This window comes from Topomyia yanbarensis, chromosome 3 (assembly GCF_030247195.1).
Source record: "Topomyia yanbarensis strain Yona2022 chromosome 3, ASM3024719v1, whole genome shotgun sequence".
In the NCBI taxonomy this organism is placed as follows: Eukaryota; Metazoa; Arthropoda; class Insecta; order Diptera; family Culicidae; genus Topomyia; species Topomyia yanbarensis.
This window is the reverse complement of record NC_080672.1, coordinates 48,057,580-48,201,758: the sequence shown is the minus strand read 5'-3', so window position 1 is coordinate 48,201,758 and position 144,179 is coordinate 48,057,580. Positions and strand designations below refer to the sequence as shown.

General features: G+C 38.2%; 1 protein-coding gene across 12 annotated transcripts; it reads left to right on the top strand.

Moving 5' to 3' along the window:
* Positions 1 to 25,919: 25,919 nt before the first annotated feature.
* Positions 25,920 to 121,462, top strand: LOC131693268 (long-chain-fatty-acid--CoA ligase 6). 12 transcript variants are annotated; one of them, XM_058980972.1, is made up of 9 exons: positions 42,928 to 43,024; positions 55,520 to 55,965; positions 76,556 to 76,710; positions 103,194 to 103,367; positions 103,428 to 103,714; positions 103,770 to 104,666; positions 119,273 to 119,501; positions 119,562 to 119,735; positions 119,800 to 121,462. In XM_058980972.1, the coding sequence occupies exons 2-9, from the start codon at positions 55,881 to 55,883 to the stop codon at positions 119,935 to 119,937; spliced, it is 2,139 nt and encodes a 712-aa protein (XP_058836955.1). In that variant the 5' UTR covers positions 42,928 to 43,024; positions 55,520 to 55,880; the 3' UTR covers positions 119,938 to 121,462. The 12 variants fall into 12 exon arrangements, with proteins under 12 accessions (XP_058836961.1, XP_058836955.1, XP_058836959.1 ...); XM_058980976.1 differs by having other exon boundaries at positions 42,952 to 42,970; XM_058980969.1 differs by having other exon boundaries at positions 42,980 to 43,115.
* The last annotated feature ends 22,717 nt before the right edge of the window (positions 121,463 to 144,179 follow it).

Sequence of the window (144,179 nt, the reverse complement as noted above, 5' to 3'; positions counted from 1 at the left end):
AGGTGCAGAAACAACTCTCCAGTGCAAACACTTGGACGAGTTCGCGACCGCAGAAGACGTCGCCGCAGCCGTCAAGGAGCAATGCGGCGTCACAATCGAGCGGGCCTCTGTGCGATTGAGGGACGGACCCTCTGGCACCCAAGTAGCCTACCTCAGGCTACTCAATGCGGATGCCAAAAAGGTAACCGAGAAAGGGAAGCTGAAGATCGGCTGGTCGGTATGCCCTATCAGTATACCCCAGCCGCCTTCAGTGGACAGGTGCTATCGGTGCCTAGAATCCGGCCATAAAGCTTACGAATGCAAAGGCCTAGACAGGAGTAAGCTATGTCGTAGATGCGGCGAGGAGGGGCATAAAGAGCGGGGGTGCACTAAGGCATATAAGTGCCTTATCTGCACCTCTAAGAAGCAAGCCCATAAACATGCTATGGGCGGACCTTCGTGTCCCTTCGGCGAGTTAAATAAGAAGAAGCCGTGAGAGTCACACAGCTAAATCTTAACCATTGTGCAGCAGCCCAACAGCTGCTGTGGCAGTCGGTCTCGGAGTCGAGGACAGATGTCGCCCTCTTATCAGACCCGTACAGCATCCCTGCCGGCAACGGCAATTGGGTGTCGGACGGGTCTGGAATGGTGGCAATCTGTACAACGGGAAGGTTCCCGGTTCAAGAGGTAATACACCCCTCCGCCGAGGGTGTGGCGATTGCCAAGATCAATGGTGTGTTCTATTGCAGCTGCTACGCCCCACCAAGGTGGCCAATAGAACAGTTCTACCAGATGATCGACAGGCTCTCGTCGGACCTCGTGGGCCGGAAACCGGTAGTAATAGCGGGAGACTTCAACGCTTGGGCAGTGGAGTGGGGCAGCCGCTGTACAAATAGCAGGGGTCAAGCGCTAATGGAAGCGTTTGCGAAACTCGATACTGTGCTAGCTAATGATGGCTCCGCTAGTACATTCCGTAGAAACGGAGTGGAGGCGTGGATTGATTTGACCTTTGCCAGCCCGAGTCTGGCTCCAGGCATGGAATGGAGGGTAGACGAAGGCTACACCCATAGTGATCATTTAGCAATCCGCTTTAAGATCAACTATGGTGTGCAGCATCCGAGGGCGGGAGATCCCTGTCAGGTAAGCGGGTGGAAGTCCAATCACTTCGACAGCGAAGCTTTCACCGCGGCCCTGGGACTGGAGGCCAACACCGACAGTCTAAGCGGGGATGCGCTGGTAGCTGTTCTATCACGCGCGTGCGACGCCACTATGCCGAGAAAAACACTGCCAAGAAACGGCAGATGCCCGGTATACTGGTGGAGTGCCGAGATTGCAGCTCTACGGTCAGCCTGCCTCAGAGCTAGACGTAGGATGCAAAGAGCTCGCACCGAGGATGCAAGAGAGAACCGCCGTGAAGTGTTTCGAGCTGCGAAATTAGCCCTTAACAAGGCTATTAAAAGCAGCAAGAGAGCGTGTTTCGACAACCTGTGTGAGAGTGCCAACGCGAATCCGTGGGGCGACGCCTACCGGATTGTGATGGCCAAGACCAAAGGGGGCTCCTCACCCCCTGAACGGTCTCCGGACCGGTTGGCAACGATTATCGAAGTACTCTTCCCGTCTCGAGCCACAAGCCCCTGGCCACCTGCACTACGAGACAGTGCGGGCACGGTCGAAATGGTGGCTCCAGTGACGAACGAAGAACTACTCGCAGTGGCTAAATCCCTAGCAATGAACAAAGCTCCAGGGCCGGATGGAGTCCCGAACAACGCTCTCAAGGCAGCGATCATAGCGAACCCGAACATGTTCAGGCTAGCTATGCAGAGATGCCTTGACGAGTGTCGTTTCCCCGATAGATGGAAAAGGCAGAAACTGGTGCTGTTGCCGAAGCCCTGGAAGCCGCCAGGCGACCCATCGGCGTACAGACCAATCTGTCTGATAGACACGACTGGCAAACTGCTTGAGAGGATCATCCTCAACAGGCTCACCCCGTACGCGGAAGGTACGGACGGTCTGTCAAGCAACCAGTTTGGCTTTCGGAAGGGTAAGTCCACAGTGGACGCTCTCAACTCAGTGATAAATACTGCCGAGATAGCGATCCAACGAAAAAGGCGAGGTATTCGATACTGTGCGTTAGTGACACTTGACGTGAAGAATGCATTCAACAGCGCAAGCTGGGATGCCATCGCGCTCTCGTTACACCGGCTTAGCCTACCGGTGGGTCTGTACCGGATCCTGGAAAGTTACTTCCAAAACCGCGTACTGCTATACGAGACCGATGCCGGTCAGAAAAGGGTTCCGATTACCGCCGGAGTCCCGCAGGGCTCGATCCTAGGCCCGGTGCTATGGAACCTCATGTATGACGGGGTTCTGAGACTGAAGTTCCCTCCTGGGGTCAAGATCGTCGGCTTTGCCGACGACGTAACCTTGGAGGTCTACGGGGAGTCAATTCCTGAGGTAGAACTAACCGCAGAACACGCGATTAGCACGGTGGAGGAATGGATGAGCGCGAGAGGCCTGGAGCTCGCTCATCATAAGACGGAGGTAGTTATCGTCAACAACCGCAAGTCGGCACAACATGCAGTTATCCATGTGGGAGAAGTCGCGATCACTTCACAGCGAAGTCTGAAGTCTCTCGGAGTCATTATAGACGACAAGCTGACCTTCGGCAGCCATGTCGACTATACGTGCAAGAGAGCGTCGACTGCTGTTGCGGCACTATCGAGAATGATGTCCAACAGCTCAAAGGTGTGCGCCAGTAGACGTAGGTTACTGGCAGGCGTTGCCGTATCTATCCTCAGGTACGGCGGCCCGTCATGGTCAAGAGCACTGAGGGTAACCAGTTACCTACAGAAACTGGAGAGCACCTACCGCGTGATGTGCCTCAGAGTGATATCTGCCTACCGCACGGTATCACACGATGCATCCTGCGTGATAGCGAGCATGATGCCAGTCGGGCTGGTCATTCGGGAAGATGAGGAGTGCTTTGAGCTACGTGGAAATAGGGGAGCCCGCGAGCGCACCAGGGTGACCTCGGTCGCCAGATGGCAGCGTGAGTGGGACAACTCCTCGAAAGGTAGGTGGACCCACCGGCTGATACCTAGCATATCGAGCTGGGTGGGAAGACCCCATGGGGAAGTTCACTTCCACCTGACACAATTCCTGTCAGGCCATGGCTGTTTCCGTCAGTACCTCCACAGGTTCGGGCACGCGGAGGTCCCAGTCTGCCCGGACTGCCCAGGTGTAGATGAAACTGCCGAACACATACTGTTCGTATGTCATCGGTTCGACGTCGAAAGAAGAGCAATGCTTGACGTCTGTGGCTGGGACACAACCCCGGATACCCTTATCCAGCGGATGTGTCAAACGGTGGAGAAGTGGAACGCAGTCTCGGCTGCTACCATCCAGATTGCCAGTAGGCTACAGGTAATCTGGCGAACTGAGCAACAGACGGCGGGCACGGCTAACTAGTGATTGGTTAGCTGGAGCGAAAAAGGCCAAGCGCAAAATAAGAGAGTGAATGGTCTGTTCATGCCGAGGTAGGTTGGCGCAGCGAATGGCAACCGCGTAAGGGGTAAACCCAGCCACCCCGAAGCAAGACAGAAGAGTGAGTGTATAGGCGTATAAGTGGACTGCCTCATGCCAAGACGGGAGGGTCGTAGCGTAGTATGTTGGAACTAAGCTATCGATGCCTCATGGCGTGGCAGAGGAGTGAAAGGGTGAGCATCCAAGTCAGTCTCACACTGCATGTTAAGGGTGAGCATAAAAGTCAGCCTCACAGGTTGGTAGCAAGCAAGGAATGAAAAAGGTGAGCACAAAAGTCAGCCTCGCATGGTATGTCAGAAGTGGGGCCTAAGAAAAATGTCCCACATGGGATGCCAGAGGGAGTGACAAAGGTACAATAGAGTGGCACGATTGAGAGTGAATCAGGTGATAGGGTGAGCACCCAAGTCAGCCTCACATGTATGGGTAGGGCGAGCACAAAAGTAAGCCTAGCAAGGAATGAGTAAGGTGAGCACACAAGTCAGCCTCGCATGGAACGTAAAAGGTGAGCACAAAAGTCAGCCTCATGTGGGAGTGTTTGAGAGCGAATCAAAGTGTGATTGAGAGAGCACCCAAGTAAGCCTCATACAGGATGTATGATCGCGTGAGTGAGAGTGAATGAGTACACTTAGTACAGCCATCCCCCCAGAAGTAATACCGAGAGGTAGTTCCTGGGAGGAATGATGGCGGAGCCCAATGGAGTTTAGTCGGTATTAATGGCTGGTCACCATTCGAGTCCGACACGCCCCCAGTGCACCCCGTGTGGTAGATTGGACCCTACCGTTAGCACGTGTACTGGGCTAGGACATAAAGGTCTTCTCCATTGTAAAAAAAAAAAAAAAAAAAAAAACACGAGAAACGAACTTAACTTATCCTGTCGGAACGGTGACGGTCCGTTGATATTGACAGAAGCTAATGTATCGTCTGAATCGAGCTTTATACATCCTCCTGAGCTGGTCATATGAAACGAGTGTATGTAGAAACCGATAACCGCCTTTGAAACTAGTGTGCATTGTCTCGAGAACAAACGAAACATTGTATTTCTTCTTGTCATCATAAATAAAATCGACGAAAAAGCTCTGCTTCGACCCAACACCGCGATCGTTGGTTTTAAATTTTGCTCAATACGATCGAGTTTTTGTAAATTGGCATGCCTTCCGAAGATAAAAAGATAACTAATGCTTATGGAGGTTCTTTATCTTCAATATCATTATCTCCGCATGCTAGTATTGATGTCATCAAATACGTTAGCCCAAGCTAGAATAGCTTGACACACGTGGTTGAAAGCGACAACATTGGAATTAATATTCCAGTGTATATTGAAAATGACTATGTAGAGGTAAGGCTTGATGATTTATCGCCACGTAGCCTCCTTAGCTTGTTGTAGATTGTATCTCGCAATACTGAGAAGTAGAATTTGTTGCACCTGACACTTGAAAAAACTTCTTCCCGACTATTCCTAACGGTGTTCTTGTGGTGAAGATGCAAGTCGAAAGACCTATTCCTTCGTACTTAACAAAAAGCCTAAATCTCATCGAGCTACTATTAAAAAAACTATGTTATGCACCCAAGAGGTACAAACGCCTTCGTGCCGATTGCCAACTCATCAACAGAAATCCAGACCAAAACAGAGCTGTCAATACCAATACCTGAACCACAAACGGTTGTTCAATTTGTGGAAGCTCTCGACGTCATAATGGCTACCGCAAACAGAAACTTTCAGCACCTCAAAACGAACGAGAAACAACATCGACAAGGAAGTTCAAAGAAATTTCGACGGGTCTACACTAGTCACCCGTAAGTACAACAAATTGAGAAGGACATCTGATGGCAGGTACCAAGACAGCTTTAACGATGATGACCTTGAAAAGAAAGAGTGAATTGAATGACCTCCACGACGCAGTAGACGAGAGAATGAACGTTTCCTCGCCCCGAAAGAAGATCTTTGCGCGCAGTAGAAAGTTGCGTGCACGATATCCAACAGATAACAACAATTGTTTTCATTTATTATTTTATTTTATAAAACATATTGTAAATATTTAAAAGATTGTTAAGCTACCGTTACGAGCTGTGTTTAATAAACGACAAAATAATGAGACATATCTATGTCTTGTTGATAAGATCAGGGGTTCAACAAAACATCTCTTAAGTAAGTCCCGTAGTCCACAAACTCACGCACAATTTTCGTAAAACAAATAAGTTTCGGCACTTTATGCGACATAAAATTACAAGTTAAATTTTAAGGACATATTGTTATTTGTTTTTCGTAAAGCCGGCGGGCTAAAATTTTTTTTTGGACTTTTTAGGCCAAAAATTGAACCATTGGGAATCTGCTCCCATATCGTAAGAGACGACTAAAACATGCTGGGAGTTCCTAAGTCAAGATACTGCTTCGTATCGAAGACTTAACCTGGACGGACCTTAAGGTTTTGCATCATAGCCTTTATCCATTCTATATTGAGTGAATCACTGACATATAGTCAACTTTTATGATTCGCTATTTCCGATTGTGTACCAACGTTTTAGGATTCTGCTGGCGGTTGTACAATAGCCGAAAAGCATGAAGTCTAATTCTACACTAAGTAACAGCATGTATTAATATACCGTCTCTTTCACGCCAAAGTATAACAGGAAACTTTCAAGTAGGAAATTTTTTGAATTGGCCTAAAATGAAGCTGTCGAATTACACAAAAAGTTTTTTGTGTGGAAAGCGATCTGTAGATGTGTCAAAATAAGCCAGTTTGTATGGAATCTTGATCCGTCCACCGACAAATCTACATTGACGAATACCTCCAAAATTGACTTCTTGGGGGCTTATGAAGATCTGACACTAGCTTTGTACTATTTTTGCATTCTTAAACAGTGGTAAACATTTGAAGACTCCAGAGCTTTACTCAGTCAGAAAATATAGGGCCTTAGGAAGCTAAAAATTCGTAAAATCGCACTCGTGGTCCTTTCTTCAAAATCATTCAGTGTAGTACTCTGCGTCAAACTTTCGAGTTTGAATCGCTCATATGGTTGTCGGTCTCTGCCAGTATTGCTCTTCTCCCATCAATTCTTCCTCTGGACCGCCGAATGGATCAAAAGACCTTTTCGTTGTGTTTATTATATTTATTACGCATGTCGTTTGCAATTTGGCATTTAACCCAATTATGGAAACGTGTCTGATAGGGAGATTGAAGATGTCAACTTGTCATTAACATTTTTCAGTGAATTTCTTCACATTCATTTGGGATATCTTTTATACTTTTTGTACGCTTGCTCTGTACTGCAAACTTTAGAAATAATCATTGAAGTGTTAATAGGAAACAATACTCCTGATTATTCCTGAGTTGCTCGTTTCGAATTGGCGGAGGTTGATCGCGAGCGACTTTCGTGCATGTTGCTAGGATCATATTGTCTATAGATGAATAGACACCTCTATTATATTCCAAGCGGCTTTATACTGTTATGTAACGCTCCGCGGAAGCTAAGCTAAGCTAATCTTGCGGTCAACTAAGCTACGCTAAGCATATTGTTATTAGTTTTTCGTAGCCTATCATAGTAATTTACATTTTTATATTGGATATTCTTCTGTTTCGGAGGAGAACTATTTCAAGGGATTCTTATACTAACGGAATTAGTTTACTTTTCGCTATAAGTAAAGGATGCATTTTATGGTGTTTATATTTTCAATCTGAATTTTCTGACAACTGAGTTGATATAATTGTTGATAATTGATTATATTATTTTTTCAGTTTTTGTTACAATTTCATCATGCAAAAAATGCTGTTAATTATTTTCAATATGTTATATCAATCAAAAACAACCTTTATAACCGAGCATCGCATTTTAATATTAATAAAACGATATTTACGAAGTACATTCACTCCTTCGACTTTTATTTTCGATCGCGTATTTGGAGATCATAAAAACACAGTTCAACAATGTTTGTAATGTTTTTTTTAATAGTTATTTGCCCGCGGCCACATACCATAACCAAGTACCTATCAGCGACGCCAGAGCTGCGGCTCCACCATCTGGACCCAGGCCCATCAATAAAAGGAATGGAATCAATGGCTTTATTCACCTCTTAAAGCTAGACGACGTAAAATTGTAAAACTAATTTCATTCAAATTGCAACAAAGAACAAGGATCTAACTTCTATCCGGTCGGTGTTAAGTCAGACTAGACTAAGTCACATTTAAATGATTTCGAGAAAAATTAGTTTTAAGTTTGAATCTGTTTTTCGTTATAATTCGAAATTGATTTTTTCCATAATTCTTGCTCATTATAACATATTTTAAATCTCAAAGTCGAATGTAGCTGAAGAAATTCTTTATTCAGTGCTATCAATATCTATTTTTTTAAATTTTGCGACTTAGTCACACTTAACACCGACCAACTTTTATCTTCCCACAATGGTAGAGAAGAGCGCCAGTACCTACCAGCATTATTTTACCGAAATTCGATTTTCAGCAGTATACGGAATGCGCTCACGTGATTCTCCAGTCCGTTCGTGAATATTTAAACCCATACCAGTATACCATTAGGATCATTTTTGTGCTGCAAACAAAGAGTGGTGATATGTAGGACTAATTGTAAAATATTTGTTAAAGAAGCTATGAATATTCAATTTGGAAACCTGTTTGTTTGTTTTATTGTCGAGGTGTTAGAAAAAATAGAAAATTATTACGATTTTCTGTTTGATAAATAATGTAGTGCTTTAAAGGACACAATTTAATGCACATAAATCCGTATTTATTTAAATGATTTTGTGATACATCATTACCATAGAAACAGAATAAAAACTAGTTTTAAGTTTCGATACTTCATAGTTTATTTAAATTATATGCTTTGGTTGATATTTACTGCAACCTGATGTTGTTCAGAACCAGAAAAAGGATTCAATATCTCATAGCGTCACCGAATTGGCTCTATATGCTTCGAAGAAGGCAAAAATGAATGATGAACACCGAGTATCAACTCAATTTGATCAACTGGACAAACCATCAACGATGAGTTCTACCGAGAAACTCAAGTTTTGAATCAACAGAAATAATTCTAAAAATTTAGTATTTATTGATTTGCATTTCTCCATGGATAGAAGTAGCAGTATTCGTCTGTTTGTTGTGAAAATTTTGAACGGTTTAAAGACAAGAAACTGGCGAAAGTACAGAACGGCTTCAATAAGCGATAAAACATCAGCTACTGAAGATTTCTTCCTTCGATCATTCGAGTGTAATTTTCGGTAAACTCCTAGTATAGTTCTACTGTTTGTGGATGATTTTTGCAAAAGCACACTCAGGAATTCTTTTTTCGATTTATAAACAAAGAGCTCCATATCATTTCGGAAGTCCAAGCTTGGTCTACTTGGATACACTTTTAACTCCTTTTCATCACTTTTAGATTCGGGAAAATTCGAACATTCTCCTAACCATTCCACAAAATTCGAACCATTCAAGTCGCGAAAACCTTCGTAATTCCTTTCACCATGTCTAATCCTCCAATGAAACAAGATAATTTCCTCCTCGAAGAAACGACTTCCACCGAGATCGAATGTCAATCCGAAACCAGTTAACACTTTCAGCACCTTTTGCAGCTTACGGATGCCTTCATTGATGTCCAAACTAGGAATGATTAGTTGATCCAGCAAAACTACAGCATCTCCTACATCCAGTTTTTGAACGACTTCGATCAGAATCTTGTTGAACACGACGGTGGTATTTACGAACTCCTTCGGAGCTTTTCGGAACTCATATCGGCCGCAGTTCGTGGAGAAAGCTACAAACTTTCGCGATGAATTATGAAACGGAATTTGAAGATGACCTTGATTGAAGTTTAAAAGGGTGAAATATTTGTAGCAGGGCAGAGCATGCAAAAGAGGGTCTAACATTACGGTATCGAGAATTTCTGTCTTTGTTTGCGAGTTTAAATTTCGAAGATCTAGACACAATTTGTCGGTTATTATCCAGTCGTTGAGGTAGTTTGATGAGCTTTGCTGAATAATTTCTGCTTCAAGTAGTTCCTTTAGACACATGTTTGGAACATGCTTGATTTCTTCGCATGATTGACTAGAAAACGGCGAGCTAATGTTTATGATGAGTAAATGCGTTTTCGATGTGCCAATATCTCGGTAGCTTACAAAAACTGCTGATCGATATTCCGTTAGAATATTTTGAAGTTTGTAAACTAGGTTGGATGATTTAGATCCAATTTGGATCATGTTTGGAGAAATTTTCTCTCTAAAACTCTTTACATTCAAGATTGCATTTTCTAACTGATCAGTTAGCTCGTCCACTACGCTTTTACCATTCAAGTTAATATTGAGCTGCATTTCACCGTTCACGAACTTTCTTCTTGGTTTCACCTTATCAAAGAAAATTTTATTTCCACCGTTGAAAACCGTTTTCCGAATTTCTCGAGCAAGATCCTTCCAGCAGTTAACTTTCGACACACTGTCAATCCAATGGCGAGCGCATCCTTTCAGCTTTCCCCGAGCAAAACAATACTTTTGATCTTCGCTGAAACCACTCTTCGCAGCAAACATTTCGATGCACCTCAACCATTCTTCCACTGGCAAGCACTGTTCATCGGTTGGATCAAACTCACAAATCTCATCTATCGGCATATTTTGCGCTTCCCAAAATTACGCAAATGCCGGCCCATTGAACGATACGTCCATTCGATGTGGCGTTTCAAACTGAAATGCCAGTTTCTAAAATAGACTGTCTGTTTAGCCTCTCCGACCAGTACCTGCCACCACCCACTGAACTTTACACTATGAGCACAACCTGCGGCTTCCGGTAATCAGTTTCCATTCCGGTCGATCCCATTCACTTCCGATTTCGGCGATGGTATTTCAAAGTGCAATGATTGCAATTCCAACACTGAAGCTCGGAACGACTGCTCCTGTTTACGGTCGAAAATCGACTTTGAACGCATCGAAAATCGCCCGCACTTTTCATCACTTTCATCATCGTTAGCGATACTCGCCCGCCGAGATGCGCCCGTTATTTGACTCCCTTCCAACTGGCTGACATCCGTGCGTCAGTATAAAAAGTGATTCACTCTTACTCTCGAAAAGCTATCCTACTGGTGAATTGCAGGAAGGTGAATTTTTGAAGTAGACGGGGAGAGGTTATTTTATGGCTTTGAATGTGAATGTCAGTGCGGCAAAACAGTCAGCGGTAACAACCAGCATCAGTCACAAGAGGAATCGTTCGAGATTTTTATATGTTTTTATTTATCTATTTAATTATTTATTTCTTTATTTATTTATTTATTTATTTATTTATTTATTTATTTATTCATTTATTCATTTATTCATTTATTTATTTATTTATTTATTTATTTATTTATTTATTTATTTATTTATTTATTTATTCATTTATTTATTTATTTATTTATTTATTTATTTATTTATTAATTTATTTATTTATTTATTAAATTATTTATTCATTTATATGTTTATTTATTTTTTCTTATTTTTCATCTGACCTGTGTTGGTCTATATGAAACAGTGTTGCCACAATTAAATCTGTACCGGGAGTTGAAAAATCTTTTCTATCTATACTCTTCTATAGAAAAATATTTACCGGGTTCTGTACCCACATAATGACAAGTTGATTAATTTTTTTTCTTAAAGATATTTTTCATTCGGGGAAATCAGTGGCAGCGAGAAGTTGAGATGGGGCTGGCAATATCAATAGAATGAGAGAAACCTTCTTGCAGGAATTCAATTGGAGCATCTCAGAGTAAATGTATGCACTCCGAAAATATTCGCTCGGCTTTCACTTAGACCTTTGATTTGCTGGAACCAGGTTTCTCGCCTCTCGCATTCTAATGTCATGTAAAAAAATCTGTACCAATCTGTACTTTTTTACAAAAATCTGTCATCTGTACCGTACAGAATCTGTACCAAAAATGCTTAAAAAATCTGTACCTTTCTAGATAAATCTGTACTTGTGGCATCACTGATATGAAACGTTTCTTGAATGGGAAAAGCCCATTTCAGGATACACTTCGGAAGCAATCATCAAATGAGCGTAAAATCCACCATCTTCTCGAATTTTTCACACCTGATTACAAAAGTTTCAGTTAATATCTTCCCAACAAATACTACTTTTAGTTCCAAGAGGAAAACGGAGTGATCTCACCTGCACTGCTTCTATACGGTTGACCTAAATGTTCGTATGAGGACACCAAATGGGTGCAGAAGTTTCCAGGACAGGATTAAAGTGGATTGGCGATTCCTATGATGAAGCCGAGATTTCCATTCGCCTGTGCTATAACATGAGAGTAATAATTTCTGAATGTCAGTTGTGAGTCCAGGAGTACTCCGAGGTCTCTGATAACTGTCATATTCTTTAGAGATGGTGTAGCTCCAGAGTATTGGATTTTTTCTGCGTGTAGATTATATTGTGGAACACTTGGACACGCTGAGAGCCAGCAAGTTGCGATTACACCAATTAAAGCAACAGCGTATATAAGTTTACACTCTAGAGGAATAACATAACAAAAGGCATTGAAGGATAACGAAAAAATCAACGGTCCTAGATTGCTCCCTTGAGTCACTTCCGACAAATTTATGAAGCTCTATGACTAGTTATTTCCTAATTTTACAGATAGATCATGACTTACGAGATATAATTTAAGCCACCTTGTAAAATTTAACGAAGCGACCAGCCGCTTTACCTTTGCCAGTAGAGGAGAGTGATCAACACGATCGAATGCAGCCTTGAGATCCGTGTATACAGTATCGACCTGAGATCCAACTTCAATCTTTTTTTTATTACAGAGCAAAGTGAATTGGGCTAGATTAGCAGTTGTCGATCTTCCTGAAAAAACCATGTTGATGTATATGCTTCGATTTCATGAAACAGCACGTTTCCTACTAATATCTCAAATAACTTTGATCCAGCACAGAGTGAGGTTATGCCACGACAGTTCGCAAAATTTTTAAAAAACGGGAAACATAACTGATTTTTTCAACACACGGGAAACGCTGATTGCCACAATGATTGGTTAAAAATTAGTCTTAGGCTTACTGGAGTGAATTGTTTTAATCATTTAGTCACGTTTTGGTCAGAACAATAACAATAATAAAAAACAAAGAACAATATTCGACTTCTGAAACAGCGACGAACAACTCGTCAATTTTTGTGTTTAATCCTCTCACGTTTTGATAGTAGACACTAAGATGTTCCTGCAAGTAATGTCCTGGTGGTTGAGCGGTAGAAACACGAGCGGCAATGGTGGTGGCGTCCGCCTGTAATTGAGGTGGAACTACAAATTATACTAATTGTTTTGGACTCCTGTTATCTCACCGGAACATAGCGTACTCACTTCATTCGGATTTCGTTATCAACATATAGGCGTCGGTGATCGAATCAAGCTGATTGTATACGGTTATAAATAGCGCAATTGTGGATCGAATTCAGGGTGCGCATAATCTATAGTAGCTTCGGGAGAACATATACCCTCCTTATCTTTACCTGACCTTAGAAGGTGTCCAGACCACTGTAGTCTGTCACGTTTTATCAGTCTTCCATTGTTAGCACGTTTGTATTCTTGGTACAGCTCATAGTTCACAGTTTTCAATTTCTAGTGTGCCGCCAAATATTGAACGCAGAATTCTTCCCTCCAACGCACCGAGCATTCGATAGTTTGCTTGCTTCAACATCCACGCATCCAGGCCGTACAGACCTACGGTCGTACAAAGGCTACGCTACTGAACCTCGATGCTACGTTGGCGTGTACTAACGAGATGTACACAATGAACACAACGTACGCAATGTTCGCTCTGGGTCTGTGCTCATATTAAATCCACACTTCGTGTACAAACTCAAACACGCTATTTGTACCAAAACACGTGCACATGTTCGCCTACTCAACCGAACCCTGCGCACGTACACGATGTGTGTATACATAGGCTCGTGGCACCAGTTTTCTCTTTCTCACTCTCATCACTAGCGTTGATAGTTTTTGTCTTGTGCGAATCGTTCTCGTGTACGTACCCAGTGTATGTACACGGATGTTTGAACTAGATTTTGTACATCGTTCGCTTGGGTACGATGTTCGAAGCGAACCTGTACATCGAGACGTTCGGTGTTCGGTTTGCCGATTTACTCAAGTGAGCATCGCGTAAAGAACAGACCGATGAGCAAAATATTTTGAGTGTCCTTCAACATTCACTTGGCAGCGTTTACCGCGTACGGATGCACAAAATTCAGAAAGATTATCCCACCGTATCGCACCCCATCGATTTCCACCTTCTAACCAATACCGTTCGGGTAGCCTCACTCTCTACCAGCAACTATGCATATTATCTTGTCAGAGTTAATAGTCCCGTAAAAATGTCTCTTCCGCCATTCTGCGATCACCGCCAATGATGTGGATGTTATCCGCGAAGCCTAGAAGAATATGTAAACGTAATAATGGTTCCGTTCCTTTGTACAGCAGTTTTTCGTATGGCACCTTCGAGCGCTATGTTAAAAATTGATTATAGAGTGCATCGTCCTGCTTCAAATTATCTATCGTCACAAAGGAGTAGGCCGTCTCTCCGGCTATTTTAATCAGTTTTATGGTATGGAGTTTTTGTTAACAGGATGTGATAAAGAGTTACACTAATCTAGATTCACCTTGATAAAAAATACGATCTGGGTAACACTCAGAACCATTATCATGTGCTAATTGCTCTGGGAAGCCGGCTGTCGAGATTTTATGATAGATTTATTATTTTGTGAATTAATATGGAAATGCTCTATTCATGAAAAAAAAGTAACTTCAGCTCCGGTCAGCCGACAGTCGGTATGTTAACGATTTTAGTAGTCCTTGTTTCTTTATTCCGGCAAAAGACGGCATTCCAAGACCAATAAAATATAATGAAAAGCGAAGCGACCTTCACTATTTGGATAAATATGTCGAAATAGATATTCTATTACCTATGTAGTTGAAAAGTCCCAAGTATTATTTATCGTGTATAAATTTGATATCATTATAGGATTTGAATTGACAATTATGTAGGGGACGGTGGGGAGTTGTAAACATAGTTTTGTTTTCGGGACATAACTAACTTAAACATCGGTCGATTTGCAGTATTTGAACTGATATTGGTGCAGGACTCCTTAATACATCCACAGGCTTAAGGAATTTGAAATAATCAATGTCTTGTTTGAGATATGTCAGATTGTCAGATTGTGAAATGCGTGGAATCGGCATTTTTTTCAATTTGATGGGGAGTTGCAAGCAGGAAAAATGGAATATTGTTGTGATTTATTTTTATTAGGCCTATAGACGATAAATTTTAAGATAATTCTAAACTAAAGATGAATTAGAAAAGTGATCTGATTCGCAATAGATAGGTGATAATTGATTCACGCCAAATCACCTGAATTCGCGGTTGCGGCAAGGGACGATTAAAATTGTGGTAGAATTCAGTTCATCGGATAAAATTGCTAATGATAAAGTGACGTAATGACAGTAGAAACATTTAACAGTAGTTATCACATTTTTATCATTTATAGCTTAGCGGAGTTCACGACTCCCCATGGTTCACAACTCCCCACCATCCCCTATTGGTTTTGTTCTCCGCGGACGACTGAATTGGGTGCCGCTTTTTATTTTACCATTATTCACGCGCGATATTGTGCTAATTAAACGGTATAAAATAAGCACTACCGAAATACCTGAAACGACAAACTTTGTATGTCAGATAAATAATCGATGCGCACGGTTTTTAATCTAACTATTAGAACAAGATTGAAGAAAATAAAAATAAAAAGAAACTAATTTAATTTAAAACAACAATGTGTCCAGAAAATGTATGAAAAGCAATAAATAGAGAAGGGAGTCCTGTATATGAAAGTACTCAAAACAATGAGACCAATTAATATAATTGATTGATGATTTAATAAAAGGAAACCAATAAATATGACACTAAAACAAGCGTTGATAACCGGTTTTCAATTCTTCTCGCAAACTGTCAATTCTCAACCCTCAGACATGATCCAAGAGCCACCATTCGACTCAGAGAAGACCATGCGTATTCCTCACACACATTAAATGGCCACTGGACTAGTTCACTAGTTTGTCAAATAAACGCTAAACAAACTAAGAAATTAATTCACTCAATCCAAAGAAATCTCTGCTCGATTGGGATCACCTAGCGGACATGTGTTTCCTTATAATGCTATCAAATAAAAGAACATTCAAAAATTACATACTACAAAATATGTGTAATTCTGAGTATAATAAAATGAAGTCTACTTAGCTATTTACAATAAAATAAGATTAGAGAAAATTAGTTGCATAATCAAGGCGGTAAAATTTTTACCAAATTTTAAATTTTACATTTTCAAAGAAAGCACTGTTGATTTAGGGGTTACATACCTCTTTTTTTTTTCAAAAAATGATTTTTTTTAAAAAATTTTATCTGCAAGTACAACTCCTTTAGAATATTTTCCCAAATTTTCATAGTGATCCGCTCAACAGATCGAAAGTAATTTGAAATTTCAAACACGATTATCTCGAAATGTCGTTTTTCAGAAAATGGCTTTTCCGTATCACGATTGCCGAAACACAATTTAACCGGTTTAGTAAAATGTTTTTTCAATTGTTCGTAATTAGTTTTTCTCGTACCTTAATAATACCTTTTTTGCCCATTAGTTTTCTGTTTCATAGATAAGAATTTTTTAATACAATTTCTAGAGTTTAAACCATCGATTTTTTTAGGGAAAACGTTCCCGAATGCAGGAAAAAAATATTATTTATTCAACTAATCGTTAAGGTACGAGGAATACAAACACTATACTAATGAAATGGGCTAAATGAACAGGTAGCCAAATCAAGTCAATGTTAGTTAAATTTAGAACAAACTTCACAGAAACGTGACCTGCCAGATATTCAAAGGATATTGAAATAATTTCTTTTGATAAAAAGCTGTCGAATGTGAAATAAATATGATGAAAACCAAAATCGGCATTCATGTTTGTCGCTGATATTAAATTCGGCATGTAGAATATAAGGTCTTTTGTGGTGAAATTTTAATTTTATTGTGAAAATGGTGTTACATGACAGTAGTTGAACCTCTTGCAGATATTTCACAGCAATAAGTAGGAATCAGGACAAATCGGCTCAATCGGAACGGCTGTTTGAAAATAAAATGTCTAAGGGGGTAAAATGAACAGGTTGTAGTGGGGGTAATATGAAGCATCTTGCTGCTCCAAGTACCAAGCCTCAAAATTAATCGCTAAGTTCAAGTTGCTATATCTTCACTGTTCTCCAACAGATCCTCAAATTTTAAACCCCTATGGATAACCCCAAGTTTGTAGATGTGTTTCCATGAATTACATGAAAATTTAATTTTTCCGTAACAAGTATTTTTGCCTACAAAATGCCCTGTGTGTATGCAATGCTCATGAGCCGCTGGGACATCAGCATTGCTCGGAAATTGCTTTTCAACGCTAAGCATTGCATACATACAGACCATTTTGCAGGTCACTAGAAGGTGTTCATTTTACCACCAGCACATGTTCATTTTACCCACACGCTATAAACATGTCTCTTTTTTGGACATGTTTTAAAATCAAGAATAATGTTTGAAAACTTGTGTTTATGTCGAAATATTTTCACCAAATATGTACAAAACATGTCTAACAAGAAACGTATGAGGTGATTGTAGTATCTCAATTACTTATTAGTTAGAAAATAATGACTTTGCTTAACGTGTTCATTTTACCCCCAGTTCCCCTACTAAGTAACGTTAACAATGTGGGATTCGGTGATCCGTATTAAGAAATTGTTACCAGTCTTTTCACCAAAAGTAAATCTTTTAGCCCTTCATATTCTTTTTTTTTAAATTTTGTTTATAAAGGTTTTAACCTTAGGGTCATTCACCTCTTTTCGGGTTAGAGAAATCTCTTTTGGAAAAATGTCTAACCCTACATGCAGGGGTTGGGAATCGAATTCAGGTGAGGTGCGTACATGTATATCGATTTACCAACTACGCTATGCCATTCCCCAGCAACACCGTAATTCACGTCGCGAAACAGTAAAAAATCGGTTTAATGAAAAAGATTACCTTATCACCGTAACTCATGTCAAGAAACAGTAAAAAATGGGTTTTATCAAAAATATTAGCTTTCCAAAATTCCTAAACCCGAAGATATTACAACTATAATCTAGTAAAAATTCTTCTGTTTTTGGACCTTGAACCGGAAAAGCTTCTATTCTCCTTTCTATTCTACGCTATCATATTTGAACATAAAGAGATGATTCTTTTTTTCTTTAGTTCTGTTATTTGGACTAACCCTGTAGATTTACATATTCCGAACACATAGAGGAAAACATACCTTTCATTAAACCCTGTTAACACAATACCATTACCCACAGTGACATTGAGTACCCACTACCGCAATCACATCTGTTGACTTTCTAAACGCACCTATATTGACTCGATTGATTGTGCTGGATGTCAATCTGTCCACGTAACAAACCTGATCGATGGTCTTAAAAGTTGGTCATTTGCCGATGTTTATCTGGTACACACATCAAACGAAACAATACAGCTACACAGCAGCTGGGAGTGGATGTGTTTTATGTTCATGTTTAGTTTATACAGTTACAACAACACGCCAGGACTCTGGTTAGTGCTGTTTGTTTGATCTCATCCTGGGACCGAATGACATCGAACGGTATAGATCAAATCAACCTTTTGTACGTTCTAGTATTCGACGTTACGTGTGCTATCTTGTTCCATTAACTTTGAAGAAACTGATTGAACCTCTGCTGGACTGCTGAATTTAAACATTATAGAGCACGAACGACCTCGTACGTCTATGTTTACCAATAGGCCAAAGGGGTACTGACATGAAAACGCATACATAATCTAATTTTCTAATTAGGCAAATGAGAGGTAATTTATTCAATTATTTCTATGTTGAAAGTGACATCTATCCAAGCTAGGGGACAGTTATAGTTAAATGTAATATGAGCATCACTTAGGATTACATTTTCAGTTAATTTCAAGGATTAATTGCACTGAACTTCAACGGATCATCGTCGTTTAATCATCCTTCCCGGCACCTGGTTTATTTATTACATCATTATTCAGGTGTCGAGATTTGTGATCCGCTGTCATCCAAACTTCCACAGAAATGTGATTATGCAAATGCAGCATAAATCGTAAAAAAGTGCACTGTCTGCACTGATGGGCACATACAAAATTCTAGTTGATTGCAGCACTTTACAAATTCCTCCCCAACCACCCACGAAGTATCTCGTGCCAGTTTAGTGAAGCGGAGACGCACAATTGAACAACAATCGACGATTGATTGAGTTTTCCCCGCTTGAAAGCAGAAGCCTGGCTGGAATTTGTAACTAACATATATACGTTCGAGTTCGAGAACTTCGGTTGGAGCTGAGCAGCAGGCAGACAAACCGGACGGCGAAAGTGAGTGAAGAATGCAAATGTTATCCCACCACTATTTCATCACATCGCCATTCGCGTGGGGTAGGCCGTTCGAGGGAAGTAGATGCTTTTTTCCCTTCCGCTTCCGCTATTGACATTGTAGAACTGCAGCACGAGTACGGTCGGGCTCTGAGTAGCGAAGCGCCAGAATCCATTGGTATTTGCATATTGATAGAAGCTCGTACAGTGGCCGCAAAGTATTACTTGATGAGGGGGAGAACACCATTTGGTAAAGTGAAGTATATGCGTGTTGATGGTTGTCTGCTGTACAAGTAAAAATTGTTTGTGGCTTGGTTGTAGGTCTCTCGCGGATTATTATCAAACTTGCCAAATTCATTTACCTTTCACCGCTTAGCGTTGCAGCTCATGACCATATTATTATACTTAAGTTGAATTGTCTAGATTCTTAAATTAATTCGCGTAATCATCAGACGCAATTATCAAATAAACGAATTGAATAAAAAAAGTTAACGGAGCACGTCTTTAAAAAAAACACAACATGACTGCGGATAATCTAAGAATTCAACGACAAATTTCCAATCCCTGGAATTTGGAAGTAGCTGAGAGTTTGGAATTTTTCAAACATTCCCCTTCGTCTTAACTCAATCGAAATCAAGGAAACTGCTTCATGGCTTTTCAAAACATCGTGTGCGGACGGTCAGCTTCATATATCTAGATTAGACTGGTTCAAATTTTGACTTTTAGCTCCACCAGGCTCTACTGATTTCTTTTATGGCCCTTAGTAATTGTGCAAATGTTGGTACCGATCGGTTGTGTCTACGGACCCTCCAAAAATTTCAAAGTTTATATGGAAACAACTGCTTTTCATTATTATTATAGTAGAAATAAACGGGACACATCTGTCTTAGGAATTTGTTTTCCACCAAGTCGCTCAAAAACTTTTGATTAAAAAAGATGTTATTCAAATAAAGTTATCGGAAAAATCTGATCGTTGGATTTCGTTCTTTGCTAGACTTATTCCAACTTAAGAGGGAATCGCGTGCACGCCTCGTGCTGCCTCTCTCCATGCTTTACTTTGAAAGTACAAAAGTCGAAATGTCGTGTTAGGGGACAACAGAGCAAATTATTAAATCTCCTAGTTACCCTTACAATCACCAAGAATCTTGCTCTGTTTCAAATTTCAGAGTATTACTTTGTTCTGAGATATGTACGCAGCAATACGTCGTATTTATGTTTAATTATTGCTGTTTGAATTTCTTAACACCTTAGATTTAACTGAACTTTAGTAAGACTAAATGAAGTAATTAGGCACATTGTTGAAGACTTTGAACACATTTTTAACAAGAAAAATTCTTTGATATTTAAATATTAAAACTAGGAGGAACACTTTTCGGCATATTGTAGGCGAGCAAAATATTCTTTGGAAAGGTATTCACAGGAGAGTTATTTGCAAGAGCGACATTAACAATGGGGATTTAGTAGTAGAGATAGGCAGAAACTAGGGACAGGGAAAAGATAGTGGACAGGGAGAAGATGAAACACAAACTTGCACCAGTATGGCATACGACAGATTACTCGGCTGGTCTTTCTAGGAACCAACATGCAGGCCGTGATTAGCATTCGGTTTTGAATGTGGCAGCATTAGCTTTTCAATTAGTAGAGGTCAGAGAACGATAGAAAACAAAAAAATTTAATACTCGTCGCACGACGACCAGACAACATGTTCGATGTCGTGATAATCTTCGCCACAGGCTCAAAGACCGTTCTCCACAAGCCTAATATGTTGGGAATTTGCATCCAGCGTATAATAATTCGGGCATTACCCGAATGAAATCATTACCAATTACCATCCACTTGGAACAGTGTTTCGTCGACACTTTTGGGATAATCGACTGTAGCTCTTCCGAAATCTTCCTAAGTCTCTTCTGCTCTACGAAACTTGCCATCTTTCAAGTGTCCTCTGACGAGAAGAAGAATCTTAAATTCACTTAAGTTAATTGGACTTGAGCGATAGTTTGACCCGTTAATAGAAGCTGTAATTGTGCTGGATCACGCATCTTTGAAAATACAACTCGCTATGTTTTCTCCGTCAAAAATTCGACATGAAGTTGATAAGTTCAAGCATACAATTTGTCCAAAGTACCTTGGATCATATAACCACTCCATCATCTGCAAGTTGCTTTTACGAGCAAAAATTTCCATTTTGCGAGCATAGATCATTTGTATTTCTGTTGTGAATCACGCAATGTAATCGTTTGTCTTTTTAATTGTATAATAATTGTTAAATACTGTGTGAAAGACATAATAAAAAACAAACAACAGCTTCCTATTTATCTATCCAATACAGTAAAGACCCGTTTTTATCAGCCCCTTTAGGCTGATAAAACCGGGACATTGATAAAATCAGGACATATAATTTTCTTTCTTTTTAAGAAACCGAAGCTCTTAAAATATTCTTACTTGGTCCCTAGATATAGCCTCATAACCTTTCCTGATTATTTAGCTTAAACTTCCCTTAAGGGGGTCTGACAGTGCAACATAAAACATTTTTTTTTGCATATTTCGGATCTCTAAGATATGAAAAAATATGCTCAAGAAAGGATTTGCTCGAATTCCATTTGGTTCGTCTGCTAGAGCCCATTCAACTACCAATTATCAATTTTCATATAAAGCTGATAACATCGGATCAAAAAGCTAATAAAATCGGAGGTAGCTAAAATAGGGGGCTGATAAAATCGGGTACTGATAAAATCGGGTCTTCACTGTAATCTAAAGTAGTTCTTACAAAAACTCGCTTTGATTCCGAGTAATCCAGTGTAATCGAAAAATTTTACAGTAATCGAGTAATCAATTATTAATGGGATTTTCGAAGGAATAATCTTTATAATTATGAGGTAATCTAGGTTTTTTTCGAGAGTGACATGTGATAACATAATTGATTATGTTGGAAGCTACAATTTTCATGAGTAGGAATATATGGGTAACAATGTTAGTGAAAATAACACTTTTTGTTCGAGGTTTAAGTTAAGTTGTTGCATGTTACATTGTTACCTATAGTTTCCCCCTGAAGATGGCACGAGCAGAGCCGAAACGTCAGACACATAAATAAAAATTTGGCAGCGTGACTCTGCTCGTGAACATACCGAGATGGGAATCTGATGTTCATGTTGCAGTACCTGTTAAACATCGATATTATTCGCTACAGTGGAGAAGGCGGCACAGTTTACTTCTGAGAATTAGAGAAAGTTAAATTTGGACATTACTGGTTTCTAAAAAGATGTGTATGAGCGACGTATAATGAACCACGGTTTATTAGCATATCTAAATTTGAAACATTGGGTGGTCTACTTCGAGTCCGAAGGGAATTCGATGTCGTGATACGATATACGAATTCTCACACGAACCATTCCTCCAAAGACAGATGGTTTGGCATCTAGTGAATAAGGTTCACGGTTTTGGCATTTCCGTCCCTCTGTGAGTAGCTATCTGTGGGCAAAGTGTCAGGTTCGCATGAATAAGTCGTCCAAAGGCCATTTAGCAGTCAACTTTCTCAGAAATGTGTTCACTATGGGGAGAAAAGTTAAGTTTGTAAAAAGGGAGTGCTTGGGTTTTTGACGTCTCTGAAAGTGCTGGGTACTGTTGTTGGAACTCAAATTTCCAAGTCCGGAAGCAATTTATCTGGGCTTTAAGGTAGCAGTTCTATTGATTTTATGAGATATAGTTGGAACTCTCTAAGATGGGCCAGATTTACAACCGTACGGAACAGTCAAGGAGAGGAAATTTCTCCTTCTAAATTTTATCTCCGCGCTGCTTGTACGCAAAGCAGAGCAATGCAGATCATGCGAAGGTTCCCCGCAGTAAATACGCTTTTCAATCTTTTTACTGCAAGAATTATCCTTTTGCACTTCTCCATATTTACTGCACCATTTCTTAGTTCCACAATAGGAGCCTGTGTGGCCCTACTGTTTGCAATTGATACAGTTCATGACCCACGGTACCAACAGACGAACAGTTAGACGAACCTTGTCTAGAAGGTTTTAGTTAGGAAGAGAGGATCATCCGCTACAAGTCTGATAGAGAGTAAGTAGTCAGTCTGCAGTAATAGTCTGCAGAAGTACAGGGTGCTTGAAGCAGTAAATCCCATACTATAAGTGATCTCCACACTTCAACCCGGTTCGAAGACCACACCCTCAATCTACACTGTCCGTGCAGGTACGTAGACGACATAGTGTCGCGTAAAAAGCTCTCAGAAATAATCAGATTAGTCTGACAAGGTAATTCGGTTTGCCTGGCCGTAGTTTTTAAATAGTACACATATTCCATTTGTTTATTTATTTTATTTTATTTACTAGTATGAACCAACCAGCTAACAACCAGAAAATCTATCAAATGAAAATAATAAAGTGCGGTACCTCCTATTCAAAAGCATCAATGTCACCGGCATGCGCGGATATTTTCGGATGAGATCTCGACGATCAGAGACATTGTTTTGAGCCTTCTCTATTTGAATTTTTGTGCACCATAGCACATAACTTAAACTGTCGATCAGGTGGCCAAAATGAGCGAATATTTGGTTAAGCGTATTGAAATAGCTCATTACCAAAGCTTTGACTCAACAGATGGCACTAATTAGACAATAAAGAGGTGTCTTCAATGGGATGTGCACAGGCCGTGCGAAGATTTTTTGGTAAATTTTTACAGACTACTCTGCTACCGGAGCGTTCAGATATCGATGAAACTTGCGAATATAAACATAACGCTATAAACTACTTCCGTTTAATATTTCGCACTAGAGTGCGGGTCCCCTCGCTCTAGCCCATGGTGCCCATGCGTAAGTATGGTACACAATATATAGAACCTGGGTATTTTCCTCCTCATTGATATCATTGTACACAACCATGCACTCCGTGCAAAACTAACTCAGAAATTACTCCATTAAAGCGTTGTCAATTAAGCTGAATAATTTTACAGCCTAAAGTTGATGATAACAAATTCAATTACTAACTTTTGAATATAATCTGCCATATTCAGCGGTGTCTAGTGGCGAAACGGTGAGCTAGACTTTCTTCTAGTAAATTATGTCAAAATCTCATGCAAACCTCAATCGCGTTGATCCGCTAACAAGACTTATCCGGTTTGGCATGAAGATGCATTAATTGTTATATAATTTTTTTATCGATGGTATTGACAGCGTGTGGAGTGATTAGGAAAAGAAGAGTGCAAACTGGTGTTTGAATTTGATATATCATGTAACGTGACATCACGAAGGCCTATCTGACTGAAATAAGATTGTTAATTTTTTCCTCTGCGATACACGAATATATTTGATTGTTTAAATTTATTTTTAGCATTTTATGACCCATTTGTCTTATTTGTCTCGCGACGAATGATTTTTTTTAAAGTCACGTAAATAAAAAAACAAACAAAACAAAGCTTTTATGTCTACAATCAATCAAGTATTCACATACTTGAAAATGTCTTCACATATTTTAATTCTCCAAAATGTCTTCACAAAATTATATGTTCTCATAGTACTTATAATCAAACGAACACCTTTCATCTGGCAACGCTAGTCTTTATACGTGAGAATTTTCGTAGCTTTCAAACACCCATCAAAAGCTTTGCCAGGAGACTGGTTTACCACAGTTGACTATGGCAGAAAGCAATCCTGGTGTTAAGCTACAATTGATCGCGCCATCTCTGAAAAAAGCTCTTAGCACGAGTGTGTGCATGTAAAAAATTGGTTAACATAAAGATGAAGAAACATAACTACTAGAGGGCGCAAAGCGCTAGTATTCCCAGGAATTTTTGCATTACTTTGCTATGTTAATAAACGTGAAACTAAAGGACCACGAGACAGTATCCAATCAGTGCTAGATGGTAAGATTATAATTCGGTAGTCATCTATGCTTGTTAAAAAATAAATTATTGGGAAATTCTGACTATTTTTGCTTATTTTATCAAGGGTAACGTGTGCCCTAAAGCATAATTAAAATACCATAAAAACATCGCGGAAAATTAAAAAGATGATTTTTTATTTAAGTACTGATGAAAGAACCTAATTATGGGTCGCGCTTTCCAACTTTTTTAAATCGAATTGCAAATATGTACAAATGAATAGCAAATCACCTTCCGCTAGTCCTTGGCCCTTGCTTAGCCGCATGCAAAATAGGCGGCGGTTGAAAGCTTACATTCATGAACCTTGCAAAGCAAAGGGGCTATAAACTTTTGCTCTCGCAGAAATTTTCGTAGAAATAATAGTTCCTTTCGATAAAAAAATTAAATGAAAATTTGATGGAGAAATTACTATTCCATCAGCTGCATAAATTTTCGTTCGGTACCTATCCAGAGGTCTTATGAGCACCACGGAATAGTCCTTGTAAATGCATTGCACATCAGCAGATTTCTTCTGTGCGCCATCGCCAAGTCCTATCAGCGATGACACAGCGGTGTAGCTATATTGCCAGCGGTTTTGTTTTACAGCAGAGTTCAAGCTTGCCAGTTTAAATTTGATTTATCTTCTATTGATGTTGTCAACAGATATCGATAAATAGGTCTTCCCGGCAATGAGTGTACTATACTCTGCATTCTCGGATAAAAGCTTATTGTGTATTGTGTCCTCCTTCGACGAAAATATATGCAGCACGCAATGCTCGCCCAATCATGTCGACCATACAGTATGGTACATAGGTACTCCACTAGCGTATGAAATAAACACATGCTCCCAATCAACGTCTCCTGTCGCCGTACACGGCAGACCGCGTGACTCTCGCTCTCCACAATTTGCTTCTGACGTCATACATCACCAGATGATACATCCTGATGGAGCGTGGTTCAATACGTCTCTGTAGTGGTTGATACCCGCCGGAGTTAGGATAAACACACGCACACACCCATAAGCTCTCGTGTGGAAGCAGCGTATAACAGTTTGGAACTCTCGTTGCGATTTGCGAAGTCAATCCGGTTTCTCCACGGGTAGCACTGGTGCGGTGTTGTTTGGCAAGCGGTAGTCACGTTCTGCATAAACAAATGACGAGATCAATAATAATTGTTTTAGATGTTTGTAACGTGAAAAGAACTTAATAAAGTTGTTGATCATCGTGAAGCCTAATAAATCAAAATGTTATCACTGTGACAAGATGTGATGATGTGTTCAAGTGTCAAATGAAAATGACAATCAATAAAGAGACACCGGCAAAGGACGTCGTTCAGTGTGTGCGAGTATTTTCACATCCGCGTACGTCATTCACTTTCCGTCTGTAAACCCATCACGTGGCCTTTGCAGGAACCTTTCGTTCGTTCATTGACTTGCGAAGAAAAATTCAATTGTTTACATCTGCTGTTCTGGGTCCGATCGCACCATGCGATATTTTGCAGCACACATGCGCGTTTCACGTTTTTCTTCTTTCATGGTATTCACTTAAACGGTTCTCCGGCTGCCACTAAGGTTGTGAATTAGCAACAATGATTAAGAATACCTATTGCACTGTGGGATCAAATGAAGAATAATTTTACTATGCAAGTTCTATTGGTGAAAAACAGTTCAGCTAGTGATTTGTGTTTACTGTAAGAATAAAACCAATCGTGCTATTAATTATATCGAAAAACTGATCCACCAAGATGCAGAATATAGGTAAGTCGTTGAGATAAACTAGATTTAAATCTAATGTTTTTTTTATTATTTATGTTATACAGTGAAGACCAGTTTTTATCAGCCCCTTGGTGAATTTTAGGCTGATAAAATGAGGACATGGAAAAAATCCGGGACATATATTTTTCTTTCTTTTTAAGAAACCGATGCTCTTAAAATATTCTTCTTTATTACCTAGATATAGGCTCAAAACCTTTCCTGATTAGTTTGCTTAAATTTCCATTAAGGGGGTCAGACTGAAATTTAAAATAAACTCGACAAACATATAATTACGGCTTAAAAGCCAACTGTCAAAATTCCCTTTGAAAGGAAAATCCGGACAAACCGTTACACACCAATCGCAGATGCTCGTAGTAAACAAAAAAGAAAAGTTTTCTCTTTCATTAACTGCTATGAACTGTGTTTGGCCAGTAACGATTTGTCCGGAATTTCCTTTCAAAGCGAATTTTGACATTTGGCTTTTAAGCCGTAATCATATGTTTATCGAGATAATAATTTTTTTTGCGTATATTGGATCTCTAAGATAAAAAAAATATGCTTAAGAAAGGATTTACTCTAATTCAGCTTGGTTCGTCTGCTAGAGCCTATCAAACTATACCAACTATCAATTTTCATATGTGACTGATAAAATCGGATCAAAAAGCTGATAAAATCAGGGGTAAATGAAATCGGGGGCTGATAAAATCGGGTGCTGATAAAATCGGGCATTCACTGCACTATTATTTTTGCTAGTGCAGTGTTGCCAGCAATGTCTGTAGCACATCCAAGGCTGTTCACAGTGCGGTTATGTAAATTTGTTTCAAAATGACAAGCTGTCGGATAATTTGAATCTGTCAAAATCACCTAGAACACGGTGTTCCCAATGCGATGATTTCCCATATAAATAAATACCATTCCAGAAATCTTCGGAACCATTTCCTAACTATTCATATAACCAATCTATCTATCTATCTATCTATACATATAAAAGTCAAAGTTTGTATGTATATGATTTATAGACTTCCAAACGGCTTAACCGATTTCCGTGAAAATTTATGCACAGTAGGTATTTGTTATGGGGCGTGTTTGTGTGATATTGGTTGAGGATTATCTGTCCGCCAGATGACGCTTCGGAACAAATTAAGTTTTCCTTCTATTTCGTTGTATATCGCAGCAACGCGCGACGGATATTAGCTAGTAAATTATAAAATATAAAATTATAATGTTTTTGTAGAATTATACCGACATAATTTTATACACTTTATAAAGAAATATTGCATTAAGGAATTTTCGAACTTGTTTTCGAACTTTGTCTCAATGTGCGGTGAATTTACGAGCTGTCATTTTTTATTGTTTACATTTTTGTGCGGTAATGAAGTGCAGATTATAAATTTAATTTTAAATGTTCGCTGCACAAAACATCTAGGGTTGGTTTACCTGTGCCTCAAAACAGGAATCCGGAGCCTATATGATTACATTCACCGTTGAAACACAACTTATGGAGGAACAGGTAGGGAAAAGTCTACAAAAATATTAATCGTCAAACCACTTACTATTATTTCACTCTTCCAGAATGTTATACAAATATTTCAAGGGCTACGGAAGTGAAATGAAATTGGATATCTATTTGTCGACGCAATTAGTTTTTCGAGCCTATCGATTATAAGTTCCGAAAAGCTGACACATGCAACATATGCTGTACAAGATCTTTGACCTGAAAGATATACCTACAGCCAATTGTAATTGTCGATGATCAAGTCGTATGTTTTGAAAAACCGATTTAATCCACCTAGCAGTGAGATGAGACATTTCTTACACATTTCACTATTGGATTAGTTTGCAGAACTCACGAGAAGTAGGCACCCAATTAGAGGTGGGATGAAAACAGTTTCTAGTCTTGCACGAATAAAATCTCGAATAAACTGAATAAATTATAGAAATCAACAAAACGACCGAAATAAGAAAGTAAAGCAAAAAATGAAACAATAGGTTTTTATATTCATAAAATAAGTAGAAAAATTAATGGAAATCATTATAATTTTGATCCAAATACACGAATCAAATTAGATTAGGTTATTACTTAAAAATTAAGATTATATTTAGAAATAGTTATAAGATTAATAGAATAAATTGACTCATACTAACAAATTGAATGAAATAAAACGAATGACTGAACATGAAATGCATAAAATTAAAGATACGAATAAAATGAATCAGATAAATCAAATGAATCAAATGAATCAAATGAATCAAATGAATCAAATGAATCAAATGAATCAAATAAATCAAATGAATCAAATGAATCAAATGAATCAAATGAATCAAATGAATCAAATAAATCAAATAAATCAAATGAATCAAATGAATCAAATGAATCAAATGAATCAAATGAATCAAATGAATCAAATGAATCAAATGAATCAAATGAATCAAATAAATCAAATAAATCAAATGAATCAAATGAATCAAATGAATCATATGAATCAAATGAATCAAATGAATCAAATGGATCAAATGAATCAAATGAATCAAATGAATCAAATGAATTAAATCAATCAAATAAATCAAATAAATCAAATAAATCAAATAAATCAAATGAATCAAATGATTCAAATGATTCAAATGAATCAAATGAATCAAATGAAATGCATCAAATAAATCAAATGAATCATATGAATCAAATGAATCACATGAATCACACGAATCACACGAATCAAATGAATTAAATGAATCAAATTGATTTAATTCATCCAGTGAATACAATGAATCAAATTAATGAAATGGATCAAATGAATAAAAAGAATGGATGAACAAAATGAATAAAGTAAAAAATAAATGAAATGCATTAATAAAACAAACGAATCAAATAAATGAAATGAGCTGGAGTGATAAAATGAATAAAAAGAAGAAAATGAGCAGAATTAAATGCATTGATTGAAATGAAAAATTGAACAACAGTAAAAGATTATAAATTAATATAAAGAAATAAATTGAATCAAATAAATTATTTGGATGAAATGATTAAAACTGAAAAAGTAGTCAGATTATTGAAATGAAGAAACTGAACAAAATGAATAAACTGGAATAAAATAATAAAATGCATACAATGAAAACAATGAATGATATGAGTAAAATACACAAAAAGAATAAACTGATCAGAGTGAATCCAAAGAATGAAACGAATAAAATAAGTAAAATGAACGCAGATGAACAAAACGAATAAAAAGATGCGGAATGAAATTATTAATTAAAATGAAATGGTCATATATTTGAAGCCAAACACATTTTTGAATAAAGATAATGAATAAACCGGATTGTACGAATATGAAAACCATTGCATCAGAAAGTTTTGAAATGTTTTTAAAAATCCCATCTTCTGAGAAAAGGCTAATAAATATGCAATGGACTTTCTAGGGCTTCCATCTTTTTTTGGTTTTATTCTTTTTGTTTTCATGCTTTTTTACTTGACGAATTCAAAGTTTACTTTTTGGTCACATATTCCCGAAAAAAGTTTTATGTGCAGAACAGAATTTACTGGTCCAGTATTTTAACGCGCAATTGAATATAGTAAAGTGAGACAAGGTCACATGTGCTTTCAAGCCCCTTGAACAGAGAACGACAGAGGGAGAATGCGATTCGTGAATGAGACAGGTAGATATTTCAATGTTTTTATTTGCATTGAAGTAAATAGTGTGAAATGTCTAGGCTATGTCGATTGCATAAAAGCCGTATTTGTATTGTTTCGTTCGGAATTCTCGTGTAGGAAATATGGATAAATAAGTCCTATACAGACCAATATTGTGAAAAAGAAATGGTTCAAACTACTCAGTATATCCAAATATGGACGACGATAAGTTAGAAGACACATTGTAGTTGCATCCCCCATCGAGAGTGGGTACTTTGGGAGACTTCTTATCCTGGATCTAATTTGTGGATATTTTTGGTCTTTGATCCGTTATTTTTCATGAAAGTTCGTACCAATTCAACGAATGTGCAGCTGATACAACTCATGGTTCATTCGCCTGCGCAACGTTCCGTCTTCCATCTGCACGCCACCATAGATGGTACGCAACACTTTTCGTTCGAAAACTCCAAGGGCGCGTTGGTCCTCCACGAGCATAGTCCAGGTCTCGTGACCGTAGAGGACCACCGATCTAATCAGCGTCTTGAAGATAATCAACTTCGTGCGGCGGCGAATTTTGTTCGACCGGAGCGTCCTCTGGAGTCCAAAGTAGGCACGATTTCCCGCTATGATCCGTCTCTGAATTTCTCTGCTGTTATCATTGTCGTCGGTTACCAGTGAGCCCAAATACATGAATTCGTCGACCATCTCGATTTCGTCACCGTCAATCCGAACTCGGGTGGGAGGTTCACATTGTCGTCTCTAGAACCTCTTCCTCTCATGTATTTTGTCTTCGAAATCCTGGCTTCAGCTTTAAGTCTTTGAGCATATATTTCATTCAAAATTCAATAGAGATACGAATAGTGTAAATATCGCACGTGGAATGTCTCTTTTGAAAATTTCCATCGTCATACTTTCATATTACCCAGTTAAGCCAAATATTTTTCTGATATAGCCATGAATTTCCTTAATTATAGTGTAGATACAGGCTTTGAATACAATTGAATTAAAGTTGAGTTGATGTAGCACCAGACAAAACATAGTTTTGTTTTCTCAAACCTTCGCAATTACAATTAATAAATATTTCAGATTGGCTGAAGATCTTATCACACAACTTAGAAATGCATACAGAAATAGCCAGATAGATGCGATAGAAGAGAGAGAGAGAGAGAGAGAAAGAGAGAGAGAGAGAGAGAGAGAGAGAGAGATGGGGGGGGGCGTGTGAGAAACGGCAAATGATGGTTAATGCAGTGACATTATTTTTATAGTATATTATTATGATATATTGATTCTTACATTCTTATCATAAATAATGTAAGTAGTAAGTTTTGCTCCATAACCAGTATAACCTAAATCTTGCAAAAGAGCTAAATTTTCGCTAGATTTTTGGGCTTCAAACATACAGTTGCTTTCGGTGACGCCACAAGTATAATTATATTAGAAATCTTTTATCTCACTACTAGGTGAATTACTTGTTGATCTGTGTATTGATATACCATCCAACATTTACCTCATGATTGAACGCAATGCCTAATCCAAGGAATAAATACTAGAACTCACTGTTTCTATATCAACGCATTATTTTGTCTTTGAAGTGAACTTATATATTGATTTTTGAGAAATAGTTCTTTTATTATAAAGGTAATTCACAAAACGTTCTCAACATCGAATTCCTTGAATCACGTAGATGTGTTTTCATACCCCGATATTCAAAATCGGATTAGTTTTGCCCCTAAAACACCAGTAAAGCAATACTCTGTATGAAACAATCTCATTTTTAATTGGTGGAAATTGGTAAGCGAGAACTAAAAATACAAAATGTCTAATATCTCCGTCACTCGTGCACGGATTTAGACAATCTATAGCTTGTTAGAAAGGTATTTTTACAAGTTTTCTATTTATGTGCAGTTTGTGGGACAATATTGTATTGTTCAAAAGTTATTTGCGAAAAACCTGCTGTGTTTTGACAAAATCGCCCATATCTCAGAAAGTAAACAACATATCGAAAATCAAAAATAATAGTGTCAAATGGCAACGTTAGGCCTTTCATTTGAAACTTATTTCATTAAGATCGGTTCAGCCATTGCTGAGATAATTACATGACATTTTGTACATACATACATACACACATACACACACACACACACATACAGACATTGTCTCAATTTGTCGAGCTGAGTCGATTGGTATATGAGACTCGGCCCTCCGGGCCTCGGAAAAAGTTGTTAAAGTTTGAGCGAATCCTATACATTTCTTTTGTAAGAAATGTAAAAAAGGAAGCACCAGAAGAGAATAATATTATCGTGATCAGGTACGAATGCCAGTTTGATAGATGCGATGAAACGTATTCGCTTGCTGATGGCAATGATGACCATCTTCGACGAAATCATGCAGACACCACGAAACCTCCGATTAAGTCAGGTTTTAAGCACTTGGAATGCTCAAAATTATTTGCTGACACACAGACTGTATCCTCATTGCAGATATCTAGGTGAAACAAAATTTAAACTATGACAAAAATCGTCTTTTTGTTTACAGATTAATAGCGGGCGCTCCCTTTTTCATTGTAACCTATGTAAATTGACAGTCGAGACGACAGCAAATCTCATGGGAACATATTCACATACCCGAGTAAAAAGTTCTTTGTCGACACGTTCATAGAGTTCTATGCAAATCATTTCACACACACTAAGTGGGGGTTTGTTTTCCTCCAGCTGTCATATATAAAACTGTCAGCCAATTTAAACGTTAGAAATGGCTCGTCTATAGTATTTATTTTTTCCTTTTTTATTTCGACTATGTTAGTCACATTTTCTTTTTTACATTTTAACGACATTCAATTAGCTAGAGGTTACTTGGTAGGGAAAGTTATGAAACTTAGAGCCGTAGTACTCAAGTGAGAGCAAGGATGTGAAGTAAACAGATCGGAAAACTAGAAGTGGCAGGGTCATTAGAACAGGCTTAATATCGTACGGGCTTAATCTTTGTCTTCTGTTAATGAGGGTCGAGCTTAGGCAGAATAACTACGAGTCACCCGAGTACGCTAATATGTGTCCTGATAAAGGTAGACGTGTCTATCTTTACCGTGACAACCGACAAGAATTGAGCCTGAAGTGATCCCATAAACACCAGCTCGAGACAAGGCTAAATGAAATTCAAACTGTTTTGCGGATTTCCAGCAAAGATTATAAAAAGCGAAGGTACCGAAACGTCAATGTGTATTTCCAGAAGCACTGAAGGGAATCAGTCGGGTTCCGGATTAAAAGACGAGTCAAGCCAATAAAAAGCCCTGGTAATCAACGTTTCATCGACACTGATAGTTTGGCCCACAACTGGAACCGATTCTATTTGTTCTTACAATTTTCTTTGTTTTTACATGTTGTAGTAAAAACATGATCAGCTACTAGCTAGAAATATAAATTTCGTACTTCTGACCACATTTAAAATTAAATCCTCTGTTTTTTAGCTGCTTTTCATATTTGAAATTAGACAAGGAGAAACAAAGATGCATTCAGATAAGGAGAAACAAAGATGAATCGATGATTTAATCGAGCGAGTCTACTCGTTATAGCTGGCAGAATTATAGTAGAATTCCGAGAGCCTGCTTGGAAAATTTTACCGCTGCTGAAATTTTGACGAATAGCTGCCTACCAGAAACATCAGATTGTGCAATCGGGAGATCCGAGTGTATTGTGTTTTGCTTCTCATAATCTGCTTGGGAGCGAGTTTACGGTGCAGTTATGATTGCGGTCGGTTGTAACGACATCCTGCACCAGAGTGAATAATGCGAATACACAATGAAAGAAACAATTCATGCTAAGAGGAGGAAAACCAAGACAAATCAATCGTTTTCTCGACATCCCATAACAGTGTTAAAAACCAGGACATGTCCTGGGAAACTAGAACGTATACACTCAATTCGGCTCGACAATTTCCTAACACCCGAGTAGTCAGCAAATTCAGAGACTGATATCTCAGTGAAGTGAGATTTCTTTGTTGATTTTCGGTGAAATATCTTCCGAGTATCAGTTATGAAACATAACTTTTACTGAGATCTCAGCCAACAAATTGTTTACTGAGATCACAGCTGATTTCGACAAAAGATGTGAAAAAAGCTGAGATTCGGCAGAAGAAATGAAGTGTGTACGGTCACCCTAATACCATAATTCTCATTCATTCAGGTGCGTACCCACGTACATATTTCCCTAGTACAATCAGCCAATAAATTATCCTTATTCAAAAACAGTATCATTTTTTCCTCCATTCCAATATAACACTTCCCAACAAACAACGAAAACTCAACGAGCCTTTATTACGAGGGAACAAGCTGAACAAGAATTGGATAAGTCATTATTCAGCATAATAGAAGATAAATATGGTTTTCGAAGAAATTTACAGAAGTGTCAAAATAATGCCTTTTTTGAAAAGAAACCCAAAAATAAAGAAGGAAAGACTTGCTTCTTTATGAGCATCAGCAAGGTAGAGATCCTCTCTATAAGGACGGTTTGAGTTCAGTTGAAGAGATCATTTCTCCGAAAAACCAACAGGTATAATTCCATTTTATTCCTTTTTTCTCCGTTGGGAATTTTCGCAAAAATGATGGGTTCTTTCTATAGTGCAATGGACACAAGTACGGTATGTAGCAGGGTTTGACTTTTTCTGGTCGACTTCTGATAACTATTAACCCATTCCTCGCCATAGCAGTGAGACTGTTCAAATGCTGCTAGCGAATGGATCTTGCATCATTTTGTGGGTTATTTTGTTTATATAGAGATTGTTTTCTTTAAATCATATTTATTTTCATTTGCATCTGTCGCCAGAAAGGAAACTCTAGAATCTGGACTCTAGACATCATTCCATCAACACATGAACCATGACCAACAGGATTACTTGCCTTCCGAAAGATAATGTAACCTGAGGTTTTTCACCTTTAAATAACCTAACAGCCTGGGCAATTTTTGTATTTCCACAAATTTATAAATTTTACGAATTTTTTAATAGTTCACTATGGAGGTGTAAAAACTATGTTTTATGTTCAGTGTTTCTAATTCGAATGTGTTCTAAATAATTTAATTCCATCATCTTATTTCGAAATAATATCCGTGTAAAGCTCGTATAGTTTCGGTGCATAGATTTTTCATTTTTTTTGCTGGCACATTACCTCATGTACTTTTGACATACAGGGTGTTTGGTTCATGGTTAAGAATCTCTCGGGGGGTGATAGACTGCCATATTTGGAGAAAAAAATTATTCTACACATACCATCACATCTTAACCGTTACAGAGCTATTGAACTTTTTGTATAATAAACTTATTTGTCTTTAAAAGTATACTTTGTATTTTAAATGTGTTAAATAGCACAGACTAACAGACATAACACTATGAGGGAATTCCCTCAAAAAACATCGATCCGACAATTTTCCCAGAACACTAGCTCCACCTTTTCTTCACGGTCCCAAACACTCATTTACTGGTAGGTTTCCCCTCAGGTTTGGGAGCAAATTTTCACTAGTGGTCTATCCCCCGTATGCTTGTTCATATGACAGTGGCGCCATAATTTCAAATGTGGCCACAGTCCCAACTACAAATATATTTAAAATGACCGTTAAAGCGGGCGAAGCTTTGTTTTTAAGTGTTATGTCTGTTAATCTGTGGTTTTAGTTTCATTCGAAAGGTGAGAAAATTTCCTATTGAATGGCGTTCTCATATCTTTTAAGTCATTAGTTTTAATTACCTTTTAGCTGTAAAGTAGTTAAAAATTAGTGTTTTTCAGGAGGTTTTTGCAAATTTTCTCGAAATAATGAAGTATGATTATAGCAATATCCATTATCCAAAAGTTGGGTTTTAGAACGATTCATAATTTGTTCTGGGACGTCATATTTCTATCTCTTCTCATTTCTTTGTAATTTCATTACTATACTTTTCCTGTAACCGAATTGCAAGTGCTTAAAAGACTCTAATCTAAAAAATATGCTTTATATCGTTATTTACAAGATTTCATTGGAAAGCTGAGAAAATGTCCTATCAGTGTATGTACAAATATCTTTTGATTAAGTGTACCAAATGATTTTTTTCTAACGAAATAACTCAAAATTTGTGTTCTTTGGAGAGTTTTTTAATTATTCTAATTATTAATCAACAAAATTTATCGCTACTATTGTTCATTTGATGTCCGTTAATGATCTCTATAACTTTTTATTTGACACTTTGTCTATATCTCTTTTCATTTTGCTGCTATTTAATAGTTAACACAGCATGAGCTCGCCACAAATGTAGTGGGTTCGAAATCGTCATTTTTGCATATGAAACGATGTGATAAAAACGATTTTGCGTCGAAACCAAAAGAGATAATTGAATGGAGTCAATGAAAGAACTGTAGAACTTGCTGAGATGCATTATTTCCATAATAATAATGGTGATGTTTATTATTTACTATTTTAAGAAAATTAAGAATGCTTAATTTTAAGAAAATGCTAATAATAACACTAACTTTAAACTAATTTACTTTTAAAAGAATACTAAATTCACTTAACTGAAAGGTATTAATGCATCTTTCTCTGCGAAATTTTCCTGGATTTCGAATAAAAAGAAAAAAATACAATAAGTGCCATACTTGTTCAATTAGACCTGGTACTAGTGAAAATGAGATAAAATTATCCAAGTTGAATAACCCAAAATCATGAAATTAAGAAAAGATAAGTGTATCATGTCAAAGAACGAATTAAACAGCTCATTAAGACTAACAATCTGAATTATTAAAATGATGAGGTTAACTATTAGGATTTTCAAGAAATGAACGAAAAATCGATTAAAATTGTTTAATTTTCAATAAATTACTTTGAAAAGGCTACTTAAACTCATTAGCTGAAACATGTGAGGGCATCACTCAATGCGAAATTTTCTCACCTTCCCATTGGACCTAAAATATTTGAAATACAAAGTATACTTTTTGAGTCAGAGGTATTTTAAGACAAATATGTTCTTAACACAAAAAGTTCAATAACTTTGTAATGATTGAGATTGGATGGTATGTGTAGAACGATTTTTTCTCCAAATATGACAGTCAATCACCTCTCGAGAAGTTCTTAACCATGAACCAAACACCCTGTATAGCTCGGCATAGTTTCATAGTTATACATTTCTAATGGCCGGAAAAAAACCTTACACGGAAAGGCTGAATTTGCATAGTTTATTTTTGAAGTTGATCTTTTAAATAAGAAAAATATTTTTTTTCGGTTGTGATGGTTTATGTCTTATGGTAATATGTTAAAACAAACAGATTTACTTGTAAATAATATGATATCCCTAATTGCTGTCATAGTTTATTTTGAAGTTTGAATACACTCAAAAAAAAGTAAACGTTACATCTATTGATTTTGCACATAGATTTTTGCAATTAACGGAGGCATATAGACACTATTTGCTGGCACATAAACCTAATGTATGTATTTACAAGAAATATTAATCTTACATTCACATTTCATTACTATTAGGCACATAAAACCCCATTCTATAACAATATGAACATATAACTTATGTGTGTGCATACATAGTTTATACAGTTGACACATAGGAGGTATGTGTGCGCGTGATAACAATAGCATTTCTTCTTCATATGAATTTTAAGCGGTTTGAAGCAAATAGAATGAACGTTTGGATTTTTTTTTCAGTGTTCTAGTGTACTATCATATATTTATAAAAAATCACACGATATCTTTCATTGCTCATGATTAACTATTACTATTCCTTTTAGCAGGAATTAATCAACCAAAAAGAACCTCTACAATTATACAGTTTTGCGGGAATTGTCACTAAACGTTGATTTATTAATTTATTGAATAAAATATAATAAAATAGCCAAACAAGAACATTCCATCGTTTTAAAATACGGTTTCTTTTGAAATAATACATGCCTTCTTTTCAAGAAGGCGACGATCCTTAATGCCGCCTACAAGGTTGGCTGAATCCTTTGTCGGCGAATATCAAAGCGGGTTTCGACAAGGACGATCAATAACGAACCAAATGTTAAAGATAAATTCTGGCTAAAATCCAGGAATAAAAATTGCGGACTCACCATCTGTGTGTGGACTTTATTGCGACGTACGATTCAGTGAAACTGGTAGGTAATGCTTGAACATGGTTTTCTGGCAAAATTTATTGAGTTGATTAGTGTGACGCTGGATGGGTCAAAGTCAAGCGTATAGATATCCAGAAAGACATCCGACTCGTTTATGACTTTAAATGGATTGAAACAGGGTGATGTACTCTAATCTATTGATATTCAAAGGAATGGAAACATCATTACGAGATGATATGGACATCATTGGTGTTGATCGCGGAGCAGTGGAAGAGGCATTTTTGCCTCTTTAAAGGAGGCTGCAAGAATCGGACTGACTGTAAACTCTGGTAAGACGAAGCACATTGTAGTTGGTAGAGAATGAGATAGTTCGAGCGGTGTTGGTTCCGTGGTGAAAATCGCATCTGTTGTGCTCTCTTATAACAAGCACAATTTAGTACGTTTCGAGATAATAATTTTAATGAGAGTGATTATCTTGAAAAATAAACAGTTGAAACAATTCACAGAAGACAATTGATGCTTCATTCTATTTTGCAATAATCCCTCCATCATTGCGAAATTTCTCCCGTCATAATAACTAAAACTAACTGGCAACGCTGTTTGCCAATTACAATAAACAATCTTACGGGAATTCACCTTTAATTCTCTTTCGATTAGTTTTCCTCTCCCTCTCTTGTACTTATACTACATTCATTGAATGATTCCCCTCTCTCAGCGTAGGCATATTATGAAGGGAAACCAAGAAGCTTACGAGGGAGGTCTGAAGAAGTCGTGCATTGCGCGCAGCGTTGCCATAGTTGCGGATTTTTCCGCAATCTTGCGGATTTTCCGCAATTTGAAATAGAGTGGCGGATTTTTCTGCGGATTTTCTGCATTTGCGGATTTTTTGCGGATTTTTCATGAATGAATCAAATGGTTGGCCTTAATTTTTCAATTTTAAATTGTATGTTTAATCACAATACGAACATTATATTATTTTAATAAATTAAATTATGCAATCATTGGCGTACAGGGATGTAGCCGACTTTGACATATAGGGGAACATGGGGAGACTTGACCAGGTTTTCAGCTAAAGCTGCATAACTCTCTAAAAAGTTTTCAATCCTTCAAAACTCATTGAGATATGATGTAGAAAGGTAATGTGCATGCTCATGATTTTTTTGCAGAATTTTTAAATTATTTTTGCAAAAGATATAAAAGTTTTTCGGTGAACGTTTTCTCCGGTTAACTGCGGGGAGACTTGACCAAGGCCTGGAGAAACTTGACCAAGCAAAAATTGAAAAACCAGGACAAAAAATATAGACATAAAACATACTGTAATCCTTTTTTCCATATTGTCCAGATCCTCAGGTAACAGTAAAAAATATAAAAGGGTTGCGTTTCATAAATTTCGATTTTTAAATGTATTTCATTTTAAGGATTATCGGTACTGCTTACATTGCATGTTCACACGTTACCAAATTATCCATATTACTGCTAACCTTGACTACTAATACTAAATTATATAGACTGGTATTTTAGGTGGGATTTTTGTGTGACGTGATTAACATTAACAGTAGTAGTAGATACCACAGCGTAGTAAATATCAGAAATTTGGTATCCTTCTTCAGATTATTGTCACTTGGTCAAGTCTCCCCAACATTGGTTCTTACGTTCGATGTCGTGAAAATTTTAGTAATAATAATTCCAAAGTTCTGATTAATGTAAAATCGTTTCACTATAAGGAATAAGATGTGATATAAGTACTTTGAATGTAATTATTAGTCGAGTAGATATGTCTATACAAAATTTGAAAAAAAATTACATAATTTAACTTAAATGTATTAATTACGGAATATTTTCTATAAGGAAAGGATTTTTTATTCCAAACTTTTAAAATTACCTTTTAAAATTACAAAGCATAGAATTTTTTTTGAAAATTTTTTGGAACCTAATAGACTTCGTCATAGCCAATAATAGAATTCTGCGCTTGGTCAAGTCTCCCATGTTTCCCTACTCACTTAACTCAGCTATAAAATTTCCGGAACGAGTAAACAATTGATTTCGAAACGGCAAAGTAAATTTTGGTTGCTGAACCCCAGCGAAATAGTTTCAGCAACCATTGAGAACTCAATAAAAATACATTAAGTGTTGATTATTTTCGACCGTGTTCCTTATCAGCTTGCTGTGGAAAAGCTAAGGCGGACTAGACTGCCGGACTGGCTGACTTGGATCTATACTCTCGGATCCTTTCCACATTTCATCTGGCGTTCCTCAAGGGAGGAACTCTTCTATTTGTGCTCATTGTGAACAACCTCTGCAGTGAATTATCGTCTTTTAAAGTCATGTATGCTATTGATCTGAAAATTTACCGTGTCATAACAACTATGATAGACTGTTGTGCATTGCAAATGGACGTCGATAGGATCATTGACTGGAGTGACAGAAACGAAATGAGTGTGAATATTCAAAAATGCAGCACAATCACTTTTTCACGAGTTGGACTCATCAAACGCAACACTATGCATTACACTGGTACGCAGTATTCCAGAATATGGCGTTACTGTTTGGGCTCCTTATCACACCATACATATTAATCGTATCGAACGGGTACAGAAGAACTTTATCAGGTTTGCACTTCGTCGGTTACCCTGGCAAAATCGTTTCCAGCTTCCTCCATATGAAGATCGCTGTACCCTCATCAATCTCCCTACGTTACGAGACAGAAGGATCTTTCAAAAACGACTTTTCATTTTCGACCTTCTGACAGACAACGTAGACTCTCCTGCGCTTCTAGTAAAACTTGACCTCAACGTTCCTGGAAGATCTTTCCGAAGAATTGATTTTTTCCTACGCTCCACACATTGCACGCAGTACAATCCTTTGGATGTTTGCTGTCAACTCGTCAACAGTGTCTATCATTTGTTTGATTTTAATATTAGTAAAGAATCGTTCAAATTAAAAATAGGTTTAAGTTAGTGTGCGATGTAACTTTTTTTAATCGACGGCAATACAAGTGTTGAAGTTCGACAAAAAATACTATAAACTGAGATTGTTTCTTCGATTCCGCTTTTCTCGTTGTTTCAACTATTCGCTAAGTATTACTTTAAATTTTTAAGCATTAAAATTCAAAAACGCTAAAGTTTTAAAACTTTACAGATTTCAAAGTCTATAATTTTGAAAGCATAATGCTTTAAAATCAAATTTATGAATATTTAATTTTTTTGTTTTGAATTTATGAATATTTTTCTTATTGATTTTCAATTTATTAAATTTCAAAATTCTTGGATTCTCAAATTTTTATATTTCCGATTTTTAAATTTTGAGAAGAAATGGAACTTTAAAATCTTTGAATTTTAAAGTTTTTAATGTTTAATCCTTTAAACCTTATGTTTTTTAACTTTTTAATTCCCAAATTTTGATTTAATTTATATATCACAAAATTTTCGATTAACATATCTTCAAATTTTAAAATCTATAAATATTTAAATGTTTAACTTCTTGAATTCTTAAATATATTTACTATTGAATTTAATTTTTTTAACGATTATATTTTTAAATTTTTATGCATTTCAACTTTTAAAATTCAAAATTTCAAATTAAATGTTTAGGCCTGTAAATTTTTAAATTTCCAATTTTGAACCTACAAAAAAAAAATATTTTAATTGCTTATTAGATTTTTAAATCTTCAATTTTTTAAATTTCTGGATTCCAAATTTTCAACTTTTTAAATTTTTGAATCCTCAGATTTTAATATTTTTTTTAAATTTTTATATCTTTCAATTTTCAATTTTTAATTTTTAATTCCTTTAAACATTTAAATATTTGAATATTGAAAAGATTTTTTTTGAAGTTTTAAACAACGTTTTTTTTTAATTTCATAGTTTTTAGATTTAAAAAAAATTTAATTTCTAAAATTTTAAATCAATTAACTTGAAATTTTGAGGCATTTTGATTTTTAAATTAGTGAGTTCCTGAGATAGATTGTTTTTATTTTGATTATAGACGTTTTAGCCTTAGGGTCATTTGCCTCCTTTTTCAGGATAGAAAAATCTCTTTAGAAAACTCTCTAACTCTATGTGCGAGATTGATAATTGAATCCAAGTGAGCTGCGAACGATTTATTATCTACGCTATGCCCGCCCCCTTGAATTTGATTGACGCATCCTCAAATTTTTGTGCTTTTTGGTTCAGGCTTTTTTAATTTTTCGATGCTTTTATTTTTTAATCTTCATTATTTTTTATTTTTGGAATTTATTAGGTTTTAATTGTGATTTTTCGATCATTTAATTTTCAATTTTTATATTTTCAATTCATGATTTTTTTAAATGTTCCTTTTTGAAAATTTCTGGTGCGCAGAACTAAATATGCGTCTGGTCGAATTTCCGTAGCTCCTTTAGTTCATTGAGAAAGTGGATTTTCTCCCAAATTCAGCGGCGAGTGTGGAAAAAGTTTTCAGTCAAACATTTGAAAATTGAAAAATAAAAGTTATTCATACATATCGATAATAGATTGTAAAAAAGCTTGAAAAGCCCTTAACGGTGAAAAAAAAAAATTATTGCTTGCGGATTTTTGCGGATTTTTACGTCAGCCAGTGATATCAAATTTGCGGATTTTCCAAAATAAATAATGGCAACGCTGATTGCGCGCCTGCTTTCGCTTCAGCTACAACTATTTTCTCATGCATCAGCATTACGAATCGTGTTACCTTTGCGTGCGATACTCATTCAACGTGAGTAGCGTCAGTGGAGTGGATCGTTGCTTGAACGTGGTTGGATAGAGAATCGTATGATTTTGTCATGATTGAGAAGACATTAAATTTTCTTGTGTGGTGCGGTACTTTTTTGACAGTTCTTCCGGAATGATTTTAGCTTTGTGTATGTGAGAGAACAGCATGGTTCGCATGCATATGCGGTAACACGACAAGAGAGCGGCTTCTGACGAGTCCGGATTGGGTAGCGTGTATCATTGATCTCGTAGACGAATAACTGTTATACTCACTGCTGCAATCTTTCTATGAGAAGGCAGTCATCGTAACAGGGATTTTCCGGCCTTCACAAATGTGCAAAAAGTGACGGATTTGGTTCGGAAAAATTCCGCTGTGAAAGTGAAAGGTGTAGTGATCGGCGTGAGCTAGCCCGTGCGTGAATATCTTTGTGGGATTCGACGAAACAGTGATTTTTATGTAAGATGATTATCGATTTTAACTGGTTCCGTGAGGATAGCATAAATCGAGGCTGATTTCGTCGCATGGTGAACGGATGTGTGTGTGGTAGTGGTTACAGTGTGGAGCATAAAAAGTGAAAACGTTTGACAGTTTTTCACGTTAGTTCAATTCATTAAGTAATATCACTATAGGCATACAGTTCAATTTGGCTGCATCCGGCCCTATAACATATCATTTATTTATGTTACCTTGAACACGTTGCATGTTACGTAATGAGAATTGGAACACATGTTCTACTGCTGGCTTATGACTCGTTATTATTATGTGTCAGAATTTTGCCCTGGAAGGATTATTAGTGTCATTAGAACCATTGCACTAGCTCCGTAATTGTCCGGTTAGTTACAAGTTGGCAGCGACGTCTATCAAAACGGAAGTTCAAAATTCCACAAACGGATTGTAGTCAAAAGACTACTTGCAATGGCTCAAAACACATTTAAATATTCAATTTTTTTCAACGTGCCTTCCCGGCGGAACCAGAATCTAATGTTACCAATGCGACAGCGGTAACAAGATCACCAACGGCCATCGCAAAACAAGACGGTGAAAAATCGATAATCGCACATTGTTCTACTTACTGAATTGGTCTGCTCGGCTGTCTGGATCCAGGAATAGCTGGAAAAGGATACCCAAAAATAGGTCGGTCTATCACTTTTACCGGCAGCCGATGCAGTCTCACAGAGAAGAGAACACGACAGATAGGAATTGCATTGAAAAAAGTGTCAGCATACTTTCAGTAAACCGACAGAAGTGATTGCAAGCGGACCAATTTTTTTTTCAAGCTGAATGGCATTTAGAGTTTATAAATAAACATTAAAGCTATTGGCGTGCGATTTACACATTACCATAGTCGAGGCGGTTGACAATTTTACCATTTGCCGGGTGAGATAGTTGATTGCTGTTGGGACGCTGCATGCGTGGTATAATTATTCCACGTTGCGGTGTAGGAAGTTGAACAGAGAATAGTTCGAGTAGTTATTGATTAGTTGTTTGGTTATCGGGATACAGAAAGCATCGTCTATTTGTTGCAATAATCACTTATATACTCAGATAGACAAGGAAAAGCTTTCGAATACATTTTTTGCAAAAATTCTCAACGCAAAAAAATTGCACATCATGGAAAAGAATTTTCGCGTATAACTCGAAACAAAAATTCAATCATATTTCCGACTTTGTCCTGCTGTGTGGTGATTTCAAGAAACTGTCACCGTGCCAAAGAGATGAGGGCACCATCAAAGGTATTCGCTAGCAGATAACACCATCGACTTATAACAAAATATAAACATATAAATTCACACATTATTTTCGGTGCTCCGCACATCACCACTTCGGTTGACAGTTGCTCCTGAGTCGTACTTTCTCGTAACTGTAAAGAGACAAAATGTACCAGATAATATTTAATGTATTCCTCGTCTAGAATTCAACGAGTAATGACCGTTCAAGTGATAATTAAGCACTAATTAAACATGCTCTACATCATCATCGAACGCGAATTGATTTGAATGTGTAGAATGAAAATACACATACTAAATGGACGAATCGTGATGTTTTCATAAATGTTTACTTTCTGGCACGGTCAAAGCCAGATTTATTTATTTAATTTGTTCAGTTACAACGATTCTTCCGGTAGTTATAAGCTAAAAACGCAACGAATGTGTATACTGCCGACTAAGTACCTCGTAAAAGTAAAACAAGGTCATACCGCACTACCTAGTTCAACCAAATCGGTTTGTCGTTAAATTATTCACTAGCCATCAACATGGCACCTGTCAAGTGGTGGTCCATTTTCTCACGAACGTAATTTTCTACTTGCATAAAGTGACGAGTGCGACAATGTGGCAGAAAACTATCGATTTTATAGCTGTGTACTGTTCGCACTCGAACGACGAAAATTAAACGTGTCCAAGAGGAAAAGGAAACCAACAATATATCAGAATCGAAGAAGGTAACGGACGGTTGAGTTAATGGAGCAGACAATCATAACAGTCGAACAAATTTTGCTCGATGTTCATTATATGGGAAATCTAGAGGAAAGAAAAGCTACTGAGCGGGAAAATTGAATGATTAATAAACGTTTCAGCACGCTATTTAGTACGTTCAATTCCATGAAATGTCCATTTAGTCATGGTTGATTTCTTCCGTTGTTTCTACACCGTAAACGTTTGTGCTTAACCGAGGGCTTGCAACTGTAATTGTTATCCTATTTTAATTATTTAAAACAAACGGTTGCGTATCATAGACGTAATAAAATAATAATGAGGAAAAATTAAACTATTTGCATTATGGTTATAATTTCGTAGAACGTTCTCGATTCAAACAATAATAGCTTTCTGATCGACATTTACCAATGGTAATTTTATTTAGTCTTTTTGGCTTTTAGTAAAGAATTATCAATTCGTAGAAGACTTCTAATAAGGTCACAGAGCCGTACACTGCCCATGATCGCATATCAGTTCCATAAAGATAGGAAATACCATAGAAAACGGGACAACTATGCGATCATGGGTAGCATATTTGTTGGTCGTTTCCGAAACGCTAACGATCGCCTCGCAACTAAAACCTAACCCAAGTATGACTATGACCTTCCTGCATTACTATAATTGAGTGATGCAGTAGACTTCACTCTACAAATCGCATTTCTTTGCAGAGATTTGACAAAATTTTGCGGGGGTTTACTAAGTTGATTCACTAGGAGACTGATAAATCTATTATCTTTCTGTGGAAAAAACAGCCTATAGGCCGTGTAGCATACGGCGGGTTGAAGTATCTCAGCCAAGAAGGGATTCACTTGATTCCTGCAACCAAGTCGGAAGAGGCTACTGAAAACAGAAGTTCGTAAGTCAATATGTATATAAACATGCCAGTCGCGAACGGAGTATTATGGGACCTTGCCTTTACTGTGAATCTCTGACACAGGTGACGTTTTATTTCTTCACAAGTCGCGGGTAGCAAATGATGAGTTACAAAACTATTAAAAATATCCAAACGAATCTGCATCATGCGAAAGGAGCGTCTGTCACAGATTTACAAAAAATGGACATGGCTTTAATTCAAGAACCATGGGCTTTGAAAAACATTGTGGAACACAATGGCATAAAAATTTTCAAAATGAAAATTCAAGTACGGCGAGAAAAATGAAGTTTTAGTTCTAAACTGGAAATATTGCCTACTAACTAATACCCGTCGCGCGTTGCTGCGACTTTCAACGAAATACGAATTTGTTTCGAAGTGCCATCTGGCGGGCAGATAATCCCCAACCAATAGAACACTAACAAGCTCCATAACAAATGTCTACTACGTATATTTTTTTTGCGTCCACAGATTACATACATACAAACATAGACTTATTTATATAGATTTAGCAAAGCTGTAACCAAAAATTAATAGTTGGTCTAGATTCCCTGACCATTTCAAAATGCATATCATCAACTGTTTGTACACCAAATTAAGACGAAGATATGAATAAAAGTAATTATTTGATGATTTATTTGTATTGAAAACAGGTACTGAGTCAAAACAATTTGCGGATTATTACTTGGAAACAGAAAAACCATGCAGCGTACACCTGTTCATACATATTCTGCCGCAAATCCTACCGTTCCAGATTCTGACAATAATTTACAAACTGAAGATAATTCTAAAACAGGTAGGAGATATTCGAAAAGCAGTAGCTCAACGGCTGTAAGCAAAACCCAAAGTCAGATTCGGGCGTTAGAGTTAGCTAGTCAAATTGAGGGAGAAGATCTTGAATCCGCTCTGGAGCAGGAACGGATTTTGGTTGAACAAAAATTGGAAGCTCTCAAAATTAAAAAGAACAGGAACTCGGCAAAAGAAGGCGAAATTTTTGAAGAAATAACGGCAACAAGAGTTGCAAATTTTTGAATTGCGCTCTGATTCTGGGTCTGTAAGTGACAGTTCATCACGACGAAATCACAAGTGGGTGAGAGAAATCCAAGATGAAGGTGACGATCGACGACCTGACGAGTCTATTGAAAAAGCTGCACATAACAAGATGGAATCAAAAGATAGATTCAGGAATTTACGAGGTCTTGATGCAAGCATTTAAAGCACTCCCAGTTCGTCAAATAACAGATTTATCTGCGTTTCCTGGAGAAGTTTCTGAGTGACCGATTTTCGAGAACGAGTTCGAAACGTCTACAACATAGCTCCAGCTAATAGACCGTGATAACCTGAGAAGACTTAACGAAGCGCTTCAAGTGAAGGCGCGCAAAGCTATTGAGCCATTACTGTCGTCACCTGAAAATTTCCATCATATTATGCGAAGGCTGAAATCAAACTTTGGTCGAACCGAGGCGGTGGTTGCCAGAAGCCTGGAGACTTTAAGGAACCTTGAGTTTGTCAAGGACGGAAGCATTGAATCATTTCGTACATTTTATAACGCAGTCGTCGGCACCGCTGTTGCGTTGAAAAACGCTACCTAATGAATCCAGAACTTATTTCGCACCTAGTGGAAAAGCTACCGGCATTCAGCAAGCAGATGTGGATTCGACACAAAGCACCTCCAATGAAGGAAGACAGATGAAGTAATTTCGACACATTTTCTCAGTGGTTGGAGAATGAGATGGACAATAGAGTGGGACACGGTTATATGAAAAAAAAAAATTGCTCTGAGCGACTTTTTGGATTCCATTCGGGTCCTAGAATAACTATGCAAATCTTAAGCTCGATCGGTGAAACTATATTTTTGCGCCCGCGGTTTAAACAACGTTGGTTGAAAGTTTACATGGGATTTCGCACGGGGAAAGCGATTTTTACTAAATAATTCGTCTAAGAGTCACCCAGTGCCTTCTAGAAATAAATCAAAGTAAAATTTTTATAGGAAATTTATCAAGGACACAAAGTCTCGAAGACTGCAAAACGATTTGACGATTGTGGAAAAAGTTATTGAGCAAAAATCGACTGTTGTTCAGAAGATTGATGAAAATTTCAATTGTCATAGCACCACTGCTACCGACGGTCGAATTATATACAGAATTTTAAACTTTCTGTTATTGTGTACAAAAGAAGCGTCAATTTATCTCTCAAAACTCTTGGAAAGCGACCAAACAGTTCAGATCATTAATTTAGACACGATAAAAGAAAGTCAAAACAAAATTATATATAATTGGACAGTCAAATGCAGTGATGCTAGAAAAAAGGAATATTTTATCAATCGTCTGAGCACCAATCGGTTTCTGCTTAATGACTTTTTCCATAAGTGTCAGATCGTTCCGTGGTCTTTGAGACTTTGTTTCATTGTTAAATTTTCTATAAAAATCACAACGATTTATTTTTAGAAAGACATGGGCGACTCCTGGAGAATTTATTTTGTGAAAGCCACTTTTCCCAAACGAAATCCCATATAAACTATTAACAATGGGCGCAAAAATATGGTTTCACTGATCAAGCCATTACACAGCTGTTCTAGGACCCAAATGGCCCCCAAAAAGTTGCTCGGAGCAGAAATCTAATTTTTGTTCAACAACCAACTGGCGAATATGAATCCGATTTTCATGACCAAAACGTTAACTTCAAACCCTCGACCAAAAAACCGCCTGTGTTTAACATTAATACTCCAGATCATGAGATTGACGTAGTGCCTCTTATGCAGCTTCAAGGATCATTTGAGCCTTGCCAAATGTGATCGGTTTGCTAAATTCTATTTGGAACAGCGTCGATCTGCAGCAAGATTATGCCGAGTATGCTACGTCTGTCTGAAGATCGACCATACGCATCAGAAATGAAAATCTAACAGGACCAGTTTCATCTGTAAAAGTAATCACTATGAGCTAGTGCACTCAGATAACTTGCAAAAGACCATCGAACCGTAAGCCTTTGAATAAATTTGCATCTGAAGATTTATGTTATGTGAATGCTAAAAACGTGAACACTCTTCTCCGCGTGGGTTAAGTGCAAATTCGTGGCCAAGGTAGTATCCACAACGTGTTCGATCTTTTTGACGAGAATACGACTCAAAACGCTTCACCGAGATTGTCGATAGTTTCGAACACTGCTGGTTTTATAGTGCCTCTGAAGACAATTCAATATTCACTGAGAGGTCTTCAACTAACCCGGTGTCACCTAGGTTCGACCATTCAAGGAGAAATATAACCAACGTTAGCGGTGGCAGCTGATTCCCTCCATGTTCTCCATTGTTCCAATGATAATGATACGAAGCTAACAGCTTTTATGAAGCATATGTACAAGATTGAACAGTTCGGGATAACCCACCAGGAAGAGAAATTTTCAGGAGAAAATCAACGTGCACTTGACATTATGAACAGGACACTAAAAAGAATCGGTGATCGTTTCGACGTTGGGCAAATATATAAATACAACAATTTTACGTTTACCGATAGAAAAGTGCAAGTATTGCGTCGTCTGCAGGTAATGGAAAGGAAAAATGGATGATTACCTCCTAAAAGGATATGCAAGGAAACTGCAGCCAGATGAGCTTTCGGAGCCTCCTAACATATGGTATTTACCACATTTCAGCGTTGCGAGTGGTAATAATTTTCGATTTGTGATGGACGCGAAAGCTAAGTCAAACGGTTTTTCGTTAAACGACCTATTGCTGAAAGGTCCAGATTTTGTACTCCCTCTAACTGCTGTAGTGATGTCATAAAGGAAGAAAAAGATGGCATTTTTGGCAGACATAACAAATTTGCGAAAAGAATCAACATTCACAGCGTTTCTTCTGGCGTGGAATGAATCGAATAGATCAACCTGAGACATATACGATGACGACTATGAATTTTGGTGCGGTATCATATCTCCGTTTATAGCTCTGTACATAAAAAAAACTAATGCAAAAGAACTTGAAGCACTTTTACCCGGAGTGCAATTGATGAAATTGTTTTTCCGTTGGACTTTCCTAAGCTTGGCGATATTCTTCGATCCACTGATATGAATCCCACGAAGCAAGAGCTATTGAAGTTTATGATGGGAATTTTTGATCCGTTGGGAGTGTTGGAGTCTGGTTACAATCTATTTGAAAATTCTGTTTGAAGATTTGTGGCGCTTGCAAATCAATTAGGATAATGAGAGATTCCCGATGGCTTCATTCCAAAATAGGCAGAGTGGTTAGAGGTTACGTGATGTCAGAATACCAAGATATTACTTTCCAGAGCTCCCATCATTTAAAAAAAATATGCTCCTCCCGTGATACTTGTGGAGTGCGCAGTAGTATATACGGCCTCTAGCAAAAGCAAGTATCGGACTAACAATTCCTTCTCTTTCCTTCCGCGATCTACGTTCGGGCAGGCATGCACAAGAACGGTGCTGCTCCGTGTCCTATAGCTTTACACTGACTCATAATGTGTCAGCGTTAAATTCATTGAGCTAGTGCTTGCGCTGGTTTCCGATGAGCTAGAGTTAGCAAGTAGCACGAGCACCGATGAGCGAGAGCCCTCGCTAGCACGGTGATAGCTAGCACGCTGCACGGAGCTATAGCTCAGCTATAGCAAAGCAGAATAAAAAAACGCGTTAGTGTGAGTAATGATGCCTGCATCATTTTTTCAGCAACCTGTCGCACATTAACCAACGCATAGTTCTTGCTTTGTCCTATTCTTTCATTCCATAGCTTACACTACTGCACCGTTCTAGCTCATCGGACAAGCTTACCGTGCCAGCTCATTGAGTTAACTCGTGCTAGCTCACTGAGCTAGCTCACCGAGCTTGCTCGTGCCAGCTTACCGAGCTGGCTCATGGTGCTTATCGTGCTAACTCGTTGTGCTAGCTCTTCGAATCTTACAGCTCGAGCACGCAGGTTACCTAGCACGAGCGGTGTCAGTGCTTATTGCTTTTGGTTCGTTCAAAGCGGCCGCTCAGCTCATGTTAGGCTCTCGTGCTGTGCTTCATGCATCCCTGCGTTCGGGCCTGGCCGGCGCCGGTATTGATCAGAAACACTACCAGGAGTTGCACATTGAAAGATGTTTCGCTAATCCCAAGCATAAATTATCTACTGATTCCCTGTGCAACTTCAGCTAGTCCCGATCGATAACGGAGTAGCAGCCACGGGTGGTCGCACAAGCTTAAGCGAGAGAAAGCTTTTGCCTGCGTGATTTTCATCGTATACCGATCCCGGCTCGAAGGACCAATGATAGCGACAGCAACATGGACTATGTCCGATTTGTAGGGCTCACCTGGAGGGTACGAAGGGCCAATGTTGGCGATGGCACCAGATATAGCTCTGCTTAGTACGGTGCACCTGGTTCGGCATATAAACTATATTTGCTACCGTTCAATTTATAGTGAAAATTTTCTTGCTCTCCTCGAAAAATACCTCCTACGATCAAGTCTGCTATAAACCAAATCTTAGCTATAATTTTATTTTATTTTTTAGAACTCTTATGGCATACTAATTATTAGTTTTGGGACCTCAAAGTAAGTGAATAAAAATTGACTTTCGAAAATTCTACCGCGGTGGAACCCTTTATACTGTGAAGTTCCGTTACATTCTTTTCAAAAACATCTTCACAATAGTTTAGTAGAAGCCTCGAACCGCTGTGCCCCCCAGCAAAAAAAAAATCGAGGGTCAAAAACTTTCAAAGCATCAACTTCAAAAGAAAATGTCCACAAAGTTTGTCTTTTTAAAACTTTTATTTAACATTATAGATACTTTTTCAATACTTTTTTTGCTTTGGCATAGGATTTATTTATGTTGTTTATTACCTTCACCAACAGGCCCCTTGGCCACAATGGTGGTTGCTTAAACTAATTACATTTTAGTATTGACAACATTTTCACTTTTATCGCATTCCGCGTCCTGTTGAAGTCAAAGGCCGTCGCCACACTGTTAAAAATTCGTTGGAGTCCGGTAACAGCGCTCTGGCAACCATAGTTGGTTCTCCTGAACGGAACTCGCAGAAGGGAGTTATTGCGTAGAGCTCGAACGCGGGCTTGAAGATCCAGACGTCCGAGGATTGTAGGGCAATCCACTCTGGCAGAGAGTAAGTCCGAGACGAACAGGGCTCGAGAGCAGTCCCTCCGAATGCTGAGTTTATCGAGGTGTATTAGCTGGCAACGGTTTTCATAGCTCGGCAGCTGAAATCTGTTTCGCCATGGGAGATGACGAAGGGCGAAGCGTATGAACCTGCGTTGGACAGCCTCGATTCTGTCAATCCCGTTCTGGTAGTACGGATTCCAAACAGCTGAACAATATTCTAACGTTGAGCGGACCAACGCGCAGTAAAGCGATTTAAAACAATATACGTCCCTGAAGTTTTTCGCTATTCGGAAGATGAACCCAAGCTGTCGTGATGCCTTATCCACGGTGTATGACGTATGTGGTTTGAATGTTAATGCCGAATCCATGATGACTCCGAGATCTTTGATGTGAGAGTGTCTTGGAATGCTCGAGCCGAAGAAACGGTAGTTAAACTGAGTCGGTTGGCGTTTCCGCGTGAACGTAACGATTGAGCATTTGCTCGGGTTTAAAACCATTCTGTTTTGATCACACCACGTGCTAAAGCTGTCCAGATCCCTCTGAAGAAGCTCGGCATCGGTTTTATCCCGTATTTGTTGAAAAATTTTCATGTCGTCGGCGAAAGAAAGGCGGGGTCCTTGTAATGTGAAATTGACGTCATTAAAGTAGAGGAGGAATATTACTGGACCGAGATGGCTTCCTTGTGGTATGCCGGATGTAGCGAAGAATGGTGCAGATAGACAGTCCTTAATGCTGATTTGGAGTTGCCTTCCATCGAGGTAGGAACGAAACCAGCGCAGAAGTTGTCCATGAATGTCGGATGTCGGAGTCAATAATTGATTTCCGTTTATTTTTAACCCTTTCATGTCCAACTTTTTTCTAGTGCATATAGGGTTTCAAAACTATTGTTCCTTGAAGACGATGGGGTAAAGGAGCACGTAAAGCCATTTTTCATAAAGATAGGTGCTTCCTCGCAGTGCTAGAAGCTGCTCGATTTTTACCTTCCAATGCTCAATATAATTCTTCTAGAATATTTACAATAGTCTAATTGTGTAGAAAACGTAGCCAAAGACAGTCTTAATTGATAAGTTTTATTAATTTTTAATAATATTGCTACATAACTAAAATATATGAAAAAAATCATTTTCCGTCGTCAACGTGAACTGGTCTTGGCAGCACTGCTCCATCAGAATACAATCAGACTAATTGCAATAACGTCAGTTCTAGAACAGATCGTTGTAACTGTTAATACTGAAATGAATGGCAATAGTCACATTTATTAGTACTTGTTTTTGTGAGCAAATCTTGCCTCAATCAAGAGTTATAGCTGTTTAAAAACGTTGTTGACCACAAACATGGGCATGAAGGGGTTAAAAAACACAAAGATTTTTTTACCGTTTTCATTTGTTTTGACACTTAATGTTGACATTTTATGCTTTTTTTAGACATTTCGCGTCATTTTTTTCTAATGTCAACATTTGCACTCTGATTTTTTCAACATTTGATCTGATTTTCATTTGATTTACACTGTATACACTATATACGCACATGAACCATCCTAAATCCCCACTCAATTGTCCTTCTCTACTAACTAAATCTATCATCCTTAATACCCATTAAGATTGTGTGGGTTCCCCGAATATTTTTAAATTGGTAATCAACTAACATTTCCTTCCCTCTAGCGATCGTAAGGACATGACCAGGTGTGCAATAAACTAAAAAAAAGGTATCAACTACCCATGATTAGTGCAGTTGTTTTTGGCCAAGCTTTGCTATTTGATCTGATTTGCGATTAAAGATCAATAAACGAAATTCCAGAATTTATCTTTTTAAGAAAGAACCATCGCTAGTACTTCAAAACTCATCTTATGGGTTGAATGTATACAAACGAATGCGAATCGTATTCAACTATTACTGTTGTCGTGCCAATTATATAATGTAAGTGTTCCCAGCGTCCATTACTGAAAATATCATTTTTTGGTACAATCTTATTAGATCACCCCACAAAGCTCCAGTAAATTATCCTGAGTCGAATGCCCTTCAGAAATTTTTTTAATCAAGTGGAATGTAATTCTGTTCTGATCCGGAGGAATAATTAAATACTCTACAACTTCGTAGAACATCGAACTGCTCTACCTCCTGTCGTTGTACAGAAAGGAGTGTTCTCTTTAAATTGCTTGGCTCACTACCGCCACCATGCAGGGAAACCCTGAAACTTTCCACTGAAAACTGCAGGTTCTTTTGTGCCTCTACAACTTTGTGGAACATTGTTACTTTCTAACTCTCGTCGTTTCAGAAATATGAATTTTTCCTAACTTCGCTCTACCCTAACACGAGGTTCACCTACGTGAAATAAACGGAGTATGCCCTTTGCGAATGTTAAGCAGCAGTATTCAAATTAAAACGAGCATAACTCGCTAGCGGTAGGTTGGACAGTTCTAAACGATATTTTTTTTCGAATTTCAACATGAGGTCTTATCCAAAAATATTTGTTGCGGCTAATTTTGGAAGGGGACACCATTTTGACATAAATTCATGGCAAAGTTCCTGTCTGCTTAGAAAAAAATGTGTGCCATAAAACCTTATAACACTAGTTATTTTTCTACTTTCCTACAAGAAAGAGATGTGCTTCGCCTAGCACTCTAAGACTCCCCGTACGACGATGTATTATTCTCATTTTTTTCAATATTCTCCCACAGCGACATTCCATTCTTCCGCTGCGACATTCCATTCGAGATACCGATATTCATAGTTGATATTCATCACTCTTGCAAACCGCATCTCGGCCTATCGGGCGCTTTGCGATAGTAAGGTTCAGCTCAATTGCAAACAAAGCATTCACGCAGTAGCACAAATTGCGCGCTTTTCGCTGCCAACTCTAGTGATTCGCGACAGCCAGAACGAACATCTTCACTCGGTGTAAAATCAAATGTGTAATCATCCTCACCGATTATTATTATTCTTTGTCGAACGTGGTTGCTACGATATACCGTGCGGTGCCGCTGCCACAATCTGACAGACGTCGGTCGTTCGATTCCGGACAAAGCCAACCTTCGGCCGTGTTTTATGGTTTCGTTGACAGCGAGTGCGCAAATGTGTGTATCTGAATTTTGATTGTTTTTGTTTATCAGCTGTTTGCGAATCGGAAGTTCACCGACCACCACCAGAGCAATATTACCAGCAGTGTGCGGCTTCTGAAGTGAAAAATGAACTGCCAAAGTGCATCGTCGCTATCTGCTCCATCCGGTCAGTGAACAGTAGTCGAGTCGAAAATACTCATCGCCTAAAAGTTAGAAGCTGCTCTGGAATTATCATCAGTGCAAAGAGAAGATATTTTTAATAAACCCTAAAGTGTAATAAATGTGATAAGGTTGGAAATTCGCCGATTCGAAATAAAATTGCTGCTGTCCGGTTCAGAGCCAGTCGTTTTGGCTTTGGCGGAACAGAAGGAGCAGAGCACGAGCCGTCGTTGCAGTTCTTGTTGTTCGGTGCATGCAGTGGATGAAACTCGTGGCGGATTTTCTACGGTGGATAAAATCAGTGCAGCAGTTCATCATGTCAAATTCGACCGGTTTGAGTAAGTACCTATTTGATATCAGTTTTTGGTCTCTTTAATATGACGGGGTTTAATGGGTTAAAGGCAAATATAGACAATTATGATTGATGTGTCTGCAAAAATCTTTATCTCAGGAACAAAGTTTTGCTGCGAAGATAATAAGCCTCATCCGTCAATTTTCTAGGGTATTGTGCATATACACTATTATCAATTTATTTAGAAAAATGAGTGGTTTCCCAAGCAACCAAAAGTTCGTATAAAGGAGCTGCACAAGCTTCTCGTTTTAAGTAAGCAGCTTTCAAGTTTTATTAAATCTTAATCAGCTTGAAAGTTCGCTAAGAATTTTTTATGAACTTTAAAGTGTGCCTTTTAAGTATTATCCGAACTTTTGCTTGCTTAGGTTCTGTTAAATTTAATAGTATGAATGTTTAAGCAATACTGTTATTTTGTTCTGTTAAATGTCATAGATAATATACATTCGTTTCAAAGTTGTCCAAAAAATAATGTGGACAGTTTCCTAATTGGATTAAAATAATCTACTAGTGAATGACGTACTTAAAAATATTGTATCCTACAACTAATTTAATTTTGAAATCTACGTAATGTAATGCTAGTTTTAGTCACAAAATGTTTAGTTTATTGATCGGCAAAGCATGTAATAGCTTTTAATTTATGTTTCGTTTCCTTCAAATTCACGCGGATGTTAATCATTTATTTATATCATCCAAAATTCATATAATTATAGTTCGAATTGGGTTTGCGTATCTGCTAAAGCACCCGCAGAAAGTGCTAATCATTAGCGCCTTCGCATGTTTTAGCGTCCAACGTAATCGGTAGCTTATGGCGATTGGCAACGTAGAATATGTGCCTATCATGATTTTTTTTTTCGTTCGTTACATGTGCTGTATCCACGGGTTGTATGATGAAATCAAAAAGATAAGACTATCGAGGCTCTTATAAAGGTCATAAAAGGAATGTAGATAGGCGTTTATCAGTCGTTGATCCAAATCCATCGAACGATTCGGAACCTACGCAGGCTGAAGCGATCTGGTGTTGCCATACGATCGGTATGTTATGTAATACTGATAAAATAGCTTGCGAATATTTTTTTCCGAAATTAGTATGTTAATCTTGATGGATTGCGCGACAATTTGTCTAGAAGTTTAACAGTACCCTTTTACAATCTCATGAAATTTTGTGCGCGTGGTGACTTTGTGTGATCAAAAAATTCACAAAGTATGCAACATTGCCTAAATGAATAAATAGATTATTTCATTTGCGCATGAACGCATAACGCCTAACTTGAAAAAGTTGGTTTTGAATGTTTCTTGTTCCACTCGTCAGTAACTGACACCAACTTGCTGCCATACTGAAACCAAAGATAGTAATTATATTGAGTGAATAAAAAAGTTGCAGGAAGCGCTCTTAGGTCAATTTCCATTCTGATTCTATTCTTCCTGATTTATGATCTGCAACAGTTCCACGTTTGTACGTAACTTATGAGTAAAAACTGATAGACACTTAAGTGATTGGTCGACAAAAAATGATTGAGCAGCAATCGGCATCCGATGGAAAGAAACGACCAAATCACAGCAGTTTGTCCTATTGCTAATGTGTACGATTTTTCTATCAACAAAGTAATGGACGAGTGTTAAATGCGATGCGTGTTATTGAGCCCGCGTCTTAGTAAATCCGATTTTCATCAGTTTTTGCCCTGCGATAATCACTAATGCGGAGGTGATTTTTGGGGTCTTCTTAATCTTCTGTCAAATTTCTGCTTCAACATTTTCTCCAAACTTTTTCTAGCGTACTCACTAGATACAAGTTCGTTAAGAATTACCAAGATACATTCATTTTTATGAAATATATATTTTCCAAGGAGCTTCTTTAGTCCACTAGCCCCTAGTCCCTGTAATAGAAACGCATTAGTACACGCAAAATTACAAACGCACGCTAGCATACGCAACATACAAACGCTCTCTTGATAAAAGGATAACATATAAACGCTCGAGTCCTTCGTGATAATACAAACCAGGTCTCCATCGCGATCATTCACGCTTACCTACACCCACGATCACGTAATCCTAGCATTTTAGCACTGACTAATTTATATCTCGAGCGTGAATCGTATTCGTCCGAGAGTACCCACTCTGAAAAAAAGTTTATATGCATTAAACAACAAACCACAGTGAGCCATAGTTGGAGGCTACAGTGAGATGGCTGAGTTCACTTTCTTCCTTCATCTAACCGGACACTCGAAATTAAACAGAATGCCGCCCTGCACAAACATTAAGAAACCCACACGAACTAGCGAACCGTTACGTGGTTGTATGAACGAGCTCAAACTCGCGAAAACATAAAATTAAACGCTTGTGCTCGTCGTGATAATAAAAAACTGCTCACGCATTGCATACCAGTGATCTCGCGTTCATGCAAAAGTTCCGGCAAGAAGTGAACATGTTAACATTTAGGAAAGAAAAAACGCGGTCTCAAATGCGATTATACCAATGATCGTTTCCACGCGATCATGAATCAGTTACGTCTGGAAACTCTACACTCGGTCCCAGTCGTCTAGGTCCATGCATTCAGTTGAACTATTCTCAAAATAAATAAATGACTCTCATTTACACCAGACAAGTTCCAGGGTGACATCACAGAGAACTCTAGTAATATGGATGAACTCAGTCTCTTCTAGCATCTCAACCGCACATTCAAAATTAAGCGCGAGGCTCGTGGTCTGCGCCAAAAATTGAAGAATCCACTCGAACATAGAAATGATCACACTGTTATACAATCGAATTTATACACGTGAATTATAATATAGTACATACATACTAGCTAGTGATGCGAGTTTTCATGTTCAAATGTCAACTTTTTGTTCAATCAAACAAACTCAACGATGATTCAAATTCAAATCTTTTCTCAATAATTCACTTTTAAGTTAGCAAGATTTTCATGACAAACCCGTATGTCTTCAAGGGTTTATGCGTAGAAAACACACTTTTTATGCGAATTGCGAACTTTGCGTGAAGCGAATTGATTAAAACTTTTGTACATTATAGTATATTATTTCAATAACATGCTGTAATTTTTCTATGCAAAAATATCGACAAGTGACTCGGTGACGAAGTTTTTTGTATAACGTCTCTGGAAAAACATGATTTGCGGTGATACCTGCCATTCCAAAACTACTGAACCGACTTCTTTCAAACTTTGCCTACACATTTTATGTGAAAATTACCTAACCCCTACGCTTTTTCCTTCACCAACCAAAGCTGTCATCTGCTCTGTAGTGGCCAGTTTAGGTTAAGTCTTCGAATGTATGATGCAACTAATAACTGCGAATTGAACATAGTAGGGCATACGTTGTTTCTCCTTCAAGTTCAAACAAACCTGTTGAAAATAAGCAGCTCTGACACTAGAACAAACGACATATAAACACCCACGCAATCCAATACGTTAATATACAAACGCTCGGATCCTTCGCGACCCTCCACGCACACCAACCCCCACGATCTCGCACACATGAAAACGCTCTAATATTTAAGGGTAGGTTCTCATTCAAAATTTTCAAAACAATTTTTCTCTTTGCATTTTTTGAAGAGGTATATGAGTCTACCACATTATGTTAAACGGGTTTTTCAATCCGCTTATCAAAAAAGTTTCTACAGGCCATTTTTAGAAGCGGCGTCCTGGTTGCCATGGGACGCCTTCGGCTCGAGACGGGCGCCTCAGGTAGAAACCTTTTGACGGCATTATGCACCTTCCCGGAATGCTTCGAGAATGTATTTCATGGCTGGATTTATAGAGGACTTATGGGCCTTTTTCATGTTTTGTGTTTTTTCATGCTTTACCCTAGCCCTAACTAATGATCAGCCAATACGCTGTGCACGCTAGCGTGGCCGACTGGCGGGTCGATGTGGATTGGCTTTTGCTGTGGGCCGTGTTTGTAAACATTGTTCCACAGTTTAATGGCAGTGTTGGTGGACACGGCTCACAGTGGGGGTCATTGTGTATCGATTTATCGGTCGACTTCGTCGTCGTGCACAGGCAATTAAAGATACATTTAAAAGTAGAAGTATTAGTGTTAGTATAGTAATAATTGTAATTTGTATTACTAGTGTACAACTTTTATGTATGCCTTTCTGTGTACGTGTTTGTCTAAATATTTGTGACAGCTGGGGTCAGGGAATGGATGCAGAGCTGGCGTATATGATAAAATAGTGGGTAATCCTTCCTAGGAATCGTTGGCAAGCATGGGAAAAATCGCATCGTGAACCGATCGTTCGCGCTTCGCAAGCAAACTTTCTTCAGTTGTGATGCATTCTGTTAGCTTCGAAAATGATACCTAGCAACCTGTCGTTACGGACCAATGCGATTCAAACCTATAACAACCAACGAAGAAGCACATCAGTTGTGTTTTAATTCTTTCCTTCCCCAACGCGGATGGCTTCGTTCGCGAAGCTCTTCTCGAGCGGTTCATTTTCATATTCGCACAATATAATTAATACTTGGAAAGCCATATAACATTTTAAAACTAGCTGATAATCAATGGTTTTAAAAATTTGCAACAATGCACTGCTAACAAATAGGCCGCAAGGAACTTCAGTAGATCAAATTGCTAGTAGTGTATCACAAAACTACCCATAACGCGATCTGTCAGCAAAAAATCCAGTGCAAAAATAGGTACTATTTTTTAATCATGCATGAAGAAACCTTTGTGAACTTCGCGAAGCTACGTGACAAACATTCACGAGCGAAGAATTGACGCTGCTCTTAAATTTTTTAAGCTTCACTTTTGATTCGAAGTTTGCCCATATAGTGACCTGCTCTGAAGTTATTAGACTTCTCCCTTCGTGCGTTGATTACGGTTAATTAGTGAGCACAAAATTTTGACTACTTTGTGATCCACAGTTAGCAACAGTCGCGCGAGTGAACGAATTTTCCCATGCCTGATCGTTGGTCGCTTCTTCCTGCGTTCAATTCGTGCATTCGATTCGACTCATTCGGGAAGATCGGATTAGATAAATTAAGGTATGATTGATTTACCAACGCAGGTAAATCCATTTTTAGTCAGCATAGCATGAGAAAATACTCAATTCAATTGTCGTTAATGAGAAATAAATTAGTCTGTTTTTGTTGTACTTCTATTAGTTGGCTTTTCCACTACTCATGTATACCAAAAATAATATCAGTCAATTTATACACTTCTAATTAATCATTTTTTTCTTTATTCGGCATGCTGTTTCCTTTTATTGCTACATCCTTAATTCATACTAATTCTCACCAACACAATAAATTGCATATTCTCTCATATACACTCACAATCTTTCCCATTCCAAACGTACAAACGCTCGTGGCCTTCGCGACAACACAAACCTGACCAACGCCCGCGATATCGCCAACATTCAAACACCCCAGTAATTGAGTGAACGTTTTATTTCTTTATTTCTTTATTAGTCTTATACACCAACAGGCATACCAAAGCCCCAATGGTGTTGGTCTTAATAATAAACTTATTACTAACATTCAAGTCATGTACACAAATAGTGGTCATACAATAATTCACAAAAACGGCAAAAAAGTCAAATGTGGTTAAAAGATTGATTAAAAAGTCTGGAAAATCGCTGACGTAGAGTTTGTCTAGACACGTTGAAATCCAAAGCTGAAGCAACCTGGTTGAAAATCCTTTGTAGACCAGTGATGGCTCCATGCGTACTATAATTAGTGCGTCTGAACGGTAATCGAAGCATAATGTTGTTGCGTAATGTTCGTGGTGCGACGTTTATATTAATTTGTTCTAATATAGCTGGGGCATCTATATGACCTTGCAAAGTGTCGGCGATGAACAAAGCTCTTGCTGTATTTCTTCGAACATAAAGGGGTTCCAGTTGAATCAGCTGACACCGGTTTTCATAGCTAGGTAATCGGACATGATCTCTCCACGGCAACCTACGGAGCGCGAAACATAAAAAGCGACGCTGTACGCTTTCAATTCTCTCAACGCCGTTATTGTAGTTTGGGCTCCACACTTCAGGGCAATATTCTAGGATTGATCGGGATAAAGCGCAGTACAGCGATTTGAGACAATAAACATCTGTAAAATTTTTGGCTATCCTGAAGAGCGCTCGAGACGCTTTACCGACTGCGTAGGAGACGTGTTGTTTGAACGTAAGTTGAGAATCCAGAATCACTCCCAGGTCCTTAACGTGACTGACGCGTTCGATTTCTGTTTCTAGAAGACGGTACTTGAAATAGATCAAATCCTTTTTCCGTGAAAACGATATTACCGAGCACTTCTTCGGGTTTACATACATGCAGTTCATGGTACACCAGTCAGCAAAGGCTTGAAGCTGCTGTTGGAGAAATCTGCAATCTTCAATTGTACGAATTATGCGAAAAATCTTGAGATCATCCGCGAAGGACAATCGGGGAGTCTGCAGAATTAGATGTACATCATTGAAGTATATCAGAAACATTAACGGTCTCAAGTGGCTCCCTCGAGGTATTCCTGACGTAGAAGTGAATATGGGGCCCTGGCAATCTCCTATGACAACCGCTATCTCTCGGTCTGTGAGGTAAGATCGAAACCACTGCAAAACACTACCATTTATTCCAAATGTCTCCATTTTTGCTCTTGTGATATCGTGGTTTAGCTTATCAAAAGCGGCGGATAAGTCGGTGTAAACGACGTCAGTTTGAGCGCGACGTTCCATACTCTCTGTTATCTAGGATGTTAAGCATAACTGGTTAGATGCAGTTGACCGCCCGGACGTGAAGCCATGTTGATCGTCACTTAGGTACTGCTTGCAGTGAGCCTGAAGAGGTTCCATAATCACCAGCTCGAACAACTTCGAGACAGCGCTCAATGAAGTTATCCCACGATAATTATTGACGTCTCGCTTATTGCCCTTTTTATGAACTGGGAACATGTTCGCTGATTTCCAGCAAGATGGAAAAATACCTCTAGTAATAGATGCTCTAAAGAAGCGGAGCAACCAAAACTTCGATGTGCCTTTTCAGTATCGCGGAGGGGAGCCCGTCGGGTCCCGGATTGAAAGATGACTTAAGTCGAGAGGAAGCTCTGATAATCATCGTTGCATTAAAATCGATAGCACCCAGAGTGTGACCACAAGTGGAGCTCTGCTAGCCGCGAGTTCGATTTGCTCAATAGTTAGTGCCTCATCTGTGAATACATTCGCGAATTTTACCGATAAAACATATGTCTCAAGATGTAGTAGCTGTGTTCCCATTGAAAGTCATAGACGACGGCAGTCCTGATTCCTTGCGCTGCTCGTTCACATATTTCCAGAAACGTTTAGGATGCGACTTGAGATTACGCTGAATATTTTGCTGATATCGATAGAAACAGTGTTGACTGGCTCGTTTGTACGCATGGTTGAGACTGACGTAATAGTCTCTGAGTGATATTGTGCGATACTTGGTAAACTTCAGCCGTCGCAGTGTATTCGTTTGCCATGGAGAGCCGGTTTGTCGATGGTGAACTTTCTTTGGAACATGCCTGTCAATAGCGTACACCAGAACGTTTGAAAAGGTTTGAACTGCGGTTTCGACATCTTCGGGGTCCAGAATATTTTCCCACCCGATATTGGAAAGAAGGTCTGCGATACTGCGATGATCAGCTTTACGGAAATTGTAGGAGACAGAAAGCGGTAATATATCGAAGTCATGCACCACAGAGCTATCAATCGTGGGGATCAGTGGAGGATGATGTGCCACTGGTTTTACTAGGGGAGAGGGAGCCGTCACTATTGATGTGGCGGAAACCTGGTCGCTGACAAAACAAAGATCGAGATGGCGGCTATTCTCATTGGCAATAGGATTGATTTGTACTAACGTGGCTGAGCTATAGCTATGAAGTAGCCTCACTGCACATGGATGGAGAACGGAATGGTCCGAATCCGGATAAAGAAATCCATTACGGGAAGATTTCCATGAAATGCTAGGAAGATTAAAATCTCCTAGTACCATGAGCCCCGATGACCAAGTGAACGTTTTAGTACTTACAAATTTAAAACACATTCTCAAGAGTGAACCTTCAAACGCCCGTGTTTGCGTGATCATTAATCGGTTACGTTCGGAAGTCTCTACTCTTGGCCCTAGCAGCCTAGGACCACGCTTTCAGTTGGACAACACATTCAATGATGACATAACCTGGATCTCAACCGTTATGGAAGAACTCACACTCTGCTAGCATCTGAGCCGCACCGCGAAAATTAAGTATCAGATTCACGGTCCGCGCAAGATCATGCAAGAACACTCGCGAATATGCGAATGGATACACGCGATCGAACACGCTAACATACTAACGCTCGAGCCCTTCGCGATGATTCACGTGAAGTGCCTATCTGAACCGTAGAATGAACATCACACTCGAAATCAGGGTCCGCTGCGATAGGCCTTTAGCAGCAATTAGTGGGTGACATTTACTGTTCCGACAGCACTTGTTGTTAGTGATTCTGAAGTGGAGCCCTTCCGACACTTCCATTAGGACACTTCTCGAAAAAATCCTAATTATAATCCTGTAAGCTCCCGTTTTCACGCGAAGTTGTCAATCATTTGGGACCACATAATACGCATATTGAAAGAAGGCCGAAAGTAGGTGCCGGAGCGTAAAACATTATAATTCACGAATGAAAAATGAATTTTGAGATAAATGTTCTGGATACGGTGCAAGTCCGTTTTACCACCGTTAATTTTTGTTGCCATAATCGGACCCATGCTGAAATATATGAAAAACTCATGGCTCCGTGAAGCTCTTCCATCAAGTTGTGTAAAAAAACAATACAATAAAAACGGAGAATTACTTTCTTGTCAACAACAGACCAAGGTGGAAAATGCTCTTATTGTACAATATCGTTACTTCTTGGTGATATATAAGATTGATTGTCTGCTTAAATTCTACCTTAATAAAGCTATGCAGCAATTAATTATGCCACCGCGGACATTCAAATCCTAAAATTGTATCATTCAACAACAGCCATCCGGTTGTCACACGAACTGTAGCGTGTGTATTGAACTTTCTGAGTGGGAAGAGTAATGACCAGTTTGCACTTGCCTGCAACCGGCTTGACACTGATCCATATTAACACGCGCCCGATAAGGATCAGGCGAGGAAAAGCTGTCTCAAATCCCAATCGGTAGCAATGTGTGCTATTTTTTCTACTTTTTGTTAAAGACTTCATTTTATACGATATCGGACACATACTACGTAACATACAATTACGTAGTATTCGATGTGATTCGTATTTTTCCTTTGCCCGCGTTGGGAGTGTCAACCTATTTCATCAACACTGTTATATTCAATGATAGCGACAAGCTCGTTGAGGATTAGTTTTCATGTCCATTCCTTCATGCTATACGAACATAAAAGAATAAATGCACGCACAAACTCTGACCTTGTTAGAGTTTGCTATCACGATTATTCGGTGTTGATAGTTGTGCTGTAATCTAGACAAAGTAATTAAAACAGTCATAAAGGATAATTGCTGTACTTACCGGGGGCAGTGATGGATAGAGACGGATTTTTATCTTTCACTGATACAGTGCCAGATTTACGATATGCACAGTTCAGTGACTTGCTAAAATGGTGAATGCATCAATGTTTTAAAAATACATTACGGACAATCACCTAAATCAGCACTTAATTGCGGACGTGGCCAACACGAATCAATTTGACTGTAGCTATAAGAACAACCAATTATGACCACAGTTCGCACTCACATCCCACAGTCCACGGCATAGGGTACTCTGTCCCCCTAAGTACTACCTAGTGCGTAATTAAACACACACAATATGCGAACATCACTCGGGTATGGGACTACTCTTACGGTTCGCACACCGGCTGTCGACAAAAGTGTCTCATGCTAACCGGTGGCAGTATTGTTTACTACGAGGACTGATTAGGTTGTAGCCTAGGAATGCGTATTTATAAATATTGTTTTCTAACGTGCGTGAACCAACCGAAGTGATTGACCGGGACTTTTCTCATTTCTGCGCAGTGTGGTGACGTTGGTGAGAAAAGGTTGCCGGCATTAAGCTGCGAAGGTGTAATAAAAGTGAGAGTGACACCGTCCGAAGCCGAAGATGAACGGTTTACCGAGAAGAATTGGTAATTTTTTCTGCTGCTAGTTTTGTAACAGTTTGTGGGAAAGTTCATTTTCTATGCACTTCACGTATGTTCGTAGTGTTCAACTGGGGAAGCTAATTCGCTTTCGTTCATTTCTGATACAAGCTAACACGTATGCGTGCTCAACATACATTGTCCGAGAATGGATTGCGTTATGCCACAAGTGTTTTCAAGCAGCAGTGCTTTATGAGGCAAATAAGCAAAACTAAGTGCGTCAAAATTGTTGAATAGGAGTATGACCCGGGTGGTGATTTATGGACGTTTGTGTGTCGTAGATCAGTTATATATTTTTAGCTTTCGTGTCGTCTCGCCGCCGCAGTGTCAAATGGAAAAACAGAGCTTCGAGGAAAATGAACGGTGGCCGTCTTGTTTTGCTTAATTATGACAGACGGTACTGTGGTTACATGGCCAAGTGCCGTTTGTGCCAGGAACGTGACTACAGGTCGAACTTCGATCAAGATCAATCAACATACAATTGCAATATACGACTGAAATTCTAGAAGCGAAAATTGTCCCGTGCCTGCTCAATTAGTAGTACTTCCATCAAATTCATTGAGCATCAAACAGGGCCTGTTGCTGGGGTAGAAATATGTGATTATATTGGGATTCTAATGTGTCTAATGATTAATACCAGAAATGTGGGAATTGGAATACTACCTCGCAAAACTTTGTCTTTTCAATGCCTCTAGCGAACTAAGGCTACCAGTAAAAATGTAGTAGTGATCTGGTTAAAAATCTAATTAATTGAATTGCATAATAAATTAGCCAACTGGTACGACTATTGGACAGGAGGTTGTATATCTTGTACAATTGTTCTTTATAATCCCATACTCCTTCTATTAGTCTCTATACCGCCAAATGTATTCCCAATGACCGTGGTTTTGCAACTATAGTATTGTGACAGGAGTAGAACTTATAGTTTCTAATGAAAATCTCTCGATGATTGAAGGATCAGCTGAAAGATTCTCCAAAATGTATTATTTGACAATTAGAACATAGATTAATTACGAAGACCTGTTCAAAAATTTTAAACACCTCAGGATCGTATTACTTGCATCTAATGAGAAATGTTTAGGGAACTTCAAAAACTTCAGTCAGAAGGTGATAAGCAAAGATGAACGAACTGGCGTTTCTTGCTTTAATGAAACAGATTCTGCCAGTGAAATCACATGACAACAGTGAATGGACCCATTATTTCTGCCTTCTTCGTAAGGAATCCTTACGGTACGGATTCTACTAGTCATTGTATTACCTTTGCTACAGTTTTTGGTTTATGTTTCATTGATTGTTATAGAATTGATTACGTAAAAGCCTCTGAATAATTCAGTGGATCAAGATGATTCGAATTTAAGATGTCCATTGAAGATATTTCCGCTAGACCAGCATGTATATGACAATCAATATTGTTGGACATATTATTCACGAATGCCCGGTGAAGAAAAAGGCGAGAGATAAGCATTAATCTGAATTGGTAAGTGGTTGCTTCCATGGGAATCATCTGTGATTGACTATGAAGAATTTAGTGCTAGGCGACGAGGACAAAGCGACAAATCAATTCTACTTTCTCTTACTGGTTGACAGGCAATACGTATAATCTTAATCGTGTTTATTGTAGGCAAATTATACTGGTCACAAAGTTTGTGAAGTGGATTTTATTCTCGCGTTATAATATTATTTTTGTTTAACTAAACCTTTTCATTTTTTTTTGTAAATGAAATTAGATCGTGGAAATTGACATATTTACCCTTAGGCCTCATGTGCATCAAACTCAGACATTAATTCGTTGATATTTTGAATATATTTTCCAGATGATTTCAAAACGATTTTTAGCTATTACCAAAGTTGTAATCAATTAAATTATACATCACAGATTCCCATTTTAGTGTGAAATATTCAAAGTACCATCTAGGGACAGAAATGTGAATTCGATCCATAGAAAACATTTGTTCCATTGCAAAAAATTTGAAAAAAGTTGCCCTGGACCCTCGATCGATTGTTTGGCTGTTGGTCGCAAATGAAATTTCAGAGGCTTAATTTTTTTTTTGATTAAAGGTGTTCTAATAAACACACCGTTCCAAGACGGTACACTCTTAATTTTTTCTGTCGAATCTCAGTCTTTTTCGCATCTTTTGCCAAAATCTCAACAGCTGAAATATCAGTAAACAATTTTTTTTACGGAGAACTCAGTAAAAGTCACATTTAATAGCTGAGACTCAGAAAATATTTCACTGAAAATCAGCAAACAAATTACACTTTACTGAGATATCAGTTTCTAAATTTGCTGACAACAGCTGTTGGAAAAATGCCGAGCTGAGCTGAGTGTATACCGTGTGTATTGAATTCGCTTTATATTAATCTAGGTTTTGACAAGATTGGCATTTTGGCGTTTTTAGAGTACCTCCAGGTTACCCATGGTTGCCAGATATAGTTTTCCAAAGTTTTGTTTTTTTTTTGATAGCTATTAAAATTCCTCCATGACCGTCTCGACGGTTTTTTTGAATCACGTAAAAATGGAAAATAAAATTAAAAGTTTGTGTACAAGACACGACCACGGTTACATTGATAATGCAGCAATTGTAGCGAATATCATGCGTGAATTTTGCAGAGATTCTTTGTTTTCACCATCACAGAAAAAAGATCATTCGACCTGGAACACATGTGAAACAATGTGGCAAAACCAGAGGACGGCATAGCGTAGTTGGTAATTCGATTGCCTTGGACGCAGCTCACCTGGGTTCGATTCACGACCCCGCACATAGGGTTAGAGATTTTTCAAAAAGAGATTTCTTTAACCCGAGATGAGGCGAATGACCTTAGGGTTAAAACCACTATAATCATAAAATGTGAAATGTACAGTGAAACGCAACAAATGAATGAAATCAATTTACTAAATCAGTTCGTTTTCCATTATATATTCATACTAATAAGGGCGGTTTTCTGATAACTGTGTCTTGTGATTCGGGTCGAGAATCCTCTGAAACTATTCGAACTTTGGCAAGACTCATACGCATGGTATAAACCAGAAATTCGCCATTTCGGTTCTGTTGAGCCATCGTCGCTTGGAACAACAAAATCCTTCACGATTCAAGCGATGAAATGTGTAGGACGCTTATGAGTGCCGAGATGATGCCTGTATAAGGAAAAGTCCTGCGTAAATTTGTGAAAATTGTATAGAGGAACCTGGCGCTATTTGGACTTGCCTAAGCAAATCACCCTTTTAGGTGGATAGATGTGAAATAATTTATCGACCAAAGGTCGTAGTTGTTAGTTTGAAACCTAAGCTTCATTTTGGTGCCATAAAAGCGCATTTGAACTACTACATGGCAGCGCTAGGCGACGATTTGCAAAACTACGTTTTTCTATCCTTTTACAATGTAGAATTAATTCAGACCTTTAGAATATAGGGGTAATTCCTGGTAACAATTGTTTGCCTATGAAATATTTATGTGAGATACTCCTTAAGAAGCAAAAAAATAAATTGCGTTGCAAAACCTTAATCTGGTTAGTCTCAGCTGTCGATTGGCGAATCATGTATTTTCTTTGCTGTGACGTGCATACGGTTGCGTAGTCGCAAGCCGCTGAACGGTGGTTGATGGGCTAGGGGGTCCGAATAGCCCCGTACGCGTATTTCGCACAAAAGTGGCGAGCGTCTTGAAAATATCTGTGTTTTCAACCAAATAAAAAACATTCCCGTTATTTTTTCACTTTTTATTGTTGCTTTAATCACAGTTTTACCATTATAGTGATTTTTGTTTTGAGGATGGCAAAAAAAATGAAACACGTTGTAGGGTAAAGTACCTATTTTCACCATACTAAGCGGGGTGCCTCATTAATTCATCAATTTCTCGGCCTACAATCAATGGAATGCGTAAAAATTGACATCAACAGCTTTGCTTCGTTGTTAAGAACCAATATAATAACACAAATGCGCTGAAAACAGTGTAATTCTCGTGTTTGAGCGCATCGAAAACTCGAAGCGAGTGCCCCTATTGTTGCGCTACCATTTGACTCAATGCGTTGAACAAAGATGGCAGACACTGCTCTAACCAACGGCTTCAAATGGGTAGGGTGATAATAGAAACATAGCGAAAATGTGCTCATCACCCTATCTCCTTTCCAAAAAAAAGCTTTTCGGATTTTTCAGTAGTATACTATTAAAATACACACATCAATTTGATTTTTTTCTGGCAATTGTTTGAATTTATTGATGGTCGAATCATGAAACTCCATCAACAATTAACAAAACGTAAACGTGATTTTTCAATAGTGTAGAATTGACATAAATTTTTAAGTTGTACTTTTCTGAATCGATCAGTATCTACACGACGCAAATCTATCAACAATTAACAGCGCTACAGTCGTTTTAAATTATGCCATATTTTCGTGACGCAGATCGAATTTAAATTTTGGTTTTACACCCAACCTCAAATCCAAATAGTCGAGTAAAGTAATGATAAATAATTATTTTCTCTGACAACACCATGCGCGAACATTTTGGAAAACACTGAGATCTCAGCCCATGTAAAGTATAAAGCCTATTTTGACCCTATTAGGGAGGGTGCCGAACTATTTCATTAGTAAGTAAGACCGAGTAAGTCTACAAAAGATGGCATGCGTATAAATTGCCATTAACATCGCTGCTTCGTTGTTAAAGGCGTAAACACAATAGGCTTCGTTGCGGCAAATGCGACAAGGACTAAAGTCGCTGCCTTACCCGCATTTCCAAACCGCAAAAGACGAAAGTACAGCAAACCTGCGCGGCATGCAAACGCGGCAAACATTTAATCAGCAAATAACTTTGAATTCAATGCGATGACACATATATTTTTACATCAATTCAATTCAAAGCTATTGGTTAAATTACTGAATTTCTACGAACTTCTATGAATTCTATGAAGCATTTTAAATGCATTTCACAAAACTGTCTTCCATTAATTGTGTTATATTCGCAATAGATTAATGTATAGTAATATATAACCTAGGCTCCCCTAGGAAATTAAGTTGAACTACACTTATTCAGCCAATAACCTTGCATGTACAGCGATGACATTCAAGGCTATTGGCTAAATTTGTGTAATTCAACTTTATTTCCCTCCTCTAGGTTGATGGGTTTGACGGTATTGCAAAGATCATCAAGCATATTTCGTTCATCAATTTTAAAGAACCTTTTACAGACAATTACTTTAAGTTGATTATTGCATTAAGAGCTGCAAATTTTCAACAGGTTGTTTTGATCTTGAAGGAGGAACCTCAAATCATTCCCTACTATGTTCAATTCGCTGCTGTTGGTTTACATCATTCATTCAAACAGCTGATCTGCTCAATCATTTTCCATTCATTTTCAATTTCATTGACGCTGTGAATATCTCTCTACTGGGGTATTGACTAGGTTTTTCAAGCAAAACTACTCTGAGCATTCTTCTTACTGTTCATGTAAGTTTGAAAACGCAAAACATGTCAACATTTAACCTAAAATAGCCTCTACATAGCAGATGACAGCTTTGGTCTGTGAATGAAAAAACATCAATTTGAAATGAAGACGTACGATTCAGTTATGAAAACCTCGCCAACTTGAAAGTGAATGATTGGCTTTGAATTTGAATTATGGTTGGGTTTGATTGAACTAAAAGTTAGCATTTGAAAATGAAAATTTGCACCAGTGATTGCATTACGCCTCGATGGTGGAGCATCGAGGAGACCGAGAATGCTTATGGGCATTTTTTATGTTGTGTTTTTTCATACACCAGCCCAGAATAAGAATTGACCACTAAAGAAGAAATGTAAAAGTAGAAACCTATTAGTGTCAGGGATGTAATGCACCTCCGAGCAAATAAAGAGCAGAATAAAAACGCTTTTTGCACTTGTCATGCGAACATCTGCTCTTCTCTTTCACAATAATTTCTTCACTCCGATGTGTGTTGCTCCCATCTGTGCATTCTACTCCATGGCTGCACACCTCAAAGAGTAGAAATAAAGAGGCTCTTTAGTGTGAATCTTGGTCCGACGCACACGGAAGCAGAGAAAGCAACCAAAAATCATTTTACAAACGTTCTTTTGATCAATCTTTATCTGAATAGTAGTTTGTTTCGCCTTCCTACCTGTTTGCCAGTGAGGGGGCACAAAAAACGTGGTTTTTCAAGGTGACTCTTTGTGCGAAATTATGCAGCTTTTGATGCACATATTTTTCTTTTTTTCGTTTCAAGTTTCTCTTTGTGCGGTCGTTCTGAAAATCGCAGTGTTTTTGTGCTACTCTATTTTTCTTTTTTTTATTTTAACCCATTATAAGGCGTTGGCAACTATATTGCCACCTTTTCGTTTCGTTCATAACGCAGTAATATGAAGTGAGAAGTGTTCAAATTTTATGAAATCTACTTGTTAGGAGTCTGGCAACTATTCTTATTACTGTTTATTGAGAAGCAGTGAAAAGTGAATCGCTCATGTCCGGAAGTCTCTACCCTCGCAGGCTAGACTCATGCCTTTAGTTGTACCAATCAAAAAATGACGCTCATATTCATTAGACAACACGTTCCCTGGCCAGGAACTCTAGTGAAATGGGAGAACTCTCCCTTCTAGCATCTGAACATACATTAAAAATTAAGTATCAGATTCACGGTCTGCGCGCGATCATTCAAGAACACATGAATATAGGAATGGCCACTAGACCAGCAACAATTTTGACTTTTTTTGGAACACTGCTAATTGAAATAGTAATTGGATGCACAAATCATAGGCAAAATATGAGCTGTTTCCGATAGCTCTAGTTTACCCACAAGAGGTGTCAAGTTTCTATTGTAATATATATGGAAACACGGAAATTAAAACTTAAAATCAAATAAAAAAATCCACAGTAGATCTGCATACCTCAAAACTTATGACCACATAGCTTATTTTATAACGAAGAGCTTTGTTGAAGGGTGCATACCCAAGTAGCAGGTCTAGTTTTATCGCACACTACAAGTGCAATCTAAGTTTTATGGAGGGCATCAAGAGTGCCATAAAACCTGAATTGTTAATAGGGTATTGATTGGAGATTCACCGACAGAATTATTTAACTTTGAAGACCAACCGATTTTTTTGAAATTTTCTATTCTAAACAAGTGCGAGAAAGAGAGGCAACACATAACTTTATATGAGAATATCTTATTACTGCATAATCGGATCAATTTGCAGTCTCCGGCAATGTTGATCCTTACACCTTAAGCTATATACCTGAAGAATGCGGGATACACAAGATGATATTGGCATTTTTTACTGAATTTATTGTTTCTTTTACCTATTTTTCATATATTTTCGCCTACAAACTTGAAAACTCTTCTGAGTGAGCTAGAGTTTTCGAAAAAAGCTCATATTTGACAAATGGTAGGTGAAGCCTATTACCGTTCGATTTAACAGTGTTCCGAAAAAAAGTCAAACTTGTTGGCGGTCTAATGGCCACACAGTTATAGAACAATAATGTATACATGCTAAGTTACATACACGTTAGCACACGCAACAAAAACGTTAACGTACAAATGCCCGAGCCCTGCGCGATCAATCACGCACGCCCGCAAATAGGATAACACCCCTAACAACTAATTGAACGTTTTAGCAGTTATAAATTCACAAACGCGGTCTCAGGAGTGAACCTACAAATGTCCTTGTCCGCGCGATAATGAATCGGTTACGTCCGGATGTCCCTATCCTCGACCCTAGTAGCACAGATCCAATAACTTCAGATGGAGAAAACACAAAATGATGCCCGATAAACGAGTTCGAATATTACCCCACATTAACTTCTTTCAAAATTCTTCCATTTACTTGTTTAACAGAAGTCTGACCGAAAGTCCCTTATATATTATTAAACAAACCCCAGAAAAAATTGGAATCGAGACGGTTCAATATGTTGACACAGAGAAACACAAAAATTGCCATTTTACAAAAAATTGAATGACTCGCAAATTTCATCGGACTCAAACTAACAAGTGCTTATTTTCATTGGTTATTAGCAGGCTAAAATTTCCCAAAAAATATAATTTTTAGGATTGCTTTATCTTGCCGAAAATATTGATCACACACTCATTTTTCTTCAAAAAATGACGAAAAATTAAGAAAAAGTTCAATATATTCGTAAATGACGTCAGAACCAGTAGTGGCTTTAAAACAAAATGTTCTAACGATCAAAAGTGCATTCAATTACCTTTAATTGAACATAAGACTTTTAAATTTAAAGGTAAAATTCATTTTTTCACTGTAACTCGAAAACTGTTCTACTGTAATTTTTTTGGACTTAATTTTCGGATTCAGCACGCAATTTTACATTAGAAACCATTTTCGAATATTGAAGTTCAGATTTTTATTTTTATTTTGTAAACTAGTGTAATTTATAGCTAGTAATGGCATCATCATTCATCACATTATTTGTCGTGCACATATTGAAATCACCTAGTATTGATCTGTGTAGGTTATGGCAAGATAGATATAGAAAAGCTATCAAAACTTCATCATGCTCTCGTCGCTCTTTTCGAATCACCTTAAAAATAGCAAACGAAAATATAATACGTCGAAAAGACACGTTCCAGAAAGCAAATTCGCACTTGTGCCGGGTAAAAGCACACGATTGTGTTATTATCTATCGATGGAAATATAAAAGCGAATGAGTGGCGAATTCTACCTGCACATAACTGTACGCGGGATTTGATTACTGAGGAATTCCACGAAGATCCGTCCGAAAATCTTTAAAATCGTGACCGACCATCTTAGATTCCAATGAAACTTTACACGTTTCACCGTCATGCAAGACTAAATATTTTCCACAGGTAATAAGATTATTTTGACTCAAGAGCAACTTTTCAAAAGGGCGTAAACGTTTTTACGTGTAAGAATTTCAAATTTTTTTTGTTCGATTACTGTATTTTATACAGCAAAACTAACTGAGAACGAGTTACAGGGAATGAATACTTCTGTCTGAAAAAAATATACACTGAAAAAAAAATATTTTATCATTTTTCAAAAAAAAACAAAAATTAATGATAAAAATTTAAATTGTGAAAAAAACCCATTTTTTTTAATTTTTTATATTTTGTTATCAAAAACCTAAAGAGAAAAGAAACTTGGTTGCTTTCATGTAACTTTCAAATGGTTTACAATATCGCCTTGATGTCAAAGAGAAAGTTGCGCGAAAGTTTACGGGCCTTTTGAAAAACCTACTATTGTTGATGGAGAAACGCTACTAACTTATGAAAAGGTCGTAATAAAACAAAATAATTGTGTTGTTAAAACAAAAGTTAAAATATCTCGAGAACTACTACATTTTAGAAAAAAAAATTTAAGAGCATTTCGATTTAAAATGGCGTTTAGAATCACATTCAAAAAGAAAATTGTATTTTTGACTGCAAATAGTAAGAATTATAAAAAAATGTCAATAGTTGTTGTTAGGAAAACTTTTTTATTGAAAGCTTCTCCATGATCCAAATACACGAAAAAGGTTGCTTTTACGTCTTTAAAACGATAAACATTAAATTTTTGACATTTTTTGATGGGGTAACGCTAATAACTTTTAAAAAGAGCATAATTACACGAATTAATTGTTTTTGAAGTAGCAAAACTTCAAATATCTCGAAAACTATCGCATTTTGGAAGATTTTTGTTAAATGCATTTTGATTTTAAATGGTGCTTAGAATTATATTCTGTAATAAAATTACAATTTTGTATGTCAATTAGTATGAAATTTAAAAACATGTACGAAGTTGTTAGAAAAACTTTTTTACCGATTTTTTCTCCATCATGCAATCACAATCAAAATGTTTCTTTTCTCTTTAGGTTTTTGGTAACAAAATATAAAAAATTTAAAAAAATGGGTTTTTTCGCAATTTAAATTTTTATCATAAATTTTTGTTTTTTTTTTTTTTAAATGACACAACATTTTTTTCAGTGTATATTTTTTTCGGACAGAAGTATTCATTCCCTGTAACATGTTCTCAGATAGTTTTGCTGTATAAAATACAGTAATCGAACAAAAAAAAATTGAAATTCATGCACGTAGAAACGTTTACGCCCTTTTGACAAAATACTCTTGTATCAAAATATTCCAATTGCCAGAGAATATCATGGAGATTCATACAGCGAACACACCTGCAAAGTTTCGTTCGAATCGACGATGGTCATATTTTGCGGTCGGCCGGTTTCTCATGGAATCCCTCTACTGCAAGAACATTTGGGAATCGATAAGCCCTTGCAAACAGTTTCCACGGCGAAATATCTTCGAATAGAATCTTATCCGAAGAGAAATCAATGCAAAATATCATTCTCTTCTAAAAATAAATTAAAGACTAGCGAATACAAAAAATCGAAAGCATTTCCTTTCCGTGTCAGCCATAACAGTAGTCTAACTGCAGGCGATACAATGCGAAGCTTTGCGAACGCTCCCCGTTTACCACAGCACATTCCATTAAGTTATCTCTCTCTCTTTATTTCTTCCACAGTTGACGATCTCGACGAATGCCTTGGGTACGTCGGCGGGCCTGGGGGCGCCCTGGCGCTGACCGGTGTGGCTGCTGCGACCGCCTACTACTACGCTACCAGACCAGTACCCGAGAAACCACTAGTGCCTCTAGATAATCAGTGTCCAATCGAGGATGTAAGTACATATGCTATACTTATTCAGTACACTGTCGTCACTAGTAGGTAGTCGCCTGACTGACAGACGGATTGCTTTTCATTTTTCTTTCTTCTGTCCGTGGTCGAATCACATGAGATGATGGCGGGGTGGTTGGGAAAATTCAACCGACAACGGCAAGCTCGCGCCAGTTTAAACTCGTGTCGTGTTGTCGTCAGATGAGCTGCCTTGTTTTTTTCGAAGACGTTACCCATGCTCATTACCGCCTGGGAATGTCGTTTCTATTATAGAGATGATGACGGTACTGGTTTGGGACGAGGATGATGATGCATTTGAATTTTATGATGTAATGCATGTGAAATTATTGGTCATGTGACTACGGATGCAATGATAACACATTCACTAATCCTTGAATACGCCAAGCCATATCGCGAAAACTGTAAAAACGTTATTTAGCTGATGTGTAGGATTATGAAATAAGCAGACTACGAACGAGACAAAAATAGTACAAATGCAGAACATCAACATCCAACCGGGTGTCCTCATTGGCACTGATCGTAAACATGATGGTGCGCATTTCGCAAATCTCCGGTGCTTTTTTGCGATTCGCAATAAACGTTTTCAAAAAGTTGAGCTCCGCTATTGATTAGCGTGTTATTTTTATGAATTTATGATGAAAGCGGTAGGATCGTAAATCAGTTGCCTTTTAATGGAGGCGCATGATGATTCGCGTGGTTTAATTTTAATAGTCGGTAATAATAGATCGGGAGGTTTACCACTATCCAGATTGTTTACCGTTTGAAATGGTGTCACTATATGTGCTGACAAACTAATCACTAGTCAGCAGTGACTTTTAACAGACAGCTACAACTGTGGGGGTAAAGATTATTAATGTTTCTCGTTCCGTCCTAGGCGGCAGTGCACCTGTTTCTTCTCGAGGAAATGGAAGATCACCGCTTCAGAAAGCAACTTTGACGTTTGCTGGTTGGTTGAGTAATTAATTTCATACTTCGTTGACCTGTGCAATTAGCGTCGGAATGATCCCTTAAAATCGTGGTCCGATGTAACTCGTACCGCACGCAGCCATCTGTTCGAAGGTTTATCGGTAAACAAGTAGTTTGGGAACTATTTATATCTACGATAAGTTGGTTTATTTATCCGCACGGTATAATTAGCAGGCAGTTACTTTTGGTGTAGATTATATCGTTACACGATTCGATTTGTTTTCAATCGATGCAAATAAACAACAATTGGTGGTATAAAAGCAATAAACACCTTCGAAAGGTGTGCACGGGGTAGGGTACTGCTGTCGGGGAGTTGTTTCAGTGGTGAATGGTCCAGCGGATTAAACGAGTGAATGGTCCGAGATAATCCTGCTCGAAATTTTAGTATGTTTGTAATCCATAGCTCCGGGCGGCATGAAAGGACATGTGTTGGAAGTATGATGTTTATTTATTCTTTGATTTGCCTTTTGTTGTTTGAAGGTTTATTGGTTTTACCGAATTTATTATTCACATATAACTTTCGATCTGAAAACTTCAATCATACTTTTGAATCAATAGACATAGATCAATCATTACAGATTTAGAAAGATTGATTCATTTCGTATTTCAAATTCCTTTATTCTTTTCGAAGCGACGCAAAACATGAACTACACTGATATGGAATGGAATCAGTCGTGAAACTATGGTGTTTAACTATGAATTTAAACCTACAAAATACTACAAAAAAATTGTTTTTTTCAATCTTGATTTCTTATTGTACAAATCGAGTCAAATGACAAGTCGAATCGTTAAAATTTTCTGGGAACCCTACCCGACCCTCATTGACATGAAGATCACTTGCCATACCATCTACATACCAAGTGAAAAGTTGTCATTTTTCCTGGCTCCTGTATCCCCCACCACCCGCAACTCACCCATCGTGGTGTGATACGTATGTGGCAATAGCCGGTTCGATATACCGCCGACAGCAGACGACAATGACGATCGGACCAGGGATGTTGATCACGTTCGACAAACAAAAAGCGAATGTTACCTTCCGCGCAGGATCACGATCGCCATTCTTTTTTTTCGCGCCAGTCACGGCGTAGAAGGAACAACCAAAACAACCCGCTTGCAGTGAACTGAGCAGCGTGTTCGAAAGCGGACGCATGGTGTATCGTTTCGGTCAAGTGCCGGTCATCGGTTGGTGAATTCAAGTTCCACATGACCACTACTGGGTGGGTTGGATCACGGGATCCTGCGACCATTCACTGTCTCTCTCTCTCGTGATCGTGTCACGCGCCCCGGTGAATTGAGCCAAGGATTGTTTTTGTTGTTGTTTCACTACACAGTGGGGTGCCTCAACGGAAGGACTATATTCGCTCCCAGCACGCGGTAACTGTTGGAGTGATGTGTATGGCTGACTCAAAATAAATAAAATAATAAATTTTCTAAAATGAACCTATAATTAGATTGCGATTTTCTTGACGAAATACGAGCAAATTACCGAGCGTACTAGTCACTTTCGAGAAGCCACCCGAGAAGCTTCGTGCGCTCCGTGTTTCCGTGATTCGTAAAAAAACCTAAAAACCAGTGTGAAACTTGTGACGCGAAAAAGATGTTATTAAACTCATAAAATCAGTCCAATCATGATCACGTGGAGTAAGAGCAGAAAAATTTCGCTCGGTACGTCTACAATCATGTGCTAGACGTGTAAGCAACGTGAAGAAGACAGAACAAAAATACACATTCTTTCAAAAATTAAAGTACCTCTTGGTTGCATCGTAAATCTTCCTGACTCAAATGGTACCAAGCAAAAAAATTGTGTCGCACGAGGTTCAAAATCGTCCATTCACGAGTGGCTGACAGAAAGAACAAAATTCAACTTATAACAGAGTAGTGATTCACGGCGTGTGACATTTCGAGATACCATTGTGAAACAATAATAAAATATTATAGTCTAATTACTTTGTACCGTGCCGGGGCAAGTGTCCAATATGTCTTGCTGCGGTTCGGTGGATCCGATCCGCCCACCCATAAACCCTGCCTTCCAGAGTGATGTACTCAAGGTAATTATATATAGTCTACCGGTTTAATATATTTTTGGCTACGCTCAATTTTTCCTGCTAAGTTGTTTCGGTTGGGTGCAACTAGATCGGAATCAGCGGAAACCTGTTGATCTGTGGCGTCTCATACGGCATCATTTCGATGTACTTGAAATAATCTCTCGATGTTGTGCACGACTATTTGATGATGGTAAATTCAGAACGGAGATGTGGTCGGTTGGGGATTATTGAGGGTTGCACAAGTACGGGTTATTTAGCGCTGGTAATTGGTTGTTTTTCGCGTTCGACAAGGTCGGTGCACAGTTTGGTATGTTTGCCGGACATTTTGAATCGCTCCCATTGACAGGTGGTTGATTGTATCGAATTTATAGTGTGAAAGGTATATGAGTAGATACTGACAGAGTACGTTGTATTAAAGTGGCACCTGACATTGACATTTGTTAATTATGTGGCGCGTGAAGGTCGGTAATGCACGATCTGATCATCTTTATTTTAATTTGAAAAGCGTCTTTTTGGCGCAAGACGGTAGCAGTATCTGGTTTAAGAATTTAGACGACAAATAGCACGAGTGTAAGATCGAAACAAAAGAATCTTTGCATTAAAGGGTTACATACCTTTTTGCGAGAAAAATTTCAAGAATTTACGTAAAGGCATAAAGCAAGGATTTTATTACATCAAAGTTATAGTATTTTGGTAGTACCTTTTTCAGTGAAAAAACAAGCATTAGTTTATAAAAATATATTGATAATTAACGGAGTTACCACCTTTTCCTTTTTTATCATCAACTAAAATCCTAAAACTTCTATTGGTATAGGAGTAATTCTCGTACCTGACCGATTAGTTGAATAAATAATAATTCCTGCATTCGGGAACGTTTTCCCTAAAAAAATCAACGCTTTAAGCTGTAAAATTTGTACTAAAAAAACTTATCAATGAAACAACATTTTTTACATGAAAAAGGAATCGTTAAGGTACGAGAAAAATTAATTATGATCATTTGAAAAAAATGAAGAAGATCGGTTGAGTGGTTTTTCGGCAATTGTGATCACGGAGAATCCATTTTTGGAAAAACGACATTTCGAGATAATAGAGTTTAAAATTTCAAGTTAGCACTGCTCTTGGTAGACGAAGCGCGCTTCGAAGCGCTGTAACTTTCGATCTCTTTCTCCGAGTAAGTAATAAAAAAAAATCGATTTTTTGAAAAATAAAAAGGTATGTAACTTAAGATTTCTCGAAATTCTAAAATGCTTAGGGAATTCAGTGACAATAGACTAAATCTTCGCAAATTCATTTAATTCGGTATATCCATAATCTTATTCACATATAACCGTCTTCATTAGGACACGCTTTATTTTACTTGAAATGTATATTGTATGTTTGAGTCAGGGAATTAACTTAGGACAACTGATTTTTGGTTTATTCATCACCGATTTCTGTTAACAAATCATGCCTGGAAAATTACTCCCTAGAGATGAGTTGAAAACTTTTAGTTCCATTACGTAGCATCTGGCGTGCTTCAATATGATATTGATTGCACTTCCTGAGAATGCTTCTGGAGTGCCTGCTTCAAAATGAACAAATATTTCTCGGTCGGCCGGAAATCCAGTGCTTTCGGGGGTCTAAGATCATTTGGTTTAAGGGCGAATGACCCATCGAGGTTAAAGTACCAATAAACAATGCAATATAATACAAGATAAATTGCCACGGAATTGATCTTTTCAGCCCTTTTTTGTTGGCATTGGAACTACTGCCATACCATTGAGTTGCGTTAATCTATTGTATTCTAGCCTTAGTGCCACTCCAGAGCATCTTTTGAGCAATAGTAGTATGTGGTTAAATCCGTCCAGAAAAACGTAGAGCTATCGTCAGTCCTCAGAAGTAGACGCTTTTGGAGTCATTCTTTCAAGTTCACAAAATAATTACCCATTCACCGTTCCGGTTGTCACGAAAGGGGTCATGCGCTTTCTATACGAGCGAATTGCTTGCCAAATCATGTAGTTTTTGGCAAAACTTATGCTTCTTCTACTTACTAACTTCCTCAGGGACATCGCACTTACGACGAGCAGTGAAGAAAAGGATCTCGTTTGGCTGTCGGAAATCTGCTTTCAAACAATTTCCGTCATCCATGACGAGACACTCCGGTTTTGTTAACAGCTGAGTGTAGAACTTCCGCGTACGTGTTTTCTCCACTGTATTCTTCCGTTCATCGCGACTCAACTCTTTGTGCAGTGCTTTACGTTTTTTTGCATCTTGCACAAATGTTTTGCTTAAACGCTTTTTTTCGATTACCCGCGCTTGTCATCCTTCACACAACACGTTTGGCCATCGCTGGTCAACGTTTATTGTACCGTTTTAGAACACGACTTACCGCTGATTGGATTTTTTAATTTTATTCGTTTTATTTATTCATTTCATTCGTTTGCTTTCATCAATTTTATCATTTTATTACAACAATTTTATCATTTTATTCATTCATTTTATTTTATTTATTTTTTTATTAATTTTATTTATTTTTTTTATTTATTTTATTTAATCATTTTTTATATCTTTTATTTTATTAATTCTATCAATTAAATTAGTTTTGTTCGGTTTATTTAATTTATTCATTTTACTCATATTCATTTGATCATTCTATTTATTTTATTCATTTTATTCATCTTATTTATTTTAATCTTTCTTAATTTTTTCTTTTTTTTCATTTTATTTATTCTGTTTATGTAACAGATTTTTCCTAGTTTAAACATTTTAATTTAGGTGCCTCTTTTTATTACTTTAATTGCAGTAGGATTGCGTTTTTGGCATGCTCCCTTTTTGGCACACTTCGATTTTTGCAACAAATGGGTTCCGTTTTTGGCAATATTGTTGTTGTGTATAGTATTTCTTTTTAAAAATGCACAATACATATTTTGTTGCAATAACGGACCATTCATAAATTACGAAACGCTTTTATGGATGGGGAGGTGGTACGAAAAATTGTGACATATGGGGTGAGTAAGCGAGAACGTTACGTAGCAAATTTTACTGAAGGAAATTTTTTTTTGAAGAATAGGGGACGTAATACGTAATAGGGGACGGGAGGATGAACAAATTTGTGACAATTTGTTACATGTGGGAGGAGGAGTTACGTTTCGGCAATTTTTGCGTTAAGCACTTTATGAATAGTGTTTAATTGGTGCCCCATTTGAATTTATTTTCAATCATAAGAGTCATATTCACTATTGGGGACGCCGGTGCTAATTAGCGGTGTCAACTTATCCCACCTGCCAATTAGCCCCGGCTTCCCTATCTTACACTATACGTATTGTATTTCACGTTCATATAGAAATTTATTATGTATGTAGAGAGAGTCCCGTACGGAAGGATGCGCTGGAGAATATTTTCAATAGGACATTAGTAACATTTCGAGCCTTTCTTTGATTAATTTCTCTTTTGATTATTACGACGTCACTACATAGCTTTGGATTGATTTTCCAGTACATATCGAAAGCCGATGCACTATGGTCTTACAGCCGTAAATAAATGAATTAAAAATAGGGTTCCATTTTGGCACGGTTTCAGTTCTGGCAACTGAAATAAAAAATATTGTTGCCAAAAACGGAATCCTACTGCAATTCTGATCAATAATTCCTTTTATTCATTTCATTCATTTTTTTAATTTGGCTCAACTTAATTTATTCTATTAAATTTATAATTTTTAAAAATATATAATTCTTCATTTAATGAGCTGAACTAATCTGATATATTTATTTTTACATTTCTTACAAAAGAAATGTATAGGATTCGCTCAAACTTTGAAAACTTTTTCCGAAGCCCGGAGGGTCGAGTTTCATATACCAATCGACTCAGCTCGACAAATTGAGACAATGTCTGTATGTGTGTGTGTGTGTGTGTGTATGTGTGTATGTATGTATGTACAAAATGTCATGTAATTATCTCAGCAATGGCTGAACCGATCTTAATGAAACTAGTTTCAAATGAAAGGCCTAACGCTCCCATTTGACACTATTATTTTTGTTTTTCGATATGTTGTTTACTTTCTGAGATATGGGTAGTTATGTCAAAACAGGGCTGGCTTGAAGCGAATAACTTTCGAACAAGGCAATTATATCGCACGAACAGAAACGAAAAGCTTATGAAAATACCTTTCCAACAAGCTATAGATTGTCAAAATCCGTTCCCAAACGGCGGAGATATTAAACATTTTGTGTTTTTATTCCTCGCTTATCAATTTTCACCAACTGAAAACGAGATCGTTACGTACAGAGTATTTCTTTACTGGTGTTTTAGGGGTAAAACTAAACCGATTTTGAACATCGGAGTATGAAAACACATCTACGTGATTCAAGGAATTCGATTATGAAAGCATTTTGTGAATTACCTATATAATAATTGAACTATTTCTGAAAAAGCAATATGTAAGTTCACTTCAAAAACAAAATAATGCGTTCATAGTGATTTTTTTTCTAGAGTTCATGTATTTATCCCTTGGATTAGGCGTTGCGTTCAATCGTGAAGTAAATATTGGATGGTATATAATTATACAGTTCATCAAGTAATTCACCTAGTAATGAGATAAGACTTCTCATACAATTATACTCGTGGCATCACCGAAAGAAACTGTATTTTTGAATCCCAAAACTCTAGCAAAAATTTAGCTCTTTGCAAAATTTAGATTATATTGGTTATGGCGCAAAAATTACTACTTTTTTTTTTTTTATTCATTTCGTTTATTTGATAGGCACAAATGCGTTAGCTTGGCGGTGCCGAATTCTTTTGTTTTTACATTTTGAATATCTTAAAACTAGGAGGTTACAATGTTGAAATATTTTTTTTTATAAAAGAGAAAAAAATTACAGCTATCTTAAGACTAGAAAAAAAATTCTATATATAAGAGAGGGGGCAAAAGATTTTTTTTATGAAAAATTTTAAAACAAGGAATTCAATAGTAATAGTTTTTTAGGAAATATTTACAGTTATCTTAAAACTAACAATATAGTTTGGTACACAAAAGGGGGAACAAATATTTATGAAAAATTTCACAGATGTTTTAAAACTAGGGATACAATTCTATTTACAAGATGGGGGACAATAGTTTTAACAAAGAGTAGAAATTACAACTATCTTAAAACTAGGAATACGGAATACAAATTTGATTTTTTATCGGATACTTATGCTTGGTCATTTCCAAAATCGGTGTAGAAGTAGTTGTATCAAGGACAGGGGAGAGAAGGCGTAGATGGTGACCGGTAGAGAAGAGCAAAACATGCAACTTTCGGGCAAACGGGAGATCAGCGAAACAAATTTGCGCCTCAGTCTAGTAGGTCGGATTGGCGGATGGTATTCTTCGGACCCGCGGGGAATCCTTCGGACCTCGAGTCGCTCTCGCTTCAGATTCCGTAGTGATAAGGGCGATGGCGGTTACATAGTGGCAGTCTGAAGCTTATCGGTTCCACACGGCAAGAGGAAACTTCTAAAAACGAGAAATAAAAAGAGAGGGGCTAAATTGGGATATTTATCGTTTTTATGAAAGTATAAATAAGGGACATATAGGGGAAATCAAGATTTGCCAGCATATCTCGGACTGGGACATTGGGTGGTCTACCTCGGGCCCGAAGGGAATCCTTTAACTGAGACCTGGCGTCCAAACACCCGGCGCATACCCAGACAACGTGCTCGATGTCATGATAGCCCTCGTCACAAGCGCACAGACTACTCTCCGCAAGCCCAATACGCCGCAAATGTGCATCTAAGGTGTAGTGGTTGGACATAAGTCGGGACATTACACGAATAAAATCCCGACCCACATCCATCCCCCTGAACCAAGGCTTCGTTGATACCTTTGGGATAATCGAATGTAGCCATCGTCCAAGTTCACCATTGCTCCACGAGGTTTGCCAACTGTTGAGTGTCCTCTGACGACAAATACTAAAAAATTCGTTGAAGCAGATTGGTCTTTCGTATATGTCACCATTTAATGCGCCCACCTTTGCTAATGAGTCGGCCTTTTCATTGCCCGGGATAGAACAATGAGAGGGGACCCAAACAAAGGTAATCTGATAAGATTTTTCAGATAACGTACACAAGGACTCCTGTATCTTCCCCAGAAAATACGGGAATTGCTTTTTAGGCTTCACCGCTCGAAGAGCCTCGATAGAGCTGAGGCTGTCCGAAACGATGAAGTAGTGATCTGTGGGCAGAGTGTCGATGATCCCAAGGGTGTACTGAATTGCAGCTAACTCTGCGACGTAAACTGAAGCGGGATCATTGAGCTTGAATGAAGCGGTGATAGTATTGTTGAAGATACCGAAGCCAGTGGACCCATCGAGATTTGATCCGTCAGTGTAAAACATTTTGTCGCAGTCGACTTCTCGGAATTTATTATAAAATATATTGGGGATCACCTGCGGGCGTATATGGTCCGGGATTCCACGAATCTCTTCCTTCATGGATGTGTCGAAGAATACAGTAGAATCAGAAGTATCTAGGAAACGAACACGGTTGGGAGTATACGTAGAAGGATTAATGCTCTGTGCCATGTAGTCGAAGTACAAGGACATAAATCGGGTTTGTGAATTAAGCTCGACGAGCCTCTCGAAGTTTTCAATCACCAACGGGTTCAGAATGTCGCATCGGATGAGCAATCGATATGAGAGTTCCCAAAATCGATTTTTTAGCGGAAGAACGCCCGCCAGCACTTCGAGACTCATCGTATGGGTCGAATGCATGCAACCCAAGGCAATGCGCAAGCAACGATACTGGATTCTCTCCAGTTTGATGAAGTGTATGTTCGCAGCGGAGCGGAAACAGAAACACCCGTACTCCATCACCGACAATATCGTTGTTTTGTACAACCTGATCAGGTCTCCTGGGTGAGCACCCCACCATGTTCCAGTTATTGTTCGGAGAAAATTGATCCTTTGTTGGCATTTCTGTTTCAGATACCTAATGTGACATCCCCAGGTACCTTTAGAGTCGAACCAGACCCCGAGATAATTAAATGTGAAAACCTGGTTGATCGTTGCACCCATTAATAGAAGCTGGAGTTGCGCCGGCTCACGCTTCCTAGAAAAAACAACCAACTCAGTTTTCTCCGTGGAGAACTCAATACCCAGCTGAAGAGCCCAAGCAGACAAATTGTCCAAGGTATTTTGTAATGGTCCTTGCAAGTCGGCAGCTTTGGGCCCTGTAACAGAGACCACCCCGTCGTCTGCAAGTTGCCTTAGCGTGCATGAATTGGCAAGACAATCGTCAATATCATTCACGTAAAAATTGTAGAGCAGGGGACTTAGACATGAGCCCTGGGGAAGACCCATGTAGCTAAATCGCGATGTTGTTAAATCACCATGCGAAAAGTGCATGTGCTTTTCAGACAACAGGTTTAGCAAAAAGTTATTTAAAATTGGTGAAAGACCATGCTGGTGCAGCTTCTCTGACAGAATGTTGATAGAAACTGAGTCAAAAGCCCCCTTAATATCCAAGAAGACTGATGCCATCTGCTCTTTGTTAGCATAGGCCATTTGGATTTCTGTAGAAAGCAACGCAAGGCAATCGTTCGTCCCTTTGCCTTTGCGGAAGCCAAATTGTGTATCTGACAGTAAGCCATTTGCTTCAACCCAATTGTCGAGGCGAAACAAGATCATTTTCTCGAACAACTTCCGAATACAGAACAGCATTGCAATCGGTCGATACGAGTTGTGGTCGGAGGCTGGTTTTCCTGGTTTTTGAATGGCGATGACCTTCACTTGCCTCCAGTCATGAGGGACCAAAAAAAATTACTACTTACATTATTTATAATAAGGATGTAAGGAATCAATACATCGCATAATATACCTATAAAAATAAGGTCTGGCATGGCCTCACATGCCCTCCCCATCTCTATCTCACTCTCTCTTTCTCTCCCTCTCTCTCTCTCTCTTTCTTCATGTTGGTGACAACTTTCACGACTTACATCTATCTTGCTATTTCTCTATCCATTTCTAAGTTGTGTGATAAGATTCTCTGCTAATCTTTATTAATATTCAAGCTGATTTCATGTGTGCGATGTAATTGTGAAGGTTTGAGAAAACAAAACTATTTTTTGTCTGTTACCCTATTATTTTCTTTGCATTTTAGTGTAAAAGAGACTTGCGGAAACAAGTTTAATAATACATCCTACATGTCAAATAAAATATTTGTAGTCCGAGAAAATTTGCAAAATATTTGCCTTATGGGAAAACTATAACTATTTTCAAGGTGATATTGGTATTTCGAAACGTTGCACTATGGGTAGACAGGTGACCATCGAAAACTACATCAACTCAAATTTAATTCAGTTCTATTCAAAGCTTGTATAAACACTATAATAAAGGAAATTCATGGTTATCTCAGAAAAATATGTGACTTGAATGGGAGGTGGGACATTCCACGTGCGATATTTCAACTCTTCGTATCTCTATTGAATTTTGAATAAAACATATGCTCAAATATGTCATGTGAAAACTAAGAACACCTTTTTGTGATGTTATTATTGAGAATGCACATACATTATATTGGTATGAACTTTCATGAAAAATAACGAACCAAAGCCCAAAAATATCCACGAATTAGATCCGGGAAAAGAAGTCTCCCAAAATCCCCACTCTCAATGGGGGATGCAAGTACAAGGTGTCTTCTAACTTATCGTCGTCCATATCTGCTCTATACTGAGTACACTTCAATTGAAGTTTCAATGGAAGTCACAATTAGTAGTGAGGCATTGGATAATTCAGCACACGTTTCGTTCGAGTTTTCCATATTGTACAAGTAAATTAACGAGGATTACAATCAGAGTTAATGCATTGGACAGATAGTTGATCTGACTACATTTTTGCCATCCGGACAGTTTGAACCATTTCTTTTTCACAGTAATGGATTGTCCAGGGCTTATTTATCCATATTTCCTGAACGAGAATTCCGAACGAAACAATACGCAAACTATAAGGATGACTGGAAAGAGACTGCATTATAATCAACTGAATGCACGCCTTTTATGCTATCGGCATAGCCTAGACACTTCACACTATTTATTTTAGTTCAAATGAAAACTTTGAAATATCTACTTGTCTCTTTTATGAATCGCATTCTCCATCTTTTGCTCTATGTTCAAAGGGCTTTCGTGAGATTTTGTCTACTTTCCGAATCTGTAATAAGTTTTGATGTAGGCGATCATTTGATAAAGTTATGACATATTTGTCGAATGAAGATTCGTCAAATCGTTGTAAACGTCACGAAAGAATGTGTCATGTGACCTTGTCTCACTTTACTATATTCAATTGCGTGTTAAATTGCTGGACCAGCAAATTCTATTCTGCACAATATTTTTCGAGAATATATGACCAAAAAGTAAACTTTGATTTCCAAAGCAAATTGAACGTTCCAGGTTTCTGATAACTAATTAAGGTCTATCAATAATGTTGAAACACTAAATAATCACGACGCCGTCAAGTAAAGAAGCGTGAAAACGAAAAGACTAAAACAAAAAAGGATAGAAGCCCTAGAAATTTTGTTCATCTGCGTTCATTTAATCTACTTTATTCGTTTCATCATTTGGATTCACTCTGATCAGTTTATTCATTTCGTGCATTTTAGTCATATCATTCTTTTCACTGTTTTCATTCAATGCATTCTATTCATTTTCCCAGTTCACACATTTTGTTTAAAATGAAGAACATTTTATTAACCTGACTATTTTTTCAGTTTTGTTCATTTCATCCAAATAATTCTTTTGACGCAATTTATTTTTTCTATTAATGTATAACCTTACAACATCGATTAATTCATCATTTCAATCAATACATTTTCTTCTTTTTTATTCATTTTGTCAATTCACTTCCTTTTGTTTATTTGGTTCGTTTGTTTCATTTATTCATTTAATTTATTTTTTATTCATTTTATTTTCTTTGTTCATTCCATTCATTTTATTAATTTGAACCCTTAAATTAAATTGATTCATTTAATTCATTTTGTTCATATCTTTAATTTTATAAATTTCAGGTTCAGTCATTCCATTTATTTATTTCATTCAATTTGTTAGTTTGAGTCAATTCATTCTATTAATTTTATACTTATTTCTAAATATAGTCTAAATTTTCATTAATTAAGCTAATATAATTTGATTCGTGTATTTTATAATTTTGATTTACTACTTCGCATGAGTTCTGTAAACTAATGAATGATCCAACAGTGATATGTGTAAGAAATGTCTCATCTCACTGCTAGGTGGATTAAATCGGTTTTTAATTTAATATCACTCTATCCATTTTATGAATTTGATAACTTTTTTTCCTAATATTTAAATTTTCAAATTAACGTTGTTTATTAATTTTCTATTATTCATTCAGTTTATTCGAGGCTTTATTCCTGCGAGAATTGCAACTTTATTTATCCCATTTCCAGTTGGGTGCAATTTGGGATGTAACGGAGATTCAAAAGCAGCAACTTATTGAATATATGTACACTAGAGTGACAAGAAAAAAATAACGCCTATCGGCCCACCCCTGAGTCGATTCTTGGTCCCACCAGGAGTACTTGTACCCAGAGTTAAAAATAATCGAAGCACTTTTTTGACGGCTGAAAATGAAACTGTTGCGACTCGCGGTGAATGGAAAAAATATTCATTCAACTATCCATCTTACTCATTCAGTTGAATATCGTACAATATATTCATTTCACTAATTATCTAGGAAAATGTTTTCAAATGCCGGTAAAGTATATGAAACAACAATCATCATCGCCTACATTGTGCCAGGACCTACTTTGATGCGTTTGATTCGTTACTACACGGTCGCTTCGTGTAATAATCGGAGACGAATGAAAATCTGCATGGATAAATGGGCGGTTTGTTCGTTGGACGTTTTCAGCTGCGTCACTGAATATTGAAAATGAATGCGGCTGAATATGATCAATTTTCATTCAATGAATTTGAATAGTTTTAACTCTGCTTGTACCAAATTTGAATCAAATCGGATAAGTCTAGCTACCGGACCAACGTGCCGGAAGTTTGCATAGGATTTTTCGACAATTTGCATGGAGAAAACCCACTAGCGCGCATTTTCGCTGCTAGGTGGCACTGTATGCATCGTGTTATCACTGTAAGTGAAAATAAGAAATATAATTTAATTGTCTACAACTTTGTCTAAGACTGCTAGTCAATCCGGCTTTGTTAAAAGAAGTTATTAAACTTTTAACGAAGTGATGTCTGAGTCAGTTTTGCATGGGGCCTAGCAGTGCATGATTGTGTATCGCTTCTCGATTCCCACCAGCTATACCTTTTTGTGAGATAATGGTTAGAATTAGCTGAATGGTATGTTCAGAAGAATTGTAGTACATGATACGAGTTATATTTTGGTTGGAAAATTTTAGTTCCACATGCTACCGCATAGAGGGCACCAACACTAACTTTTCAACGGAGAGAGATAGGAACTAGGTGTCTTCGACAAAGTTGTAGAACAGGTATTTTGCAGTAATTCTTCCGAACATCTAGATATTGTATCTCTCTCTCCTATGAAAAGTTAGTGTTGGCGCCCTCTATGCGGTAGCATGTGGAACTAAAATTTTCCAACTAAAATATAACTCGTATCATGTACTACAATTCTTCTGAACATACTATTCAGCTAATTCTAACCATTATCTTACAAAAATGTATAGTTGGTGGGAATCGAGACCCGAAACACAATCATTCACTGCTAGGCCTCATGCAAAACTGACTCAAACATCACTTCGTTAAAAGTTTAATAACTTCTTTTAACAAAGCCGGATTGACTAGCAGTCTTCGACAAATTTGTAGACAATTAAATTATCTTTCTTATTTTCACGTATATTGATAATGCGATGCATACAGTGCTACCTAGCGGCGAAAATGCGCGCTAGTGGGTTTTCTACATGTAAAACGTCGAAAAATCCCATACAAACTTCAGGCACGTTGGTCTGGTAGCTAGACTTGCCCGATTTGCTTCAAATTTGGTACAAGTGCTCCTGGTGGGACTAGGAATTGACTCAGGGGTGGGCCGATTGAGTTTTCAAAAATTCATTATTTTTCTGGGCAGTCTAGTACTTGCGGCGAAGCCAGTGTAAAGCGGTTTTGCAGCATAACCGAGAAGAAGAATCCGAAGCGGTGCAGAGTCATTGTTTTATATCTCGTGCTCAGTTTCAACTACTCTATTTGGCTCTGGATTTTGTTCAATGAGCCTTGTGTCCTTCAGCCTATTGGTTATTCGGCTCAATTACCATACGGCTTAGTGACGATTCGGCGTAATGTCGATTCGGTATAATGTCCTTTCGGCTTAATGTCCATTCGACCTAATGTCCTTCGGCCTAGTGACCTTCGACCTAATGGAAGGACACCGTTTCACAGTGGTTGAAAACGTCAAAAACGTGAACTTAATTCACTAGAGGCCAAACCATCGAATATATTCACAGGGTGTCTTTGGAGGAATAGTTCGTATAAATATTCCTTACAATCTGATAACAATTAAAATTAGGCATGGCTTACTATGATTGAACTAAAAAAATTAACTTTTTATACTGATGAGGTAGAAAGTTTGTGTCTCCGATAAAGTTTTAGAAATGCTCATAGTGAAAAATTTTGTTGAAGAACTTGAGCTTGTAGGATTCAAGGTTATCGATTTATAAGGCGTTTTCTATGGCAACCCCCTTAAATCTAGTTTTTTTAATATAACTTTTTACATTGCTTTTCGTGTAAACTATGTTCAAGACAAGTGTGTAGGTATTAAAACTACTTAATATTGTTGAAGATTGTATGTAAAAATACTCATTCATTTCAAAGTTATTGAAGATTTTTACATTTTTTTACACCAACTTCAACTACGTATAAGAAAGAAAGGTGCAAACCAAAATGCACGAACAGGAACTTTTTTCACTGTCGAAACTATACACAATAGGGGAACATGGGGAGACTTGACCAAGCGCAAAATTCTATTATTAGCTATGACGTGTTCTATTAGGTTCCTAATTTTTTTTCAAAAATATTTTTATACTTGTTTCGACCCCTTAAAGTAATTTTGAAAGTTTGGAATGAGAAATACTTTCCTTATAGAAAATATTCCGTATTAATAAATTTGTGTTAAATGATGTAATTTTTTATCAAACTTTGTATGGACATATCTACTCAACTAATAATTACTTTTTAACTACTCATATATCATCTTATTCCTTATGAAATGGTGAAATGGTTTTACATAAATCGGAACATTGTAATAGATATTACTAACATTTGCACGACATTTTACACAACAACTAATGTTGGGGAGACTTGACAAAAATTTTATGGGGAGACTTGACCAAGTGGAAATAAGCTGAATAAAGATTCAAAATTTTTGATAGTTACTATGCTGTGGTACCTACTGTTAATGTTAAACACGTCACAAAAAATCCTACCTCAAACATCAGTCTATATCTTTTAGTACTAGTAAACAAAGTTAGCAGTAATATGGCTGATTTCGTGACGTGTGAACAAGCAATGTAAGCAGTACAGTTAATCCACAAAATAAATGCATAAAAAAATCGAAATTAATGAAATTCAAAACTTTTATATTTTTTACTGGTACTTAAGGATCTCGACAATATGTAAAAATATGAAGACAGCATGTTTTATGTCTTAATTTATTGTTTTGATTTTACAAAATTCTCTTGGTCAAGTCTCCACAAGCATTGGTCAAGTCTCCCCATGATGGGGAGATTTGACCAAAAAAACTCATCTCTGAAAAACTTTTATAACTTTGGAAAAAGTAAACCAAAAATTCTACAAAAAATCACGAATATGCGCAATACTACTGCGCATTATGTTTAAATGAATTTTAAAGGATTAAAAAGGTTTTAAGACATTTACGTAGGTTTAACTGAAAACCTGGTCAAGTCTCCCCATGTTCCCCTACAGCTAAAATGCCTTGGTGCGTGGCACTCTAGAACCCTATGAATAGGGTAAGCTAACTTTATCATGTTTTTTAACTTTCTACCTTGTCAGTATAAAAAATTAATTGTTTTAGTTCGATCATAGTAAGCCACGCCTAATTTCAATTGTTATCAAATTGTGGGGAATATTGATACGAACAATTCCTCCAAAGACACCCTGTTAATATATTCGATGGTTTGACCTCTAGTGAATTAAGTACACGTTTTTGGCGTTTCCGACCACTGTGCGTTGGGTGTCTACTTCGCATGACTTCTGGAAATTGATGAATGATCCAAGAGTGATATATGTAATAATTGTCTCATCTCACTGCTGGGTGGATTAAGTCGGTTTTACTACTAGTATGATCCGTCAAATTAAAATAAATTTTGCTATTTTATTCTAATCACAAACATTTGGGTGACTATTTCGACACTTTGTTGGGAGTCACGGTGACTAGCATCACCAAAAGTGACTCTCGGAATCGTTGTCGTGTGAATATTGTCACTTTGGGCGATTTCAGTCATTTAAGTGACAGTGAGAGTTGCTGTTTTCGCTGTCAATATTTTTCTGACTACCAACAACCGCTATAATTGGTTTTCGTCTCTGGTATATAGCTCTCGAATTCCACTAGTGGTTTTCCTTGCGTCAGTGTAGCGTAAAGTGATTGCAATTCGTTAAATCTATCATTAATATAGAATTATTACGAACGCAGGTAAAATTTAAAAAAAACTTTGTATTCGACAGTGACCGCATCAACTCACTCTGATCGAGAACAGATACTAATCGTTGATTGTTTTGAACATGATACTATCGGAATGTTTTGAGCTGGAAAGAGTCACGATGCATGAAGTTGTATGATCAAATCAGCAGAAATGTATTTTTAATTGCTCAATGCAGATCTGGGCTAAGTAGGATGATGCTGAACATTAGGATCCAAATACGTTAAAAACTGCTTTTTTAATTGCAACATATAGAATTACTGTTCATCTTTGCCCTCTACACTTGCTTAAATGGTAAACTTTTTGCATAATTTACAAAAAAAATACAGACAAGAACATTAGAAATGTATGTTCATTGTACATCGTTTACAATGAGGTTATAAAGGTCGAAATATTTGTGACGATGAAATAATACTGTATTAACACATTGCAGTTGAGATATGTTAAAAATTGTACCCAAATTGTTGCCAACTAATTACTCGAAACAGAATTTCTTTCTCAATATTCATCATTGTGCCAGACTACCAGTAAAGAAATAGAACTTGTTCGTCACACCATGCTCTTTGTCGTCAATACCATCATACATAATGTTGATTTTACCGTTTCTACTACTACGGACAGTACTTGCGCTCAAAGATAGCTCATTAGGTTGTTTACTATACCCGCGAACCATGTATGTACGAAGAAGCATCGTGCCAAGAAGAACCAAGATGAGATTTTTCGCGAACTAACTTTCCTCTGCAACAACAGACAAAAGACAGAAACAACGTGACGGAGGCATGCGATCCTTGAATTGCACCAGCTGTTTGAAAATCGGTGGCGACACACCCCACCCGTCCCAGAGCGTTGTTAACACAGTAAGGCTGATAGTAATTCAATCGCAAGTTTATTTCTTTTCTGGTAAGTAAACAGAAAACCGGCAAGCCCCATCCGGAGAGTAGTCGGTGTTTGCGCCATTGCCATTTCCGGTGGCATCCCACACAAACGACGACGACGTCTAAAGAAACCCATGGAGACGTTGACATGTTTTGAAAAATTGCACCAATTGGTCGGTTTTGCGTGGCATACATTCCTATACAGTTCGCAGTTTGACCCAGGCGAAACCCGACTGCCACCCGACTCATCCATCATCTCGAGCTGGTACTGAAATAGAACCAACGACGTCTTCGAAAACTTGAACTTGATATTCAGACACTGACCATGGTGTGAAAAGGTTACCCACGAAGCAACTATGTACAGTTTGATGGTTGGAAGCCCGAGTCAATGAGAAACCCTGCCTGCTGCCTTGCAACTATTGTTTGGATTGATATTAATCCAATTCACACATTTTCATTAGACGGATTTGTTGCATTTCAATGGAGACGATCGGCAGTCAAACTCAAAACGCTGGAGACGCGTGGTCGTTTGTTGATGCTTACTTTATCCGAAGGATGATTGATATTGATTTATATTTAAGTTTATGAGTTGATAATGATTGAGCTCTGAGTTTGTGGCAGTGCGTCAAAAGTGCAGGAAAAATCTAGTTAAATCCAGCACGCGGAGGTGTTGGCGAATGTCGCATGTTGTGACGTGAATCTCGTTTCCCGATTTTCTTGCTTGCATTCATTTTTGATCTCCGAAGATTGACGGGTGAACTGACTGGTTTTTGTACTTTTCTACTCCCTGTGTTCGCGTCCGTCCTGACCCTGAGATGCAGTTCACGAGCAAATGGCATAACGGCGCGCGGCCGTGTTAGATCGATTGGCTAGCGGTTCTAGTTCGCGTCCTTCATATTTATGGACGCGAGCCATACATCCGTATGTCGAGCTGTCACTGCATTTCAACGATCGATATTTATTATAGTGGCAGTGAAGTGTTTTTGTTATGTTTGGCCTTGAAATGCTGACCACAGATGAAGTGAAGATTAATTGGATTTGATTTATGAGGTATTGTTGGATTTGGCACTGATTTTGACGGTATGAACCAAAAAAATCACACCTCTACTACCTTAGAATTCAAACTTTCCTAACCGAACTGGCATTCGAACCCAGTCTATCAAGATTGAATAGATGTACGGACTCTAGTTACACAGTATTTCGCTGGCGTACTACTTGCTTTCTATTTGGCAGCATTTTCGCGCATTCCAAGCACCATCATCAGTGCTCATCTCATTGCACGATCATTGGTAGCAATGAAAAGGGTGGTTTGGCCCGTCAGTCATACTGCCTACAGTCGGAAGTGAACCGAGTGAGTAATCTCACTTTGTTAGATGAAAAACAATCTTGCGAAACGAAAGTGAGGCACCTGTTCTTCTTTCACCCTTTCTTTGTACCTCGAATACCAACAAAGAGCTAGATAGTGCCAAACTAGCTGTCGATTTCGAAATTTACTGTATCCCGTGAGGTATAGGATCAAGTGAAAACTGCTTAAAATTCTTATCCCATGAAGAGTATGTATAAGTCGGCCACCACACCCGTCAAGTGGGTACCGCTTTGCGAAAATAATTTTCGAGAAAATTTATCAATGAAAACTGCACGGATATTTGGATGGTTATATTTTTTGCGCTGCTGTTTCCGAGTGTGGTGATTTAATCGTTTATTTTGTTGGATGCAGCTGCGAAAGGAATGTCCAACAATTTGGAATAATATATGGGAGAACAAAACAGATGGCTACTGCGCTGTCCGACGATCGAGATGATGTTTTTAAATAGTGATCATATTTCGACGAGAGTCGGTGAATTTTTAAAAATACGAATGTTAATTGATAAAAGGCGTTTTTTGATCGAATGATACATAATAAAGCAAATCATATGATGCTCCGGCCAATCGCCAATACACAGAACTTGCATATATAAGCTGACCAACTGTAGGCTTGGAAAAATCAGCACACTTTTCAGCTCAAAATTGAGAACACACAAAAGTTGTTTTACCAGGATGTTTAGTATTTCTCACGTTCCCTATATTTTACCTCTGGCGAGGGGATTTTTACAAAATATTTTCTGGATTCTGTGAGAGTGATGTGGCCCAGAAAGTAAATGTCAAAGTTTGTGTGTTAATGTTCTGAGCTTTGTTATTTAAATATAATTAGTTTGCCGTCAAAACCTAGCTCGATCATTCCACGACATCATTGCGTTCATCACATTATGCTTTTAAAATATTCAGGAAAAATGTTTTCTATTTAATATTTTTCATATCAAGTAAGCAAAATTAACCAATAGTTCTTGCTATGCAGGATGTTTCTTTGCAATTATTGCAAACTGTTATATTTCAAATATAGTAAATATCGACAATCTTAGCTATGGGGCCGGTAATTGGATCAGGTGATGATATTGAAGACTTCGTATTTGCTTTACTTGCCGTAGACGAATTTTTCTTAGCGACTGCTGTCCACGGTTTATGATAGTGAACCGTTTCAGCATAGTTCAGGTACCCGATCAGAATGAAATAACAAGATTATAACAGAATGCAATTTTCGTAACATACTTTGTTATAAATTTGGTCTCGTTAGTAGTTAAAATAACAGAAAATTATAACAAGTAACAGTGCGAGATACAGTTTTGAAATATTTTTGTTATGTGTTTCTGATCGGGTAGTAGTCTATCATTGATACGTGGAAAGCGTTGTCTGTGGAATAGTATTGTCTTGTGTTGTGTATTATAGGTTCAAGTAGGGAGGCTGCATTCTTACCACGTAATCACTATTGCAATATCTAGGAATATGTTTTTCCACGTATCGTTTGTAACTGATGCCACTTTTCTGTATTGCGACATGATTTTCTTAAATTTTTTAAGAGCCATATCGTAAGTGTGCGCCAGATCGTGTAGTCGAATCTCGATTTTGCCATTATCCATAATCACGAAGTTTTAAATTTGATTTTAACGCTGTCGCGATCAACGACCTTGTAGGTGGTTATGAAAAATGATTTTTTTGGTTGGGGTAACCGATTGAATACTATAAATATTCAATGCTTGATATGATGAAATTGGAAAGAGGTGATTTTCGTAAGGCTTAGCTATGAAAACTTTTGGTAAATGTTCCACTTGGGGAGTACCAGGGCCAAAGCGAAAAACCCAAAATAAATGATTACGTTATTTGATATTACTTAAAAAAAACTTAGTGTACCCATTATTGACAATTAAAACCCATACTTCAACCCAAAAATGTGGAAAATGGCCATTCATATTCTATTGAACATAATTGGAGCATTCTTATGTTCACGACCTCACAACAATAAAAATGCACGAATTTATGAACGATGTCTCAAGCGCCAACACACAATCCACAGTTCCCACTTTAAAATACGAAACTTACGACGGATAGGTATTCTAGAATGAATCAGTTATAAACTTAGAACGGAAAAACTAGGACTACACAGGCTCATATGGACATGATCGAAAGGAAATGTTAAGGAACTTTGCCTTCTGCTAAGTAGGAGTTGGGCATTGCACCCAAGTCTACCACATGGTCATTGATAGAACATAACTCATCATCGTGTTTTACCGTCGACGCCGGCAAAAAAAACTTCATAAATCCTCGCCTAGAACGACTATGATGCCAGCAGAAGAAGAAAATAATGATTGCATGGTCGTTCTATGCGAGAATTTGTGAAGTTTCTTTTGCCGGCGTCGGCTGTAAAACATTATGATGAGTTATGTTCTATCAATGATCATGCCGTAGACTTGGGTGCAATGCCCAACTCCTACTTAGCAGAAGGCAAAGGACTCTTCACATTTCCTTTCGATCATGTTCATATATCCGTCTTTCAATTTCATTGCTTTCATTGTCTATTAGTCTTAAATTTGCCAAAAAACGCCAACAAAATCGATACAGTAGAACCTTGCGACAATTGAAACATAGTAACAAATACGAATCTTATATACACTAGATAACAAGTCACAGGGCGCCATAGTTAAAGACTTCATTGAGATTGGGGAGCTCACTTTCTTTTTTCATCTGAACCGTACGCTCAAAATTATACATTAGCATGACGTTGCGCGCAAACATTTGAAAGCCGCACGCAAGCGGCTACATGGCTATATAAACGAATTCAAATACGTCAAGCTAGCATGCGCGACATAAACACGCGATCAAACACGTTAACATAAAGACGTTTGTACCCTTCACGGTAATACAAATCTGGTAACGCATGTGAACATACAATCGCGATCATTCGCGCACACCTACGCCCGCATTTCTTACATACATCAACCACTCCGGTGATGAAGCCAATATGTCAGCACTTACGAATTTTTATACGCGATCTCAAGTGCGATTATACCGGCACCCGTTACAGCGCGATCATGAATCAATATCATCCGAGAGTTCCTGCCTTTATTCCTAGCAGCCTAGGTCTACGCCTTCCATCTTGGTCTCAAAAAATTCAAATGCACTAGCAGTCTCAGGGCGTCATGGTCGGATGCTCTGGTGATATGGGGGAACTCATTCCTTTCTAGATGTGAAGCCTACACTCAAAATCGCCGTTCGTGCAATCATTCAATAGCCTACGAGAATATGCAAGCGATTAAACGGTTGTACAAACGAATTTATACACGCGACACACCGACGCTCATGCGTCAAAACCATTAAGCTACAAACGCTCGAGCCCTGCGCAATAATACAACTCTCGTCACAAACGCGAACATGCAATTGAGGTCATCCACGCAAACCTACGCCCGCGAGGGCAAATGACCCATCGAGATTAAAGCCCCCAATGAACAATAATAATAATACGCCCGCGATCTCGCTAACCTAAAAACGTCGCTGTGATTAGGGAACATTTTAATAACTACGAATTTCCACGTTCCACGCGGTCATGTATCAGTCACGTCTCGTTATAGCAGCCTACATCCATATTTTCAGTTGGACCAATCTCAAGATAATATACACTTGACAACAATTTCCAGGGCGACATTGCCGGGCATTTTAGTTATATGACGGAAATCAATCTCCTCTAGCATCTAAACCGTACATTCAAAATTAAACATCAGCCTCGCGGTTTGCGTGAACATTCAAGAACTCACGCGAATATCTAAATGACCACACGGTTATGCAATCGAATTTACACGCAAGGTTACATACTCACTAGCACACGTGACAAACAAACGCCTACGCGATCAAATACATCAACATACAAACACTCGGATCCTTCGCGATTATCCACGCAGTTTTATCTCCGCGGTCTCGCAAACATGAAAATGCCCCTGTGATTAAGTGAACTTAATGAACTTGGAAACTCTTTGTTTCTTCTGAATGGACCAGGTGCTGTTTGCTTCGGATTTGTGGCAGAGGGTTTTTTTGCTAGTATATTTAGCGGCCTTTCAAAGGAGAAATACAACATTACGAAGACTCATTTGCTTGTAATTAGTGCAATACTGCATGCATGACGCGTGGCACAAACAACCGATCATGTAGATGATTCTTGTCGAAGATGACGTAAAGCTGTCTCGCCAAAAGGTCATCCGATACTAGTTTAAAGGTCCGGTGCGATTGCCACTCAAAATCTTCGCTCACTGGAGCAAGGGGTCAGTGAACCAGACAAATCCGTCCTTCAGTAGATCCACGCATGCCAAGTTCGAATCGATAACTACACCATCGATCTCAACTCTGTGGGTGGGCATGTCAACGCGTTAGTTCTTCGTGTAAGTTTTGTCGCCAGTAACGTCATTTTAGACAAAATATCGCAATTCTGAGCTTATCTAGACGAACTTTCGAGATATCTGGTACAGCTGAATATTTTTGCGTCTCGCGGAATATTAAAATACTTTGCGGACTATCTTTGATCCGAAAGCAGATCGGATACGGTCGAACCCAGTTCAATGAAAGCTCGGATCTTTGGTGACGAATCTTGTTCGACATCCATTTTAGGATCATTTGGGTCAATTGAGGAGTACACTTAATGTACGATACAGTGCCAGTATTTATAGTCTTCCTGAAATTTCAAATCGGACACACCTCAAAAGTATTGGTACCCTCCAAAAAAGTCTCCATGCTAAATTTGAGCGCAATCAAAAATCAATCTCATGAAGCGTCGAGATCTGGTGTAATGTTGAAAAAATTGTATATGTGGTACAAGGAATATTTTTGATTTGAAATGGGACTTGAGTTTAGAAATTCAGTTCAGAGAATTTTTAATAAGAAAGATACGTTGTTTCATGCAGTTCTAAGACATTTGGCGTAGTAAATAAATTAAAAGCAGCTTTTTCAAACCCCAGTATCAACTCAAATCCAGAATTTTCCAAGCTATCTTAAAACAAAATTCAGAATGGCAGTGGATCTCTACGTTTCATTACATCCTAAACCATTTAGCATAAAAAATTCGAATTCAATTTTTGAATATCTAAGGGTTCTTTTGTGTTTTTTCATGGGTGAAATTTTTTGCACCTTGGCCGTTTTGCGCAACCCCTTAATCGCGTTAGATTGAACTAAACTTTTTATGTTGAAGTGCGGTTATTAAATTCGATTACCTGTTTCCATACATGCGATTGGTACTCTCATCTACAGTCGTCTGAATAGATGCTCCCTCCATCGCCTTCAAATACCTAGGGTCAACTGATTTCTTAAATATACAGTAAAAGATTTGTGGCTGGAATTTACATGACATGAACGACAGTCAAACATAATCCAGTTTGGAATAGCCTCAAAATTCAACTTCCTTGTCTCTGCCTGTCTCAGTGACGGACAAAAAATGCGGTTAATAAGCATTGCGTTTATCCAACCCGAGACACACGCAGATACTCTGTGACCGCGCGTCGCTTTCAGAATGAACTGGTAGGATACATTGTTATTGCCAATCGCAAACATCGACTTATTATCAGAGGCCCGGAGTTCCTCGAGATCGGAAAGTATCTCTCTGTGTATGTTTGTGTGTGAATTTAGCAAATAATTTAAGATTTTTTATTGATTGAGTGGTCTCCTAAAGGGTAGGTACCTCAATAATGTACTAGCTGCGAAATTTCTGCATAAATACATCAAGCTGAATCAACTAATATGTTGAAGAGAACTCTTTTTAAATCCCATTTATAATTAGTAACACGAGAAGAACAAAAAAATAAGGCGACCATGCTTAGGTTTTGCTACCGTTGATTAGAAATCTATCTTGCTGTCAGAAACAATATTTGCTCTAACATCTTTTGGAAAAATTTTATTTAGTCTTTCTGACCGTCCCAGAAACATTCACATTTGTTGTTTGCTTCATCGATCGTTACTTTCTCTTTAGATCCACCAATTGCTCAAATGAAAACATATTGATTCTCCAAAAATCTGGATGCATTGCCCAACATTCCGCGGTAAACAACATCAATAAAACAAGTAGATTCGAGCATTCGCTGCAGATATTCCTGTCCACACGTTGTTCCGGTCACCTAAGAAAATAAATTATTAAATCGATATTTTTTGGAGCCTTATCCTCGCCGTGAAAAGCAGTCAATATCATGCCAAATTTTAAATCATTAAAAGCAAAATTGACCGACCCCATGCTCCGAATATGACGAATGGCTATTTTTGTTTACCCACTCTGTAACGCATCATCTTTCGAGCAACAAGGTCGTAATCACCTCATTAGTGTTTTATATGCGCACCCTCACAAATCACACCCAAACCGTTTCTGTTGGTAGTAGAATCTGTTGCACCTGTCCGAGTTTTTCACAGTCAATGACCATCAGCAACCATGGGCGGGTGTTTTAGATGAACTGCGCTAAAAGTCGACTAAAACGTTTCGGTTAGTTTCTAGGACGTCGATCGACGTGACGAAATTTGGCTGCACACCGGTCTGTGGTAGCAGCAATGATCTGAATAAACAACTGATTGGATCTTTTCTGTTTACATACTTTCAGGGCCCCGAGCAGGTTCACGTGTCTAAATTCTACAAGGAAGCTAAGGATGGTAAATTTATTAGCTGCATGGCGGATGATGCACGGACACTTTACCAGACCTTCCGAAAAGGTGTCATTGAATCGAACAATGGTCCGTGTCTGGGTTACCGAGAAAACCTACAATCTCCTTACCAGGTTAGTGTAAAACCATCCGTGAATTCGGTGACTTGGTGATTATGAGTTCATATTTTTCAGTGGATAACTTTTAACGAGGCATTATTGCGAGCGAAAAACTTCGGTTCCGGTTTGCTTGCCCTAGGACTACGCCCCGGACCGGGTACATTCGTAGGAATTTATTCTCAGAACCGGCCGGAATGGATCCTCTTCGAGCAGGGCTGCTATTGCTACTCGATGGTTGTTGTTCCTCTGTACGATACCCTGGGACCAGATGCATGTGCGTTTATCATCAGCCAAGCAGAGATCACCGTTGTGGTGGTTGAGGATGACAAGAAAGCTAACTTACTGTTGGATAAGGCACCAAAGTAGGTCCATTCTGCGGTCCGAGTTAGGATATTACTAACGTTCTGTTACTTATAGGAACCTCCGGAAATTTGTGGCAATGCGCAGTGTACGCCCAGCTACAATGCAGCGCGCAAAAAATCAGGGCATCGAGGTATTTACTTTTGATGAGGTGGAAAAGCTCGGAGCGTCCAAAGATTATCCCGAGGTAGAACCGAAGCCCTCCGATCTCTGCACCGTGTGCTACACGTCGGGTACAACGGGCAATCCAAAAGGTGTGATGCTGTCCCACATGAATGTTGTGTCTGGTGTGGCCGGCGTGCTACTACAATTAGGACCTCACAGACCCCGCGTAGCAGATATAATGATTTCTTTCCTGCCACTAGCACATATGTTAGAAAGGTGCTGCGAAAATGCTGTGTACTACTATGGTGGAGCCGTCGGTTTCTACTCCGGGGACATTAAGGAGCTCACCAACGACATGAAAGCATTGAAACCAACTCTGATGCCTGCTGTCCCTCGACTACTAAACCGGGTGTACGACAAAATATATAGTGAAGTGGCTCGATCGTCAGTCAAAAAGGTACTTCTCCGGATGGCACTAAACGCGAAGGAGGCCGAAATCAAGCGAGGAATTATACGAACAAATAGCATTTGGGACAAAATAGTGTTCCGAAAAATTCAGGAAGGATTCGGCGGACGATTGCGGCTCATGGTGGTCGGATCGGCTCCCCTATCGTCTACCGTGCTTACCTTTTGCCGCGTTGCTCTCGGGTGCTTGATTTGTGAGGGTTACGGACAGACTGAGTGCACGGCACCGATCACGCTCACCGTCCAGGGCGATTTCGTTCCGGGTCACGTGGGACCACCGGTTGCGTGTAACGCAATCAAGTTGGTTGATGTACCCGAGATGGAGTACTACGCTTCGCAGCAGCAGGGCGAGATTTGCGTGAAGGGATCTAACGTGTTTATCGGGTGAGTGATTTGTCATTTGCGATCCAGCGATGGTTCCGTGGAAAAATTAAAACTAAAGCGAACAAGCGCAAACTGAGTTACTCATGTTACTTCGAACTGTTGAATCATTTCAACCGAGATGGTCTATAGCGTTTTTCCACGTCGTGGAGCTCCACGGCGAACACGATATTGTGCATTCTCATAACAAAATCAAGTCAATTCGTTAATTAGTTTTTGAGTTATCGTGTTCGACAATTTGAAAATGGCGGTTTCGAGAAAAAAATGTATTGAAGGGTGTCCCACATCAAATTGCATCACGGAAAAAAACGCTGTAGAAAATAACCCATGGGGTATTTTCTCTTGAAAATTTGCGTAGAAGTAGTTTAGAGTGGATTGTTTACACTGTATAATTATCGCTGTAATTTTTTCGAAAATTGTTGCCGATAGATTGAAATCGGCGTGTGTTATTGCAAATAACCGCGAGGAATGCTTTATGACAAAAGTAGTTCAGCGTGGCCACCGAGATTGCGAGAGACCATTCTAGAAGTTCAATACTAACAATTAAGCGGGTAAAAAAGAAGCCCATTTTTTGCCCACTACACCAGACGCCCCACTTAAGTAACTTAGGATGACCATATCAGGCGAGTAAAAAAACCAGAACAGTCCAAAGCGGACTCGTGGGTGCAATTCTCCCCAGGTTTTTGGACAGTCATAAAACATTTCAGATCTCTGCCAAAATGTCTTTTGTGAGAATTCGTTCACCGAGAACTTCTTCGGATCTACACAAAGGCTGTTCTTGTTACAGCACAATCAGCGAAGGTTTCAAGCTGTAGAAGAAATTTGCAGTAGGGGAATTATGGTTAAAACCGACACCTTAAGCTTAACACTTTTTCTAAGTTGCCACAAAACCAATAAAATTATAATTTTTATGCAGAATTCTTCTTCAGAAAATTCTTAACAAGATTTAATTTTTTCAGCGCTTCAAAAAAATAATTTCATTAAAAATTATTGGTTGTAAAACTTGGAAAACAAAGTGACTGTTTGTAGTCACTGCGGGTAAAACCGACACCCTATAGGGGTAAGATCGACACCCCCTTTAATTTATTTTCTCTCCACTTTATTAAAATCTTTATCTTTATTACAAATAAGATATATGCGTGATTAATAAAGTGGGAGTATGTATGATGCAAATATGTGCTTTTTATTGCTTCATCATGTAGTGAGGGGAAGAAAGCTCGAAAGCGTAGTACTATAAATAAGAGTATTTTATGCTATAGTATTATTTATTGATTTGAGTATTTCCAAATAATCCTTGCGCACATCATTGCAACCTGCAGTGTCAGTTTATTTCGTAAGAGAAGATTTGCAAGCGTTCTACGTTCTGATAATTGGATTCATTCACTTATAAGTGACACACACACTTCTTAGTAAAACTATCTTTTTCAGATTTGATTTTTAGAACTCTGATCATCAACTATCTATTGGGGTATACATAATATCATTGTCTCATTGTGATAAAGTTCGTCTATGACAAACCAAGAGAACACTAGAAATTCGGTTTGATGAGCTTTTTGCAGAAATAGCAAAAGCTTCGAAAGATTCAGATAATAAAAATTCCAATTTTTGATTTTTAAAGAGACTTACAAGAAATAAACACAATAAAAGTATTTCTGTGTATTTCTGCTAATAATATAGTGTTGTAATAGGGTAATTGAAGTGGCACAAAAGTCCCCAGTATTTTGAAATGAATCGCAAGTATACACAACCATCTTAACAGTGTGTCGGTTTTACCCTAACCATAGGGTGTCGGTTTTACCCCAACAGCGCACATTTTTTAATAAAAGCAATTAAAAATATTAAATTTCTCAAACTCGTCTTCAATGCACCTAGTTTATCATAGGAAAGGCCGATAATAATAGGTACTGAAAAATGGGGTGATTTGAAAAGCTTTTGTTCGGTTAAAACCTTAAAATCTACCAACGAAATTTTACATCCAGACGAGTGTGAACGCTGCTTTCGTATGTTTTGTTTATTTTTATGACATTCGGCGCATTAACGTAAATCCAATTTTTCTTCAAATGCTCTAAATAAACGTACTAATTATAATGTATCATTATGAAATGAATAAAAATTTGATTTCTAGGAAAAGTTATGGGGTGTCGGTTTTACCCACAGTATCGGTTTTTCCCATAATTCCCCTACTGAATTGAGCAGATGAAACGAAATATTTTAAGATCGTCTACGAAAGACTGGTGAGAACTAAATATACATTGAATTAAATCAGAATCATCAATGGCTCCAAATAGCTTCCCTGTGCTATTCCTGATGTAGAGGTAAATGTGGATGCTTGCAAATCTCCATTGACAACCGTTATGTCTAGATCTGTAAGTAAATATAGACGAAATTTAAAAAAAAACTACCGTTGATTGCAAATTTATCCGGGTAATTGTTCCGAATCGCGGCTTTTTCGAAAAGAGGGTTAATTTTCTTTGGAAATGGTTCTAAATGGCCTATTTTATAACAAGTAATGAAAAAAATTTGGGGGGAAAGCTTGAAAGTAGTTTAAACTGGAATAATAAGTTGTTCCCACTTATTTTACTAACAATGGCATTGCTCATGAGAAAGTGACGTTAAGGGTGAAGGTAGTGTGATGCGGCTTTGCCGCATAGTCGAGTCCAAGGATTCGAAGCGGCGCAAAGTCGCTGAGAAAACGACGGACGAGCTGGTTTTGATCTTGCTACCGAAGGTTGCAATCAAACCTGTAATCCACTCGTTTGCCCAGTATACTCAAACATAGGGGCTATCCCTAGTTTAAGTCCGACTGAGCGGCAGCGAATTTATTGTTGTAAATGAATACTATCCTATTGTTACTAAATAAACATTGTTAATGCCTAATGTGGCTACGCCACATCGCTTTTTGTCATGCTGTCCGACTTCGCTGCCGCTCAGTCGGATTTAAACTAGGGATAGCCCCCCTATGTTTGAGTATACCGGGCAAACGAGTGGATTACAGGTTTGATTGCACCCTTCGATAGCAAGATCAAAACCACCTCGTCCGTCGATTTCTCAGCGGCTTTGCGCCGCTTCGAATCTTTGGATTCGACTATGCGGCAAAGCCGCATCACACTACCTTCACCCTTAACGTCACTTTCTCATGAGCAATGCCATTAGGCAATCCATTAGACGTTTGTTTGACAATCCAGCGGTGGGTTCTGTCAACAAGTCTACTCCTGCGAACAAAAAAACTCGTACGACAAACATCTTTCGTTAATCCGATTCGTTTGATGTTGGATCGAATCAACGATATTGTCGGACGTCGCACCCCTCGGAGTAACGTCAGAGGAAGTAAAAAAGAAAAAATCAGCTGATCAGAAACGTCTCATGGATTGACTAATTGTTAGATAGGCAAGTGGGAACAACTTATCTTTCCAGTTTAAACTACTTTAAAGCTTTCCCCCCGAATTTTTTTCATTGCTTGTTATAAAATTGGCCATTTAGAACCATTTCCAAAACAAATTAACCCTCTTTTCGAAAAAGCCGCGATTCGGAACAATTACCTTTATCCGTATTAGCGATTGTAATATCGTGGTGCACTCTATCAAAAGCAGCAGATAGATCGGTGTGAACAGGATGGCTGATATGAAGTAATAAATATTAAGACCGTTATTATTTTTGTTCGTTCCATGGATGGCTGATATGAAGTAATAAATATTAAGACCGTTATTATTTTTGTTCGTTGGCGCAAAAATTCAGAATCCACCCTCTCGATTAGATATGGCAACTTTTTGTTTTGTTTGTGACCCTAACCTGCCTGAAAAACAAATCAAACAGGTCGAACACGATCTGCTGATATTTTTGGCCTTTCACCGACAATTGATTTTTTTCAGTATTTCAATATTTTCTACTTAGAACCTTACCCTCTAAAATGGAACAAATAGTCCATACGATTTGCGTCTGTGTAATCTGGAAGCCAGTGTGTCTGTTAAATAAAGTATGGCAAATATTTTTTAACCGTTTCTTTTTTTTTTTTTTTATTCATTTCGTTTATTTGATAGGCACAAATGCGTTAGCTTGGCGGTGCCAAATGCTTTTGTTTTTACATTTGGATATCTTAAAACTAGGAGGTTACAATGTTGAAATATTTTTTTTTTACAAAGGAAAAGAAAGTTTACAGCTATCTTAAGACTAGAAATAAGATTCAATATACAAAAGAGGGCCAAAAGATTTTTTTATGGAAAATTTTAAAACAAGGGATTCACTTTGATATACAAGAGGGGGAGTAATAGTATTTTACGAAATATTTTACGGTTATCTTAAAGCTAACAATATAGTTTAGTACACAAAAGGGGGGGGAACAAATATTTATGAGAAATTTCACAGAAATCTTAAAACTAGGGATTCAATTCTATTTACAAGATGGAGGACAAGAGTTTCAATAAAGAGTAAAAATTATAGCTATCTTAAAACTAGGAATACAGAATACTAATTTGAATTTTTTAACTAAAACTTATGCTTGGTCAAGATATTCAAAGGGTGGCTTATTTCCGCATCAGTGTAGCAGCAGTTGTATCAAGGACAGGGGAGAGACAGGGAAAGAAGAGCAAAACTTGCAACTTTCGCTCGAACGGCGGGGGGGGGGGGGGAGGGGGATCAGCGAATCAAATTTGCGCCTCAGTATAGTAAGTCGTCGAGTACCGGATTGGCGGATGGTATTCTTCGGACCCGCGGGGAATCCTTCAAAAGTCATCGGACCTCGAGTCGCTCTCGCTTCAGTTTCCTTCTATGCAGGCGTAGTGGTAAGGGCGATGGCGGTTACATAGTGGCACTCTGGAGCTGATCGGTTCCACAAGGCAGGAGGAAACTCTAAAAACGAGAAATAAAAGAGAGGGGCTAAATTGGGATATTTATCGTTTTTATGAAGGTATAAATAAGGGACATATAGGGGAAATCACGAGTTGCCAGCATATCTCGGACTGGTACATTGGGTGGTCTACCTCGGGCCCGAAGGGATTCCTTTAACTGAGACCTGGCGTCACAATACCCGGCGCACACCCAGACAACGTGTTCGATGTCGTGATAGCCCTCGTCACAAGCGCACAGACTACTCTCCGCAAGCCCAATACGCCGCAAATGCGCATCCATGGTGTAGTGATTGGACATAAGTCGGGACATTACACGAATAAAATCCCGACCCACATCCATCCCCCCGAACCAAGGCTTCGTTGATACCTTTGGGATAATCGAATGTAGCCATCGTCCAAGTTCCCCATTGCTCCACGAGGTTTGCCAACTGTTGAGCGTCCTCTGACGACAAATACTAAAAAATTCGTTGAAGCAGACTGGTCTTTCGTATATGTCACCATTTAATGCGCCCGCCTTTGCTAATGAGTCGGCCTTTTCATTGCCCGGGATAGAACAATGAGAGGGGACCCAAACAAAGGTAATCTGATAAGATTTTTCAGATAACGTACACAAGGACTCCTGTATCTTCCCCAGAAAATACGGTAATTGCTTTTTAGGCTTCACCGCACGAAGAGCCTCGATAGAGCTGAGGCTGTCCGAAACGATGAAGTAGTGATCTGTGGGCAGAGTGTCGATGATCCCAAGGGTGTACTGAATTGCAGCTAACTCTGCGACGTAAACTGAAGCGGGATCATTGAGCTTGAATGAAGCGGTGATAGTATTGTTGAAGATACCGAAGCCAGTGGACCCATCGAGATTTGATCCGTCAGTGTAAAACATTTTGTCGCAGTCGACTTCTCGGAATTTATTATAAAATATATTGGGGATCACCTGCGGGCGTATATGGTCCGGAATTCCACGAATCTCTTCCTTCATGGATGTGTCGAAGAATACAGTAGAATCAGAAGTATCTAGGAAACGGACACGGTTGGGATTGTACGAAGAAGGATTGATGCTCTGTGCCATGTAGTCGAAGTACAAGGACATAAAACGGGTTTGAGAATTAAGCTCGACGAGTCTCTCGAAGTTTTCAATTACCAACGGGTTCAGAATGTCACATCGGATGAGCAATCGATATGAGAGTTCCCAAAATCGATTTTTTAGCGGAAGAACGCCCGCCAGCACTTCGAGACTCATCGTATGGGTCGAGTGCATGCAACCCAAGGCAATGCGCAAGCAACGATACTGGATTCTCTCCAGTTTGATGAAGTGTATGTTTGCAGCGGAGCGGAAACAGAAACACCCGTACTCCATCACCGACAATATCGTTGTTTGGTACAACCTGATCAGGTCTCCTGGGTGAGCACCCCACCATGTTCCAGTTATTGTTCGGAGAAAATTGATCCTTTGTTGGCATTTCTGTTTCAGATACCTAATGTGACATCCCCAGGTACCTTTAGAGTCGAACCAGACCCCGAGATATTTAAATGTGAAAACCTGGTTGATCGTTGCACCCATTAATAGGAGCTGGAGTTGCGCCGGCTCACGCTTCCTAGAAAAAACAACCAACTCAGTTTTCTCCGTGGAGAACTCAATACCCAGCTGAAGAGCCCAAGCAGACAAATTGTCCAAGGTATTTTGTAATGGTCCTTGCAAGTCGGCAGCTTTGGGCCCTGTAACAGAGACCACCCCGTCGTCTGCAAGTTGCCTTAGGGTGCATGAATTGGCAAGACAATCGTCAATGTCATTCACGTAAAAATTGTAGAGCAGGGGACTTAGACATGAGCCCTGGGGAAGACCCATGTAGCTAAATCGCGATGTTGTTAAATCGCCATGCGAAAAGTGCATGTGCTTTTCAGACAACAGGTTTAGCAAAAAGTTATTTAAAATTGGTGAAAGACCATGCTGGTGCAGCTTCTCTGACAGAATGTTGATAGAAACTGAGTCAAAAGCCCCCTTAATATCCAAGAAGACTGATGCCATCTGCTCTCTGTTAGCATGCCATTTGGATTTCTGTAGAAAGCAACGCAAGGCAATCGTTCGTCCCTTTGCCTTTGCGGAAGCCAAATTGTGTATCTGACAGTAAGCCATTTGCTTCAACCCAATTGTCGAGGCGAAACAAGATCATTTTCTCGAATAACTTCCGAATACAGGACAGCATTGCAATCGGCCGATACGAGTTGTGGTCGGAGGCTGGTTTTCCTGGTTTTTGGATGGCGATGACCTTCACTTGCCTCCATTCATAAGGGACAATGTTACCCTCAAGAAACTTGTTAAATAAATTCAACAGGCGCCTTTTTGCAGTGTCAGGCAGATTCTTCAGCAAGTTGAATTTGATTCTGTCTAACCCTGGGGCGTTATTGTTGCACGATAAGAGAGCAAGTGAGAACTCCACCATCGAAAACGGTGTTTCGTTCGCGGTATCGTGAGAAGACGCGGCGCGGTACGTTTTCTGTACCGGGACAAAGTCCGGACAGATCTTCTTGGCGAAAGCGAATATCCAACGGTTTGAATATTCCACGTTCTCGTTGGTACTATTATGATTACGCATACGTCGAGCCGTACCCCAAAGAGTGCTCATCGCTGTTTCTCTCGTTAACCCGTCGACGAACCGGCGCCAATAACTGCGTTTTTTGGCTTTCATTAGACTCTTCATTCGCCTTTCTAACGACGCGTACTGTTGATAGCTAGCGAGTAACCCGTCTTCCCGGAAGGCCTTATATGCAGTGGACTTTTCCGCGTACAGCTCTGAGCACTCTTTATCCCACCACAGGGTGAGAGACCGTCCATGGGTATTCGCGCTGGGTACTGGTTTAGTCTGAGCTTGATTCGCACTGTCGAGAATCAAGCCAGCCAAAAACCTGTACTCTTCCTCCGGAGGAAGTTCTTGAGTGGATTCGATTTTAACGGATATCGCGGTCGCGTAACTCTTCCAATCAATGTTCCGTGTGAGGTCATACGAGACATTGATTGTTTTCGATGGTCTTGAACCGTTAGCAATTGAAATCACGATAGGCAAATGATCGCTACCGTGGGGATCAGGGATCACCTTCCACATGCAATCTAACTGTAGCGATGTCGAGCAAAGCGATAAATCCAACGCGCTTGCGCGTGCTGGTGGTGTAGGAATCCGCGTCATTTCTCCCGTGTTTAAGATGGTCATGTTGAAATTATCGCAAAGATCTTGGATTAATGTTGATCTATTATCATCATGAAGACAGCCCCATACCGTACCGTGCGAGTTAAAGTCTCCCAGAACTAGCCGCGGTGCCGGTAAGGATTCCGTGATATTACAAAGCGTTCGGTGCCCTACCGAGGCTCTAGGAGGAATGTAGATGGAAGCAATGCAAAGGTCTTTACCTTTGATTAAAACTTGACAAGCGACAATTTCAATGCCTGGTGTCGAAGGGAGGTTAATTCGGTTGAAAGAATAGCACTTTTTGATCCCCAAAAGTACTCCTCCATAGGGGTTTTCTCGATCCAGACGAATTATATTAAAGTCGTGGAAGTTGAGATTTATATCGGAAGTTAACCAAGTTTCACATAATGCGAAAGCATCACATTTTAAACTATTTAGTAAAAATTTAAAGGAATCGATTTTCGGGAGGATACTTCTGCTGTTCCACTGTAGAACAGTGATCGAATCGGTGACCTCGTTCGATGACTTAGCCATCGAAGGATACGATCGCTGCAAGGAGGGGCCATTTAGTAGTCAATTGCTTCAAAAATGTTTGCACTATAGGGAGAAAACGTATCAGAAGGCTTTTAAGAGGATCAGTAACATTGAAAGCTGTGAAAATTAAGTCCACTATGTCAGAAAATTTCATTAGTCCGCTACTGGACTGAGTATCTGTTTGAAAAAAGGGGACACTTGGGGTTTTTGGTGTCCCTGGAAGTGGTGGGTACTCCTTGTTAGAATTAAAATTTCCAAGTCCTGGAGCAAATTGCTTCGGCTTTAGTGCATCACTTCCGTTGGATTTATTGATTGTAGTTGGCGCACTCTGAGTGGACGACACCTTGGCACCCTTACGGGGCAATGTAGGGGAGGCTGGATTTCTCCTCTTCCTGGATTCCCCTGGGTTAACCAAAGATGTTCCCTCTCGTGGGTCGTCAGATTCTTGCTCAACGCCAGCCAAAAGAGCAAAGGAATTTTCGGAAGGGACAGATGGCGAAGCATTCTTTAGCATTTCTGCATAAGAACGCCTTGAGCGTTCCTTAAGGGAGCGCTTAATTTTATCCCCGCGCTGCTTGTACGCAGGGCATGATTTAAGAGCATGTGAAGGGCCCCCGCAGCAAATACACTTTTCAGTTTCTTTGTCGCAAGAGTCATCCTCATGCTCTCCTTCGCATTTGCCGCATCGTTTCTTATTTCCACAATATGTGGCTGTGTGGCCCAACTGCTTGCAATTGCTGCAGCTCATGACCCGCGGTACAAACAGGCGAACTGGTAGGCGAACCCTGTCAAGGAGGATGTAGTTGGGAAGAGAGGACCCGGCGAATGTCACCCGAAGCGAGCCTGATAGAGAGTAGGTAGTCTTACCTCCCTCGGTGTTTGCGGTATACAATTGTTTGCATTCTAAGATCTTAATCTGTTCAAGAGAGGGGTCCTTAAAGCAGCCAACCCCGTGCTCCAACAGTTCTTCGCATTTCAGGCCCGGTTCGGACACTACCCCATCGATTTCACAGGCCACACAAGGCACGTACGCTTTAAATTCCCGTGTAAAGCGCTCACAGCAAGCAATCGCGTTTGCCTGGCCGAGATCATTCACTAGAACACGTATCTTGTTTGCCCGAACACGTGTTATCTGAGCTACTGCCGGGTAATTAGCAGTCAGATCTCGAGAAAGTTTTAATATATTAACCGGTTTCTCTCCGGTCCGAAAATATACCACCCATGGCCCAGAGGAACCTTCTGGGTACTGCTTTATACGGGGAGCAATGCGAGTATTAGGGGGATCAGGGACTTCCATGATTACATCAGATGGTATTTCGCCCTCGGCCATTTAAGCACGAGGGCAGAGCGTTATATAAACGGGAATGTGTCTTATTATTTGATTACAAGGTAGAGTAAAAGTAGGGAAAAGGAAAGAAAGCAAACGAGGGAAAAAAATAAAGCAAAACTTATCTGCAAACAACGTCGATTGTTCCGCACCAGCGAAAACAATGTGCTGGATTTACTTTCGGCACCAGCAGAACGACAGCTAACGAACGAACAAAGGATGACCTTGACTCACTAAAATTTACACACCGAACACCACTGTGAAATATAACGATCCGTTCCGTTCAAAGGTTGGGAGACGTATGATAACCGTTTCTTGTACACGTTTGCTTTATAAGACGGAGCCAAGCCTTGTTAGAACTGTTCTGCGCCGAGATTACGTTGTAGTCGTGGTTGCGGTCGGTCGTACATGCAACCTAGACCAGAATTAATAAAGCGAAGACGCAATGAAATCAAAATATGCCTAATGGAGAAAAACCAGGACAAATGAAGTGTTTTCCTCGACATTACAGGACACCATGAATTCTAAGTAAGTTTCGAAAATGAATGAGTTTCTGAAATCAAAACCCTTTATTTACACGCTCGGTAGACCCTAGGTGACAGGGTGGCCAACATAGTTATAACAGGTCGGACTCGATTATCCGGAGATTTCAAGTTAATCTCGCTTCGGATAACCGAATCACCTGGATAATCGAGTCAAACTTTTTTGTGTGTTATTTTATGAATTTAATCTTCATTCGCGAAGGAATTGGAAATAGAATGATTAGGGTAAATTTTCCTATTATGGTAAATGAAAATGTACCTATCTTGACACTAGTCGATTTTTTCAGAATTTCAAGGTGTGATTCCTATTTTCAGTTGATTTTCATTTATTATTTATATCGGTAACGAGTTAACGGTATGTAGTAGTTGTTTATAGCTATATGTGCAAGAATTCTAAGACAGACTTTCAATAGGGTGTGTCCTTTGCAATACAGGTCAAACTCGATTATACGGGGCTTCCATTTTCCAGGGTAAATGATTCTATTACTCTATACTCTAGAAAAATAAAGTAAGTAAGTAAGCTGGGGGTCGTCTGCTTCTTGGCTCCAATTTAATTTACGTAGTGGTGTCACATATCACAGCTAACGTTTCATTTAACCCTCATTCTAGTTAGAAAAGTGCGCGTTGTCCCTCTACAAAGAGATCCTTGTTCTTGTCCTTGTAGCATCATTTAGTTGACCAATGTCGTACCGGATTGTTAGGTGTAGTCTTTGTAAACACTCCTACTCATGTTTGTCACCAGCGAAGGACTACCAAAGGTTACGTAGATGATGGGTTCCCGGCCGCCTCAGCGAAAAGTACTGCTGGCGCCCTCTTTACATAGCCTAATATCCATCCATTCCAATTGTATGAATAGGTAATTGAAGGCAGTCTTATTAGTTTTCAATAATATTGCCAGGCTACGAAAATATTCCAAAATTTCATTTTCACCATTAACAGAAACTATCCGTGGCAGCACTGCTTCGGCGGAACACAATCAGATTAATTGTTATAACTTCTGTTCTACCGATAATATTTATAACTTGTAATGCTCAAATGAAAGATATTAGTACCAGTTTTTAGCTTTACTAAACAAACATATGTTGTGTAAACCAAAAGTTGTAGTCGTTTAGAAACGTGGTTGTTTATTAACAACATGGGCATGAAGGGGTTAAAGCTGTCATTCGAATTCTGAGCAGGAATCAATTGTTGAAGGGGATAGTGGGAGAAGAGATTGTGTCAAAGTCCACTGGAACTCAGACCAGGATATTCATCAGGATCAGACCTTTACACCGAAAACAGGAACATAATTCTCTCAGCATCTTTAATAAATCATAATCTTCTTAGAATTCTTTCTTGAGAAGGATTCTAAGAAGCTTTTCTTTAGAATCCTGCATGACAATTCAGAGAAAAAATGTAGAAATAGGGATAAGGATTCAATGGAAATTCTGAATTAGATTCCATTGGAATGCTAAGAAAACTTCGATCAAAATCCTGGAAAGTATCCAAACACGATCCTGAAAAGCACGGCAACATTACCCAAGAGGGTGCAAGAAACTGACCGAGTAAAGTAGGTATAATGACATTTTAAGTGCCAAAAAAGCCTGCAGTAACCGATGTATGTATTACGAGAAAAATGTAGATACTTTTAGTTTAAAACTAAAAAGTTGCAATTTGGCAACACTGCCGCTAAAAACTTTTTTTAGATTCCTTGAACAAATCCTTCAAAAATCATCTCGATGATTGCTTCTAGTGCAAACAGTACCAGAGGTACAACCCGAAGAAAAACTATTTTTTCCGAAGCTACATATTTTTTAGGTAGGCCAAAATTTGAGAGGAGGTTAATCGTAGACCCCCCAAATCCCGAAAAAAGTTTTATTGACAACAATGATCAAATTGGCACTATAATCACACATACTAGTTGAAATTTGAATTTTTTCGAAGCACCGGGATAATCCAATCGCTGGATAATCGAGTCCGACCTGTACTAGAAATTCAAATCACATAAACTTCCGCATAGAAAATGGTTGTGCTCGCCACACACTCCTGTTAAAATCCATAATACCTACTCAATTAAAAAAATGGCAAAAAGTTTTATTATGGTACAGGTATATGGGAAATTCCTTTGACTGCGTTATAACCAACCTGTAACTCGGGAACCGAACGTCAGGTTGGGATGAAATTCAAAAGCAGCCAATTCCATGATTGCATCAATCATTTAAATTTGGGAGATGGTGGAAATCGTACAAGAATGTTCTGAGAAATAGGTGTGAAATTAACTCTGAACATTGGAAAGTTCTCCGGGGCATCATGATCGTCCTAGGTGGCCAATGTGATCATCTAATCTAATAATTTTAATATTTTTAATAAGTTTTGCATCATCTTGATATGGTGGTACCAGTGTCTAAGAAGATTTACAGTGTGATCGCACTTCTCAACCAGTGTACTGCAGTGATTCCGGAAGCGGATGTCGGATCAGAATTAACTTCAATAGCCTTTCATTTGAGAAAATCGGTTGGGTCATCTCCGAGTAACCGATGCGCGATTGTTGGTCGCATACATACACACACATCGGACGAAGTAAGTCGAATGGTACAAGAATTTTGACCCTCTGGACCTCTGTCAAAAAATCGATTTTAATAGTGGTTGTATAGCCTTTCTATAGAAGAACGGCAAAAAGGTTTATATGGGAAATTTATGTGCGATTAGATTATTTTACTCATAACTCCGGAACCAATACTTCGTTCATATGGAATTCGGCAGCAATCAATGTAAATACTATAACCTTCATTTAATACTAAGTTTGTAAGAATCGGCAATATATGAGAAACTGGGATGAATATAGTTTCGGGACCTGGCCATTTTCTCGGATCTTACGTAATACTCATCGGTTCTCAATGTGGTCAAAGATACTTTGATTTGCAATTAGTGATCAGAACCAACCATTTCAAGCAATTTGGAACTCATTTCCAATAGTTTTGCATAATTTTGATATCATTATTATACCGGTTTGTATGTGAATTTCGCATGTGATCGCATACTTTCAGCCCGTATATAAGAACCAGAATTCCTATTCGAATGAAATTTAATAGTAGCTAATTTAAGAAAATCGACTCAGACATTTCTATGAAGCAGATGTGCATTCCATTCAAAAACTCAGCCTCTTTCCGGAAGCTTCCGGTTTTGCCAAAGGTGTTCAAAGTGGTCAATGTGGGTTTCATGGGACATCAGTAAGTGGAAACTATAAATCCAAAGCATTTGAATTTTTTAGGTAACATGCTGGTACCAATTTATATGGGGATTTCATGCGTGACCGCTTCAACCGTTATTCCGGAACCGGAAGTCGGAATTAAATGAAATTCAATAACAACCTTACAACTTGTACCTTTCATTTAAGATTGAGTTTGATAAAATCGGTTCGGCTATCTCAGAGTAACCGATGTGCAATTGTTGGTCACATACATACACACTAGGCTGGCAACTTTTGTGAACTTTTTCCGTAACACTGCTAAATCAAGTGGTAATTAGCTCTGCAAACCATATGCCAAATATGGTTTCCTGTAGCTCTAGTTCACTCACAAGAGTTTAAAAGTTTCTATGGTGAAATATTTGGAAAATCGGAAGCAAAAAATCAAAATTCAATGAAAACTTCCACAGTTCGTTTGCATACCCCCTAATCTTCAGGTTGTGTAGCTTTTTTAATTACGAACAAATTTGTTGAAAGTTGCATGATGATTGGAGGTTACTGTACAACGTTACTTAACTTCGAAGAGCAAAGCAATTTTTGAAAATGTTCTATTCTAAGCATGTGCGATAGATCTAAATACTGGTCGCAGTGGTTCGTCTCCAACAAAAAAGCATGTGCGAAAAAGAGAGGCAGCATCTAACATCATATTAGAGTGTCTTTTTACCACAAAGTCGGATCAATTTGCATTCTTCTGCAATATTGATCCTTTCATCTTCAGCTATACATCTGAGAATTTTAGGGTACATAAGACGATGCTGGCATTTTTTACTGAATTTATTGTTTCCATTGCCATTGTTTCTAACATGACGTTGGTTATGTCGGTGACATTACCCACCTACATTTTGTTACTCGTAGCCTTGTATTTTTGGCACGATTTTCGCAATTTTAAAATAAGAATTGGTAACAAACACATACAATTCTCATAGTTTTCACAACATTATTTTCTGTCACTTCCAGCTACTACAAAGACCCGGTCCGCACTGCAGAAACGATCGACGAAGACGGCTGGCACCACACCGGTGACATCGGCCAATGGCAGCCGAACGGGACACTCAAAGTGATCGACCGGAAGAAGCACATTTTCAAGCTAAGCCAGGGCGAGTACATCGTTCCGGAAAAGATCGAGAATGCCTACATCCGCAGCCAGTACGTGGAGCAGGTGTTTGTGCACGGCGAGAGCTTGAAGGTTTGTACAGTGTTGCTAGTCGGTTGAAGTTGTATTATTGCAATATGAACATTTTCACAGAGCTGCGTCGTTGCGATCGTAGTGCCCGACGTCGAGGTGATTAAAAGCTGGGCTACAGATAACAACATTCCGGGAACGCTGAGCGTGTTGTGCAATAATCCGGATGTCAAGCAACTCATCATGAGTGACATGATTGCCTGGGGCAAACATTTTGGACTTCGATCATTCGAACAGGTGAAAGAAATGGCTTGTTTATCGCAACGATCGATGAATTCGAATTTCGAATTTACCATTCCAGGTTAAAGACATTTACCTTCATCCGGATCCGTTCTCGGTGCAAAATGGTCTGCTAACCCCGACGTTCAAAAGCCGACGTCCCCAGATAAGAAGCTACTTCGCGCCACAATTGGACGATATGTACAAACATCTGGACTGAATACAATCGATATAGTCTGCATTGTAGTTGTATGTGCGTGTGAACGAAAGAGTGTGTTCTTATTTGTTTTACTGAGTGCATGTTGAGCATGAAAAACCCTTTCACTGCGGTGTAGCGAATTCAATTACTACTTACAACCTCAATACCAACCAGAGATATCCTAAATTACATAAACATTGAAAGTTCGGCGAGTACTTTACCTGTAGTACATACAATGTAAGAATAGACTTTTTTTTAAATTTGACGTAATCAAACAGGAAATAAAACTAAAAACAGAATCTGTTAGCGCATAAATCGTTTTCTATTCGCGCGGCTGGGCTCCCGATTCCGACAAGTTAACCCGTTACCCTGCGGTCGCGGCCCGGTAGACGACAGACCAAACAAGTGACTAGCGCGAGAAAAAAGTTTTACTTTATCTCGTTTCCTGTTGACAAGGTATGCATTATCAAACTTTTAACATCACGTTTGTAGGATCCAAAGCGATACCAAAAATTACTTAGTTGTTACTTAATAAATTACAGCAAACCGCAAGGATCAAACCCCTAGGACAAAGCAAACTAATTATACGTGAGGCAATTGTATTTTAGTAGGAACTGATAATGAATAGTAAGAAATTAAGCTTTGAGTCAATTTCGAGTTCTTATGATGTTACAGTCCCGGAACCCCCTTTCCCGGGATTAATTACTTGAACGAAATTCTTTCAAGAAATGCATGATATTATTACTAGAGAGCGTGTGATTGAGGTGAAAAAATAAGTTATTACTAAATTGTGTCAACCATTTTCTACTTTTCCTTACTGGGTAAAAACATTTTGTTGATTTTACGTACTATCGATGAGCACTAGTCAAGTATTCCTGCGAATTCTATGTTTCCTTCCAATAAATTCGTTCGTGATTTATATTCTTTCATTTTGGTATACCTGATACTATAAGCTATCATTAACAAAATTTACTTATGAAACGGTCAGCGGTGAAAATTTTACCTAGAATGAATTTTCAAATATCATTAGCAAATTTAATCCCAATATGAAAGATCAGGACATTTTCGAAACATTACCTCGTACGATCAAATAGGCAACTTTCAAACTTTTAAAATTGTAAACTGCATGAACGTCCAATACCCGCAGTACAGACAGCTTTAGTTTTGAGAGCGTGGTTGGACAACAACATATTGTTAAATCTGGTAACATTTTTCAATAACTGATAACCAAAAAAAAAAAAATTAGAATCAAACAATTTTACAGTAAAACTCGTTATTATTTTACTAATCAAACGATGCATCACAGCACACACTAATTAACTACCCAAAGCATTCAGATACAACAAACTACGAAGCTAAGAGAGTAGATCGTAAAATTAAACTACCACTAGACGATATTATCGAGCCGGAATAAACGGTTAGAATTGAGATCGTTGAAGTAATTACACAGAAATCTTTTACTGGACGCCTACTTAATCTATAGAATAAATGCAATACGTAGTTAGTTGAAACAGTCGTGAATGATTAAAATCAACAGGAACACTTACGTGCAGATTTTGTTTTCGATGGTAAGATTGAGAAACCCCTTAGATTGAGATTCGTCTTCTCTTACCTTTACCTAACTGTAGAAAGCTATGTTGAAGCTTATAATTATATTGATATAGGTAATATGACGTTAACGCCAAATTGTGGGTGAATGGAGAACAGAGAGTCTAGTTCAGGAATCAGATTATATTGGCTTAAATGGCACGTCTAGTTTTGTATGGTATCCCGAGCAGAGTCTAATAACAAATTGAGAACTAAACTTGATGTTGTGATGTAGTAGGGAATGATTGCTCAGGTTGTTATCATTTTGGTCGTTTTAACGGTTAAAAGATCAAAATCGAAAGCAGAAAAATTGCACTATGACATCAAACAGAAAACTATTTAAGGTATCAGTGAAAGCAAATTGAAAACTTATTGAGATTGTGAAATATTTCAGTGATAACAAAATAAGGAATCAATTTGATGTTTGTCAAAGAAATAGAAACAAACATTTTTTCTAAAAATGTAAGCACATCAAAATGAGATCAAAATATGAAGTCATATCTGAAAAAGTTTAAACTGATATCAAAATAAGACTTCAGTTTGATGTTTGATATCAAAATATGTTGTCTATTTGCTGTAATTTTGATGTTGGACTTTGCTCGGGATGTTAGGCTCGATGGAACTATCCAAGACTGTTCTCAACCCCTGTTCGGCAGTTTTCACGCCGCCACCCGCGTTACGGCTTGGTAAGACAAAATTGGTGTCGAAGAGGATCAGTTGAGGTTGTCTGACGTATTCTTGATGGTCACATCATTAGCGTTTCTGCATTAGAATCGACAGACAGCCTTAGTTGATTATAGGATTAGGGGATATTTATAAAATCATATATAACGTCTTTTTCTCTTCAGATAGCACGAATATCGTGCTTGTAGATCCCTTTGAGCGTCATGAGGGAGTTCCGACAGAAATTGAGGATTCGATGAAATAGATCTGTTCTATGAGACGGTCGACCGACGGCGTCGAAATGCCGGAAGAGATGAGCAGCGGTAAGCGAGTTTTACAAGAGGGAATAAGACACTTACTACCATTGAAATGAAATCTGTAAGTAGCACTATCAAACATATAATTCCAGGAACTTGCGCTGGGCCTGTGGCCTTCGACTGGCATGATCTATTCTCATTGGGTCGGAAGACTTCTTGGCTGGTCGGTGGATATGTACTCCTACTTGCAAATTGATCAATTCGCTTGGGTGGAGGACATGTGGATCCTGCTAGTTGTCGACTCTTTTGAACTTACGTATGAGGCTAGTTCAGGAAAGGAGTGCTGGACTGGCACCTAAGAGATAGCTAATTATTCAGGACTTGTTCTTATGATTATTTAACTCGACCAAGCACACCGGCTCGCAGAAATGATCTAGTCCAACCAGGTGGACATTCGGTTCGAGTAAACTTTATGGGGAATCGCGGATAAATATTTTTTATGTCCTTATGGGCAGAGATTCTCTTTTTGAAACCCTAAAATACCTTCACTCGTCTAGCTACTCAGAATAATGATAATAGAAAAATTGAGTATTTGTCTGGTCCATAATATAATGAATACGTATATTGACTAGAACAGGGATAATTGAATTCTGTTATAAGATAGAGATGACACAGCACGGTTGTTTTTTCACTATATTAAATAAGCATAGTGGTGTTACAACATGATAATTCAATCTGATGCAACAACCATTTAAACAATCATTAATACACACTAGAACAGAAAGAATAACTGGTGGAATAGCTGGAGGGAATTTAGTATTCGTGGACATCACGGTTGACAGCACTCTCTTATTTACTTAATAGTCGATTGATCCGCTTCAGACCTAGGGGACCCAAGAGGAGATCAGTAAGAAGACAGAAGTGGAATCAATGCGAAGTTTTAATTGCATCACTAACGACTTAGCACGCGCTGTTAGGATCAAGATACCTTGGACTAGACAAAATAGAGAACTTGACGTTACACACTTCGAGACAAACAGGCGCAAAATTTAGACCGGTGCTTACTTGGCAGACAGTTGCCTCTTCGTTCGATTTTGCAAATTTTGTCTCGCGGGACGGACCGAGATCCTCGGCCCTATTCTGCGCGGCGTGTGACGTGACACGACTAATCTCACCTCACTTTACATGACTTTTCTCACCCTATTCTGAGAGTCGACTCGGGTGAGGTGAGATTCCCCATTGCGGTTAAATGGGCGTCTCACGTCACCCGAAGTGACTCTTCAGAATTGGGTGAGAAAAGTCACGTAGAGTGAGGTGAGATTAGTCGTCTCACGTCACACGCCGCGCAGAATAGGGCCGCCCTTAAGCTATAAGCTGGAATCTTATCAGCCCGCTAAAAAATGTAGGTGCTATCAAAATACTATAACTTCGATGTAATAAAATCATTACCTTATGGCTTTACATAAATTCAAACTTTCTTCAAATTTTTCTCTTAAAAAAGTCTGTAACCCCTTAGTTCAAGTGAGCAGGAGATAGACTTTAAGCTGAGATTTTCAATGCGGTTTTAAAGGACGATAGAGTTGGTTTTTGCTTAATTCTTAATTTCTAACGGTAAACTATTCCAGTAAAAGGATATCAGCAGGTTTTTGCCACTCAGCTTTTTATGTGTTGGGATGGTGAAGTGGCAGGTTCGCTCCTGATGTGATAGTCGGCCCTATTCTGCGCGGCGTGTGACGTGAGACGACTAATCTCACCTCACTCTAAGTGACTTTTCTCACCCAATTCTAAAGAGTCACTTCGAATGACGTGAGACGCCCATTTAACCGCAATGGAGAATCTCACCTCACTCGAGTCGACTCTCAGAATCGGACGAAAAAAGTCACGTAAAGTGAGGTGAGTTTAGTCACCTCACGTCACACGTCGCGCAGAATAAGGCCGAGTTGCATGTGTTCTAGGTTGATCTCCGCAGAATGCTTGCATCATGAGCTACTGATTCTTAGTTGGTAGTTAAACGGTAAGTCGTGCCCCATTATCGAGTTTCGAACGATTCTATAACATTTCTCCGAAAGCCATTCCCCAGAAAATTAAATGCCGAAGTTTTTTCCCCAGAAGCATATTTTCCACAAAGTTCCAAATCCCTGAAAACTACTTTCCAGAAAATACCAAATCAAAAAAAAAAAAATCTCAGAAGGAACTATAACCCAGAAAAGTTTTGCCAGAAAATACCAAAACTCAGAGAATTATTTGACCGCAAATTCCGTTTTTTTTCAACCAAGCTTGTAACAATCATTTCATTTAGATTATATTCACATAAACGCAGGGGCATATCGTAGAAGGTAAATTTTTATAACCCGAAAAAAGAGGCGACTGACCGTAAGGTTAAAACTTCTAAAATCTAAATAAAAAATCGATTTAATCCAACTATCAGTGCGATGAGACATTTCTTACACATATCACTGCTGTATTATTCATTAGTTTGCCGAGCACATACAAAGTTGGCAAGCAACTAGATGTAAGATAAGCACAGTTTTGATTCCTGCACGAATAACACTTCGAATAAACTGAATAAATTAAAGAAAAATAATAAAACAAAATAAAAATTTAAAATAATTATGAAGCGAAAAAATAAAAAAAGTTATTCATAAAATGGATTACAAATAAAATTAATAAAATAAATCAAATTAGCTCAAAAGAAAATAGAAGCTAACAAACCGTCATCCAATAATAAAAAACTGACTAAACCGAACTAATAAAATGAAGAAACCGAATAAAATATATGATCTGGAAAAATTAACAATTTAATAAAATGATTAAAATAAACCAAGCAATAAATATTGATTTAATAAGATAAATAATATGAATAATATGGATAAAACTAACCCTTTCATACCTAATGTCTATGGCAGCAGTGCTTCAGTCAAATCCAATCAGAACAATTCAGAACAAACTTCAGTTCTACGGATATTTCTTGAAATTATTAGCGCTCAAATAACCGGTGATAGTTACAATTATTAGTTTTACTTTTATGTGAGGAAATCTTGTCTAACTCCAAAGCTATAGCTGTTTGAAAATGTGGTTGTTCATAAAAAACAGGATATGCAGAGGGTTATTAACAATACATCAATAAAATGAAAAGAATGAATAAAATAAACAAAATGAAGAAAGTGATAAAACGAATAAAAATGTTTTCTTTCTATATATTTAATCATTTTTCATTTCGTTTGCTTTTAAACAATAAAATGATTGAAATGAGAAAAATCAACGATATTAAAAAGTAATAGAATTAATAGAGTAAATTAAATTGTGTCAAATTAATGTTCTAATTGAAATGAATAAAAAATGACTGAACAAAATTAGTCAGATTTTTAAAATGAATAAAATGTGTGAACCCGAAAAATAATATAAAATTGCACAAAACGAAAAAGTAAATAAAATAAATTAAATGAATGATACGAATAAGATGCATGAGATAATAAACTGATCGGAATTCATACAAAGAATGAAATGAATACAATAGATAAAATGAGCTGAAATGAACAAAATGAATGAAAAGAATGTTAAATGAAAAAAATCATTAAAATGAAATCATCATATATTTAAAATAAGTCAAATATTTAAAATGATTAACAGAACGAATATAATCCATGAAATGAATGATCTAGAAAAAATGAGTATAGAGATTAAAATTTAAAAAAGTTTTGAAAAACGCTCAGCATAGAATTGAATTAAATTGGAGTTGATGTAGTTTTCGGTTTTTAGTCATATGACTCTCTTTAGTGAAACGTTTCAAAAAAATAGCCCTTCATCTTCTGAGGAAAGCAGGGTTTGAATATAACGTTAGGCCTTTCAATTTAAAGTAATTTCGTTAAGACCGGTTCAGCGGTTGCTGAGATAATTACTTGACATTAGTGCACATTAGACTGCCCAGGAAAATAATGAATTTTTGAAAACGCAATCGGCCCACCCCTGATTCGATTCCTAGTCTTACCAGGAGTACTTGCACTAAATTTGAAGCAAATCGGACAAATCTAGCTATCGGTCCAACGTGCTTGAAGTTTGTATGGGATTTTTCGACAATTTACATGGAGAAAACCCACTAACTCGCATTTTTGCCGCTAGGTGGCAGTGCATGTATCGTATTATCACTGTAAGTGAAAACAAGAAAGATAATTTAATTGTCTACAACTTTACCAAAGACTGCTAGTGAATCCGGCTTTGTTAGAAGAAGATATTAAACTTTTAACGAAGTGGTGTCTGAGTCAGTTTTGCATGGGGCCTAGCAGTGCATGGTTGTGTATCTGTAATCGATTCCCACAAACTATGCATTTTTGTGAAATAATCGATAGGTTTAGCCCAATAGTATGTTCAGAAGAATTATAAGACATAATACGAGTTATGTTTTGGTTGGAAAATTTTAGTTCCAACTGTGACCGCATAGAGGGCGCCAACACTAACTTTTCATAGAAAAGAGATAGACTATCAAGATGTTCGGAAGAATTATTGGAAAATGCCTGTTTTACAACTTTGTGGAATACACCTAATTTCTATCTCTTTCCGTTGAAAAATTAGTGTTGGCGCCCTCTACGTGGTGAAATGTGGAACTAAAACGTTGTAACTAAAACATGGCTCGTATTATTTACTACAATTCTTCTGAACATACCATAGAGCTAAATCTTATGGTTATTTAATAAAAATGTTTAGTTCGCGCAAATCGAGTACTGATATACAACCATGCACTGCTAGTCCCCATTCAAAACTGACTCAGATATCACTTTACTAAAAGTTTAATAACTTCTTTTAGCAAAGCCGAATTCACTAGCAGTCTTCCGCAAAGTTGTAGACAATTAAATTGTCTTTCTTATTTTCACTTACAGTGATAATGCGATACATTCCGAATAAGATTTTTGATTTACATCAATATTTTTCCCAATTCAAAGCAATATGGATGCATTCTTCATCTTATCAACAATTCTGAGAAATTGTTATATCTAATGAATGAACTTGAGCAAAATTTAAAAAAGGCGCATCTCATTTATTATTTTCCAAATCAGCAAAAAATAAACAATATACACATTTCTACCACCAAATTTATTTCGCTGTTCAAATTAGAAACTGTCCTCATTCCACCATACTTAAACATAAACATAAATTCCATTTTGAATCCGAAAAATCTAAAAATAAATCGATTTTCAAAAATACAAGATGACTTTCAAAATCGAGCCACTTCCACTTATATTGGAATTTCCGAAAATCTTTGGGATCGAAACTACATCACCAATTTTAACAACGTCCTCGCGGTGTTCAAGGTATGATCAAAGCCAGAGGTAGAATCTGCTCGTACATCCTACCTCATCAAGCTTCGCTAGCAGTATCTCGTGGTTAACCATCTGGAGTTTACAGGATATTTTTTTCTGTGCAAGGCGATGTGACACTAACTAGATTCGTCTCAACCGGATAATAGTATACATCAACGTCAAATGAGCGTTTTTTAGATATCGATAAAAATGGAATCAGTTGGTATCCAAATGAAAAACGTCTATCAAATTCCAAAACTTTCTTTAAGAAATTATTGTGTTTTGTCAAATAGTTTTAGAAGAAAGTTGCGTTTCTCTTATTGACGATTTCCGTGCAACACCTGCTGATATTGGAACATCGAAACCTCGATTAAGTTTCAGTGCGATAAATGCCTTATCTGACCGCAATAATAATTTGCAATAAAAAGCGTAATTTTTATCAAAAATGGAAAATGAAATTGTTCACCTGTGGTACTCTTGTATTTTTAAGTCTGTAAGTCAAACGGGCTTGTGTCACTTTTTCGATTCGTTCCTAGATTACATGGCTTGCTTAAAATGAAATATACTGTAAGTGATTTACACAGGTTTCTTGAATGTCTTCAACATTATAATCATACTTTTAAAATTTTCAGAGCATTAGGGGGGTTATAGACCCCCTTGCCCCCCGTGCTCACGCCAATGATTCCCAATACGAACAATTTTTGTGCTTAGTGTACGAGCACACCCTCCTTCCCTTGAACTCATCACGACACGGCAAGCAGAAAAAAATCAATCTTGCCCTCTGGCAACACCTCTTTACTAGTGCAATGATCAAAACGTTTGTAATGCTTACCGATGAGGAAAAATGTCTCACAAGTTAGATAAAGGAAAAGTTCCGGTCTTGAGCTTCAACCTAGCAGAAAGTTCCTCCTTATCGTTCTTCACGACAAATGTAATTGTCATTTTTTCTTAGTGTGTAGACGTCTTTTTGAGAAGTGCCATAATGTTCCATCATTTGATTAGAATTCTGTCTAGTTTCTGTCAAGATGCTGGCTCAAGTTAAACAAACGATTACGACTGAACCCAAAAATTTCTAATATGCATATTCAAAAATAATTATAATTTAACACTGGTTTGCAGGAATCAAGTTTCTACCGATAAATACCGATTTTTTATTCAAAGTTATAGTATATGAAACCATCTGGCAACGCTACCTGAAACATTATTCGAGAACTGAAAAACACTAAGGACGGTAACCCGTCTAAATAATCCACCAAAGATTAATTCGACATGGATGGTGAAAGATTTTCCATGTATGACGCCATGATTAATCCGGTTCCACCCCAGAAAAAAAAATCGTTTCGGTTAGCTGAAATTGTGCTTTGTGAAACATTAAGCACCGTGTCTGGAAATACATATATTTAAAGATGAACATACTAAAACAAGGAACCGAATGAAGCCAATACATAAGGAAGTCAAATAACGTGTGGGAACGGTAAAATGAAGAGCTAATAGCAAATAATTAACATTATTCAGCTTATATCAAGACTTATGTTGGAATAACATGAAGGTATACCAACTTTTTTCATTGCTTTAGCAATTCATGCTAAATTTTATAGAAATTATATTTCAGCTTGTTACCATATAGCCCAAAAACTGTTGAATCTACCACCTCAAAGCTCGGATGAAGTGAGTGACGCATCATTGCAAAAAAAGTAGTCTGTACGAACAATTTCTGTGCCTAGTGTACAAGCAATGATTTTACCCCAACACGAATGCAAAACATCGCAATGCAGAGCTTCCTAAGCGATTTCGGTTTTTGTATTCGATAAGGTGGTGCGATGTTTTCGATAGGAACCATCAGTTTGACAGATAGATGTCGCTTACAGTATCGAATTCGGTAGTGAAATACAACTACAATCATAATTAAAGTTAATGTATACTAGTGTGGATTTATGAATTGGTGTAATGAAAAAAGAAGAAGCCGTTTGTAAATGCTTTAATTTTTTTTATTTTATACCTAGGTAAAGTTATGTTTTCGTTATTTGCAAACATTCCGTATTGATAGATAATCTTCGCAGATTAATGAGCTGACTTATGAAAGGAGGTATAGGTACCATAAAAATAAATAGGCTTCGTTTGCACGTTCCCTCCGTTAATCGGAGAAAAGATTCCGCGACTTAAAAGTTGTTATGATTGTTTTATGAAAAACATATTTTCAATATGAATATTATGTAAAAAAAACATTAAGTCGGAAAATGCGGGGCACTTTCCAGGACGTCTAGTCATGCGGGACATGTTATTTTAATCCGGGACTGTACCGCTTAATCCGGGACGCTTGGTCACTTTATCTATAGGGGAACTGCGAGTAAGATAGACACATAATTATATATCTCGCGTACTTTTTGAAATGGACCTATGTGTAAAAGAAAGCCTCTCTTTGTTTACTTTCTCTTTCGATTATCACGGATTCACTATTAATCTTTCCAATAATTTTGCAGTACATTTTGGTAGAGTATGATTTCGACTAGCATATTATTCAAAAAGCTAAGCAACAAACGCAAATGTGACCGTGTTATAAGCGGAAGAGAAAGTAAACAAAGAGAGGCTTTCATTTGCAATGTCAAGTTTTGTATGTATGTGATTTATGGACTCCCAAACGGCTTAACCGATTGCCGTAAGGATTTATACCTAGTAGACATTTGTTATGGGGCGTGTTTGTGTGCTATTGTTTGGGAATTATCTACCCGCCAGATGGCGCTTCGGAACAAATTGAGTTTTACTACTATTTCGTTGAAAGTCGCAGCAACGCGCGATGGGTATAAGCTAGTAACTATTACAGGTTAAATGAACACTATCATTGTAGATAAACTTGAATTATAAAACACATAGTAGCCCTTGAATATTTATTGTAGAAATAGGTGTTTTTTATATTTCTTCCTCATTTCGATATTCTAACTTTGAAGCGACATTTGCGTCGAAAAACTTTTAAATTGGTAAATTGAATACGGCCAAACGTTTAAAAAATATGTGTACTGGTGAGGCAAGACGGACAGTGCGATTGATAGAGTGAACTGGTCTAATAAGCCCCCCTTAAGCAGAAATAGCTATATTTCAACGTTGGACACTATAATCTCCGAGGTAACTAGTCTAATTTATTGCTATATTAATAAGAAAATTGTTCCCACAAACTTTTCTTCATATCTTTGGTTTCATTCGGTCTATAAACAATCGGTGAGATGCATTTTGAAGGAAATAAGTCAAGGAATCTAGACAAAATTGTTATTTTTGGTTACAGTGTTGCCAAATATGCTGTATTTCCAGTTTAATGTTTTCGCTATATCTCAGTAACCAAACAGAATGTCAAAATTCTGAAAACGCCACTTTGTAGAGATTTTTTAGACAAGTAATGTGGCATACCAAACTCAGTTTACCAGAACATAGTGGGACATTTTGTCCGAAGATGAGATGTTGTGTAAACATGAATAATTCTACACGCACACATAATTTCAAACCATTACAAAATATACGTAGGGAACCGGGCCAAATCGGACCTAGTAAGAGTTTATGAGCTATAGAAATGGAACGTGTCAACCGATTCACAAATAAATATTTTTTTCCTGAAAGCCTGATCAATTGCGTACATTTTCCTCTCAATTTTTTTTTGCAATAGAAATGAATTCCTATTTTGGCCTAAGGTATTCCGATTTGATTTTCACTAAATTTCGAATTGTGAAATGAAAAGTTCTCTTTGATATTTAAAACTTTGTAGAAAATATACAATAAAAAGTAAGAACTGGGTCAAATTACCCAAAATAGGCTATGAGCTATTACGTCGAAATCTGTTAACCGATTTGCGAAAACTTATATTTTCCTGAAAGCTCGACCGACTGCGCAGACTTTCCTCTCAAACGGTTTCTCGCGATCGCGTATCAGATCGTATATGCGGCAAAAGGTCTGAATTGGACCAACCCATAGTCTATTATTCACACACACCAACTAAACGAAAACAGTTGATAGTCTCGAATAAAACAAGATATTAAATTGAAGATATTGTCCGGTAGATCCAAAATCATGATAATACACTTGATTTAATTAATTATTTTTGTGAACACAAATCTTGTTTTTCGGCTCACACATTTTTCAAAAAAAGCGCTCCGCCGAATTTTTCAGCATTCGCCCCTAGTGCACGTACACGAAAACTGAGAACCGCCAAATTTTGTGAAATAAAACAGAGCTAGAAAAATGATATGTACGCTTATCATAATATTACCATAGATGAGAAACAGAAACAGCGAATTAGCCAGCGGTCCGAATTGGCCCACTTCCCCCTATGAATTTATGCATTCTAATGATTTGTTCGAAATAGTTCTACCAAATTCGACTCTTCCCAATTGGTTGAAATGCTTACAGAAAAATAGTGGGAACTTACATCGAAATGCCTGTTTTGAAATTTTCACGTAAATTTTTGGCTAGCGGAATATTAAAAATGTCAAACTAACTTAGTACGTCGATTTCATGGAATTGTACTGTTTTCGGTTATTTTTACGTTTCAAATAATCCTGGGGTCCTTGGAATAGAAGTGGGGCGAACTACTGCGACCAGTATTTAAATCTATTGTGGTATGCCCCTTCCTTCACCTTCACCATGACCTATCACTATTGAGCGATTTTCGTTATTGAGATACACTCCCCAGTTAGGCACACCACTTCGTATGAAGTTTATTATCTGTTTGAAGTGTTTGCAAAAGTGTTGATAAAGAATATGTCATTTTTCGAGTTAATGGCATTATGATTGTTTTGGAGAGATTTATGTTCAAGTCCTCCTTTTTACACCACATCGAAGTGAAGCTCAATGCAGATTGTATTCTATTTGAGATAACATAATCACATTTCCCCTCACGGCCGTGCACGGGGATTGCAACATCATCTGCAAATCCAATCACTTCGTATTCTATGTCAGTTAATGATTTCAATAGCTCATCTACAACTAATGATCACAATAAGGGTGACAGAACTCCGTCTTGAAGGCATCTCTTAGTTGTTTTCATAGTCAGTGTCGTGTTTCCAAGCGTGTTATTTCACGGTTTATTAGCATTGAGTTGATCCAATTTTTTGTGTAAATATCCAAACCCATGTTTTCTCATAGCATTCCGCATTGAACTATGAGATGCATTGTCGAAAGTTTTTTCTATGTCTAGAAAAACCGCGAGTGAGACTTCCTTTGTTTCAATAAAATTCTCTAGTTTTCCTTTTCTAGGAACAGTTGCCCTCCCTGACCCTCCCCTCTCGTTGAGCCTGGGTATAACGCTTAAAATTCTTATTCCGAAGTTTATTTACCCTTAGTACCAGTGCCATAAAATAAATCTTAAATGTTAATTTTAAACCTAATACAAAAAAGCTGTTTACAACGACGTCTCCCGTTATATAAAGTTTTCCATGCGTTGATTTGAAATACTATTAGCAATTAGGTACCAACTAACAAATAACAGGAAGACGAATGCAAATTAGCTTGACTTACTTTTTATGCAATTGTTTTGCATATTTTTCCCGAAATACAATAAAACCGAGCTCCGCCACTCTGCGTCAATCCTACATCGAACAATCACACCGCCTTTGAGTTTTCAACGAAGCAAATGTAACGAGCACAGCTTTGTAAACTTATAGGTATGTTGCAATGCACTAAAGAATAGCTCGCTTACGTCACACCAACAACGGACTAACCGGCAGACAAGCTCCATAAGTGAGTGGATACGTGTATACATCGAGGATTGACTGCTAGGAAAACTTTTTTTTCCACCAAGCTGAAAAGAAACTTCATAAAGAAGAACTCTGCCACCTCATTTCGAACACCCACCCACAGTCAAACACACACACACATATTCTCTTAGCAAACAGCTTACCTGTCTCCGTTCGGCTCGACAGGATGCGTTGTTTGAAGGTACGATGCACAAAGTCAATATACATGAACCAGGAGGACGCTCAACTTCTTTTTTTGCAATTCCTGTGCCATTTTCCGATTACGTGTATTTTCTTTCCTGTTCCACTTACTGGGCTGCCTTTTTTCCAACTCTCCAACCAGCCAGGTAGGTATAGTTGAAAGAAAAGCCACCAACCCGTGTTGTATAATGGTAATGGAACGGGCCTGGGCACTGCTACCGGATGGATTCGGTTGAGACAAGAGCTAGCCAGAAAAAAGGGTGCTCTGACAGGAGTCCTTAAGCTGGCAGGATCTTCTCGTACGGAACGGAAACGAAGAAAGATTTTCCTTTCAAGCATGAAAGTACTTTGGCTATGTATTTTCTGTTTCGCGCGCTCTCTCTCTCTCTACTTTGGAGTCTGGCAGAGTACCTACAGTTTGTTCATTGTTTCGAAGTGCTTTCGCCCCATCATTTCCAAGGGGAAATCTGCATGTAAATGTTCAACGGCGCATAGAAGGATCAACCGGTTTGTAGCCTAGACACTCATATTTGTGGGAAATAGAGAGCCGGAATGTTGAAGAGTTTCCTTTTCAGAGGACTTGGTAGAAGCCAAAAGGTGAATACTGAATAGGGCAATGCTAATGGTTGTCAACTTATTCGTGAATAGAAGTCTAATGTATGTATGCATGACAGGAAAGGGTATTTTTCCGAAAGTTTCCTGTCACGAATGGCTGACTTTTGCCACATTTAAGGCAAATGGTGTCGTTGAATACGTCCTCCCGTTGTATGACTTCCCACTTAGCAAACCTGTACGAATTTACCCGGCGCGCTCTAATCAATCGCAAATATTCGCTAACAAGATGCTAATGGGTAGCAAGCAGTGTGCTAATCAGGTGCTAATTACCGGTGCTCGGCAGCAGATCAGTCTCCTGATTTTTCCTAACGTGATTGCGCTTCCACCAATGCTGGAAAACAATGGCTTGTTTTGTTGATGGCCGACCGACTGTTACTAGCCGGCGGAGATATTCTGATTGAAGCTGGTGTTTCCTGAAACGCTTTTCAGTAAATTATTGAGAGGACGTACTAACCAGTTTAGCAAATATCGGCTAGAGTCGTATCAAATAAAATGGGTGGTTTAGCATTGTCGCCAAGGCAACACAAAGTATCACAAAGTAGTAAGGATGGGTGGGGTGAGTTGAGTACGGAACAAACCTAGCTTCAATTATTCTTAAGTTAATTCAATATTTTAAAAATATTCTCCCAAAAGGTGAATTGTTTAGGTTTGTTTTTACGTGTAAACGACGTGCTTCAAAATGTGAATTGTTTAAATCATGAAAATCATCTAGTAGGGGAAACATTATTTGTCCCTAGTTGAAGATTTGATAACAATTTTATTATAGTTACGAGATGGGACGGAATCTGCGGATAGATGCGTTCTTATTTTTTTCTATTCATTTTATTGTTCGTCTCGCATAGCCACTCTTTCTGACTCGCATGTTTTAAATGATCTGGCTGCATTTGACGTCACGCGGTGTTATTTCAGATGTATTTTTAAGTGCCAATTACCTATTTCTTGCTTCTATTTACTGATACCAACATTCAGAGTCAGTGCCTCCTTCCTTCATTAACTTTCCAACTGGCTGAAATTTTTGGAGTGCAGAGGAATTATAAATTCCTTCACAAACCAAAGCATTAATTTGTTATTATGTGGACAGTTTGAGGGCAGAAGTTAGCATCTTCTACATTTTAGAGCATAAGTGAACTGCGTAATCTACATCTGGTGGACTTTTGCTCAATAAGCTCTCAGAACTAGAAAAAAAGTCAGTTTGCTCCTGAAACCGAACATGTCCGAACCTGGATGCGCTGTATCGCAAGAACAGATGACGAGGGAAACGAACCAAACGTTTCATTCATTACGGTGGGCATGAATTGAATTTCGTTTCTCTTTCAAGTTCACGCAGGGATGTTAATTTTTTTAAGCTCTGGTTCCAACTCAGACAACAGAGATAAACAAGATAAAATCTTTAAGAGATCTTTAATAAATTACGTGACAATCTGAACAATAAAATGTCACATATTGGGGAGGGGCAATGACGTAGCCAAGAGGGGTTTTTTTTCAGGGTTAAAGCTCCACCAAACCAAAATTGATTGGAATGAAGAAAACAAAATTATTGATGATACAGGTCGGACTCGATTATCCGGGGATTCGATTATCCGTGATTCGATTATCCGGGGAAAATGATTCGATTATCCGGGTGTTTTGAAAAAAATCAAATTTCAACTATAATGTCTTATTATAGTGCTAATTCGATCATTACAGTCAATAGAACATTTTTTCGGGCAATTTGGAGGTCTAGGGTTAACCTCCTCTCAAATTTTAACCTACCTCAAAAATAGCTTATATATGGGTTATTCCGCGCAAAGTGACCTAAAAAACAAAACTTGGAACCGACCTTCATGGATTGGAACCAGTTTTGAAGAAATTGTTCATTTAGAGCCAATATATAATAACCTAAATTGTTGTGTCGTTTAAACAGCCCCTCAGTCCATGGGAACACTCTTAACCGTTATGTGTCCGACGCGGATACCTTTTTAGGTTGAAAAATAATGAAATTCCGATGTTTTATCCGTAGCTGGAAATTGAAACTTTGTGACATCTTGGAACTTCACTAAGTCAAGTTTTTGGGGTAATAATGTTTTTGATGTAGTAAGAAGGCAGTGAGGAGGGGCTCCTGAATTTTTTTCTACGTCACAGGCCGACGTGGATACCCGGGTACCCCCAAAACTGAAATGCCAATAACTAAGGTAATTTCCAACCGATTTTGATGCTTTTGGGTGTTTTGGATTCAAGAACTCATCCAATTTTAGACTTGGTAAAAATGAATCGGGTTATTTCAACCGGTTCTCGGGAATCCGGATTTCCGGAAGCATGTTCCAGTGCTTGGATACTATTTGTGAATCTCAATGGAATACTAGCAATATGGGTATCAAAATTCTTGGCATAGCATCAATAGACTGTATCTGATGGTATTGGAACCATTTGGTGATTTCACCACGGAACGGACGTTCCGGAGCAGGTTCCCGTAGGGCCGTGAATGGCCATTCCATTCCAATTCCATTTTTCAAACTACCATAGGGTCCCGTAACAATAAATAATAGACTTCCGAGACAATTTGAAGTGTTTTGATACTCATTTTGCTAGGGCATTATTTAAATTTACAAATCATTCCCTAGTACTGGAACATTACTCCGGAAAATCCGGATTACCAAGAACCAGATCCGTTCATCCGGTTCAATGTTACAGAATCCAAAAGTGGACGAGTTCCTGAATCTATAACATCTAAAAGTGTCAAAATCGGTTAAAGGAAGCCATAGTTATGAGCATTTTAATTTGTGGGTACCCGGGTACCCTCGTTGGCCTGTTATAGGTGTTTTTTGTTGGACACATAACGGTTAATTTTAACAAATTGTTTAAAAAAATGTTTTTCTTCGGATTATATCTCTGGTACTGTTTGCACTAGAATCAATCAGCGAGATATTTTTTTTAAAGATTTGTTTAGGGATTCCAAAAAAATGAAAAGTTTTTAATGCCAATATTGCCAAATATGCAACTTTTTAATTTTACACTAAAAGTACATTTTCCTCGTAATACATCGGTTACTGTAGACCACATAAAACGTCATTATACCTACATTGCTCGGTCGGTTTCTGGCTATCTCTTGGGATAATGATGACATGCTTCTCAGGATTCTGTTTGGATACTTTTCAAGATTCTGATCGAAGTTTTCTTAGCATCCCAATGGAATCTATTTCAGAACTTCGATTCAATATTTATCCGTATTTCTACGGCTTTTTCTCTGAATTTTGATGTAGGATTCTAGAGAAAAGCTTCTTAAATGTCTAGTGGAGTATTTCTCAAGATAGAATTCTGCTGAAGATTATGCTTTATTTCAGATACTGACAGAATCATGGTCCTATTATCATTGGAATCCGGTGTAATATTCTGATGAATATCCTGCTTTGAGTTCCAGTGGACTTTACACAAACAATATTGCTCTTCTCCCATTCAATAAGTGATTCCTGCTCAGAATTCCAATAGCATCTTTAACCCGTTCGTGCCCTTCTGGTTGATGAACAACCATGTTTCTATATGACTATAACGTTTGGTTTACACAACGTCAAGTAAGGCTAATAACTGCGACTAAGATCTTTCATTTGAGCACTAAAAGTTATAAATATTAGCATTAGAACAGAAGTTATTACAATTAATCTGGTTGGGTTCCGCTGAAGCAGTGCTGCCAGGGATAGTTTCTGTTAACGGCGAAAATGAAATTTTGGAATATTTTCTTAGCCTGGGAATATTATTGAAAACTGTTAAAACTTTCTAATTTAGATTGCCCTCAATTACCTTTTTCATGCAATTGGACTAGATCGGAAGGTAAATATTGAGCAGCAGCAAAAGAAGCACCTATCTTTCTTAAACCAGGTTTTTCGTGTTTCTTGACGCCAACAGTTTTAAGGAAAAATAGTTTTGGGACCCTATACGTGGTAGAAAAAAGTTGGTCAAGAAATGGTTAACGAGATTCTGAAAAGAGACCCGGCCGTCACTGGAGGTGATTTCAATTCTTGGGTAGCTCAAGCAAAGATGGATGATAGCCTATGTAAAGAGGGCGCCAGCAGTACTTCTCGCTGAGGCGCCCGGGAACCTGGTAGTCCTTTGCTAGTGACAAGTATGAGTGGGACAGTTTGCGAAGACTACACGCGTAGTTATTACCTGACAATCCAGCATATGTCAACTAAATGATGCTACAAGGACAAGGATCTCTTTGTGGATGCGCAACACGCACTCTTCTAATTAGAATGACTAGACATGTTAGCTGTGATATGTGACACTCCACGTAAATTTAACTGGAGCCAAGAAACAGACGACCCCCAGTTTACTTATTAAATTTTTTTCTGGTATTCGAGTAATCGAATCAGTTACCTCGGAAAATGTAAGCCCTGGGTAATCGAGTTTGACTTGTATTGCAAAAGACATACCTTATTAAAAAGTTTATCTTCGAATTCTTGTACAAATAGCTATAAGCAACTGATACATATCGTTAACTCGTTACCAATATGAATAATAAATGAAAACCAACTGAAAATACAAATCACACCCTGAAAGTCTGAAAAATCGACTAGGGCCAAAATAGGTACATTTATATTTACCATAATAGGAAAATTTGTCCTGGTCATTTTATTTCCAATTTCTTCACGAATGAAGCTTAAATTCATGAAAAAACGCAAAAAAAAAATTTGATTCGATTATCCGGGTGATTCGATTATCCGGGGTGAGATTTTTTTCAAATCCCCGGATAATCGAGTCCGACCTGTAATTTAATTTACAATTTTAAATTAAATTACAATGTTAAGTATCTGATCGATCCATTAAGGACCTATTGTTTTAAGCATCACGGACATTTAAAAAAAAAAAAAAATATGAGTATGAGATCATGTAACTGATCTCTTAGTCGGGATCCTATAATTGTCAAATTAAATCAAATAAAATACCTTGTAAAATACCTGCATGAAATCACTACAACAGAAACCGATTCCGGATTTCTGAAACTGATATTAACTAATATTTCAAAGGAATTCTTCCACTTATTTCCACTATGTTTTTGCCTTTCTCAATAGAAAGATATTGCAATTGCTCTGAAAACCAACTTTTTAACGAAGGCCCGGCGAGTGACACATACCATTCGATTCAGCTCGACGAGTTCGGCAAATGTCTGTGTGTGTATGTATGTGTGTGTATGTGCGTCTGTGTGTATGTACGCGAACACAATCTCACTCACTTTTCTCAGAGATGGCTGAACCGATTTTCACAAACTTAGTCCCAAATGAAAGGTGCAACGTTCCCATAGTCAGCTATTGAATTTCTAATGGATCCGATCCGGATCCGGTTCCGGAATTACAGGGTGATGAGTACGATCACGCAGAAAATGTCGATTTTAATATATACTGCAATGAATGTACAATGGTGAATTTTTTTCCAAAATGTGACTACAACTGCTTCGATATGTAGGACTAGGTCACTAACAGCCATTCAGAGTATCTTTGGTCACAATGGCAACCATCGTCGGTTCCGGAAGCCCCGGCGGAAGTATCCAAATTCAGAATAACAGTTACATCGGTTTCTCGAAGATAGCTAGACCGAATCAACCAAACTTAGTCTCAAATGAAAGATGTTGCGTCCCCGTAAATCGCTATTAAATTTTATCCCGATCCGACTTCCGGTTCCGGAGTTACGGGTTGTGGCGTGCGATCACATAGCAAATTGCGTTTCAAACCGATACTCCGATGAAAGCAAAAAAGGTAAAAATTTAGCTAAAATGTCTCTCAAACAAATTAAATTTACAGTTCTAGGTCACCGACGACCAACCAAACTTTCGTTAACTACATTGACCACCGCTGGAAAAACTACCATCTTTCAAAATTAACGAACTCACATCAGTTTCCCGGACATGGTTGGGCTGATTTTCACAAACTTAGTCCCAAATGATAGCTATATTATCCCCACAGATGTCTATAAAATTTCGCTTATATGGTTCCGGAAATATAGACTGAACCGTCCGGTCACATATAAAATTCCCATATAAGCCGGAGCTCAAGTTTTTTTTTTCAAAGGGGGGACCCCATGAAATTTCAGAAATTGAATTCGTATTTTTGATACCAAACATCTTTAAAATGCACGAAACGTCGAGATTTTATGTTATCTCGAAAATTTTTTTTATGAAAATCGACTTTCTGGGACTACCGATTTTGCTTCTTTTTTCAATTCAATATTACCGTGGCTGTTTTTTCTTTTGCAAAATTTTAGAACTCGAATAATGATTTCTTTATATATATAGTTGTCAAGTTATGTATAATAAAATTGTAATGTATACATTTGAAAGCTTTTAATAAATATAAGCAACTAAAAATTCTCGTGTTCATGATTGAGAAAGGCACAATTGTTCCGCTAGGTGGATCAAAACAGGTTTTTATAGTTAAATGCACTTGCACTTCACTATTTAACAGATACCGGCATTTCGATTACTACTTGTAATCTCCTTCAGTGTTTGTATCAGTGGCCATTCCATTCCAATTCCAACAATTCCCGTAACAACAAATAACAAACTTCCGAGACAATTTGAAAAGTTTTAATACTCATATTGCTAGAATATTATTAAAATTTACAAATCATACCCTAGCAGGCCCGTGCGCAAGGGGGGGGGGGGGAGGGGGGGTTAAACCTCCCCATGAGGGTTTTGAATTACTTTTATTAACTTCCTCTTTAGGAACAAATATACTGCAAACCGTTTTGACACCTAAAATGTCATTTGAGTTCGGTCACTCTAGAAACAAGTCAATGAAGAAACCAAGGACAAACCCTTGCGAGGGTGGCTGGCTAGGGATGTATGTCAAGTTGGACGGCTTCTCTGAAGGATCGGTTCACTTTTCGGCAAGCTTCGATATTATCAACAGTAGTGAGCAGACAGCAGATGTTGGTCAGCGGGCTAGCAACGGCAGCCAAGGAGGAAAACCAGAAAGTTGGAGAAAATCGGGATATCGATGTCTGAAGAAATTTTACCGCTGATGATTACTCCGTTGGAGTGGCAGCGATATGGATCGCGACAATGGGCATCGATATAGGGTGTAATACCGCCGCCGAGAAGTTCTCAGCACCAGCTAGCAGATAAATAGGAACGACTAGCACCAAGAAGGATAAGAAGTCCGGCGAAGGTGGTTGTAAACAGATGTAAATCCTTATGGTCGACACCTCCGGATCGGTTCATGTTTCAACAGGTGACGATATTTGTAGCAAACCTGAGCAGGTCAGATATATCGCGAAACTAGCTATGGATAAAAATATGACGATTTGGTCATGTTTGTTTATCGCGAAAGTAGCTATGGATAAAAACATGACGATTAACACAAAACAAAATAAGCAAGAACACAATCCCTACTAAAGCAGTACTTAACGATTATCCCGGATGGATGAGGATTGCGAGATACTAGAGATTTAAGTTTAGGGAGTTGGCTTAAGCCAATTACTACAAACCACTACAACAAACCAATCCGAATCCACCACGAGCCAGCAGGCAGTGCACAGTGGTCGGAAATGCAAAAAACGTGAACTTAACTCACTAGAGGCCAAACTATCGAGTATATTCACAGGGTGTCTTTAGAGGAATTGTTCATATGAATATTTCCCACAACCTGATTAAAATTAAATTGCGGCATGGCTTACTATGATTGAACTAGAAAAATTAACTTTTTATACTGACGAGGTAAAAAGTTGGTGTCTTCGACAAAGTTTTAGAAATGCTCATAGTGAAGAATTTTGTTTAACAACTTGAACTTGTAGGATTTAAGGTTATCGATTTACGAAGCATTTTTAATGCAACCCCCTTAAATTTAGTTTTTTAATATAACTTTTTTCACTGTGACTTTTTGTGCAAACGATGTTCCAGACAAATGTAGAGGTATTAAAGCCACATAATATTGTTGAAGACTGCATGTAAAAATTAAATTTTTATTGAAGGCTGCATGTAAAATTTTTACCTGAAATCAACGGCGTGGTGCACACCTCTTGTAAAAATACTCATTCGTTTTATGGTTATTGAAGAATTTTAAACTTTTTTACAATTCAACTAAGATAAGAGAGAAAGGTGCATACCAAAATGGACGAGTTGGCACTATTTTCAATGTCCAGACTACGCATAATAAAGGTAAGAAGGTTTGATGCGTGGCACTTTAGAACCCTATGAATAGGGTACGCTCAATTTGTAATGGTCGGTTTCTTATAACACGAGGAGGAACAAACAAATTAATCCTTGAGAGAATATCGGGACAGTCAATGTTGCTCGACAACATATCGAAAATGAACGTTCATCATTATACGGTGGCAAACGGATAGGGTCGTTTCATGGCAGTTTTCTTAAAGCAAACCGTAGAATGCTTTTTTGAACACGCTCCAATCGATTGCTTTGCACGGCATTGTACGGCGCCCATACTTGTACAGCGTACTCCAAAATGCTCCGGACCAGTACGCAGTATATAGATTTCAAAAAATCCAATGTTGCTTTAGCCATTATCGCTGTGATGTGGTCGGAAAAACGAAGTTTTCTGTCAAATAACACTCCCAGGTCACGGATAGATTCCACGCTTTCGATGACACACGCTTGAAGGATATATTCGCAGCGCCTTAGAGTTGTCAAGCGCCCGATACTTATCACCTTACATTTATCGACGTTGATCTGCTGAATCGAGTCCCGATGCAATCATCAGCGTAGAGTAGTGTTTCAGACTTTATGCGGGTGCAGAGATAAGAGGCGCCAGGTGACTTCCTTGAGGGATACCGGTTGGCGTTTCAAATACACTTGATCATGTAGTGCCAATTCTAACAAAAACGGATCATTCAGAAAGGTAAGATTGTAGCCATCTGGTTATCCATGGAGGAAATCCTAGTCGCTGCAATTTCATAAACGCAATGTTGTGGGGCACCTTGTCGAATGCTTTAGCGAAATCAAAATATGTTGCATCAACTTGCTGGCGCTTCTCGATGGCTGGAACTAGAAAACTTGTGTACGTCATCAAGTTCGAAGTGGTCGAGTGTTTCTTTACAAAGCCGTGCTGACGTCCATCAATTATATGCGAAGATGCAGCGTACATCGCATTGTAAACAATCTTTTCCAGAACTTTGGCCAAACAATTCAGAAGCGAGATCCCTCTACAGTTTTCAATATTATTTCCTGCCTTATGGATAGGAACTATAGCGAGTATTTCCTGCCTTATGGATAGGAACTATAGCAATTTCCACACACACTAGGGAAAACATTTTCCCTGATCGAGCGCTTGAAAATAATGCTTACTGGTACAGAAAGCGCTCGGGCACAATGTTTTATGAACAAAGGCGGCACGCAATCCGGACCTGGCCCTTTCGATGGTTGCTTCCGGAGTACGTTGCGTAGCCGTCTAAGCTCAGCGTTCCCCCACAAATAGGGGAACATGGGGAGACTTGACCAAGCGCAAAATTCTATTTTCGGCTATGGCGTCTTCTATTCGATTCTTAATTTTTTTTCAAAAATATTTTTATACTTGTTTCGATCCCTTAAGGTAATTTTGAAAGTTTGGAGTAAAAAATCCTTTCCTTGCAGAAAATATTACGTGATTAATAAATTTGCATTAAATGATGTAATTTTTTATCAAACTTTGTATGGACATATCTACTCGACTACTAATTACTATTAAAGGACTAATATACCATCTTAATCCTTGTGAAGCAGTGAAATGATTTTACATAAACTGGAACATTGGAATAGTTATTACTAGAATTCGCATGAAATTGAACGCAATAACTAATGTTGGGGAGACTTGACCAAGATTTTATGGGGAGACTTGACCAAGTGGCGATCAGCTGAAGAAAGATACAAAATTCCTAATATTTATTATGCTTTGGTATCTACTGTTAATGTTAATCACGCCATAAAAAAATCCCACCCCAAACATAAGTCTTTATATTTTAAAATTTGT

What these genes read in the sequence shown, in the direction of transcription:
- LOC131693268 (XM_058980972.1), top strand. Translation starts at nt 55,881, where the DNA reads ATGCAGTGGATGAAACTCGTGGCGGATTTTCTACGGTGGATAAAATCA. An exon ending in TGCACGGCGAGAGCTTGAAG is followed by an intron (nt 119,502 to 119,561) that starts GTTTGTACAGTG and finishes ACATTTTCACAG; the next exon opens with AGCTGCGTCGTTGCGATCGT. An exon ending in GACTTCGATCATTCGAACAG is followed by an intron (nt 119,736 to 119,799) that starts GTGAAAGAAATG and finishes TTACCATTCCAG; the next exon opens with GTTAAAGACATTTACCTTCA.